At 31.2% G+C, this 144,179-nt stretch overlaps 8 protein-coding genes across 14 annotated transcripts; 5 read left to right on the forward strand and 3 right to left on the reverse strand.

The window, feature by feature from the left end:
- Positions 1-44,707: 44,707 nt before the first annotated feature.
- On the reverse strand, positions 44,708-47,746 carry LOC112273061 (uncharacterized). The gene is made up of 9 exons (XM_024501405.3): positions 47,435-47,746; positions 46,791-46,856; positions 46,570-46,650; positions 46,295-46,348; positions 46,056-46,124; positions 45,846-45,908; positions 45,411-45,493; positions 45,179-45,244; positions 44,708-44,887 (listed from the first exon to the last, which is right to left on the reverse strand). The coding sequence occupies exons 1-9, from the start codon at positions 47,726-47,728 to the stop codon at positions 44,845-44,847; spliced, it is 819 nt and encodes a 272-aa protein (XP_024357173.1). The 5' UTR covers positions 47,729-47,746; the 3' UTR covers positions 44,708-44,844.
- A 1,433-nt stretch (positions 47,747-49,179) lies between these two features.
- Positions 49,180-52,276, reverse strand: LOC112273017 (malate synthase, glyoxysomal). Its single transcript, XM_024501320.2, has 7 exons — positions 52,134-52,276; positions 51,525-51,928; positions 51,110-51,381; positions 50,648-50,939; positions 50,440-50,529; positions 49,879-50,308; positions 49,180-49,621 (listed from the first exon to the last, which is right to left on the reverse strand). Exons 2-7 carry the CDS (start codon positions 51,903-51,905, stop codon positions 49,407-49,409), a joined length of 1,680 nt encoding a protein of 559 aa, XP_024357088.1. The 5' UTR covers positions 51,906-51,928; positions 52,134-52,276; the 3' UTR covers positions 49,180-49,406.
- Positions 52,277-64,608: 12,332 nt separating this feature from the next.
- On the forward strand, positions 64,609-66,515 carry LOC112273372 (uncharacterized). The gene is made up of 5 exons (XM_024502060.3): positions 64,609-64,946; positions 65,194-65,287; positions 65,624-65,809; positions 65,944-66,114; positions 66,231-66,515. Exons 1-5 carry the CDS (start codon positions 64,867-64,869, stop codon positions 66,288-66,290), a joined length of 591 nt encoding a protein of 196 aa, XP_024357828.1. The 5' UTR covers positions 64,609-64,866; the 3' UTR covers positions 66,291-66,515.
- A 1,641-nt stretch (positions 66,516-68,156) lies between these two features.
- Positions 68,157-71,390, forward strand: LOC112273371 (equilibrative nucleotide transporter 8). Of its 5 annotated transcripts, none has more exons than XM_024502058.3 (3): positions 68,157-68,688; positions 69,016-69,737; positions 70,240-71,390. In XM_024502058.3, exons 2-3 carry the CDS (start codon positions 69,221-69,223, stop codon positions 71,040-71,042), a joined length of 1,320 nt encoding a protein of 439 aa, XP_024357826.1. In that variant the 5' UTR covers positions 68,157-68,688; positions 69,016-69,220; the 3' UTR covers positions 71,043-71,390. The 5 variants fall into 5 exon arrangements, with proteins under 5 accessions (XP_024357826.1, XP_024357825.1, XP_090101131.1 ...); XM_024502057.3 differs by having other exon boundaries at positions 68,158-68,656; XM_090245006.1 differs by having other exon boundaries at positions 68,509-68,709.
- A 17,852-nt stretch (positions 71,391-89,242) lies between these two features.
- On the forward strand, positions 89,243-90,748 carry LOC112272996 (mitogen-activated protein kinase kinase 1a-like). 2 transcript variants are annotated; one of them, XM_090245281.1, is made up of 5 exons: positions 89,243-89,460; positions 89,605-89,762; positions 90,041-90,125; positions 90,263-90,493; positions 90,608-90,748. In XM_090245281.1, exons 2-4 carry the CDS (start codon positions 89,677-89,679, stop codon positions 90,335-90,337), a joined length of 246 nt encoding a protein of 81 aa, XP_090101407.1. In that variant the 5' UTR covers positions 89,243-89,460; positions 89,605-89,676; the 3' UTR covers positions 90,338-90,493; positions 90,608-90,748. The 2 variants fall into 2 exon arrangements, with proteins under 2 accessions (XP_090101407.1, XP_090101406.1); XM_090245280.1 differs by having other exon boundaries at positions 89,278-89,460; positions 89,580-89,762.
- A 24,667-nt stretch (positions 90,749-115,415) lies between these two features.
- LOC112273541 (GATA transcription factor 9) lies at positions 115,416-119,063 on the forward strand. The gene is made up of 2 exons (XM_024502445.3): positions 115,416-116,941; positions 117,422-119,063. Exons 1-2 carry the CDS (start codon positions 116,654-116,656, stop codon positions 118,565-118,567), a joined length of 1,434 nt encoding a protein of 477 aa, XP_024358213.1. The 5' UTR covers positions 115,416-116,653; the 3' UTR covers positions 118,568-119,063.
- A 2,044-nt stretch (positions 119,064-121,107) lies between these two features.
- Positions 121,108-123,928, forward strand: LOC112273149 (uncharacterized). Of its 2 annotated transcripts, XR_016498996.1 has the most exons (3): positions 121,108-121,519; positions 122,026-122,912; positions 123,091-123,928. XR_016498996.1 is itself a non-coding variant. In XM_073529261.2 (2 exons), exons 1-2 carry the CDS (start codon positions 121,108-121,110, stop codon positions 122,061-122,063), a joined length of 450 nt encoding a protein of 149 aa, XP_073385362.1. In that variant the 3' UTR covers positions 122,064-123,928. The 2 variants fall into 2 exon arrangements, 1 of the variants encoding a protein (XP_073385362.1); XM_073529261.2 differs by having other exon boundaries at positions 122,026-123,928.
- Positions 123,929-128,049: 4,121 nt separating this feature from the next.
- Positions 128,050-131,823, reverse strand: LOC112273494 (GATA transcription factor 9). The gene is made up of 2 exons (XM_024502381.3): positions 130,396-131,823; positions 128,050-129,683 (listed from the first exon to the last, which is right to left on the reverse strand). Exons 1-2 carry the CDS (start codon positions 130,675-130,677, stop codon positions 128,541-128,543), a joined length of 1,425 nt encoding a protein of 474 aa, XP_024358149.1. The 5' UTR covers positions 130,678-131,823; the 3' UTR covers positions 128,050-128,540.
- Positions 131,824-144,179: the final 12,356 nt, after the last annotated feature.

Raw genomic sequence — 144,179 nt, forward strand, 5'->3', positions numbered from 1 at the left:
TATATATATGTTTATTTATTGTGATACTTTGGATTATTTTGAATTTTTAGATTTTAAAAAATTCAACTTAAAAATTAATGATTCAAACATTATATATAACTGTATATATATATATATATATATACACACACATTGCAATTTTTTTAAAGATGAAGTTACAATTTTTTTAATATTATGTTATATTTTAATTTTTTAAGATTTTATTTAAATTAGCTGATGAATTATATTAGTATTGTAACATATTAAAATTTATTAACCTTCTAATGATTTGTGTTATTAGATATTAGAAGAAGCTTCTAAATCCTTTCTAGTACCTAAGCAGCTAATAACAAGTTTTTTTAGGAAGTATGTTACAATAAGATTTTTCATCTTACTTTCTATAAGAAGCTTCCAAAAAATACTTTGAACATTTAAAAATATTTAAATTACACATTTTTTGTTTTAATTATAATTAATATAATATTTGGTAAGTTATAGAAATTAACTTATTTGACTTATTGCTAAAAATATAATTAAATATAATACTTAATTTATTATTTTATGTATTAGAGATTTCTTTGAGATTTATTTATCTTATAGTTGGCAAACTTATGCATAAACTTCTTCAATACATGGTTGAATTTGATTATAATTATTTTTCATGTTGTAATTTTTAATTTAAAAAGGATGTAAGAAATCCTTAATTTAAATACTTTAAATTAAACTCTAAATAACCAAATCTTTTGCCCTAAGATTATTAACTTTTAAAAAGTAAAAAGCATCAAGTCGTGGATGATAACCATAATTAGCAAAGAAAGGTGTTTATTGCATAGAAGAATACACTATTGTTATGTTGTAACATGACTATATGGTGAAAGATAATAATATGGATCTTATTACAAAAGAGCCAAGTTAAAAGATAAAATAGAAAAATATAGATAAAAGATAGGAAGGTAATAAAACTTTTAGTAGTAATGCTATCTTTTTAGAAAAGTGACTTCTACTTATTTTATAGGGCCATAAATAAGGCAAAATAAAGTAGATTAAAAAAATAAAAGATATAAGCATATGTAGGAGGGAGTTAGGAGTTGGTTTTAGCAAAACTTATCTAAAAGAACTAGATATTGATACTTGGAGAGGGCCAGTTATGAACTTGGGTTGAGAACAGACCCCAAGGCACAAAACTGAGTCCGAATGATGATTAGAGGGTTTTTTGGTTGACCAAAGAATGAGATTGGAGAGGAGACTTGATAGAGTTTTTATAGGCATTGATTTTGAGGATTTTAGGTAGATATTGACTTTGTAAGAGCTTTACAAAGTTGAGGTTGTTTTTGGTGACTTTAGATTTTTGGAAATAAAATAAAATTAACGTTTTGGATAATTTCAAGAGTTTAGTAATAAATCTATAGATGAGATTTTTTAGATTTGTGGGTGTAGTTGTGCTAGATTTGTATTATGAATTTGGATTTGATCAAATAATTAGATTAAAAAGCATGAAGGTTTTTGTGGGTTATGGTCTCAAATTTTAGGATTTTAAGGACTAGTGAGGTTTTCTTAGATATTTGTCAATTTGCTAGTTAAATTTAAGCAAATTTATTCAAAAAATTAATAAGCTTGATTTTTAAAAAATATATAATTTTTGGAAGCAAAGTAATGGTTTAATTAAAAGTAATTGGCTCTGGGAGATTGGCATCAAGGTCAGAGTAGGAGGCATATCCACATCTAAGTACATTTTTGAGATTATCATCTATTTGATAATTTTGATCATTTTTTATTTTTTTGTATACTTATTTTTAACTTAATTGGTAAAGAATGTATAAAATTTGATTTGAAATCAATAGTTCAAACATTAGTTATTAAATTTCAAAATCTGTTGTAAGGTTGTTAGAAATTTGTTTGAAATTTAAAAAATTGATTAAGGTTTGATTAAGATTGTCACGAACATAGAAATATAGACTCAAGATCTAACAAGAAGTTCAAGAAGAACTGGCAAGAACTAGATTAATCAGATGAATACAAGAACAACACCAGAGAGGTGAGCTAGAGCTCCAAGAGATGTGTTGTCGAGACTGAAGAACTCTTCAGCCTCGATTCCAATATATAATCTTATTTAGGAAGCTTCTCAAGCAACTTCTACTAACTAGGAAGCTTCTAGAAGGTTCCAGAGACTTGCTTCTAGAAGGTTCTAGAAACTTATCTCTAGAAGGTTCTAAGGACTATGTCCCTAATATCTTTTACCAACTAAGAAGCTTCTAGAAGGTTCCAGAGACTTGTTTCTAGAAGGTTCTAGAAACTTGTCTCTAGAAGGTTCTAGAAACTTGTCTTTAAAAGGTTCTAAGGACTATGTCTCTTATATCACCCCTTCCTTTAGCTTCGAGGTCTCTGAGAAGCAATATTGTTGTTAATCAGTACCAATGCAAGAAAATGAAGATCTGTCGCATAACGTCTGCTATGAACTCCAACTATTGTTCACGAGGTAAGTGGTTCATTGGCCCTTGAAGCCAATGGTAGTGGCCCACTCCTTCAACTTTTGACCAAGCATGAACTTTTGTGTCTTCATTGTGAAATTTTCCTGCAAATATACCTTCTGGCTGACCATCGTAAGTAGGCTCGGACTCAAATATAATCACTAGTGATTGGTTACTCGGTATCCTTTGTTGTCATCGTGGTGTAGGTAGTTCTTCATCTCGGGATCGCCTTCGTGAGCTAGTTGGTTGAGATAATCTGACTGGAATAGTATCTATCTCTTGGCTATCCATATTAGAAGACCAAACTATGGCTACTGAAAAAATTCTATTTTATCTTGGAGAAAATAACTACATCAACTACGAATTTTGGTAATGTTCTCCTTCTTTCTTATATTTTTGGATGAACAAGCTTCAGAAGGAAGCTATCGTCGAATCGGCTTAGGTTTATGAGGGTGTTGTTGATGAAACTCCTGTACCTTATGCGACGCATTGGCGAGATTTTCAGCTGGCTCCTACGTTCGCTCATTAATGTCGTAGCCACACCAATGAACAAGATACTCCAACTTATCCCACCTTTGCGTGAATCTAACACCTTTTCAACCTCGTATTCCTTATGGTTCTCGATCTCAATACTAGGTGGCAGACATTGCACTCTTCCAAGAAAAGATGACTCTCGATAAGGCTCCAACAGAGAAATATGAAAGACTGGATGTACCTTCATAGAAGGCGATAATTCCAGACGGTACCCCACTGGATTGATTTGCTTCTGGATGATAAATGGTCCCAATCTTTGATAGTCCAACTTATCACATGGTCGCTTAGTCTTGATATTCCGTCGAAGAAGCCATGCTTTATCTCCAATTTTGAAAGTAGGTGCTTGATTCAGAAATCTATCTGCAGACGCCTTGTAGGATTCGTGAGCGGATTGTAATTGATGACAAAGATGCTGTCAAATGAGTTCAATGATGGTAGGTCCGTGATGAAGTCCATGGAAATTAAAGACCATGGTCGACATGGAATCGGCAATGGCTGTAGGAGTCCATAAGGGCGATGCTGAGGATTCTTGGATCTTGAACAGATGTCATAGGAGAGGATAAAATCTTTCACATCCTTCCACATTTGGGACCACCAAAAATCTCAAAAAATAAGCTCCAAAGTCTTGTTGAATCCAAAATATCCCGCAGTTGGAAAATTGTGGCAAGATTGAAGAACTCAGAGTCGTGCTGGTCCTTTTGGGATATATAACTGCTCCTCAAAGTATAAAAGATCTCCCTCCACCTTGAACTTGTCGTCATTGGCACGCTGCTTAATATCAATGGCTACTGAATCTTCAATGGTCACGACATGTACTTGATTCAGGAAGTCAGTATTAATTGGCACAATAGTAGCGCAAAGTTAAAATTGCTCTTGCTTCAATAATGTCATACATTGTTGATCAAATGCTGCTTCTCCAACCTTTGGTACAAGGTATGATCTCCTCCATAAGGCATCAGATAGTCCTTACTGCTTTCTAGGTCGATAAGTGATAACAAAATCGAACCTAGATAGCAACATACTCCACCGAGGTTGACGTCGATTTAGAACTCGAGCCGACATGAAATACTTCAAATTCTTGTGATCTGTATATAGGATCTCTAGGTGTACAGCTCCTTCAAGAAAATGACACCATTCTTGGAAAGAATCCACTATAGCAAGAAGTTCCTTATCATGGATCTCATAATTGATTTCAGCAGTAGAGAACTTTCAAGAATAGAATGCAACCGGATGGAGCTTCTTATCTTCTCCCATTTGTGAAAGTACAGCTCCCAAAGCAAAATCCGAAGCATCAGTTTCTAAATAAAATGCCTTTGTAAAGTCTAGATGTACCAAGATTAGAGCCGTAGTAAATGCGGTCTTCAGGTCTTGAAACGCCTTCTCCGTTAGAGGTCCCCATTCTAACTTATCCTTGCATGTCAACTGAGTGAGAGGAGTAGCAACTTGAGAGTAATTCTTGATGAAGATCCGATAGAAGTTGGCAAAACCAAGAAAGTATTGTACATCTCTAACTGTCTTCGGAACCTCCTAGGACACGATTGCTTCCACCTTCTTGGAATCCATCTTCAAGCCTTCCGTAGTCGCAACAAATCCCAAAAACTCCATCTCTATTTAGTGAAATAAACACTTCTCCAACTTGGCATATAGTCCTCGCTCGCGTAGTTTCTCTAAGACCAAACGAACGTACTTTTCATGTTCTTCTTCATTTTTGGAGAATATCAAAATATCATCCAAATAGATGACAACAAAATCGTCAAGGTGCTCTCGAAAAATGTCATTCATCATATGTTGAAAGATCGCTAGAGCATTGGTAAGACCAAAGGGCATGACATTATACTCAAAATCGCCATACCTTATACGAAATACTATCTTCCATTCATCTCCTTCCTTGATTCGTATGAGGTTGTAAACTCTCTTTAGATCAATTTTTGTAAAGATCCTTGCACGTCCTAGTTGTTCTAAGAGACCAGAAATCAAAGATAACGGATAACAATTCTTCTTTATTACCTTATTGAAGCCTCGATAGTCCATGCACATCCGCAACGAGCCATCTTTCTTCTTCACAAATAAGATGGGTACTTCAGTTGACGATTTTGAATGGCGGATGAAGTTCTTGGCTAGATTCTTGTCGATGTACTTCCGCAACTCCGCCAACTCTGTCTGCGATAGATTGTAGATTGGGCCAAAAGGCGGTTGTGCTCCTTCCTGCAAGTCTATGGCGCAATCACCTGGTCGGTGTTCCGGTAGTATGTCGGCATTCTTCTTTTGAAACACGTCTTTAAAATCCTTATATTGCTTAGGTATACTTGTTGTCGAGATCTTCTCCCCGGTAGTTGGAGCTGCATAAATGACAAACGGTGTGCCTTCCTTGGACGATCTTATAAACGTTCTTGTTCCAATGAATAAGGATTTTTCTATTCGAGGTTTTCTACTAGGCTTGCTCTTGGGTGGTTTTGTGGGAAAGGTCATCTTTTGCAACCTCCAATCTATGGATGGATTATGCTTTTCCAACCAGGAAAGACAAAGAATAACAGATTTGATGGGATTCTAATAATATTCTTCGTCTAAGAAACAAGCAGATACTCCTGAATCTAATAATGCTAAGGTTCTCTATTTCTGAGGGCCAATAAACAAAGGGATTGTAAAGCAAAGGGTAGGTTGAGCGAAAAGAAAGGAACCTGGTTATTGTTGCGATATTTCACTATCCAGCCGCACGGTTCCTATTCTGGCTGGGCATCCTTGTTTTCCTGAACAAACGCGCCCCTAGTCCTGACAATACATCGATTTTGCTTCTTGGGGCAGTTTCCAACTTTGTGGCCTTCTTCACCGCAATACAAGCATAGACCTTCCTCCATACGTCATTTTTTTTCTTCTTGGGTAAGGGATTTGATACGTATCACATCAATTTATATGTCTTCTAGCTCTAAATGTGTATTCATGCTACTTGCCAACATAGTTGGGACGTGGCAAATCGTATGTTGTCTTGAACGTTGGTCTTGGCGACGTTGGAATAGGCGATTATCGCACTTCAAAGCTTGGCTAATAGCTTCGTTGAGCGTTTGTGGATCAAGAAGAGTTAACAGCAAATCCTTCTCATCATCCCTTAAACTCCCATAGAATTGACTCATCAACACTTCTTCGACCCAATTGATGTCGCATGCTAATTGCTTGAAGTTCGATGCATAGACTGATGCAGAGCGCATCCTTTGTTGTAGTGACCGGATCTTTGTTGTAGCCCATCGAACCTTGTCGTATTCACCAAATGCTTCCGCAAACGCCTCCAAAAAGGTTTCAAAGTTGTTTAGTATGGACGATCCTTTCTCAAACAAAGGAGTAAACCATGATAGAGCTTGCCCTGTAAGTAAGGTTCTAACAAGCCCAACACGTGACACCTCCGTTGGATAGCATTCGGGCTGTAAAACTGTTATCAACCTGATTTGATTGACGAATCCTCAAAACTTGGAACGCGTTCTATCGAACTTGTCTGGAAGGCTAACTCGAGGCTCCTTATGTTGTAGAACCAGCGGTGCTTGTCAAACCTGAGGCAAAGTTGCTTCTCCAAGTGCAGAAGTTTTAGGCTGGTGCAACCTAGATTGTGCCATCCCAGATGCTCCATCATTATGAAGCCTTGCCATAACTCCTTCAATCTCTGCAGTTCTTTGTGATAACGTAGTGAGGGCATTCATGATAGCATCCAACTTGGACTCCGAACTTTCTGTCATACTAATGTCTTGGCCTCCGGCCATTCTAAGAGAAGGATAGAAATGACTGTACAAGAAGACAATATTGATTTAGCGGAGGGTACTCCGCAACCTCTAAAATGCCTTAAGAGCTTCAAGAAAAGGGGTAATCCACTCTCTCCAAGGTGAATAAGACTCCAATATTGTAAGAAAAGAAGTATTAGTTTAGAAGAGGGTAATCCGCAACCTCTAAAATGCTAGTACACTTCCAAGCAGAGGGGTAATCCACACTCTAATGAAGAAGAAACTAGCTCTGATATCTGAGGTGAGTGAAGTCTCGACAAACTGTCACGGACACAAAAATACAGACTCAAGATCTAACAAGAAGTTCAAGAAGAATTGGAAAGAATTAGATTAATGAGATGAATACAAGAACAATACCAGAGAGGTGAGCTAGAGCTCCAAGAGATGTGTTGTCGAGACTGAAGAACTCTTCAATCTCGATTCCAATATATACTCTTATTTAGGAAGCTTCTCAAGTAACTTCTATCAACTAGGAAGCTTCTAGAAGATTCCAGAGACTTGCTTCTAGAAGGTTCTAGAAACTTATCTCTAGAAGGTTCTAAGGACTGTGTCCTTAACATCTTCTACTAACTAAGAAGCTTCTAGAAGGTTCCAGAGACTTGCTTCTAGAAGGTTCTAGAAACTTGTCTCTAAAAGGTTCTAAAAACTTATCTCTAGAAGGTTCTAAAGACTATGTCCCTTATAAAGATTAGAATTTGGTTTGGATTTCTTTAGGGTTTTTTTAGGATTTCTTTTATAATTTATTTCAAAAATAAATAATAATAATAATAATAATAATAATAATAATCAGACTTAATTAATGCTTGATTATATTTGTTAAGCTTCTATAGAAATTTATATATGATTTTATTAGAATAGTTAAGACTTATTGTTGTAAATTCTTTTTATCTTCTACAGCTAAGTGCCCACTGCATTCTCAAATAATACTTCATGTAATACAACACCATGTTATTATAAGCAAACTTTACCAATGGTAAAAGAAATGTCCAAGTATCTTATTGGTAGTTGATGGTATACCTCAAATAATGCTTCAAAACTTCATTTATGCACTTTGTTTATCCATCAGTTTGAAGTTGGAAAGTTGAAGATAGTTGTATATCTATTTTTAGAATCTTAAAAAATATTCTTCAAAATCTTGATACAAATTATGTTCTCCAATCTGATATAATATCCTTAGGCAATCCATAATAGCAATAGATGTTATTAAGGAAAAGTTTGGTTATTTCTTTACCTATAATAGCTTTTGTACATAGTATAAAATATGCTATCTTGATGAAATAATCTACTATTATAAATATAGAGTCATAAGAAGTTGAAATTGGAAGATTTGTGATAAAATCTATAGAAACATAAGACTATAGTTGTTTTGGAATAGATAATGGTTGAAAAAGTCCATATGATCATTGACAAAGATTTTTTGACCTTAAACAATGTCATATAACTAGACAAAGTCTTTCATTGCCTTTCACATTTGTAGCTATAAAACAATCTTTACATATAAGTTCTAAAGACTTGTTGTATCTAAAATATTTGGTCATTGAAAAGTCATGACGTACTTAAAGAACATGTAAACATGCTTCTCCTTCAAGAATGTATAAGCATCCTTGAATTATATAATAGGTTGTTTTAGAATTCAAACTTAGTATCATGAGGCTTAGAAGAAAGATTCTTGATATCATCAATAAAGAAATCAAAGAATATACTTGATTGAATTTATTTTACAAGGATTGAATCAACAGTCAATGTTGATTTTATTCTTCAAAGATGAAAATGCTTTGGTTTTAAGATAATTATTTTTCATTGATCAAAAGTTGTATCTCTTTTTTTTGATGCAAGATAAGAATGTCTAAAAAGGACATTTGACAAACCTTGATTTTTGGATCAATAAATAATTTTAGAATCAAATCTTGACAAAGACATACTTCAACAGACTTAGAAACAATTCAAAACTCGTGTTGACATAAAATATTTAATATTTTTGTAATCAATATAAATAGTGATTGAATTAGAAGTGCCTTTTATATAATGGCACCATTCTTAAATTAAATCCATAATTTCAAAAAGTTCTTTGTTGTGAATCTTATAGTTGATTTCAAATACTTAAAATTTTCTTGAATGAAAAGCTATTGGATGAATTTTATCATCGATTCCTATTTGTAATAATATGGCATTCAAAACAAAGTTTGATGCATTTTTTTCCATGAAAAATGGCTTAAAAAAATTAATATGATATAAGATTGATGCAAAAATAAAGGATGTATTTAAAGCTTCAAAATTTGCTACTTCTTCTTCTTGATTCCACTGAAGTTTGTTTTTACAAGTCAAATGTATAAGCAGAGCCACAACTTGAAAAAAGTTCTTGATAAAAATACAATAGTAGTTAGTAAATTCTAAAAAATATTGAACATCTTTTACTATTTTTGGAATCTTTTAATTTATAGTAGTTTGAATTTTCTTAAGATCCATCATAAGTCCATCAATTAAAATAATGTATCCTAAAAAATTGACCTAAATAGTGTAAAATATGCATTTTTCTATCTTGGCATAGAGTTCTATATTTCATAGTTTTTATAATATGTGACGAATATGAAGTTCATGTTTTTTTGTATTTTTAGAATAAATTAAGATGTTGTTTAGGTAGGAAATAACAAAGTCATCTAAAATTTTTCAAAAAACATCATTCATTAAATTTTAAAAAGCTCTTTTTGCATTTGTAAGTCCAAAAAGTATGACATTGTATTTAAAATGTCTATACCTTGTTCAAAATGTAGTCTTCTATTCATCTCCTTCTTTGATGCATACTAGATTGTATGATCTTTGTAGATCTATTTATGTATAGATCTTAGCTTGATTCAATTGATTAAGAAGTCCAAACATCAAAGATAGTAGGTACTTATTCTTAATGTTGATTTTGTTGAGTCCTCAATAATCGACACACATTCACAATGATCCATCATTTTTCTTCATAAATAAAATTGGACTTTCTCTTAGAGATTTGGAATGGCATTTGAAATTCTTGGCTAGATTTTCTTCAATATACTACTTGAATTCAGTTAATTCATTTTGTAATAAACTGTAAATTGGTTCAAATAATAATTGAGTTTCTTCTTGAAGGTCAATTGAGCAATCATAGGAATAATATTTTAATAGAGTATCTGCATTCTTTTTTTCAAATATATCTTTAAAATCTTGATATTAGCTTTGAATGCTACTTAAAGTCTTTCTACCATTAAAAATAGATGTAACATAAATGACACAAGATAATCCTTCTTTTGCAACATGCAAGAAAGCACTTGCACCTACAAATATAAATTTAATTGCAATAGACTTATGACTTTCTATTTCGTCAATTATATTCTTAGTTATACTTTCAAAAAAATCAAGACTATAAGAAATCTAATCTATTTTTAAATTATATACTTTTAACCATAATAAATCTAAAATAATTAAATTATAGGGAGATTGAAATAAAGATTTAATAATATTAAATATAACAAAGTTACTATGACCATTAGTTGTTACTTTTATAAGAAGGATTTTATGAGTAATATTTCTTGAAGACAATGGATGACCATCTATGACTTCTACGTGAATAAGATTAGTTTTCTTTTCTAATGATATGCTATGTCTTTTAACAAATTTTTCATCTAAGAAACACGTTAAGGCTCCTGAATCTAACAAGGCAAAGGCTTTGTGATGTTTTTCTCCTAAAATAATATTTATTGTTAAACAAAAAGAAGGTTATGAAGAGAAAATAAGACCTTCATTAGGTATTGTATAAGATTCTAATTGCATGGTTTTTATTGTAAGTCAAAAAACTTATTTTTTGATATATTATCTTCTTTAAAGGCCATACTCTTTATTTTGTCATTGCATTGCTACTTTGGACAATATTGAATAGTATGCTTAGATTTTCTACAATACAAGCATAATCCTTCTTTACAACAATGACTCTTTTTTTGCTCAATAAGAAGTTTGAAATGTACAAAAATTAATTTACATATCTTTTACTTTTAAATGTGTATGTTGAAAAGATGTTAGCATTAATATTGAATTATATTAATGTTGAAGAACATTTATACAAATTTTAGATCAAAATTCAAAAAGTCAATTATTATACTTCACAACAAAGTTAATTGCTTGATTCAATATTTGAAGATCAAATAAGTTGAGCATCAATTTTTTTTACCTCATATTATAATTCGTAGAAAAATTGGCTAACAAATGCAACATCATCTCACTTAATATCAATTGCAAGTTATTAGAACTATAAAGCATACAAAATTATTAATCAATTTTTTTATTACAAAATATAGATTTTATTGGTTGCAATATGAATTGCATCATGTTTTTCATATATGGATCAAAATTATGCCAAAAAAGCCTGTAGATATCCAATATTGGATCTCATCATTCAAAAAAAGATGAAAATCATGATAATATTGAATCTAAAAGGAGTATATTAATGAATCTAACTTGTAATTGTGGAATTGGATAGCTTTGGAATAGAAGTTCAATCATAAGTTATACTTGATTAATAAATCTTCAAAACTTAAATATTGTGCTATTAAACTTCTTAAACAATGCAACCTTTGATTTTCTAATACTAGAAGAGTGTTTCTTTATAGGAAAAAGGATATGATTTGGTGTAGATGTTGAAGCAATTCCAATCATCTCTAAATCTTTGCTCCCTACCATTCTTGTTGCTCCCTATGGCAATAAATTGAATTGGTACATTGTAAGTATTAACCGTCTTAATTGCTCTTTTATTTGTGCTATTCCATTCTTTATTTTAAGAGGCTCTATGATGATAATACTTAAAGAAGGAAAGATCTCTACTATCACTCAAGGAAAATAAAAGAGAAGACTTGAAAACAAAGAAAAAACATTAAGAATAATATCAATTTAAAAGAGGGTAATCTGTAACTTCTAATATAGTTAAGTCTTATTAAGAAAAAAGGGTAATCTATTCTTAATCAAAAAAAGACAAAGCTCTGATATTATAAGTGTATTCTTGTCAATTTATTAAGGATAAAAACTTCATGAAAGCAAATAAATAAGTGAAACTCTCTTAAAAACATATGACAAAATAGTAATAGAGAAATATGTATATTAAAAAAGAAACTCGAATGGCTATTGCCAAAAGAGAAGAAAACTAAAGACTTTTAAAACTACACTAGAAACAAAAAAAGAATTGACAAGAGTAAAGAAGGCTTCACTCTTACCTCTATATATACTATCTATCTAAGATCTATGTGGCAACATTCTATAAGACCTCCAAAAACGTCTTGGCTTTGTATGGCATGTATCTTAACTTACAAGTCAAGTTTTTCATATGAATGCCACATAGTTAGTTAATTTTGCAAGCTATCAATATATGTAGAACAAGGTTAGCTTATTGACCAAGTTTCTAACCTATCAATCAACTAAAAATACATGTAAAGTCAAAATAACATCTAAAAAGCTTCTAGAAAGCTTCTCTAAAAGGTATTATGAAATTAATTTACTTTTATCTACTTCTATCTTTTCATATTATGTAAATGACTATGAGTGTAAAATTCACTCTTCAATCCAATTATAAGATGGATTTAATTAAGAGATATTTGTAATTGGTAGTATGAAGTAAAAGTAGCAAGAATAAGAACAAAAGAAGCAAAATACAAAAATAAGTAAATAAGTGCAATTAAGCAATTGTACACTATAAAACTAGTCTTATTCCATTTATTATATTTTCACTTAATAAAAATAAAAAATAAAAATAAAAAATATTTTTAAAAATTTATTTTGATTATTTTTCCAATGATATGAGATACATATAAATCCGAATTATTATGGATAAGTTATGGAGGTTTAAAAATAATAAGTAAATAAATAAAAAGTTAAGTAAATAATTTTTACCTCAAAGATAATTTATTTAAGAGATCAAGAGTTTGAGCCTCATTAAGACTCATAAGTAGTGTATATGGATCCTAAAAGAGGCCACAAGGCCTTAGTCTTATCTTATTAACTACCTTCAAGGTGCTATAATCCATATGGAACTTGTCCACCTCCCTTCTTACACGGACTACACTATCTACTGGTCTTCTTATTTTTTACTAGTAAAACCAATAATTTTATATTTTTGACTTCAACATTGTGTTTTAAAACATCCAATTTGCCTAGAATGTTGCGTGGCCTTCAAATCTTACTCCATTTCTTCATAATGGCTCCCAAAGTGGTAAAACTCATTTTTACCAAAGTCTTCAAAATTACTCTAAAAACTTCTAAAGAATTCTAAATAAATTTTAAATAAATTCTATTTTTTTATAATATTTTTATAATATTAAAATAAATTTTAAGCTATATTTTCCTGCCTTTATAATTTTTTATAGTAATAAAATCAATTTAAATCCACTATAAATCCTACTTTCTATATAAATAATTAAAAAGACATGAGGTTCTTTTTTATGCTTTTCTAGCTACTAACTAATATTTATAGTTTTTTTATAAGTAATATGTATTAATAGAAGGTCAATATAAATGTTGACCTTAGTAAATATCCCTCAATACTTAATAATAAATAAAAAAATAATAAACCAACTAAGATAATTGCCTCCAAGACTTACTGAGACTCCAATTTTACAACTATCATTTTGATTTTCTATTTGTCTAAAGATTTCTATACTATTCACCATATATTGTGGTTCTAAATATTCTAAATATATCTTTTTATCTTAAAACAACTAATGAATTAATTTGATGACTAACAATAACAATTACAGTAGATATATATCTGCGACATGTTAAAATTAAGAATTATTTATAAAAAATTATTTAAAAATAAAAGTCATATTTAAAACATATAAATAAAAACTCAAAAAATCTTAATATATATCTAAAATTATTTTAATAAAATATTTTAACAACTTTAATACCAAATACGTGATTTTAATATTTCTAGAACTATGATATATATATATATATATATATATATATATATGTATTTATATAAAAACATAAATATATTTCTAAAAATTAATATTTTTATATTAAAATTTTTATATTATTTTAAAATTTATCTTAATAAAAAATCATATATTTTTTTGGTTTTAATAGAAAATTTAAAGACAAAGATTGTAAAATTTTGAAATAATAAATAGATAAATTTTACAAATATATTACATAAAATTAAGAATAAATTTTTAAAATAAAATACTAAAATATTTTTTTGGAATCTAGAATATATTTTTTTAAAATATTTCATTAAATTATTTTATTTATTAATCATTATTATCAAAAAAATTATAAAATTTAAGCAAGAAAATTTTATTACTTAATTTTTTGCATCGATTTTTTAAATAAAAGTAACGTTTTTTAAATCGAATCTTATAAAAATAAAGTTAGATATAATAAATTTAATATATAAAAATAATAAAACTAAAAAAAATAAATTTTTTATTTTTATTTATTTATTTATTTTTTTGTTATTATAATCTATATTATCAAGTTACTATACGTGCCATGGATATACAATAGAAGAAGATTTTAGAAGATTTTAGAAGGTGCTATTAGGCCCTAGAAGATTTCCAATAATTTTAAGAAGTATTTAATAGATTCTAATAGATTTAAAGTAGCCTCTTAAAGGTCTTAAAAGATTCTAAAGAATCTTAGATGATATAGAAGGTTTTTAGAGGCTTGCTTTACCTCCAAACATTAAAAAAAACTTTTCAAGGAGCTTCCTTGCATTAAATATAAATACAAGAATTATGGATGAAGGGATCTTTAATCTCAACAAACCAATCTATGTGGCTTAGCTTGAGTCTTTTGTTCTTACTCTTGTGTCTTGTTAAAGCTCTTCATTTGTGATATATAATAAATCTCTTTCATTTCATTTCTTTAAATTCTTTAAGTCTTATGTTTCTTGAATGTTATATCTATAATAATTTCTTAAGAATAATATAATATTTTTTGAATAAAGAAGAAATTATTCGTCTTTTTGAAAGTATTATAGCTTTTTAGAGATTAAAAATTATCCTTTTTTAGGCTAATACTATTATTTATTTATTTTATTTTTTAGATTAATTAAGTTATTTATTTATTTATTTATTATTATAATAAAATAATTTATTAAATTAAATAACTTAATTAATATAAAAATTTATTATAAAATTTAATAATTTAATAATTTAATAATTTAATTTATTAAAAATTTATAAAAAATAAAAAATTTAATATAAAAAATTTAATATAAAAAATTTAATTAATTTAATTAAATTATTAAATTTATTTATTTATTATTAAATTATAAAAATTTAATATAAAGAATTTATTAAATTATTAAATTAAATAACTTAATAATTTTTAGATTAATTCAATTTAATAATTTAATTTAATAATTTAATTTAATTTAATTTAATTTAATAATTCTAAAGAATCTAAATTAGATATTATTATAAATATTCTTGAAGCATTAAGAATCACAAAAAATATCTTTTTTAAGAAAAATGAAAGACTTTAAATGTCTATATATAATAATCAAAGAGTAAAACTATTTGGCAATTGATTTGAAATTTTTCTTTCAAATCAAAAATATCTTGGTTTTTTCTATTATTTAAGAAAAAATTCTTCCATATTGCATAACTTTGAAACATTTTTGGCGGCATTTGATGAAGCATTTAGTCAACATGAGAATATTAGTTTTATAACAAAGAGATTTGAAGTCTTTGTTAAAAATACATTTTGCATTGTTAATTAGCATATGATATAAATTAAAAATAAGAGAGATTAATAAAATAATTTTACTAGAAATTAGAAGATAATGTGAAGGACTTGTTGTTTTCAATATTTGATCCTCAATCACTTAGTAAAGCCATCAATCAAGTTGTAAAGTATAATAATTAGTATTTTAAAATTCAACAAGATAAACATCTCTTATTTTTACCACCACTTTATTTGACTTCTTTTACATTCCTTAATTCTAGCAAAAATTAGAAAATAGAAGTTATGTAGATTGATGCAATTTACTTCAAATTCCTTTATAAACAAAGAAATCTAATGCAGTCCATATAGAGGTCATAGATTGTCAATCTTTATCCTTTAGAGAAATTATTTATAAAAAAAACTATTAGATATATCATCAAAAAATCCTAGTAGTAAGGTTGTATTTAATATTATTAGATCTCTATTTAATTGTATAATTTTGAGACTTTCTTTGTTGAAAAGATATAATTCTTGTATAGATTAAATATCACATAAAATATATATATTTTTGAATATTGAAACCTATCATTATTAAATATCATAGAAAATCTTATACATATTATAGCTTTAAAATTATAAAGCTTCATTGTATTGGAACTAGAACTTTTAAGAGAGTATCTAAGAAGATCAATTTTTATATATGCAATTTCAACATTCAAAGCAAAAAAACACTCTAATAACATGTCTAAACATATATAAAGAATTTAAAGATATATTTGAAAAATAAAATGTAAATACCTTGCTAAAATATTATCCAAAAGATTGTGCCATTAGTCTTCAAGATAGTGCACAACCACCTTTTGGTCCAACTTATAACTTATTACAAAACAAGCTTATAACATTGATGGAGTATATTGATGAAGATTTAGTAAAGAGCTGTATTCATTTTTTTAAAAATTTCCTAATGGTGCACTTATATTTTTTATATAAATAAAAAATATCTTTGCAAATGTATATAAACTATTATAATTTAAAAAGAGTGACAATAAAATATTGGTATCTTTTAATATTGACATTTAGGCCTCTTTATGAATTAGATTAAATTAAAATCTATACAAAGATAGATCTTTTTGGATTCTATAATCTATTATTTATTAAAAAATACAAATAGAAGATTTCTTTTAAAAGCCTTTAATTGCTTGAAGACAACATATACCACTATTCTTATCTTGATTTAACTTGACTTTTCTAATCTAATTTTTTTGCAGATCAATGCCTTGGACTTTGCATCAAAAGTAGTCTTGTCACAACTTAGAAGAGAAAAAAGACTAAATCAGATTACATTCTATTTGAATTTTTTAAATTTTAGAAATAATTTACAAGATCTAATACATGAAACTTCTTACTATAGTAGATTTCTTCCAAGAATAGAGTCGTTTTCTTGAAGCAACTTCAAATTTAGTGATTATGAATACAAATTACAAGAAATTTTCATATTTCATGTTGAATAATATTTTAAATTTTTTTCAAGTCGATTAAAGCATGTCTTCATCTTCTTTCAACTTCAACATTACATATTGATATAGGAAGCAATAAAGATTGTCAATGCTTTATCAAGTCAATTACACCTTACATTAAAAGAATGAAAGGCAACATTCAATCAGCAACAAACAATATTTTTGAAACAAAGTTATTTTAGTATTTAATAAATTTCTATATTTAGTCTATTTAACCATTTATTTTTTAATAAGGTTTATTTAATCTTGACCTTAGACCTTATTAAAAATTGATTTAAAAAGATTTAAAATGATTTAAATAAATTCAAGTTTAAAAATGGTCTATTTTACTTTAAAGTAGGTTTGTAAATTCTAAAAGAACCATTGTACCTTCATATTTTTTAAATATGCATGACTCTTTAGCCAAAAGATATTTTGCATTTAATAAGATGTTGGAATTTATTTCTAGTAATTTTTGGTGGCTTTAAATATAAAAAGTTGTTAAGAAAATTTTCTTCTTTTGTAACACATGTTCTACATTACAAAATTTTTAACATTGATTATTTAGACCTCTTCAATCCTTACTAGTTCTAAAAAAACTATGGTCTTTTATTTCTATAAACTTCATCAAATACCACCCATTATCAATATTTTTTTAAATATATGCACAATTGTTAATTGATTTACAAAGATAGGTCATTTTACTCATTAAAAAAGACCATTATTGATAAAAAAAATAATAATAATAAAACTCTTTATTAATAATATCTATTAGCATAATAGATTGTCAAATGATGTCATATCAAATCAAAGGCCACAATTTGTGTCTATGTTTTGAAAATTACTTTTTGAACTGCATGTTAATACTTCTAGTTGTGATCTATCTCGTGGTTTTATTTTTAAATTTTGAAGTGAATGTTACTTGCTAGGAATTTTACAAAGATTTTGATATAATTGCAAGAACTTTTGTAAGTTTTTTACTCATATGCAAATCTAATCATTAAAGATAAACAAGCCATAATTGCAATTGAAATGAATTATTGACAATCATTATTTCTTGATTTTGCATTATAAAAGTTTGCTGCTCAATATACTACATATTAATATTATTTATATATTTTTTTATTCAAAAATAAAAATATATAAAAATAAAATAAAAAATATTTTTTCAATAATCATTAAAAGCTTAAAACATATTACAAGTTTTAATATAATAAAATTTATCTACAAAATTTAAGTTAAATTTTTCTTATAAACATATTAATATATAAAAAAAATATATTGTTTAATTTAGTAGTATATTAATTATAACAATATATTATATAAAGAAAAAATATCATATATATTAATTAAATATATTAAAGTATCAATAATATCCTATTATTTTTAAAAATAGAAAATCTATTCTTCAAATTATTGATAGTAATAAATATACCTTCTACCATGATAAGATATTAGAAATATTATAAAGGCACAATAATTCCATTATTATTTTTGTTACCTTATAGGACCTAATGGTACACCTTTATGATTTAATATGTTGGAAAAAGAAGGAGTCCCGCATGTTCTATATTCTTAGGCAAACTATCAAAGAAAATATAAAAGTGCCACAATTACCCAACAATGCACAATATGCAACTCTCATCTCTGCAATATCTCATCCTCCATCACCATCAACTATGATGCATTTGAACTTAGGATCTGAAGCACTTCTAATTTTTGGCTTCAATTCTTAGAAATAATGTCCTAACATCCTATTCTGCTTCAAAACTCTATCTATCCAATTACAATACTAACAATACTATAACTACAACATAATTTGCATAAGTCTTGCATCTTTTATAATTTATTTTAGCATGTCTCCCGTGTAGTATCAATTGATTAGTCCAATTTTGATAGATAACTTATTTTTGATGCAATTGAACCTAGTCTAAAAAAAACCATCAAAGTACATGATCCAAATTGCCTCTATTAAAAAAGCAACATGAGGAGGCACAAGGATTAAGAAGAAGGAATCATAATTTTAGAGCTTCTATCAAAGGCTTACAAATAGGAGGAAGAACAAGGAGTGTTTTCAGAGCTTCTTACAATGAAGTGCAAGGAGGTACAAGGAGGCACAAAGAAGTACAAGGAGGTGCAAGGATGAAGTGGAATAATTTTTAATTTTGGAGTTTCTTATAAAAAGGCATAAAGAAGCTAAATTATAAATCTTTCATATTCAATATCATTTCTTACTAAAGTTATATATATATATATATATATAGTTTTTACAATCTATACAATATTATTCTTTATATGCTAGTTCTTAATTTTGACTTACTTATTTGTAATAATTAGTGATGTTAGAGATTTGAAACAATGAGATGCTACATATAATTGAAGTATTTATATTATTTAAAAATTATAATATTAGTATCAATGATTATTTTTTCTATATGTATATATGTATATATTCTTAATATTTTTAATTTTTTTATGAATAAAAAAATATAGAATAAAAAATCAGAAAATAAAAAATTTGAAACATATTATTTGTTTTAATTCTTTAGAATATTGAAAATCTAGATTCTTACACCTTAAAAATTATAAAATATCTCTTTTATATTTCCACATAAGAATTAGACATGTACTTGCATCAATCCTTCATGAATATCATTCTTTGTCTTTTACAAGTAGTGACCTTCATTCAAGTCTTTAGAGTTGAAGTGTTTGTTGAAGTTAAGGTTGAATAATTAAACTTTAAATCTATCTTCAATATCTTTATTCTTTAATTTCTTTTCTATGTTCATTCATATCTTTGACAAAGTTGAAGTAGTCTATTAATGATGTCTTCTTCAAAGTAAATCATAACTTTCACTTAATGAACCTTGTCTTATCTTCTTCAATCTTACTTTGTCTTTGTCAATCTTGTCTTCTAAACTCTTTCTTCTTTGTGTTAAAAATTCCAAAGATCTTTATGAATCTTGTCTTGTAACACTGACAACTTGTTAATGGATCCTCCTTTGTCTTTTCACACTTACTTATCTTTTTTTAATCCTACTTACACTAACTTTCTTATAATTTATTCATATACCAAGTCTTCTCTTTTTTTTTTTTTCTTTTTTCTTTTTTTTGTTAGTGATTTATTTCCTTCTTCTTCCTTTTATGTTTAAAAATCTTCCATAATATACCTCTAAATAAAATAATATATTTTATTTATTGATTAAATAATAAATATAATTTATAAATTTAAAAAATATGAAGTTTTTTTCTAAATTAATCAAAATACATAAAGATTATTAAATAGCTTAAAGTTTTAGACAAAAGACATAATATTATATATTTTTTTGAATAATTTTTTATTTCTGTTTTTTGATTTTTTTTTTGTATTTTTTAGAATATTCCAATTTTTTGAATATAATTAGTTTTTTAGTGAAAAGTTTTAAAATTTAAAATTCTATAAGTAAAATTTATTATTTTATATATTTGTAATATTAAATTAAGCTTAATATAAAATATTAATAGTTTTAATATTAATCATTGTACTCCAAGCATAGAATAGAATTTAAAAGTTTATGCATATTTTTTAAATTATTCTTTTTGGTACAGCCAATATTTTAAAATAAGAAATATGTATATTTTATTTTTTTATTCAAATAGAATTTTGGAATTTATTTATTTATTTATTTTAATACAATGTAATTAATTTATATTTTATACCAAATCTATAATAAAATTAAATATAAATAAAATCATAGATTGTAAGATTCATTTGGTAAAATTATTAGTTTATTTGATTCATTAGACTAGTTAAACTATAAGCAATCTAATGATTTATTGGACTACTTATTATTTTAAAATATAGTTAATGCATTTATAAACATCTTTAATTTATTATTAATTCTTTAATTTATTATTTTTTTATAAATATTAATATATTATATATTTGTTATGATATATAAAAAATAAATACTTCTACAATCAATAAAACATAGTTGTAATTTTCAAATATCTTGTTTAAATATACAAAGTTAATATGTTTATGAAATTTAGAAGGTATATTTAATATTTGGAAGGATCTATGATGATTTTGTAAATTAGAGACAAATGAAATATAGTTCTAATACCTTATGTGCCTACTAATTTGTAAAGTGCACCTTGTATAATTTATAAGTTACCTTCAATTGTCTGCAAAAAGTACATTTTTTATTTTTGATATTATCTTTGTTTTTATATACAACAATTTTTACAATGTTGGTCATAACTATTTAGAAGAATGGATTGTAGTGAAGGATAAGAACAAAGAATGTATTGTAAAAATCATATTTCTTTAGAACTAGACTTTTTAGGAACCAAAATTTTCAAGAAGTTTTTAAATAATAATTATATTTCAAAATGACAAGTTCACTTACTATAGATGTTGTTTTCAATGTTAGTAACAAATTGAAGAAAGTCATTTGTCATGATGCAATTAAAAACCATTATGCAACATTTCTTATTAAGTTTTATCAAATAAGATACAATATGATGTGTCGCATCAACACTTACAAATAAGAATTGCATGTATCATGATCTCAATAGCAAATAAAAATATATTATCATTTGGACATTTATCTTTGAATATATATACATTGGTGTTGAATACTTGAGCAACCAATATATTAGTGTCAGTTGCTAGCTAGTAATGTCAGAAAAAAGTTGGATGATACTTCATAGTATAGAATTATAGATATTCAAAAAGATATTCGACTTAATAAAGATGTTATAATATCCTACTAGATGGTATAGTATGAAAGAAGAAAAGTTTTTTCTAAACTAATTGGCTCCTTTAAAGACATCTACACCAATTTAAAAGCATCACCAAATCAAAATAAAAATTTAAAAAGCTATATAGATCTAAAAATTGATTTTTAAAAAATCACATTTTTAATTTTTTGTTGCCTATATTACAAGCTTATATGACTTGCAATAATATCAACTTGTCATTGGTCTAGACAATATTCATTTGAAATGAAAATACTATAAGATACTTCTTGCTATTACATCAATTGAGACAAGGACAACTATTTCTTATTACATTTAGTATTAATAATCTGAAAATAATTACAATTAGCTATGGTTTTTGGAAAATCTAAAGACCTCAATTTTTACATCCCATCTATTAAACAATGAATTTTAAAAATTTACATTTTTGTTTGATTAAAAAAAAAAAATCATTGATATTATCAACTATGTATTTGTAATATACAAAATTGTATTTTGTATGTGCCATTTAATTGAGAATTTATAATAGCAATTTAAAAATACAATGCTTGTAAGACATTTGTGAGCAACAACATTAACATTGACAGTTCTAAATTTCAATGTCAAACTCTCAAAAATTTGGATTGTATTTAAAGAAGCTACAAAATACTTTATCAACATTAGATTATAGTATTGGACATTGTCATAGTTTAATAAAAATCAATATAGCCATATGACTTTAAATATTGTGGAATCTCTAAACTCTTGGATCTTAAAAGCATGTTGTTATGTGATAATATGTCTAATGGTGAAAGATAAAAATATGAGTTTTATTATAGGAGAGCCTTGTAAAAAGATATTGTAGAAAAATATGAATAAATGATAGGAAGGTTGTAAAAACTTTTAATGTTGATATTTCTTTTTTATAAAAAAAGACTTTTAATTATTTTATAAGATCTTAAATAAGATATAATAAGATATATTAAAAAAATTGGCCATGTAGGCATCTTTAGGAGAATGTTAAGAACAAATTTTGGCAAAATTTATGTCAAAATATTAAAAATTGATACATGAAGAAGATGGTTTGTGAATTAAGGTTAATATCTGACTTTGAGGCACAAAACCGTAAATCTATGGTAAATTTGAGGTTTTTTTTGCAATAAAAAGATATAATAGTTCTATTGAATTAGAGTCTTGGATATTTAAAATTTAAGATTAATAAAGATTTTTGTGATTTTAAAAAAAATTCCAATTTCATTGAAGCAAAATTTGATGAAAATAATAATGACTTAATAATCTACATATAAGCCAAATTTTAGAATAATTGAATGGTTCAAAAAAGAGAAATTTCAGCTGAAAGTTTAATATCTTAATTGAAATAGGAGGGCAGCTGACATTTAAGAGTTTTTGGAATTTTTTTCTTTCATTTAGTAAATTTGATTTTTTTTCAAATTTTATGTATTTTTTATTTGCTTGTAGATTGAAATGTAGGTAAAATTTTAGTTGAAATCAATAATTAAATTAATAGTTATTAGAATTTTAAATCAGCTATAGTAATTGATTGAGATTTATTTATGATTATTTTGGATTTATTTAGAATTTATTTAAAATTTGTTTAAGATTTTATTAGAGAGTAATTAATATTTGGTTTAGATTTAATTAAGTTCTAAGATTTGATTAAGATCTAATTTAAAATTTGTTTAGAATCTAATTAAGATTTGATTAGAATTTGATTAAAATTTTATTAGGATTTTATTAGGATTTGTTTAGAATTTATTTAAAACTACATTAAATTTTGATGAATTTTTACTTATGATTTTTATTTTAATATTCTTAATTTGATTTTTATTTTAATATTTCAAGGATTTTATTTTAGTATCTCTTTTGAATTTTTTTATTATTTTTTTAAGATTAATTTATGACTTCTTTATATTTTTTTAATAATTTATTTTAAATTATTTTGAATTGGTTAAAATTTGATTAAATTTGTTAAGATTTAATTAGACTTTATTCAAAATTCTATTAAACTTATTAGATTTTTTTTTTGTATTTTTCTATTTACCTTCCATAACTAGGTGCCTAATATATTTTTAAGTTAGAATTCACATTACATGACAATGTCAAATACTATTAATTCTAATATTAAAAATAATTTGGTAGCAATTCATAGCATAGTACATTAAGTAACATATCATTATTAATACAATTATTAGACTATTATCATCTAATGAAAAGTAAGAGATTAAATAGTCACAAATACTTGCACAAAGCTATTGTATTATTTTCTTGTCTAATATTATTTTTAAATACTTATCAAAGTAATCATCTAATCTCTTAGATTTATAAAACAACACATGCACTTATAATTAGTGGCAACTATTTAGAATTTCATATATCCATGCAATTAGTGCTCTACTTTTCATGCAATAATTAGTTGCCAACTACTCTACTTACTTTCATACTATTCAAGCCTAGCAAGTAATTTATGTAGTAGCCATCACCACAATACTATCTATTGAGTATTAGATAAAATTAAGCAACAACAAAAGAAATGTTGCTCCAATCCTACCACCTTTAATACAACGTCCATCTAATTGCTTAAAAAAGTATTATATTTATATAAAAGATATGAAAAGAATTAAAATAATTTTTAGATGCAATCAAAGCTATTATGTGGTAATATGACTAAATGATCAAAGATAAAAATAAAGATGTTATTGTAGAAGAGTCTAGTAAAAAGATGTAATAGAAAAATAAGAATAAATGATAGGAAGATAATAAAAAGTTTAGTCTTAATGCTGCCTTAAGTAGAAGGGACTTCTATTTATTTTATAAGAGCATAAATGGCTTAAATCAATATAAATAAGATAAGTAATTAAAAAAGGTATATTTAAAAAATAATTAATAATAAATTTAAGTAAAAATATTATTTCAAATTATCAAAAATTGATATCTAGTACTATAGTATAATATGGCTAATGAATGAAAGAGAGAAGAAAACATTATATTATGGAAGATCTTATTTTGAAATATTATAGCAAATTATCTTAGAACCATAGATAATTCAAATGAAACTGGACTATCTCAAAAATCTAAGACCCTTTTAATCTAGAATAATATAAATTCCATCACAACATAGGATAGAGCAAATTATAACAAATGAAAATAAAATAAAACTAAGTATGAAGATATAAAACTAAACTTTATTAAGAGAAAGGGTCCAAAGTCATACCTAACCAAGTGCCCAAATGTCCTTGGCCACTCTTATTTATACTTTGTCCAACCATCCTAGAACTTTTTAGAATATTTTTAATGATAGATTCTATCTAGATAAATTATCCTAAGCTCTTTTTAGAATATTCTATGATAGGCCCTAATCTAGATAACTACCCTAAGTTCTTTCTAGAATGTTTCCTAGTAGGTCCTATCTAGATAACCACCTTAAGCTCTTTCTAAAATGTTCTACAGTGGATACTATATAGTCCACTAATCTAGTCCCAATTCTAAAAACTTCTATAAACTTTTCAAACATGGCTTTAACTATTTATTTCTATGCGTCAATAATATAATATCTTATCTATACTCTATTATAATTAATTTTCTTCCACTAATACAAAATGTCCGTGTTTTGCTTCCAATAGTAAAAAATAATTTGGCAATGGATGAGGTTTTGTACAGATTCCAATGTTGTATCGTAGATGGAATAATCTTTTCAAAGGACTTTGTATTAAAGCTGTAGATGTCTGCTACCACGAGAAAGATAGAAATATTCTAAAATATTATCTACTTCATATTTTTGTTGATCATCAATTATAACTATTGGTGGTGGTAGTTGATGTTGATCTAAAAAGTACCTTGGCTTGATATGAAATTCCTTGAGTTGTAAAACATAAAAGATCAGATAGATATAAATATATGGCAGAAGCTCAAGGTGGTATTTAAAATCAAAAATCATTGCAAAAATATGGAAAGGTTTAAGCCATCAACGTGCCAATTTATGGATTTGAATTGATGTAATAAGTGGCAAGTTAGGATTGGAGAGTTACACCTAATCATCATTCCGGAACGTCTTGTATTGCCAGTGGTTATTTACATATTATTTTTGTCAATTTTTTGTAGTAAAGAAGTGGTGTCATACCTCTTGTAAGGTTGTTGTAAGTCATTATACAAACTCTTCTATTGTCAAATTTTTGATATCAATGGTACAATAGAAAGTTGTTGGCATAATTGGATATTGACTGGTATTAAGGAAGAATGGTGAATGATTGGTACTTGCTTGAATAGTATAATTGTAAGCAAATTTTAAAGCCATCAAATATTTATTTTAGTCACTAATGAATTACCACAAATATCCATAGCATGGCTAAATGAAGCTACTTCAAGAATTGATCTACAAAGATAGCAATTGCAATATGATTGTGAGGTGTCTATGACAAATATGTAATGAGATTCATAGTCACTTGCTTCTAACGTATCATAGGTAATAGAATTAGCTGTTATAATCTACGAGATGTTGTGGTGTTTGCTTTGTTACATTAGTATGACTTGTAAGAGCATACAAAAGCTCAAATATCACAATCCAAATCTATCCAAAATCATGTCTTTGAGATTGATTCTAAAGACTTTTCATGCCTTAAATGTCTAGATATTAGGATGTCATGTCTCTCTTGAAGTATATACATTCAAACTATAGCATTGTTAGGTATAAAAATTCACTTCTTGAGGTAGAGTAATCCATCACTAAGATGATAATCTTGATATAGTATATCATCCACCTTCAATCAATCAGTAATTATTTTGAAATAAGCATCGTGATGCATAGCTTCTTTCTATTCTGCTTCTTCAGTTAGATTTGAATTCACATTATTAATGATAGTAACTTCTTTCTTATCTTTTGATTTGAGCTTCAAGACTAATTTGTACAATAAAGTGTCCAGCATAGTATGTTGTTGCCTTTACTTATATTCAAGCCAAATATCAAAGAACTATAATTGTTTTTTCTAACAATGATGTTGTGATTTCATATTTTTTAAATATAAATCATATAGCAAGGACCAATGGTTAATCCAAACAATCACTAACTTCTCTAATAGATAGTATTGTCATATCTTTATGGCATGTATAATTACTAGTTATTCTTAATCATACGCAGAGTAATTACACTTTGCCCTTTTGAACTTGCACAATTCATATACTATAAATTGAAGGTCTATATCAAAGTCTTATTGAAAGACTACGCTATTAGTAAAGTTGGAAGCATCAAAATTAAGTATATATAGAAGGTTGAGATCATACGATTGCAATATTGAGGTAGTAATGAGTGCCTCTTTCAACTTATCAAAGGCCCTTTTCTACTCGAGTTTCCATTTAAATGGAGCACCTTTCTCCAATAGGCTTGTTAATGATGCAACAATGTATTCAAATTGTCAAATGAAATGGTGATAATATCTAGTAAGGCTTAAGAATGAGCCAAATTTTGACGTATCTTTGGAAGTTGGCTAATCCTCCATTCCTATTACCTTGTCATGATCCATATGCATACCTTTAAAAGTCACTACGTGTTTTAAAAAGGCAACCTCTGACTTCTAAAATTCACACTTTGATTGCTTATTTTAAAAGTGACTATCTTACAATCAATGTAGTACTTTCTATAAATGTTTTTCATGCTTGTTAAGGATTATACTATATACTAAGATATCGTTGATAAAGACAACTATATACTTGTCCAAAAGATCTTGAAATAATTTATTGATGTGACTTGTAAAGAAGGTTGGAGCATTGGTAAGGCCAAAAGATAAAATAAGCCATTTAAAATGTCCATAGCACATATAAAATGCCATTTTTTATATTCTCTATAATAATAGGTATTTGCCAATAGCCACTTTTAAGGTCCAATTTACTAAAGATGATCGCACCTTGAAGTTGGTCAAGAAGATTATCTATGCATGGAAATGGATATGCATTCTTAATAATCTTCTTATTGAAGCCTTGATAGTCAATGCAAAGCCAAAGTCCACCATCATTTTTGAGTGCAAAGAGTACAAGTGCTCTCCATGGTGATGTGCTTTCTCAAATGAGATTCTTTTCCAAGAGTTTTTCTAATGTTTTTTGTAATTCTTTAAGTTCATTTTGTGCTAGGCAATAAATTGGTTGATTTGGTAATTTGGCCTTAGATAATAGTTCTATTTGAAAGAAGGTACGTCAATTAAGAGGCATACTATTAGGTAGGCTAATTAGAAAGACATCTTGATATTTCTATATAAGTTGCTTTATTTATTCTACTCCTATAGCTATCTTTCTCACCACTAATGCAAGCTTTGGAACCACCATATATATCAATTGCTTGTGCTATATTTGCTTCTTCATAAAGATCATTCTTACAAGTAAATCTCTAGTTGTAGATCATTTTTTTTTCTTCACTCAATGTGGAGGTACAAAGAGACACCTTTTATCTACCATCTTTAAAAGTGATTTTCTTTGCTAATTAATCAACTAGCTTATTTTCTACCTCTAATTATGGAATATCAAAGATAATATCATATTTAAGTTTTATGACCTTGAATTTTTCTCTTAAAATGTAGGTGTCACTCAACGTTAAGATTTCTTCTTCACATGTCTCATTTAATACATTTTGTCAATCATCTACAAGGTACATACTATTTTTTTTAATTACTTTGATTTTAATCCTAAGTTGGTTGATAATTTTAATGAAGATGCAATTTTTTATGGAGCCACAATCCACAAGCACTTGATATGACTATCTTCTTAGTTGTACTCTTAGATACATCAATTAATCCTTTTTATAGTTGTTTGAAGCTATTCCATTTGTCTCTAAGAGATAAGAACTATTCACAGTATTGGCCTTTAGTGCCTTTACTGCGGAGCTCTATTTTCCTACTCCATCTCATTATTGACTTGGCGAATCTTAAGACTATGAACCTACCTTGATTTATTGATGCTTCAATTTTGATATTTTGAACAACCTCCAATCTCATGGCCTAATTCTTGACAATAAAAATACAATCCCTTCTATACCAATATTTTTTTATTTTTGTAGTATCAATAATCTTTGCAAGGCATCAATTTCTATTTGAATTGGTTGTTGTACCATAGTATTAGATAGCAGCATAAAACTTCATGCTATAGGTTGTGGTGCATGATTTCTAAAATCTTTAGCATCAACTATTTCTACAATCCTAATTTTCACTTCAAATTTTTGTAGATTCTTTACTTCTACTTCTCGCTAAACTTCAGATTTCAATCCTCATAGAAATCAATTTATCATCTCTACCTCTGAAACATTGCCAATTTGAAGACATAGAGATTTGAATTGGAAGACATAAACTTACACCAACTTGGATTTTGTAAGTTTTACCAACTGATCGCATATTATCTTCTCCGCATTGATGGACTAAAATTAATTTCTAAACTTGATCTCAAATTCCTCCCAATTACAAAATCTACCTTGAGTTCTATAGCTTTGAACTTGATGTTGCCACCAAATGGCTGCTGTATCTCTCAAATAGCTGGTTGTATATATAATTCTTTTGGTGGTATTTACTTCAAATAATTGGAGGTATTATTTCATATTGAAGAGTTATTGGCATACATCTTCTTGCTTGAAAGTCTCATAGTATGTACCAAGCTTACTCAATTTCATTCTAGCACATGTTGATTCTTTTATCCTAAAAGCTTCTATTTGTCCTTATAGAATAATTGTTTGATCTAAGAGGTGTTGTATTTGTACCTCTATGTGAGATTGCTTAGCCATATTTGCCATGCTACAATTTCTTTGCTAGACTTTATTATTGTAATGCCTTTTCTCTTTTCAGTTGGCTTCTTAATAGTAGCTTGTGGTAGCTTCAACATAGTACCTAGTATGACCACAATAACTGACCTCAAACTAGATGCTAGCTATTGATACACTATCAAAGAAAAGTCTAATATTTGATCTGATAGTAATGAAATAGAATCAAATTATTTCAAAAATCTAAAATCCTTCTAGTCTACAACAACATAAATTCTATCACAATGTAAGAGAAAATAAATTATAATATAAGAAAATAAAATAGAACTGAATAAGAAGATGTAAAATCAAAATTTATTAAAAGAAAGGATTTAAAGCTATATTTGATCAGATATTAAAATAGTCTTGACTATTCCTATTTATACTTTGTTCAACTATCTTGAAACTTTTGAGAATATTTTTAATGGTAGATGCCACCTAAAGAACTATCCTAACTCCTTTCTAGAATGTTTTATGGTAGATCCCACCTAGACAACCATCCTAGGCTCATTTTAGAGTATTCTAGAGTGGATCTTGTATAGTTCATTATCCTAGCTGTAATTCTTGAAACTTCTATAAACTTCTCAAAAATACCTTCAACTATCTATTCTTATATGTCAACAATACAAATATCTTATCTGTATCCCATTACAATAATAATCAAAAAGATAATAAACTAAAAAGTGCTAATATTGCATATTTATAAAATAAACTTCTATTTACTTTTTAGGGCCATAAATAAGGAAAAATAAAGTAGGTTGGAAAATCAAATAATATAGACATATATAGGAAGGACTTAAGAGTAGATTTTAGTAAAATTTACCTCAAGAAGCCAAGAATTGATATCCAAAGAGGACCAATTGTCAACCTAGGTCAAAATCAGACCTTGAGGCATAAATCCACACATCTAGGGTGACTCCAAAGTTTTGTAGTATATTGGAGAGCAAGATTTGAGAAAAGACTTATATTTGTGTGCTAGTTTTGAATATATATGCAAATTTTGAGGTCATTCGAATAGTTAGATTGAAGTATATGAAGGCTTTTATAGATTGAGGTCTCAAAAATTGGAGTTTGAGGGTCAGTGGGTATTTCTAAGATCTTCAAAAATCTATCAATTGGATTGAAGGAAATTTTTTTTATATACATACTAGACTTAATTTCCAACATTTATGTAAAATTTGAAAGTAATTCAATAGTTCAAGAAGGATATATTAGCATTGGAAGTTCAATATTTAGATTAGAATAATAGGCCCCCCAATATCTGATTGGATTATTTTGCATTTCTCTTAATTAGTAAGTATGATTGATTTCATCTTTCTTGTACTTTTTTTTAATTAAGACATTAAGAAGCATGCAAAATTTGAATTGATATCAATAATTTGTTCATTAGTTGTTAAAGTTCTATTTTGTTATAAGGTTTGTTAAGAATTTGTTTAAGATCTAGGATTTGATTAGCATTTGGTTTAGAATTTGGTCTAAAATTTGGTTAGGATTTGGTTTAAGATTTGATTAGAATTTGGTTTAGGATTCGATCTATGATTTGGTTAAGATTTGGTTTAAGTTTTGTTTTAGGATTTGGTTTAGAACTTGTCTAGGATTTCTCTAAGGTTTAGGATTTCATAAGGATTTCATTAGGATTTGACCTAAGATTTGATTAAGATTAAATTAAGATTTTAATTAAGTTTATATTAAGGTTTTTATTTTTAGTATTTCTTTCAGATTCTTTATATTTCTTTTATAATTTTTTTTGAATTTATTTAAATAAGTTTGTCAAGAACAAGAACTCGATGAAAAAACAATTCAAACAAGTGAGCATTCACTCAAAGAGAGGTAACAAAATATATTTAAACAAGTATATATATTGAAAGAGAAACTGGAATGGCTATTGCCAAAAGACAAGAAAACTAGAGACCCTTGAAACTAGACTAGAAGCAAGAAAGGAGTTGACAAGAGTGAAGAAGCCTTCACTCTTGTCTCTATATATACTATCTAACTAGGGGCTACATGGCGACGTTCTATAGGACCTCCAATATGTGTTGACTTTGTAGGATACATGCCTTGACTTACAAGGCAAGTTTTTCTACGTGTGGGCCACATAGTTAGCTTGATCTTCAAGCTAACAACATGTGTGGCACATGGCCAACTTGTTGACCACGTTTCTAATCCAAAAAGTCAATTAAAGACACCTATGAAGTCAAAGTAGCATCTAGGAAGTTTCTAGAAAGCTTCTATATTAAATATTATAGAATTAATTTACTTTTATCTACTTTTACTTACTTCTACCTATTTCTATATGTAATTATTAGCTTACATGATTATGGCCGTGACATTACCCCCCCCTTCTAGAGACGAGTTCCACGAGGAGCGGTCATCATATGTTGAGGAAATCTATGATGCGACGAATTGTATTCGCCACATACTCTGATCTCTGTTCTCTTCAAAGATGATTGATAGGGCCTCTCAACCATCGGTAGTGTCCCATACCAGGGCGGGAAGACCACCCAGTTATTTGATCATTGTTGAGGCCTTCGTAACTTCCTTCGAATAGAATATTTGAAACACCATCAGGAGTTGTTCCTACCTCTAGCAAAATCACCAAACATCAGGAGTCCCTTCCCAAATCGTGATACCAAACACGTTATATCTCACCATCTATTCGAGGAAGAACATGTCGTTCTTGAAGATCTTCATCTCGATTGCGTCGTCTTGAAGATTGTGATAATTGTAATGTCTCGTCCGTTAGGTCAGCAAATGAAGGCTCTTGAGTTAAATCCATTGGTTGTTGATTCTCCATCTCCTGAGTGCGACTACTACAACGAAGCTACAAGAATTGAAAGTAGAATGTTATCTTGCCTAGATGTTGTTTCTTTTATAAAGAAGGTTTTCATCTTGATTTTGATGGATGTCGTCGATGAAAAGCCTCCACCGCCTTTGCTGCATTTGCAAGATTCTTCATTGGCTTCCATGTGCATTCACTAATATCATATCCGCGCCAATGGACAAGATATTCTATTTTATTTCCACGTCGCCTTGAATCTAAGACTTCTTCTACTTCAAACTCTTTATTATTGTCCACTTCTATAGGAGGAGGTGGAGCTTGTCGTCTTCTTGGTATGTCCACTGTCTTGTATGGTTCAAGAAGAGACACGTGGAATACTGGATGGATTTTCATTGTCTTCGGTAGATGTAAACGATATGCAACTGGATTGATTTGTGCAGAAATAGAAAATGGTCCCAGCCTTCGATAGTTCAACTTGTCGCAAAGACGAGTGGTCTTGATATTACGACAAAGTAGCCATACCTTATCACCCACATTGAGTTGTGGTTGCTCCTTACGATATACATCTGTGTTTATCTTTTGTCGTTCTTGAGCTTCCTTCAATTGCGCCTTCATTATTGCATGTAACTCTGACAACCGATTTGCCATATCTTCTGCTACAGGATTATCAACTTTTGAAAAATCAAAAGCATCAAGTCGTGGATGATAGCCATAATTGGCAAAGAAAGGTGTTTGTTGCATAGAGGAATGTACCGTATTATTATAAGCAAACTCTGCCAATGGCAGAAGGGTTGTCCAATCATCTTGTTGGTAATTGATGGTACACCTTAAATACTGCTCCAAGACTTGGTTTACGCGCTCTGTTTGTCCATCAATTTGAGGATGGAAAGCCGAAGATAGCTTTATGTCCACTTTTAAAATCTTGAAAAGGATCCTCTAAAATCTCGACACAAATTGAGTTTCCCTATCCGATATGATATCTTTAGATAATCCATGATAGCGATAGATATTATCAATGAAAAGCTTAGTTGTTTCTTCACCTGTGATAGATTTTGTACATGGCACAAAATGTGCCATCTTGGTGAAATGATCTACTATCACAAATATAGAATCATAAGATCTTGAGCTTGGAAGATTTGTGATGAAATCCATAGAAACAAAAGACCATGGTTGTTCTGGTATAGGTAATGGCTGAAGAAGTCCGTAAGGTCGATGACGAGGAGTTTTTGATCTTGAACAAATATTACATGATTGTACAAAGTCTTTGACTAACTTCCACATTTGTGGCCACCAAAAATCTCTTGATATGAGTTCTAAAGTCTTATTATATCCAAAGTGTCATGTTGCTGGAAAATCATGACGTGCTTGAAGAACACGTAAACGTGCTTCTCCTTCTGGAACATATAGGCATCCTTCAAAATATAATAGATTATTCTTGAACTCGAACTTAGAAGAATCATGAGACTTGGAAGAATTATTCTTAATATCATGAACAAGAGGATCTAAGGACATACTGGACTGGATTTGCTTGAGAAAAGTTGAATCAACAGTCAATGTTGATTTCATTGCTCGGAGATGAAATTGCTCCGGTTTCAAGAGGACAGTTCTTTGTTGCTCAAAAGCTGCATCTCCTTCTTTTGGTACAAAATAAGAACGTCTAGACAATGCATCAGACAAATCTTGTTGTTTTCTTGGCCGATAAGTGATAATGAACTCAAATCTTGACAAAGACATACTCCAACGAGCTTGACAACGATTCAACACGCGTGCTGTCATGAAATATTTGAGGTTCTTGTGATGTGTATACACAGTGACTGGACTAGAAGCGCCTTCTAGATAATGACGCCATTCTTAAAAGGAATCCATGATTGCAAGCAATTCTTTATCATGGATCTCATAATTGATCTCGGCTGCTGAGAATTTTCTTGAATGAAAAGCTATCGGATGAAGTTTGTCATCTGTTCCCATTTGTGACAAAACTGCACTCAAGGCAAAATCTGATGTGTTTGTTTCCATAAAAAATGCCTTAGAAAAGTCAACACGATATAAGACTGGTGCAGATACAAACGATGTCTTCAAGGCTTCAAATGCTGCTTCCGCTTCTTGATTCCATTGGAATTTGTCTTTATTGGTCAAGCGTGTAAGTGGAGCTGTAACTCGTGAAAAGTCTTTGATGAAGATCCGATAGTAATTGGTAAATCCCAAGAAACATTGGACATCTCTTACTGTCCTTGGAATCTTCCAATCCATGATTGTCTGGACTTTCTTAGAATCCATCATGAGACCATCATTTGAAATGATGTATCCTAAAAAGTCAACTTGAGTAGTATAAAATACACACTTTTCTATCTTGGCGTACAATCCTGCATCTCTAAGTTTTTGTAATACTTGACGAACATGTATTTCATGCTCTTCGACATTGTTAGAATAGATCAGGATATTGTCTAGGTAGCAGACGACAAAATTGTCTAAGAATTCACGAAATACATCATTCATGAGATGTTGAAAATTAGCTGGTGCATTCGTGACTCCAAAAGGCATGACATTATATTCAAAATTTCCGTACCTGGTTCGAAACGCAGTCTTCCATTCATCTCCTTCCTTGATTCGTACTAGATTATATGCTCCTCTTAGATCTAATTTTGTATAAATCTTAGCTTGATTCAACTGGTCAAGGAGTCCTGATATCAAAGATAATGGATACCTATTCTTGATTGTGATCTTGTTGAGTCCTTGATAGTCAACACACATTCCCAAAGATCCATCTTTTTTCTTTACGAATAGAATTGGAGCTCCTGCTGGAGATTTTGAATGGCGTATGAAATTCTTCGCTAAATTCTCGTCAATATATGTCTTGAGTTCAGCCAACTTATCTTGCGATAAACTGTAAATTGGTCCAAATGGTGGCTAAGTTCCTTCCTTGAGGTCGATTGAACAATCATATGGGCGATGCTCAAGAAGAATATCTGCATTCTTTTTTTCAAAAATGTCTTGATAATCCTGATATTGACTTGGAATGCCACTTGAAGTCTTTACGCTTTCAGAAATAGGTGCAGCATAAATAGCAAAAGTTGATCCTTCTTTTGCTGCGTATATAAATGCTTTTGCACCTATAAGTACGGGTTTTATTATACTAGATTTATAACTTTTTACTTGCTTGGTAGAACTATTAATAATGCTTTGGGAAAAGTCAAGTTTACGAGAATTCCAATCTATTCGAGGGTTATATTTTTCTAGGCAGGATAAACCTAAAATAACTAGATTGGACGGGGATTTAATTATGTTAAAAGCTATGTAGCTAACATGACCGTTTATTGTTACTTTTATAGGGCGAGTTTCATGAGTGACATCTCTAGAAGACAAAGGACGGCCATCAATGACTTCTACATGTACGGGTTTAGTTTTCTGTACAAAGGGTAGTTTATGACTTTTAACAAATTGTTCATCTAGAAAACATGCTGAGGCTCCAGAACCTAATAAAGCAAAGGCTTTGTAATTCTTAGGTCCTAAATATAATTCTATTATAAAACAAGAAGAGGGTTCTGAAGAGAGGATAGGACCTTCATTAGGAATTGTACAAGGTTCCAGCTGCACGGTCCCTATTATAGCTGGACGAATCCGTTTTCTGACATGTTGTCTTCTTTGACCGCCGTACCCCTCATTTTATAGTTTCGTTGTTTCTTTGGACAATGTTGAGCAGTGTGCTTAGGTTCTCCGTAGTATAAACATAATCCTTCTTGACGACGAAGAATCTTTTCTTACTCAGTTAGGGGTTTAAAATGTACCACGTCAATTTGCATGTCTTCTACTTCCGAATGTACGTTTGGCAAAGATGTTGATGTTGCCATTGAGTAATAACGTTGAGATTTCCATGTACGACTCTCGAATCAAAATTCAAAAAGTCGATTGTCACATTTTACCGCAAAATCGATTGCTTGACTCTAAGTTTGAGGATCAGGTAAGTTGAGCATCAATTTCTTTATTTCGTATTGCAATCCATAAAAAAATTGACTAATGAGTGCAGCATCATCCCACTTGATGTCAATTGTAAGTTGTCGAAATTGTGAAGCATACATTGTTACTGAGCGGTTTTCTTGTTGCAGAATTTGGATCTTGTTTGTTGCGACACGAGTTGCATCGTGTTCACCATACATAGATTGAAACTCTGCCAAAAAAGCTTCCAAATTTTCCAATATTGGATTTCGTTGTTCAAGAAAAGACGAAAACCACGATAATGCAAAACCAGAAAGTAGAGTGCCAATAAACTTGACTTGTGATCCTGGAGTTGGATAGCTTTACGGTTGAAGTTCAATTGCCAATTATACTTGATTGATGAACCCTCGAAACTTTGATTTTGTACCATCAAATTTCTCGGGTAAAGCAATTCTTGGTTCTCTAGTGCTTACAGGATGTTGTACAATTAGAGAAGGAATGTGATTTGGTGCAGATGTTGAAGCAGCTCCGATCATCTCTATATCTCTACTTTCTGCTATTCTTGTTCTTTTCTGTGTTGGTGAATTGAGTTGATGCATCGCAAGCATTAACTCCCTCAATTGTTCTTGCATTTGTGCCATTGCACTCTTCATTTCAACAAGCTCTACCATAATGATACTAAGAAGAAAAATTTGTCTGATATTGCTCAAGACAAAAGAAAAAGAAAAGACTTGATAACAAAGAAGATACTAAGAACAATATCAGTTTAGAAGTGGGTAATCCGCAAACTTCTAATATGCTTATGTCTTGTCAAGAAAAAGGGGTAATCCACTCTTACTCAAGAAAAACAAAGCTCTGATATTGTAAGTGCACTCTTGTCAATCTGTCAAGGACAAGAACTCGATGAAAAAAACAATTCAAACAAGTGAGCATTCACTCAAAGAGAGGTAACAAAATATATTTAAACAAGTATATATATTGAAAGAGAAACTAGAATGGCTATTGCCAAAAGACAAGAAAACTAGAGACCCTTGAAACTAGACTAGAAGCAAGAAAGGAGTTGACAAGAGTGAAGAAGCCTTTACTCTTGTCTCTATATATACTCTCTAACTAGGGGCTACGTGGTGACGTTCTATAGGACCTCCAATATGTGTTGACTTTATAAGGTACATGCCTTGACTTACAAGGCAAATTTTTCTACGTGTGGGCCACATAGTTAGCTTGATCTTCAAGCTAACAACATGTGTGGCACATGGCCAACTTGTTGACCACGTTTTTAATCCAAAAAGTCAATTAAAGACACTTATGAAGTCAAAGTAGCGTCTAAGAAATTTCTAGGAAGCTTCTATATTAAATATTATAGAATTAACTTACTTTTACTTACTTTTATTTACTTCTACCTATTTCTATATGTAATTATTAGCTTACATGATTATGGCCGTGACAAAGTTAAAGTTTGATTCGATTTATTAGGAATTACTTGAAGCTTTTTAAAGGCTTTATTAGACTTGCTAGAATTGTTGTTGCATTTTATTTACCTTCTATAGCTAGGTGCCCAATGCATTTTCAAGTAAGAATACATGTAATATAATACCAAACAGGACCAGTTGTCAACTTGGGTTGAAATCAAATCCTAAGGCAAAAAACCATGCAACTATGACAATTCCAAGGTTCTTCAGCAACTTGAAATTGGAATTTGAGAGCAAACTTGAAGAAAGATTTTTGAGTGTTGGTTTCATATGATTTAGATTAAAATTGAGATTTTTAAAGATTTTTAAAATTAATGATGTATTTAATAGATTTAGATTTTATAAATTTTAAGATTTTATGAATTTTTTAGTATATTTATAACTAAAAATTGGGAAATTTATTTTTGTACTTATTTTTAATATGTATAAAAAATTTGAGATCAATTAAATAGTTAGATTAAAGTAATTGAGGGATTTTTTGGATTATAGTCTTAAAAATTGGGATTTAAAGGACTAGTGAAGATTTCTAAGATATCTATGAATTGGCCAATTGGATTAAAATATGATTTTACTTAAAAATAGCTGATTTGATTTTTGAAAATTGTAAAAAAATTGGCATGAATTAAATGGTGAAAATAAGAGATTGTGGCTTAGAAATATTAACATCAAGGTTGGAGAAGGAGGCTAGCTGATCCTTGAGTGGAGTTTTGAAATTATTATTTATTTTATGAGTGCAATCTACTTCAATTTTCTTATACTTATTGATAATTTAGTTGTTACAAGGTGTACAAATTTTGAGTCAAAATCAATGGTCCAATCATTAGTTATTGAATTTTTAATCTGCTAAAGATTTATTAAGAGTTTGTTTAAGATTTAAGATTTGATTAAAGATTGATTAGGATTGATTTAGAGTTGACTTATTGTATATTCTATTTTAAATATGACCAAAAATTATTATTATATAAATATATATATATTTTTAATAATTATTTTAGATATTTAATTATTTTTATAAAATAATTATGATTCATATTTATACTTTCTAAGGTAATTAAAAAAATATTTCTAAAAACATCTCTTTGTATTTCTAAAACTAATTTTAATTGATTTCTTTAAATATTTGTTAGGTATTACAAGATCAAAATCAATATAAATCATTATTAAATTTTAAGGGCATCAGAATAGTTTTTATTTGATAAGTTTTTTATATTATATAAATGATTTTAGAATTTTAGTTTTAATTTTTTAATTTTTTTCCTTCTTACATCAATTTATAATTCATATTTCAATTCAAAATAGAAAATTCTTTTAGTACATGTAAATACAATCATCTACTTTTCTATGTACCTCTTTTACTTGACATAACCACAAAATATATATGCAAAAGAATTTTTTTTTATTATACAGTATTAATATAGTTTTTCATTGAATATATAGACATGCAACTAATGACTTTTAAATCTTCAATTCTATTATGAAAGTGTGCATCTATAGAATAACACAAAAATAACATAATACAACAAGTGTAACATTCTATTGATGTAGCACACATCATCGTCTATAAATGACCTTGAAGCTCTTTATAATCACTACAAAAATAAAGATAATACATAACAAAAAAATAATCAATTAAATTTTATTTCTAATATTTCAAAAGTTATAATTTTTTTTTTTACCATTTCTTATATTTTTTAGAGCTACTTTATTATCTACTTATTGATATTTATTTATTAAATTTATTTTTAAATTATTATTATTTTTTAATAATTTCTTTTATAATATTTCAAGATTTTTAATGAAAAATAAAATATATATATATATATATATATATATATATAAGAAACCAAATTTCAAAAATACACAAAAAAATTCGTAAATTATAATAAAAAAATCATAATTATTATAATACTTGAGATACACCACCAATTATTAACAAGACAATTAGACATCTTATTTATTGCTAGCAAAGTTTGACTATAATAATACAGTTCTTATATTTATTCTATAAATTCTATTTTATTTTAATTATGATTTTAATCCAAAATTAGACATATTATCTTTTAATACATTTAAAAACCTAATAATAAATAACTTTTCACGAAAAATAGCTGATATCCAAGCTACATTAAAGCTTCAATTAAAAAAAGTCTAAATATGCTCCAAAAAGTGAATTGATATCCAAATGAAAGAACTACTCTTATTTTAAGTTAGTAACATTTTTTTCTTTGGCATAATATAAAGACTACTCAACCATCTAACAAGTTAAATTACAAAATATTAGGACTATTTTCTATTTAAAAAAAACTAACTTTGTTACATATAAAAATAAAACTACAAGCATCCAAGAAACTACGTCCTACTTTCTTCACTTCTTGATTAAAACTTTATAAAAAATCAAACATATTAAGAAGTATAAAACCACTATGTAGAATAGATATTAATTCGTTTTTGAAAGATATTGGTAAAATATATTAATAGTCCATATAATAGGAAATTCAGAAGCACGGATGAGTGATTTAGCTCTTAAAAGCGGTTAATTACAGAATTACGGTTAGAATCTGGAGAATCAGGGAAAAATATATAGGAGTTGTAGAAGTTAATTAAGGTGCCAGACTGTGAGAGTTGTAAGCAGAAGGCCATCGTTGTGATAGTGTGAGCCGGGGTAAGCTTGGTGCTACCTCTTTTCTTTTGATTGTTATTTTCTTTGAATAAGAGGATTGAGAGTTTCTGAATATTGTGAAGTGAATTATGGAATGGAAATGTGATTGGTATTATTTGAAAAGAAGAAAGATTGAATGCTGAAATCTGATTGTAGTTCAGCAGAGAGAATGAGTCTGTGTTTGTGTGAAACATCGTAATGTGAATGGCAGTTCTGTGTGAAGAATTCCAGTGATTGGAATGAGGGTAATTGTGTGCTGAAAGTTATGAGGGCGCAATATTACAGTTGGAGATTATGAGGGTGAATATATTGGTAGAAATAGTAGTTATTGGTATGACTGAATTGCTATAAGGAAGAGACGGATAAGGTGAAGGAGGAGATTATAGTTTCCTTGTGTGTTCACATATTGGAAATAGAGACGATACATTCAGGAGGTAATTGATTGTGTGACCCTAATGTGAACGCTTAAGCAACTAGTCATTCTCCGTGTTTGAATCCCCTTATACAGGTTTATGTTGGAAGGTTTCTTTTGGAATAAGTAAAACGAGCAATCACAGTTAGAAAAAAAGAAGCATTTTCAAAAAGTTTCAAGAGCTCAACTCTTATATAAATTAATGAATCTTAAAGTAATCATATCCTATCTTAAAATTGTAATACATCTTTCATTTAAAATATGTAATTAGATATGGATATCTAAGATGAAAACACGATATAAATTAGGCTATGACAACCAAATATTTCATGTCATTGACATTGATATAAAGTATTTCTTGAACCAAGTAGACATCAAAGAATATCTATTATTGACTTTGCAAAAAAATTCATTGAAGTAGAACCTTTCTAAGAAGCATATTTTTTTGGAGTAAAAAAAGTAGCATACAAATACATTGGATATTTGGCTTTAAAAGGATTTGATCTTAATTTGAAGATTAATTTACAACTCAAAAAAATGCATAAGGTGTTTAGAAATACTTTTTGGCAATCCTAAAAAACCTAAAAAAAAAAACTTATTACATTTTATTCAACTTCAAAAAAACCTTAAAAAATCCTTAAAAAATCCTTAAGAAATTCTAAAGAAAATACAAAGAAATCCTTTAAAAATCCAAAAAAAATCTAAATAAATTATAATCAAATTTTAATAGAAATCTAATCAAATTTTAATAGAATTCTAATTAAATATTAATTAAAATTTAAATAAATCCTAATTATATTATAATCAAATCTTAATTAAATATTAGATAAATCTTAATTAAATCTTAATTAAATCTTAATTAAATCTTAATTAAATCTTAATTAAATCTTAAGTAAATCCTAAAAAATCTTATAACAAATATTAAACTTCAATAAATTTTAAATTTATTTTAAATCTTAATTTCAAATTATTTTCTTTTTTATTTTATAATTTAAAAAAAAACACAAAATATTTGAATATAATCAAAACTTATTAATTGGATTAATATTTCACCAAAAATATCTAACACAACAACATTTGAGAATCTACAAAAATTCTTTTATATATCTACTAAAACTTTAATAAAATCTAACAAAATGTAATTCTTTTTTTATTCTACAAAAAATAGAGCTAGTCAAAACAATTGTTGTTTTGCTAAGTTTTCACAAAATTATTTTAAACTCAAATTCGTTAAATCCAACTTTTATAGAAACATTATCTAGGGTGCTATCTATCACTACACATTAAAAGAACTCTATATTTGCTATAAGTGCATAGTTTTGTGCCTTGAGGACTAATTTTGACAATGATTCAAAATAGGTCCTTTGAAGATATTAATTTAAGATTTTTGTAGATAATTATTGCTAAAAACTATTCTTTTATTTTTACTTAAAGATATCTATAATATTATAATTTTTAACCTACTTTGTATTATCTTGTTTATGGTCGTACAAAGTGCGTAAAAGCCATTTTTATTAAAATACAATATTACTACTAAAATATTTTTATTACCTTTTTAATTTTTATTTAGATTTTTTAAATAATATTCTATTATATTTTAAAATAAGATTTTATATAATATGATTATTTTTCTTTTTTTCATCCAATAGTTGTATTATAATACAACAATGTCATGAAGTACTTTTTAAAAGAAGACTTTGCAATAAAGATACAAAAATTCAAACTTGGTCTACTATAGAAGATATTAATTACTATTGTTGGTTGTAAAGATTGATGATCTTTTAACTCATAAAAAAAAAACTTGAGTATGTGGCTGATACCATGCAATACATCTTTGACCCTCTTCATCTTTGATCAACTTGATTTTATCCTTCTTAGTCATACTTTGAGCTAAATGAAGAGGTGATGTCATAGACATAAAATAGAACATGATTATAGAAGTTTCCAAAAGATTCTATTAAGCCTTAGAAGGTTTTAGAGGATTTTGGATAATTTCAATAAATGTCTAATAGATGTTGGTAGATTCAAAGAAGCCTCCAAAAGGTCCAAGTTTCACAAACACAAGAATGTATTATAAAACCATCCTATAACTTTGATATTTATTTTGTAAGTCTTTTAATTATCAAAAAGCTTCTATTTGGCAATAATCTTATTTTTATATACATGTTAGTTATATAAAAATAAGATTATTGCCATCTTTAGTCTTCTCAATAATATTTTTGTATGTCAATCTTCATTCAAAATTCTTTTTTATTTTTATTTTACAAAAGATGTCATAATACTTTTTATTAAAAATTAAATATTATTCATGATATAATTTTTTCTTTATTTTTTTATTTTATATTATTATATTTTTTAAAAATAAGTCTTTATTGATTCATATCCTTGATAAAACTAATTAAGCTAATATATATATAATATTAAAACCTAAACTTCTTAAAAAGAAAAAATATTACTTGATATTTTATTTATTTATATAATAAACTAATATTAATAATAAAAATTTTGAAATATATATTTTTTTTCTTTTCTTACTCTATCTATACATTTGTCATTCCTTAAATATCTAGATTACTGCAATGTCTAATAAATACATCACTATTACTATTAAAAAATTATTGATGTTTATTCCATGTCAATATAATAGCTTTAAATGATATAATAATATTGTCTGAAATTCTAATCAAAAAAAGTTGAATTTATATATTATCTTTTCTTAGAATTTCTTTAATCCACATTTTTATTATTGATAACAAAAAAAATAAATTAAATAAGATATCTGACTAAGATGTATTGTTGATTAAAAATGCATGCACATATGAACCTCAAATCTTAACAATTTTGATCTCCTCCATCAAAGTCAATTCACAAAACATCTAAATTTCTTTCTAAATTTAGGGTTATGGGTTCAACATGCAGCATGACTATCTTGACAGCTACAAGTATAATCTCATTGTAGAAAGTTGTTGAATATAAGTAATTCTAGTTCATTTTGTAGTGTTTTTTTAAACCCTAAACTTGGTCACTCTACTACTAGAAACCTAACAAGTAGAGAAAGTAATAGACTTGATCTTTGCTTACTCAACCAATTTGATCTTTGCTTGCAACTCAGATTAATAGGATAAATGAGAGTACCATATCTCCTTGCTAAACACCGTCAATTTGTGTCCCAGTCACCTGATGTGGAACATGGAGAGAGTTCTTTGATTGCCCAATGCCGCCCCTGTTTGATAGTCATCGGGCCGTTCCTCTCACTAATTACTTAAGTTCTCCGTTGCTTGGACCACTTTCCAAGCAAAGACAAAATTTAATGATTAGCTGGTGCAGTGTTCCACACTCTTTGCAAGCAATGTTGTGCTCTGGATCAAGTCTGATGAGCTCATCGGTCGAAGTAATCCTCACACAGTGTTCGTAGTTGTCCTGCTAAACATACCAATTGCTATCCATCTGATTGCTTCCTACCTGCGGTGATGCTGCTAGCAAGCACTGACTTTTTCTCAAACCATGTTGTGCCCAAATTTAAAACATGTCCAGCGATCATAGAGAAGTCGGTTCCACTGGGACTCCCATTGCTGGATTTTCATTGTCATCGTCAACGTACCCATTTAGTTGAGCCATACGTTGCTATGAAACATTAATAACTCTCTCATCCAACCCAGAGATTGCTTGCAGTGGACTCCAGTTGGAAGGATATTCACTAGAACCACATTCGTCCACATGAATTCTCCTTTGAACTATTCTACCGCCCAAATTCTCACTATGCTGCCTACTGATGAATATTGTAACAGTCTCTCAAGAAAGCTTGTTAAAAGATAGGTATTTCTACTGAGCATAAAATATCATCAATTACCCAAAAAGTGAATCGTTTTGTTACCACTATCATTCAAAGAACTCATTGTTGCCCCTGTTCTACACAGTTCAGGTGTTGGAATCCGTTACATCCACATCCTTCACAAATATTACCTTAGAAAATAGTAAACCTCAAAAGACCCAACCTTCAAACTGGCCAAAAACTTTTGATGTAACATTGCTTCGCAACATTCATGAATGAATTACAAATTCAATACAAAAGCACCGTACAATTAATTATCTGGGGTGGTTCTGCATACATTAGCTGCTAAAGCATTAAATGGGAGAAAAAAAAAGTTTACACACGAGAACTTCTTATGTGTTTGATCCTGGAGCCCATTTGATGCTGCATCCAATACTGCAAAATTGCACGTGAAAAATAGTATGTGAAAACGCCTTCACTATTAGTTCATAAACTTCTATTCCTCTATTCACTTTTGTATTAAGTTTGCATGTATTCATATTCTCTAAGCTACTAGTCATTAGAAGAGACGAAACTCATCTCATAAAGAATCAAAATATTCCCCACCGTTTCCCTGTTCACAGATTCCTCAACATGTTTATCGTTGCACCTGAAGAAGGTGATTAATTCTAATGAGGCAGTATAATTTAACGGCATAAATTCCAAGCAGCAGCACAAAGGTCATACCTTGGCCTTTGAGGAAAAGAGATACGCCTTCCTGACAGAACACACTCGATTGCCTCCCGAATATCTCTGTACACAGTGGAACAGATATCTATGAGTAAAGTGGAAGTGATCCGCCATTAGTCATTGAAATCGCCTCATATTAAACGAAAGCCACAACCAGCTATTACATTCGATTCTTCTATTCAGTGCTATTTATTTTTTTAATTACAAACGCAAGTGGTAAAGAACTCACCTGCCCGTGACTGGGATATCATTACCCGGTCGGGAATCATCATATTGCCCATGATAGACTAATTCAAAGGGTCTAGGACCTTCCTGTTCATGAGCAGCACTCATAATTTTGTTAACCTTAAAATATCTCACCAAGAGTGAAAAATTGGTCATCATATACATAGTAAGCAAGGCAGAGAAACCCACCACCGATTAAACTAAAGTAACATATGCTACTCTCTAGCTCTTCTGTCTGGCAGCCTGTTCTACTCTTAAAAACCTTTAGTGCAGTAAACTGACAATTTATTGAACCACGTAGTGACAGATATTGGCAAAATACTCAAGCAGTTCATGAAACATATTGACGACGTTCAAGTTGCATAAATAGCTGCTTTCTGACGATATATTCGAGAAGAATTTTCTACTCAGAGTTGAGAGGAACTATGAAAAATTGTACCTTCTTGTACAAGAAGAATTCGGGGGTGCAAACAGCTCCGTAAGCCTTAGCAACTTCTTGAGTCTGCAACGCGAAGTGTAGTATATCATACAGATAGTGGCTCAAACAAACGTTTCCACAACGATGATTCATAGTCATCTCGGAGTACCATCACATAGAAATCGAATAGATATGTGCATAAGCAAAGAGCTGCAAAGTTCAAAGACATACCTCATCATACAAATATGGGAATGGATATCTCAAGGTTTTAGCATCCTCAGCCATAAATTCAGGGCCATCCTGTACTTCTCAAAGTAATTCAGACGTACAATTTTATTGTCATCAGCAAACACTTGCTCACATACCAGCAGTACAGAAAAAGAAAAAAAAAAAAAAAAAAAAAAAAAAATACTCTTACGGACTCTTCTGCAGACAAATTACATATTCTAGAAAGCATTTTACGCATGTACCTGTGGGTGTGTCACGACAGAATTTGACGATATAGCCACTATTTGAAGCCCTCGCTGCGAAAAGAAGAGAGAGGAAATAAACTTAAATGAACTTTAAATTAAAAACATGTCAAACGTCGCAGGATATCTCCTAATCCTGATTTCAACGATTCACTCACATTCACAGGATCGTAACCAGGGGAGTAGAGAAAAAGGTCGACAAGGAGAAACGAAGGGCGTATTCAAATTAAGTTTGCTTCAGCATGTGATAACGGTTTCATAGAAACGAATTTTACCGGCTGGTAACTGTTTGCAAGTTTCACAAGATCCTTCTTGAGATGGATCACAAATGGGCAGTGGTTGCAGATAAACATGACCTGAGTCAAGCCGACATACACGACGTCAGAACTGCTAATTTTCTAATAAAAATACAGGGAAGATTTCGAGCTACAGGCAGGAACCACATCATAAGTTATATTACGCACGTCCTCATGCAAGTCATAGAGGTGCGTATTACCAGTAGAGCCGGAAATGCTTCAAAGTCCTCTAATTCCCACGTGTCTCCAGTCAGAGGCTCCACTAGCTGCAGTAGCACAGAGAAATCGATAAACAATAATGTCTATCTTAGTTTGTAATCAAAACTTGCCATAGACTTGAGCAAATATATTGCATCTCAGAAATACTACGGATACACCTGCAGTTGCACGCGCCGCAAACTGCCGTAGAAAGCTTTGAATTGAACTGTTGCAGGATTTCTACGAAAATTAAAATGACTCATGCAATATGAAGTCAAAGCAGACATTTAGGCTGTAGATAAGTTTCACAAAGTTAAAAGCTATGTTTGATTCGAAAGAAAATCTTTGAATATCATGCCAGAACAAACCGTTCGACATGTCAAACGTTTTCACATTATTGTAACATTTCAACTGATATTCAAATCACCGCTGAAGGCGTTGCAATGAAATACACAGATTATTCAGTAAATAGCGACAATATTCATCTCGATGAAGCCAAGAGCCCTGCATGGGGAGCGAAACCTATATAATTGACGTTGAAGAATACATGAGTAAATAGCTGTCCTGAATTTAGCAGCAAAACAACGCAAACTCACTGAGCTAAATTTATGAAAAGATGGCTCGCAATGCAAACAATTCCACAGACCTGGAAATCAGGAGCGCGAGTGGCAACGTCCGCTGAAGATTCCATTCGCTTCGCCTGCACAACCCCAACGGCCTTCCTTCTCATGCTCCGTTCCTCCGCAACGCGCCATTTTACTGCGCCTCGGAAAGCGAATCGTGTATAGAAAGAATCACCAAAAAACGCTGAGGTTCTCTTAACATTCCACGACGTGAGCTTCGAAGAGGTAGAAGGAGCAGCAGGGCTACGAGTAAGAGCGGACTGGAATGCTGGAGTCGAGCAGTAGAGAGGCTGCACTAGCGTTGACGCCATCGCCATCGCTACCACGGTCACCGCAAGTCCCAAGCTGGCCAAGGCATTCACCACATCTCCTTTGAGCTTCACTCAACACCTCAAATCCACAAAACTCCTAAAGATAAAATATAGATTTAGGTCACAAATCTACGCCCTCCATGGCTGCGAGGATCACCACTCAAACAGTGGCGAGGACTGAGCTGCCATTTTCGATTAGCATTGTTCGGACACATGCCATTCCTGCTTAATAAAGAGTCGAACCAGGCATTCAATCTACATTGTTCACTTACATGATTAATCTTGTAAAACATCAAATGTGCATATTAAAGATGCTATCAATTGTATTTTAGTGCTCAAACATATATATATATATATATATATATATTATTAATTATATTTTTATTTATTTTCTCTTCTTCATATAAATAGCTTTTAAGTAGTCCAGATAAGTTTTTCAATCAAAATTTTAATCACATAGCCTTTTCTTGTATTATTATAGAAATAAAATAATTTTTTAGAAGAAAAAATATAGGATACACTGAATCAATATTTTATTATAAGTCTAAATATGTTAGCTCATAGCTTTGTTCTAACAATTATAAAAAGTATATTATAAAAATCCATTAAAAAATTTAATAAATATATCAAGCATTATTTTATCACAACTTCTCAAATTGTATTAAAAACTATCTCTTAAGATAGGCTTAGCATAAATTTCTAAAAACAACACCATTAATGCCATGAAGGAAAAAATGCATTCTATCTCATCTTTTTATGTTCAAATCTTTAGATTTATTTTGCTAACTACCAAACCAATTTAGTGAGGTTTCTTAATTTCAACAAATCAATGAGTTTTAAAAGTTGTGACCTCTCACCTTTTCTCTTAATTATAAGAAATCTCTTCAATAATATGCAAAATTTTGTATATACATATATACATATATAAAACAATAGATATGTTGAAATAATTCTGTAAATTCAAATAATAGACTCTATGCACGTTTTTAAAAAATAATAATAAAAAACAGTGTTTTATGAAAATTTTATAATTTAATATTATGAAAAAGTGTATTTTAAATTTTAATTAAATATAATGTTCTTTGGATTATTAGGTGGTAAAAAAATTAACATTTATACCTCAGAATATACATAATATTTATATAATCAAAATAGTCTATATAATTTAGAAAAAAAAAGTATTCACTTCACAATATATATCATTCGATGTTAAAAATACAAATCATTGAATTACCAAAATGAACAGACTTGTCCAGATTCTTAATTTGGTTGGACATGTACCAAATGTATTCCTCCTCCCTGGTTAGCACTTTGAGACATCTTCTCTCTAGCAGTTACGGAGGAAATTAGGAAGTTCGCAGACTTTGCTTTTACTTATTATTGAGGGTAGTAAGAATTGATGCTTTTGAGAGGAGTAAACCCTAACTGCAGATATGACTTGATCCACAAAAACGAGCTTGAGGTGGCGCACTGTTTGAGCAGCCACAAAGTAATTTTTTTATTGCAATGCCTCATAGTGCTTGATGCACTCACTCACTCACTCACTCACCCTACTAGGTTGTATCCAAGCGGTACATCATTGTTCAAACTAAGAAACCCTCAGCTTCAGAACTATGTACAAGTTCTCTGCAAGCCAAATCCTGCACATGATCCAAAGACAACCTCGAACTCGTGTGGAAGAGCTTCACATGCGAGCAGTAGGAGCGAACGTTACAATGTTGCGGTACGCATCCAGGGTGAGGAAATCATCCAACACAGGCGCTGTGCATTGCTTGGCAAACAACTTGGCCGCCTCCTGGTAACGCCCGTTGGCGAATTTGGCAGGCCCCACCTCCTTCTCGATGCGCACGAGCTCCTCGTCCAACACCCGGGCGAACAGCTCCTTCGTCACTCGCATGCCTGGATACAGCAGCAATCAGGCCCAACGAGACAATGGCAACAAAGCTTTTTTCGCAACTATTGAAAAAGTTTCACGGGTTTCCTCACAGAGTATTACAAGCTCGGCCGGTCACATTGCACATTACCAAGTCGAGTTAAAGATTAAAAGAAAAAAGTTCATCTGCTTGCGGAATTTATAATTAACATATCCCTTTTCGCGAAAAAAGATGCAGGATGATGTATACAGTTGCCAATCGACATGTCGGATGAAGATTTACCTGGCACGAGGCCACCATCGAGGACGGCATTATACTTGATTTGTTGCCAGTTCTGGACGCGGCTGATTTCAGCGGTTGCAGCATCCTCCATGAGATTGTATAAGGGCACAGATCCTGTTCCTGTCATCCATGCTGCCAGGTACTGAACTCCAACTCTGGTGTTCAATCGAAGCCCCTCTAGGGTTCTCGTCCCCTTGGGCATCTGCAGAAGATCTGCGCAGGTCACATTCACGTCTTCACGCTTCACATGTAACTGGTTAGCCTTGGGCATGTTCTGGTCGAATACTTCGAGCACCAGGGGGACGAGGCCTGGGTGAGCAGCCCAGGTACCGTCGTGCCCGGCAAGGACTTCACGCAGCTTATCAGCCTTAACAAGTGCCGCAGCAGCTTCGTTTGCGGCGGGATTGTCCTTGATTGGAATTTGTGCAGCCTATTACCATGCCACAAAACAAGGACTCCCCATTTTGAGTTGCTCTTCAGAAAGAGATGATAACTATAATCATAACCGAAAGCATTACTAGCCTGACTAATGATCAAAGAAAATGAGGGTCTATCACTTACCATGCCGCCCATGGCGTGTACGCCGCGCTTGTGGCAGGTTTGAATCAACAGCTCCGTGTAGCTCTTCAAGAAGTGTTGAGTCATACCAACCTGATAAACATGACGAACTCTTGAGTACTTTGTCAACCAAGATCAAAGGTTGTAACATTCTCACCACAATGACCTTGTGCGTGTAGTGGTCTAAAAGGTGGAATCTAAAATTTGGTACCTGCACACGATCAGGGAGTAGCCTGTCGGGATGAGCACGGACAGTCTTGATGAAGCTGAAGATATAGTCCCAACGTCCGCAGTTAAGCCCTGCGGAGTGCTCGCGGAGCTCGTACAGGATCTCGTGCATCTGAAATACTGCTGGCAGTGTCTCAATGAGCACTGTTCCGCGAATGCTGCCGCGAGGCACCCCGCAGACGTCCTCAGCATGGTCAAAAACCGCATTCCACACTGCAGCTTCCCTAGAGTGCTGCATTTTGGGCAAATAGAAGAAAGGTCCGTAGCCACCATGCCTGTAAAGAAATCATCAAAAACCACAATGAAATTTCAAAAACTGCCGCAGTATCCGATTTCGAAAAACTGCAACAAAAAAGCCTGAGAGCCTCGGAACACGAAGACCTCTTTACTAAGCCGAGCAATCCAGAAGTCTCAATGTCAATCACAGTTAAATCAAGAGAAATACTTCGCTCTGTAGCTGGCGTGGTTGTGAAAGAAGTAAAATCCAAAATCGATCAAAGCGCCTGTCGCAGGCTCCCCATCAATCTCGATATGCGACTCCTGCAAATGCCAGCCACGAGGGCGAACCAGAAGCGCAGCCGTCTTACTGTTCAGCTTGTAGGTCTTGTTGCGAGCCTTGTCCTCGTACGTGATAGTCCTGTTCACGGCATCTCTTAGGTTGATTTGCCCGGAGATGATGTTGTCCCACGTAGGGGCCAAAGAATCCTCAAAGTCCGCCTGCAAGTAGGAGACCAGTTCATCGTTAGAAAACAAACGAACATCGAATCTTCAGATATCAAAGCTCAATTCCACTTAGACAAATACAGATCCTTCATATTGCTGTTAACAAACTGAATGATGAGATGTTGACAGAAACTGACCATGAACATCTTGGCGCCGCAGTTGAGGGCGTTGATAATCATCTTCCGCTCAACAGGGCCAGTGATCTCCACCCGCCGGTCAGCGATGGCGGCTGGGGGGGAGCTGCAGGTCCACTCTCCCTCGCGAATCGCCTTCGTGGCGGGGTCGAAACTGGGAAGCTCTCCAGCATCATAGCGCGCCTGCTGCTCCTCCCTGCACTTCAAGATATACTTGACCCTCGGCCTGAACTTTCTCTCCAACTCAGCTACAAACTCAAGAGCATCCCGAGTGAAAATCTTCTCAAATTCCGGCCTCATGGGTCCGCGAATGCGCACTCCCGCGGGGATCGACATCTCCGGGTTCCTTGACCGCTTCTGCGAGGAAGGGTTGTAGATCTCCATGTCGGATGACTAAGAGCCTAACTCTGCACAAGACATTTCACATCCTCAATCAGAAAACAGAAATATCCATGAATTGTATCCGCTAAATAACCCAGTACCCCCGGAACCATGACGTGATGCCAAACTTTTATTCCAACTCTATCGCAAGCATGCAACTGCATCACAAAAACATTTCGCACCTCGTCAGAAAATAAAAGCAAAGCAACAAGCTGGAGACACAATCGAAACCTGTTGGCAGCTCTTCGGCTCAATCGGCAAGTACAGCTTCTCCAAGGCCAACGTGATATCTCCGAGACTGCTAGTGTGTGGAGAGTCCTGAATTACTGAGGAGTGCAAGAATCTGGTGCAAGTGATCAAGGAGAGCTGAATGTGTCCCCGATCCCATGAAGAAAATAGTAGACTATTCATGCGAGGTGCGAAAAAGAAATTGAGGAAAACGGTTGGGATAATCTCCAGAAACGGTGCCATGTCGGCGCTGACGTGAAGATAGGAAGAGTAAGTTGCTGAGTGCACTCCACGACGCGGGTTTTCCCAATTCTCTTTGCCCGCTCCAGCTTTTTCCCCGACGCAGCTACCTGGCGTGATTTTACCCGACCCGAAGCTTTCTCACGACCCATCAGTAGCAGACAATAATTTTTTAAACCGAAACCCTTTCCAAAACGGCAGTCTGGCACAAAACGAGCACCTCTACCGAAAACGGAGACGAAGCTTTCTCACCAACTTTAACGTGATTTGGACGGTAAGCTGATGGTGAATCAGAGTTATCAGGGGGTTCAGCATGTAAGTGATGGGCAAGAGCACGAGTGGTGGCCCACAGCTTGAATGAAGATACCATGCACTGATGCAATACTCGCATCCTACTCGAGTGACTCCCTGCGTGAGTGTGAGAGTGTGGGACGGCACCCTTGTGTGCCTTCGCCGTCGTGGAGGTGAGTCAGTCGTGACTTGGATGTCTAGCTGGAGCCATTACTCCGTCCACGTCATCAGCTTCCGCCAAGTGGGCTCGTCTTAGGGCTTGCGTGTCCTATGAGACTACTGGACACCCTCCCTTCAAAACCGAAATGGGCTCAGATTCATGTTTCGGATTATTATTATTATGGTTCCATTTCCCTTTGCTCAAGATGCAAAGAAGTTTTGAATTTAATGGTGTGAAAAGCCTTTGGGCATACAATCAGTATTATAATTATTCAAATAGAATATATTTAAAGAAAAAAGTTTGGTTTCTTGTATTCAATAAGTTTTAATTTCTTTGTTATATATATATATATATATATATGTGAACATTAAATAGATGCACTCTTGATGAAGAATAGTGGAAAAATGACTCGTAGATTCCTCTTGATTGCAAATCCAATAGTGGAGAAACAAATCTAGGAGTCATTTTCTTTTTATGATGGTTAAGATGAGTGGGTTGATTTAGTAAGAACTTGGATTCATTTAACATTCTCCTATATATATATATATATATATATATTTTTTTTTTAAATTTAAAATAATTTCAAATAATATCCTAGTAATAGATCTTAAGAAAATTTAAATTATTATGAATTGAAAGATTTTAAAAACAATAAAAAATATGTAATATTTTTTGGAATTTACTAATTGCTATCAAATCATTATTAATATGTTTTTCAAGTTGAAACTTCACTTATACATTTTACTTATAAAGACAAACTTGAATAGAATAAATAAATAAAAAAAGGTATTTAAAGCATTGAAGACAACTTTTCTTTTTGTACCAATTTTGTATCACATCAATTTTTCAAAGGCATTTTTTATGGAAGCAAATGCATTGGACTTTGCTTTGGATGCAATATTGTAATAAATGGAAGTAAATGACAAATATCAATCAATAGTTTTTTTTATTTAAGAAAAAATTTAGCATCTAAGATCAACTACAAGATCTATGATAAACTTCTTGTAATTGTAGATTCATTTCAAGAATAATATCATTTCTAAGAAAGAATTTCAAGTCTAATCACCATATATACAAATCATAAGAATTTGAAGTGTTTTATATTGGTATGTATTCAAAATCATTGCCAAACTTGTTGGAGCATGTCTTTGTTAAGATTTGAATTCAAAATCACTTACTAACTAAAAAAACAATAAGATTTGTCAAAAATCCTTTCTAAACATTTTTATTTTGCATCAAAAGAAATTCTTAATGCAGCTTTTATTTAACTATAATCAATTCTTTCAAAGCTAAAGTAATTTCATCTTCAACCTTTAAAATCAATATTGATTATTAATTCAACATTTTTGAAGCAAATTTGATCAAGTATGTCTTTAGATATTCTTATTTATGATATTGAAAACAATCATCCTAAAACTCATGATATTTTTAAGTTTGAATTTAATAACAATCTATTCTATTTTAAGAGATGTTTATACATTTTAGAAGGTGAAACACGACTATGTGCTCTTCAAGCTTCTCACAACTTCTAAGTTATAAGATATTTGAGATACAATAAGACTTAGAAAATAATATTAAGAGATTTTTGGTAGTCTCAAATATGAAAAGAAATTAAAGTCTTTGTATGATTGTATGATGTTTGCTTAAGATCAAAAACTTATCATCATTCACTTTATGGACTTCTTTAGCCATTATCTATAATAAAACAATTATATACTTGTGTATATTTTATCATAGAACTTATAATCTCAAGTTTATATGACTTAATATTTGTAATAATAGATTTTTTTATCAAAATAGCACATTTTGTACTATGTATCAAAACTATCATAATTAAAAAAATATCTATTTTTTTTAATAATATTTATTGCTATCTTTGATTGCCTAAAGATATTATATTAAATAGAGGAATTTAATTTGTATCAAAATTTTAGAGAATCATTTTTAAGATATTTAAGGTAGATATAAAATTATCTTCTATTTTCTATTCTTAAATTATTTAAAAAACAAAACAAGTGAATCAAGTTTTAGAACAATACTTGAGATATACCATCAACTATCAATAACATGATTCAATAATTCTTTTGCCATTAGCAAAGTTTTTTGATAATAATATAATACATTTTTTTACTCAACAAATACCTTTTTATGCAAATTATGGTTATTATCCATAACTTAATACTTTTATCTTCTAAAAAGTTAATAATCCTATTACAAAAGATTTGAAAAATTATTTATCAAAGCTCCATGTAACAATAAAGGTACATTTAAAGAAAGATCAACAACAAAAAAGATCAAGATCTACTATAAAAAAAACTTTAATTTTACATAAGAAACAATGTATGATTATTTTGTTGTAATATCAAGACTAATTGCCTTTAATAACAAGTTGGATTATCATAGACTTAAAACATATTTTATTTGAAAAAAAAACCAATTTTAATGTTAATTAATTAAGACTACCAAAGTCTATCAAGATCCATCATAACGTTGTCATGAAGTAATACAACTATATGGTAAGAATATAATCAAAAATAAATTTCTAATTAATATCTAATTATCTTAGTTAAATAATAATTTAAGATATTTAAACATGGCTTTTATAAAAGCCTCTTAGTTAGTTTCTTGTCTTAATATTTAGTAGATTAAAAGTTGGTTAGTAATTTTACCTTCTAGGCTATAGAGACTCTTTTATTGCTTTAGAAAGACCATAAATTGATAAAATTAAGTAAGAAGAGGTAAATAATTAATATGGTTGATACTAAGGTTAAGTTGAGGGTAGGATTGGGCTAAAAAAACCCCTAGGATAGGTTAGATTGATATCCGGGGGTTGACCATTTGTAAGATAGGATCAAAATCACATCTCTAGCTACTAAAACAACAACCTAGGACAAAATAGGATTTCATTTGAAGTTCGGCAATTAGAATTCAAGAGCTAGCTTGAAGCTTATTCTAGAGATGTAAGGCTTGTTTTTGTAGGATTTGATTTAATTTTGTAATTTTTTTTCAAAGTTAAGGTTTTTTATGGCAACTTAGAATTTATGCAATATAATTAGAACTATCACTCTTAGCTAGTTCATAAAATTGGTGTCACATCCATAATTCAAAATTTAAAAATGCTTAATTAATTAGATGTGCTAAGTAAAATTATATTGTACAATATAAAATTTAAAAATGCTTAATTAATTAGATGTGCAATTGAGAGATATCTAGATTTTAGTACAAGAAGATATTGGAAGTTGGCAATTTAGAGTTGGATAAGGTTTCTATGATATTTAAAGATTTAATAGTCAGATGAAGGTGATATTTGGCATAGTATTAGAAGACTTAAAGATCAAGCTACACACCAATTTTAAGTTGAAGTTAATGGTTGGAGAAGGAGAAATCACTGCTGGAATGTTTGCCTTTAAGTTAGCGGCCAAATAACATTAGTATGGTTTTTGGACGTTTTTTCATGATTTGTAAGTTGGATTGGAATAAATTCTTTTTGAGCACATAGAAGACTTATACTGGTATTTGTGTGCAAACAATTGCTCCAAGTAGAAAATTAGATTAGAAACTACAACTTGCTAAAGCTTGCTAATTAGAATTAAGGTTTACAAAGAAAATTCAAAATTGCCTAATTATGAAAGTAATAAGATAATTAGAATTTATGTATAGTTAAGATTATTAAGAAGAGCATTTTTGAAAACTTTTTATTGGATTTTAAGCACTTTTGAATTAAAATTCAAATTGCATTCTTCTTATAAGAGTGAAATATTTTAGGATTGTTGAATATTTGTAAAACACAATCCCACTTTCTACAGTCAGATGCCTAGTGCATTTCCAAATAGGACGACACATGATACAACAACGTGTCTCTTCTTAAATCATACAAGATAGTAGATATACTGAAAAGAAGATAAATTCTACCTTTTTAACTAAAAATACACAATAATCAAGAGGTTAAGATTAAAAAAATTAAATTCAAGGCATCACCAAAATCAATTTGAACGTCTTGTATATTTTTACAAATATAATATTAGTAAATGCTTATTAGAACTAGTCAAGAATCTTACAAATGAGCAAAAGAAATTTAATATTTTTTATTGATAATATCAATCAAAATCAATATAAAGAATCAAATAATTATTACTACAAAAGAAAAAAAATTCAATGATGATTGTATTCTATTTTATATCTTTATTTGTAATTTTTGTATTTTTGTGGTACTAAAAAGATGGAAAATTAACAACTATCATAGATATATATATTTATTCTAATAATTACTCCTATGATTAGGTAGGAGTAGGTGAAAGTAGGTTAATTTTATAATAACTTCTAGAAAAGCTTCTTAAAAGCTTTATAGATGTTGATTTGAGTTTATATATATTTGAAATTAATTAGTAGGCTAAAAACTTTGTTAATGAGTTAGCTACATATCATATGTATTAGTTATTTGTGGAAAAAGATAATTATGTGGTACACATATAAATAACTTACTTTATAAGTTAATACATGTGTTTAGCAAAGTCAGCAAATGTTGGAGGTCCTATAGAATATTGTCTTATAACTTCTGGTTAGAAAATATGTATGGAGGCAAGAATGAAGCCTTCATCACTTTTATTAATGTCTTTGTAGTCCTTATTCTTATTTCAAGACTTTCTAATCTTTTTGTCTTTAACAACATCCATTCTAATTCAATTTATTACCATCATTAAGTCATTTCTTAGTCTTTTTGAATAACACAAGAATATATTGATCTTCTAGTTTTTTGAAGTTTATATCCTTAAAAGTTTGACAAGAGTGCTAATTTATTGTTCTTGTCTTATTTTAGAAGTGATGGATTATTTCACTTCTATTGTTGTGACCTTTAAAACATATAAATTATGAATCATGGAGGTACTATTCTTTCACATATAGAAGTAGTCAAAAGTCTATGTCAAGAAGTCATATAATTGAAAGAAGCAAGTAGTTTAGCCTTACAATCAAATCTAAGAAGTCTTGCTTCTACAAGCATAAGAAAGGCAAAGATTAGTAAGCCCAAGAAATTTGATTGAATAAGATCAAAAAATTTAGGGATTTGTGCAATAATTGAAGCTCTAGTTAAGATTGCATCTTTTTAAATATACTAATGGATTTATTCAAGTTGGATTGATAGGCACACTTCTATCAAGAAGTGTTCTTTTTTGATTTACACCTTTGATGAAAAACGATTCATAATTATTCTATGATTTGAATTTATTCTTGAAAGTATTTATAGTTATATTTAAAAAAAAGTGATTAAGAAAGGGTAGCAGAGACCAAGCTTATATTGCTATGATGAAAATCACATGCAGTCACAATATATGCTAATGAATTTCAAAATCTTGCTTGCAACGTGGATTGGAATAACAAAGTCCTTATCAATCAATTTTGATATGGATTAAAAGATAATATCAAAGACTTATTGTTGATAATATTGAAAGTAGATTTTTGGAGCAATTTATTATTTAAGCCATTATATGCAATAATTAACTCTTTAAAAGATGCCATGAATAAAGATTTGGTTGGAAAAGTATAAGTCAAGCCAAAGCAATATCTTCTAAGTTTTTAGAAATTTACTTGTCTAGACCATAGACTATACAAATTAACATAATATATTTTAAATTTCTTATTGAGCAAGAAAAGACTCATCATTGTCAAGAAGATTTGTACCTATATTGGAGAGAATCCAAGTACATTGCTTAATATTATCTAAGCAAATAACATAATCTCAAAATAAGGAGCATAGTTGTTAAAGAGGACAATGTGTTGAAAAACAAATTTCTCTAGCTACAATAGAGACTGTGCAGTTAGAATCTTGCATAATCTCTAATAAAGATCATATTCTCTCCTTAGATTCTTTACTTTGTTTTACAACAGAAGTTTATTTTGGACTGAAAAATCACAAAATCTTAGTCTTGTTAGATTCAAGTGTCTTAGCATATTTTATAAACAAAGTCTTTGTCAAAATAGAAGATATATTTTTAATTAAGAAAATCAAATTTATACATATAGAAGTAATAGATGGTTGTTTATTATCTTTTGAAGCTATTACATGTGAAATTATTCCTTTAGAAGTAGCAATTAGAAAACACAATAGTTTAATAATATTTGATGTAATTAGATCTCCTTCTAATTCAATTATGTTAGGATTATTGTGGCTAAAAAAGGATAATCTTCAAATAGATTGGATTTTTTATAATCTTTATTTTTTCTATGGTTTAACCCAAGATTTTGCCAAATATGTAGAAATCCATGACATCAATATATCTAAACTATTATTAATAAGTGCTAGAGCTTTCATGCATGCTGCAAAAGAAGAATCAACTTTTGTTATATACACCACACATATTGTTAATAAATAAAAGATTTCAAGTAGTATTCCAAGCCAATACCAAGATTATCAAGATATTTTTAGAAAGAAAAATACAAATATTTTTTTAGAATACTATTTTTATGATTATTCTATAGATCTTTAAAAAAGAGCTCAACTACCATTTGGACCAATCTATAGCCTATCATAGAACAAGTTGGTTGTTTCCAAAGAATAAATTGATGATAATTTGGCTAAAATCTTCATATATCATTCTAAATCTCCAATTAAGGCTCTTATCTTATTTGTAAAGAAAGAAAAAAAAAAAAATCTCTACAAATATGTGTGGACTATCAAAGACTCAATAAGATCACTATCAAGAATAGATATCTTCTATTTTTTATTTAATTTTTTTGATCAACTAAATCAAGCAAAGATCTATACAAAAATAGTTCTATGAAGAGCATATAATCAGATATGTATTAAAAAAAGAGATGAATGAAAAATTATGTTTCAAAATAGGTATAGACATTTTATATATATTATCATGCCATTTAGATTCAAAAATATATTAGTTACTTTTCAACATCTAATAAATGATATTTTTTGGACGTTTCTTGATAATTTTGTCATTTATTATTTACATAATATCTTAATCTATTCTAAAAATATAGAAGAGCATGAAATTTATATTTGTCATGCGTTACAAAAATTAAAAGATGTAGGATTATATGCGAAGATTGAAAAGTGTATTTCACACTACTCAAGTTGACTTCTTAGGATACATCATCTTAAACGATGGCCTTAAGGTGGATTCTAAAAAGGTCTAGACTATCATAGATTGGAAGATCTCAAAAATAATTAGAGATGTACAATGTTTTTTGATATTTGCCAATTATTATTAAATCTTCATCAAAAACTTTGCTCAAGTAGCAACTCTTCTTACATATCTAACATGTAAAGACAAACTTGAGTAAAACAATGAAGCTAAAGCATCTTTTGAAGTGTTAAAGACAATATTTATTTTTGCTCTAATCTTGTATTGTGTCAATTTTTTCATAGCATTCTTCATAGAAACAAATGCATTTGACTTTGCTATGGATATAATTTTGTCACAAATAGAAGAAAATAATAAGCTCCACCCAATATTTTTTTATTTTAAGAAATTTTTAGCAACCAAAATTAACTATGAGATCCATAATAAAGAACTTGCAATTATAGATTCAATTCAAGAATGGTGTCATGATTTGAAAGGCGCCTTATGTTCAATCATTGAATATATGAATCACAAGAATCTTGAGTACTTGATGTTGATACATATTTTGAATTGTTGCCAAGCTTGTTGGAGCATGTCTTTATTAAGACTTGATTTTAAGATTACTTATTGGCTCAAAAAATAACAAGTTTTTTCAAGTATCCATTTGAAGTATTCTTATCTTACACCAAAAAAAAATGATACATCTTTTGAACAATAAAAAATGGTTTCTTGATGTCAAAGTATTTTAATCTTCAATCAATTGAATCAATAATGATTATTGATTCAATCTTTTTCAAAAAAATCCAATCAAGTATGTCATTTGATTTTCTTGTGTGATATTAAAAATATTTCTTTTAAATCTTATGATACTTCTAAGTTAGAGTCTAAAAAAAACCTACTCTATTTTAAAGATTACTTATATATTTCAAAATAAAAAGTATGTTTACATATTCTTCAAGCATGTCACAACTTTTTAACAATATAATATTTTTGATATAATAAGACTTTGGAATTAATATTGAAAGATTTTTAGTGGCCACAAATATAGTAGGCTGTAAAAAAAACTTTGTATAATCATGTAACATTTGTTTAAGATAAAAAAAACTCCTTGTTATTGAACTTATGGACTTCTTCAGCCATTACTTATTTTGGAACAACCACAGTCTTTTATTTCAATGCATTTTATCTTTGATCTTTCAGTCTCAAGTTTGTATGATTCTATATTTAAGATATTAGATCATTTTACTAAGATGGTACATTTTATATCATGTACAAAATCTATTGTAGGTTAAAAGAAAAAAATAAAAATAAAAATAACTAAGTTTTTTCTTGAAAATATCTATCACTATTATATATAACCCAAAGATATTATATTAGATAGGATAATTCAATTTGTATTAAGATTTTAGAGAACCCTTTTAAAAGTCAATATAAAATTTTCTTTGATTTTTTATCCTCAAGTTGATAGACAAAAAAAAACAAATGAATCAACTTCTAAATCAATATTTGAGGTATAATATCAAGTATCGTCAAGATAATTGGACAACTCTTTTGCCATTGGTAGAATTTTCATATAATAATTCAATACATTTTTTTACTCAAAAAATTCTTTTTTTTGCTAGTTATGATTATTATCCATTATTTAATATTTTTTACTTTTCAAAAATTGATAATCATACAACAAAAGATTTGGCAAATCATTTGTCAGAACTACATGCAACAATAAAGGTGTAGTTAAAAGAAACTCATGAACAACAAAAAATCAACTCAAATGCCTATAATAAAGAATAACTACAATTCATTGTAGGTATAAGGTATGGCTATTTCATCGCAATATCAAAAGTACTCATCATTGTGACAAGTTGGACTATCGCAGATTTGGATTTTTTTTATTTGTAAATAAATCAATCTTATTGCTTATTAATTAGATCTATAAAAATCTATGAAAATCCATCATGTATTCTATGTATTTCTTCTTAAGCCATGTAAAATAATAAATATCTTGTAAAGAAGTCAAATGCTATTTTGTCCTATAGAAGTAGATAATAATTAAGAATTTGAAGTAGAAGAAATCTTAGATTGAAGATGGTGGTGAAATAAGTTAGAATATCTTGTTCATTAGTATAGATATGATATTAGTGAATGTACATGCAATCCAACAAAAAATCTTGCAAATGTAGCAAAGAGGGATCAAGCTTTTCAATGATGCCATCTATCAAAATCAAGATGAAGTATAGCAAGCTCCATGAAAGATTATGATTGCTCCTTGTATAATTCATTTCTAAAAAGAGGAGAGTAATATCATGAATATATGTATTTACTCCAATAATTACCTATATAATTAGATAGAAGTAGATGAAAGTATAATAATTTCATAATATCTTTTGGAGAAGCTTCTTAAAAGCTTTATAGATATTACTTTGATTTTAGATATGTTTGTAGTTAATTAATAAGCTAAATTTTTTGTTAACAAGTTAGCCATATGTCACACATATTAATAGTTTGTAGAACAAGCTAATTATGTAGCGCATTTATAAATAACTTATCTTACAAATTAAGACATGTGTTGAGTAAAGTCAACACATGTTGAACGTCTTATAGAATATTATCACGTAACTCCAAGTTAGAGAATATATAGAGGCAAGAGTGAAGTCTTTTTCACTTTTATCAATGCCTTTCTAGTTCTTAGTCTTGTTTCAAGACTTTTTAATCTTTTAGTCTTTGATAATAGCTATTCTAGTTCAATATTTCACCATCTTGGAGTGATTTCTTAGTCTTTTTGAGTGAAACAAGAGTATATTGATCTTTTAGTTCTTTGAAGTTCATATCTTTGAAAACAACCAACAAATTCTACTTAAGAGCTATTGTTTAATAAATTATTGAATATTATATTAATATTGTCACATCTAAGACAACGTAATAGAAATAAAGATCTTTAAGATTAAAATTTTATTCTTTGAATAGATAGTGAGATTAAATATATTTAATATTACAAATTTAAAAAAAATCTTGATATTTGGTAATATTATTAGAAGTAGGAACCATCTATTGAAATAAATTATGTGATTTATTTTTTATAGAACTTGTATTTAAAAAAGAAGATTATGTCACAAACATATATAATTACATAAATAAGAAGTATTAGATAGAAGGTAAAGAAAGATAGATTTGATAATATTTCAAAAAAAAGTTTTTTTAGAAGATTTATAGATTTGGATTTTTCTTTATATATATTTATAGTTGATTGGTAAGTTAAAAATTTGGCCAACATATTGGCCATATGTTCCACATGTTTGCAACTTGTGATACAAGTTAGTCATATGGCTCACATATAGGAAACTTGTCTTACAAATTAGACACGAGTCTTACAAATTGGACATATATTAGAGGTCTTATAAAATGTTTCCACATAGCTCTTAGTTATATAGTAAAAATGGTAGTAAGGATAAAGCCTTCTTTACTCTTGTTAAAGCCTTTCTTATTCTTAGTCTTGTTTCAAGAGTTTTTAGTCTTCTGGTCTTTAGCAATATCCATTCTAGTTCTATTATTTTACTATCTTTATGTGAATATCTATTCTTTTTAAGTAACACAAGAGTGTATTGAGGTTTTTATTATTTGAAATATTTATCCTTAATACTATCTTATTAGAATAAATAATATAAAAGATACATAATATTTTTAAAAAATATCACAAGATTTATACTCACTACATGATTTTGTCTCAAATAATCTAAAAATAGTCCTTACAATTTTGTTAATTAATTTTTTCATTATTTTAACCTTTTCATATATTAACATTCACAATAGCGTAATTTCAATTAATCAAATAATTTAAGAATGGAGCTAAGACAAATATTAAATGACTAGAACCACTTCATTATTTATCATATAATCTAAGGACTAATACAAGATTTATAAAGTGCTAAAGTTATGACAAAGAATTTATATGATAAAATTCTAAATATTTTTATTTTTATTTGTAGAATTTTTATTTTTCAAATATTTTTTATGAAAAAATCTTATTCTATAAAAAGCTAATGCATATGATCTCTACAAAATATACATGGTTCATAATACTAAAAATAATAAAATAATTTATTAAATATTTCCTTCTACTCTTCAAAAAATATATATATATATATATATATATATAAATATTTGAAATCATAGTTATTTTAGAATAAAACCAAGTCTATTATATATATACATAAATATAAATGTATGTATTTATTTATCAAAGAAAAGAAAAGAAAAGAAAAGAAAAAAACTTTAATTTGGGTGATATGGCACAAAGATATAACAATAGATGCACACAAAACATAAGTCTTGAAATAAATAGATTTTTTTTTAATGTGTATTTCTAGAATCCCCAAAAAAACTCTATAAAAATTACAAATGTACTATAGTAACTTTAAAAATATGAGACTAGAGAACTAGCCTACTTTTTCAATGATGTTCTTACTCATCTCAATAAGGATTATGGCCTAGTCTCCCAACTTATTTAAAATAAATTCAGATCACGTGTATGTCTTGGACCCCAGTCCCCCCCCCCAACAAATAAATTAAAAATAAAACTTCCCCAGTAATGCTAAAAGCATGTGACAAACTACTTGACAAAATGAGTCATGAAAATAAATCGAATATGTGTTGTTCGTCACCTCCTTTACGCCACAACACTTTTCCATCGACCAACTCAGCTTTCACTTTTTCGTTTTCAAAAGAGGCCTGGCTTCAAGATTCGACGTTTTCTACTTCGTTTCCTGCAATTTGTGGGTTGTTTTACTGGATTCCTGACAAGTGCGTTGAACCTCAGCGTCGAAGGATTTTCGTCATGGTGGAAGAGCAATCGTGAAAATCATAATCAGAAGTAATCTCGTCATGCGCACCATGCTTGATGAGATGATTGCAACTCGTCGCCGAGTCGCTGTGTAATTCATTCTGTGTGTATCGATTTGTGGGTGGGATCGGCTTGATGGAGAAAGCCGGCGGAGGTGGATTGAAGAGGCCGTGGTCGGGGAAACATCTTGAGCTTCTTCTTCGCGAGCTCGCGAAGTCTTCTCATCCCCTCCTCTCATTTTGTGTTTTTACGTCCTCAAAACTTGTTGCCTTGTTTTAGGTCAGCATATGTTGGCTGTACGTGGTTGGTTTTGTGGAATCGTAATCCTTCGTGGGTTCTTGTGAGGAATCAGTAGCACCATGCCAGGATTTCCACTCTGTTGAACGACGAATTGTACTGAGGTTTCGTGTAATGTGGTCGACTGAAGCGTTCGTTCTGATCTTCTCCCTGCAAATGGAACAGTGCCATCGAGATTGTGGTAGAGAATCAAGCGGGAGAAATAAGCCGCAGCGAAGTCAAAGAAGGAAGCAAAAAATGTCTTCCAAAGGTGCTTAAGGTATTCTCGTCACTCGCAAGTGGATTAGAGGAAATTGATGAGCTGAAGTCATCACAATCTTCACTGAATTCGAACAACGCTTGGAATGCTGAATCTTACCTTCTAGTTCACATCATTGCGCAGTATCTTTGCTCTTGTGAATCGGTTGATAGTTAGTGTGTTAATTTGTGTGGTTTTTGGATTTAGGGTTTAGGGTTTAGTTATTTTCTGCTCAAAGATAAACCCTTAGAGCTTTCCTCTGCGAATAGAACGCCGAACACCATAAAGGCGTTTCTTCCTTGCAATGCGCGTTTAGGAAATGCCTTTGAATTATGCGAGCATTTGTGGTGATTACAGGCCAATCTTTGCGTCGGGATCAACAACGTGACACGTACATTGGAAAGGATGCCTGCTAAGCCTGCGGGTGCATCAGAAGGAGAATCGCAGCCCAAACGCTCCAAGACTGTTGATAACACAGTTACAAAACTGGGCACTTCAGCTCAGCAGCTGCACCCTAAAAGTTCCAACGTCACACGGTTACAGGTCTGAAATTACTATATCTTGCTAATCTTGCTGCTTTCGCTTTGTTGTGAAGCATCACCCAGAACTTGCAACAATTGAATGGTCTTTTGTGTTTGTGTGTGTGCTTTCATTGACGAGAAGGTTGTCATGTGCAGGCAGTCATTGTGGCAGCAGATGTGCAGCCTAAAGCACTCGTAGCTCATCTAGGCGCCTTATGTGCCAGCCGAGGGGTGGTAATTCTACCCGTTAGCGGTGGCGATGGGAGCGGCTCTCTGAAACTGGGAGAAGTATTAGGCACGCGGGCAGCCATTGCAATAGGAATTAAGGTCAGCACAGTACTGTCCTGAAAACACTTAAACCGCTTCGAGTGTTGCATTCCTCAACTAATCGACTTTTTCATGATAATAGCATATCACTAACCTGAGAACTGAAACTTTCCCAGGAAGGAGATACTCCAATCAACTGGGCCGTGGAATCAATTATGGAAACAAGACCCAAGTGACGCTTTTGAGCTTGATACCCACAGCAGTATCTCAAGTTGCAGCTGACATAAAGGCAACCTCAAGATGCTGCTCCTGCAGATAGGCTGGCAACCAGATATCCCTTCATGGTGAGCATTTCATGAAAAATGTGTAGCTTTTTTAAATGTCTTCAACGTATAACAATATGTATTAGAGAAAACATCATTGATTGATGAAAAATTCAGATATATGTGTTTTTGAGTCTATTTTTCACGAGTTTGTATTTCTTAAGAACTAAGAGAGGGTTTTAATTGGTAAAAAAATATGTGTATATGAATAGATATCAATGCAAGAAATTATAATTAAGGCTTGTGCTTAAAAAAACATACTTTTTAATATCACAAGAGATGATTTGTAAAAGTTAAAAAACACAAAGTAGTCTATTTTTAAAACATCAGAATTTAAAAAATTGACTATGAAGATAAATGTAATTGCTAAATATAAAGTAGTTTTCTACGGAGTATAATAGATTCTTTTTGTTGTTGTATAAAGTTAGAATTTTTTAAGATCTAAAATTTAGAAACAAATTGTTGATAAAATGTAAATATTTTTAAAATTGTAATGATTATATTGTATTATTTTTAGAAAATTGTTAGGTATATATCTTCTTTTTATTGTGTGGATATTTCTTTGTGCCATGCCCACATGTACATATTAAGTAATACTATTATCATATTATTATTTTATAGTTCACAACTTTGTTTTTTTTTTTTATAATTATGGATAATTGTGTTTATTGAATCCAATTTTTCTACACTCTCAACTCTTTTTTTTCCCATCTTCAACCAATTCAAATACAAAAGATTTCTTTTGAGTGTCTAAGAAGAGAAGAAAGACCATGCTATTAGCATTTCTTGTTGTGTGTACTATTTGTTAATTTACTATATTTTGTTTTGTTTGTAAGAGAAAAATAATGATATAACAATGATATTTATTATATATATGCAATTGTGTGTAGCATTGGAGAATATTCACTTAATAAAAAAAAGTTGTTTATCTAAATTTTTAATATTATGGATCTAATTATAATATAAAAAAAAATGCTTTATTACATTTTTATAACTATGTTTTATATTAGTTCTTTTTGTCTGTAAACATATACAACATGATCCAAATTTATGGAACAAGGTTTTTACACTTGTATTGATTGACAAGTCTTTTCAAGAATCAAGTAAAATAAAAAGAAAAAGAGTTTGTATTATAAAATTTTACAAAACGATCTCTAAACTAGCTAGACAAATGAAAACTATCTAAAAAAATGAAAATATTTACATATTCTTAAGATTGAGATTATGATAGATGCATGTATCTCTTACCAACTACATATCCACTACCTCCAAACTTGAGGCTAGCAAGTGGGAAATATGCATGGAACATAATCATGTTATAAACAAATAAAAATGTATTCTTTGAAACAATCACTAATTCCAAAAATCCCAACAATGTGGTACGTAAGTAGTACATCTCACTGAGGTGGTAGGTTTGGCCCTGAATGATTCTGAGTAAATAAAATATGTTAATAGAATAATTTTAAGACTATTTTGAGATACTACTTCACACATAGTACTTCATACATATTGTTCCTCAGACAGCCCTCATCAATGCGAACCGTATAGCGAGGCCATCGGCAAATCACAAACGTGCTTGACCAACGATCGGTGGCTGGGCATGAGATGTTAATCGCGCATTAGAGCAGCGCCTTTCGACTAGATGATGCAAACGATGTGATGCTCGTGACAGAATCGTTGAAGGATAAGGTGCAGAAGACGAAGACACTGTTCCGATCTGGACAAGAGTCCACGATATTGGATTGAGACGATTGCTTCACGCCATTGTTTATGTGTGTTATTAACAGGGTTTGCTATTGCGGGCCAAGTTGGAGCACGGTTGCAAAGCCGGTGCTCTCATGGCGCCAAGGTGGGGCCACTGGGTTGCAGGCCTTGGAGTCTTTCTCTGCTGGCGCGAGGCCCAGAGAGAATGGATAAAGGAAGTGTTGAAGACAAAGAAATTTGGAAAACAAACTGTCTAACTTCGACAGAGACATGGACAATGGATTAGTTTTATGGCAAAAATGAACAGTGTAGGTTCGTTTTTACAGAAGATGAAAGGAAAGGAAAGAATTAGAATAGGAAGATAAAGATGAGCAGGGGAGGGTCTTAAGTTCAAAGTGCGTTAGGAAGCGCTTTGGGGTTAAACCGCCGGAATGTTAGATCGACGTGATCTGCAAGTTTGTCGTGAAGGAGGACTGGGAGTGTGAGGAATCAAGATGCTCTGCGGCTGAGTGAACGTGGATTGGGGAGACACAAGGTCGTTGCGACCAGGACACGGCAAGCGGCAGCATTGACATGTGCGGAGCAGTTGTGCACGTTATTTGTTGTGGTACCCATTCCTTGGTTTCATGTAGGTGATGCGATTGTTGCGGGATTGCAGAGTCTCGGCATTGTGGCTAGGGCTCATAGGTTCGGAGGAATTGGGTTCAGACTGGAATTGGGGGTTTTCCAAAAGAAATTGTGAAGAGTATGCGTGTTTGATGCGCCGTTGTTCTCATTTTTTTGGTTGTAGGAATTTTTAATCTCGTGGATTTGGGTTGATGTGTTGGTGGAAGGTTTGATTGAGAGAACTATACATTCCTTCGCTGAGAATTTTCTCGTGAAGAGGGGTGTCGATTTATTTTTGTTTCAAGCTTGATAGGTTGTCGCGTGGTAGTGTAACGGGCAGGTAGTCAAAGCGGAGGAGGACGAGGCATCAAGGGTGTGCTCTTGCTGGTCGATTGCGTCAGTTTCGTGAAGGTCCTTTTGGGTTTGTGGTGGAGCATTGTGACCGCCAGTAACAATCGACAGGCAACACAGATTACCCTAACATAGCGCAAATTTATTCGTCGAAGAAGCAAGTGGAGCTAGCATTGGCCAAGATGGGGTGGGTGGGAGATCATGGGGAAGCTGACAGGGAAGCGAGCCAACCCTTGACTGCCGCGGCAGTGCCCAAGGATGACTACAACATAGCGTACATCATTTTCTTCATTCTCGGCGCCGGCTTCCTTCTGCCATGGAATTCGTTTATCAGTGCTGTAGACTATTTCGATGTATTATACCCAAACTCCCACGTGGACCGAGTGTTTTCTCTCGCTTATATGGTCCCTTGTTTCACCTTCTTGCTGATTCTCACTTTCTACGGCCAGAAGTATTCGTCGCGACTTCGAATCAACACTGGCTTGTTTGTCTTCCTCGCCGTTTTCATATTAGTGCCTGTTATGGATGAGGTGTGGATCACTGGCAGCAAAGGCACTAAGACGACGCATGTCATGACAGTCGCAGCAGCGTGTGTGCTTGGTCTTTGTGATGCTCTAGTGCAAGGAAGTCTTGTGGGAGCAGCGGGCGAGCTTCCGGAGCGCTACATGCAGGCTTTATTTGCAGGGACAGCTGCCTCAGGTATGAATCAATCTCTACCTGCAGGCGCGATTTTTTTAAATTTGTTTCAAGCAATCGTTCTCTGAGAACAAGTCATTGACGTAACGGGGAGTGGTGTTATCCTCATTATTAGTGTTTGCAGAGATTGTGTTTGATGGAACGCCGTCTTTGATATTTAAGTCCGCCATATGAAACCAGGTTGGGAGTAGATATTCGTGTAGCTTGAAGTGGTTAGCGAATGCTGAGTCCTATTTTGAAGATCGGGAATTCCCAGTATCACCGACGCTGTGGACGAATCCGGTTTCGTAGTTCATTCAGATTGTCCGATTATTTCTTTTTACAATAGATTTGTACCGTGAAGCTGGCAAATAATAATGTTCTGCTAGCATGTCATTCTTGTCAGATTGACACGCTCCGCAGTTTCTTGGTGGTGATAGTGCAAAACTATCAACTGCTTGCGGCTTCATAGATGGTTTTGCATTCACCCAAACACTTAATCGTAATGTGTTGTTCCATGTGACAGGTGTGCTTGCATCCCTTCTACGAGTTATAACAAAGGCCTCAATGTCTCAGACAGTCAGAGGGTTGAGGTTGAGTGCGGATGTGTACTTCATTGTGACCGGTATATTTCTGCTAATCTGTCTCTTCTCCTACAACCTAGTTTATAAGCTGCCTATTATGCTACATTACAACAGCATGAAGATCGGAGCAATGGAATCTACCCTATCAACAGGTGGACCTCGCAACGTCAGTGAATTGGGTTTGAAAATGGACACAACCGAGATTTCCCTCGTCACGACTTTAGATTCAGAGCTGACCAATTTTGCTAAACCTGTTAGCTACTGGCACGTGTGGAGTCAAATCCAGTGGTTAGCAATCTCGGTGGCAATGTTGTATGTAATTACCTTGACCATCTTCCCTGGATATATCTCCGAAGACGTGCATTCAGCCTTCTTTGGGGACTGGTACCCTGTGTTGCTCATTGCAACTTACAACAGTGGGGACCTGACCGGGAAGATCCTCACCAGCGTGTACATGTTGGAGAATCAAAGCTTCATGGTCAGGGCTTGCTTCGGAAGGATCATCTTTATCCCTTTGTTCTACGCAATTATACACGGACCAGCAATTTTCCGCACAGAAGCTCCCGTGTTTCTTTTGACATTCTTGCTGGGGCTGTCGAACGGCTATTTGACTAGCGTTGTAATGATCGTGGCGCCGAAGAATGTCTCTATACTTGAGGCAGAGACCGCAGGCATCATCATGACCCTTTTTCTAGCCACCGGCCTATGCTCAGGCTCGCTACTCGGGTGGGTTTGGATCATCTGAACAGTCGTTTGTAGGTGTCACAGAAACATTCTCCAGTGTGGAGCAGTTGGAGGTTTTCGTGCACTTGGAATCTCTATCATTTCGCAAGGTACAAGTGCTTGTATAGGTAATCTCGTTAGCCTCGAATAAGTCAGTTGTCACAAACATCTACTGTAAACTTCCCATTTGTAGTTAAAAGCTTACAATATGTCTCCTTCAACATTAGCTTAGAAGAGACTCCTTTGTTGGAAGCCATCTCTAGGCTTCAATATACATTACTATTTATGTATTCTTTCTGAGACACCCCTCGCAGTCGGTACGTCTCCATTCTTTGTATAAGACGGAACACTCTACGCTTTCCACTTTGAATAGTTCTCTCTCTCTCACTTGTGGATGTTGATCTTCTCCCTTCTTCCCCTAGCTTCTGAATCTTAGTGAAAAACTCTTAGTAGGAAAATCCTATGAAGTTTTCCATTTGCCAGCTGTGTGTATCCCTGGTTAGTGGAGTCTAATCATCGTGCAAATCTGTAGCCATCATTCTCATCGAGGTTGCATTTCCTTGGGTGATTTTATATGGAGTTTTCTCCGTCGTTGTAAATGCCATAGTAAAATTGAAATTTGGACGACTACATAAGTACAATAATTTGTTTAAAAGAAAGGTTTCCCAGTTAATTGGGGAATACTATCAAGCTTGAGCAAGAAAAGAACAAGAAAAAATCTTAATAAATAAATAAAAACATGCTGATTTATTTGGAAACATTGTTGAGCTTTACCAATGTAGGAGTTTATTTCAAGGAAAATTTAATTATTTATATATTTTGTTAAACATGTCTAATATGAAAAATAAGAATATATTATAATATGAATTGTAATAAAAGTTTTGAATGTTAATGGCTTAAACTAGATGTGAATGTGAGCCTACAATTGAATTCTTAGTGGTGCAACACACCATGATGGCTTCCAATAAACTCTCTTTAATACTCCTTCTTTACTTTAGATTTGTATCTTTGTTGCATGTTTGAAGTAGTGTGCAAGATAATGGTAATTATTTTCAGTTTAGAATGGATCTTTGAAGGTAGTTTAATAAGTGAAACTTTTTAGGATTTTTTTTTCTACAATTTTTTAAAATTTTATTGGTTCAAAATATTAATGTATTTTATATTGTGTCAATAAAAAACATACAAAAATATTTAAATTGAATTTCTATAGATATATATATTTAATTTATTTTTTATTATTAGATCTTCATTTTATAGCTTCTTTTGCGTTATTTTTTAATCTCTTGCTAAAAAAGAAGATCTTTTATTGCATATTTGAACTTATATCTTTTGTCAGAGAGCCAATGTCTTATTGTAATAGCTCACAATTTTAAACTTCAATTAAAGATCCTAACTTTTGGAAAATTAGAAAAAAAATAAAAAAAAATAAAAAATCATTCAATCATTTAAACTCAGCTCTTTGACATATATAGATTTAGAGGTAGTTAAAACTTACAAGCTCACTTTGAAAAGCCATGGTTTAAAAGCCTTATAAAGTCTTTAGCTTGGTAAAAGAATGCCTTCTATTAAAGACCTTGTCTTATTAAAGACATGAATCACAAACAATCAAAATGTCAATACCCTCTTGTATCACTTGAAGAAAATAAATATTTACTCAAAGATAGTATAATATTAGAATTAGAATGGCTATTGTTAAAGACTAGAAAACTAGAGATTCTTGAACTAAGACTAAGAATAAAAAAAAGAATTGACAAGAGTGAAAAAAGACCTCATTTTTACCTCCATATATACTATCTAAGCAAGAATTATATAGTGACATTCTATAGGACCTCCTACATATGTTCAACTTGTGGGACTTGTGTGTAACTTATAAGATAAGTTTCTTACATGTGTGCCACATAGCTAACTTGTTCCATAAGTCACAAACATGTACAACATGTGGCTAACTTATTGCCTAAGTTTTGAACCTATAAATCACCTACAAATATATAAAAAATAAAATCTAAAATTAAGAAGCTTCTAAAAAAACTTTCTATAAGATATCAACAAATATATTTATTTCTATTTACTTCCATCTAAATTCTTTAATCTAAATAAATATATACGTCTATAACATTACTCCCCTCTTTATAAAGATGAATTTTACAAAGAGCAATGCTTACATGTTGAGAAAGTCTAAGATACAACAAATTATATTTATCACATACTTTGATCTTTAATCCATTTGAAGGTTGTTGATAGGTCTTTTTAATCATTTATAGTGTTCTATACAAAGGTGTAAAAATTGCCATATTATTTGATTATTGTTGAAGCCTTTATTACTTCTTTCAAATAAAATATTTGAAATATTGTTAAAGGTGGTTCCTACCTCAAATAGTATTACCAAACATTGTGAGTCTCTTCTAAGGTTGTGATATCAAATACATTATATCTTATCATCTATTTAAGAAAAAATATGTCATTCTTTACAATCTTCATCTCTATTATGTTGTCTTGAAGACTATGACAATTTCAATGTATTGTGCAATAACTCAACAAACAATAGATTGTGAGTTGAAATTTTTGGTTGTTAATTTTCTATCTCTTTAGTGCTACAAATATATAAAAACCATAAACAATAATAAAAGATAGAATATAATTTTTATTGATCATTTATTTATAGCAAAAATTACTTGATTATTTACCTTGATTTTGATGAATATTGATAAAAAGCATCAACCTTCTTTGTTGCATTTGTAAGATTTTTAGTGGGCTCCCATATGTGTTTATCATATTTGTACCAATAAGTAAGATATTCAAACCTATTTTAGCACTATCTTGAATCTAAAATTTGTTTAATATCAAATTTTTTATCATTGTTCACTTCTAGGGGGAGAGGTGATATTTGTCTTTTTTTAATATATCTATTGACTTATATAGCTTAAAAAGAGACCTATGGAATATGGAATGGAGCTTCATAGACTCTAGTAGGTACAATCAATAAGCAATTGGATTGATCTATTCACAAAAAAAAGAAAAAAGAAAAAAGTTTTTTTTTTTTTTTTTTTTTTTTTTTTTTTTTTTTAATTCTATGATAATCCAACTTGTCACAAAATTAAATAGTCTTGATATTATAAAAAAGTAATTATATATTATTACCAATGTTGAATTGAAATTATTCCTTGCAATAAGCATCTGCTTTGATCTTTTGTTGTTCTTGAATTTTCTTTAACTATTCTTTCATTGTTATATGTATCTTCAATAAGCAATTTATCAAATCTTTTGTTATAAGATTATTAACTTATGAGAAGTTAAAATTATTAAGTTATAGATGATAACCATAATTAATATAAAAAAATATTTATTGAATAAAAGAATGTATCATTTTATTATAAATAAACTTTGTTAATGGCAAAAGAATTATCCAATTATTTTGATGGTTGTTGATGGTACATCTTAAATACCACTATAAAAATTAATTCATCCATTTTATTTATCCATCAATTTGAGGATAAAAAACCAAAGATAGTTTTATATCTACATTCAATATCTTAAAATGGTTCTTTTAAACCTAGATACAAATTAAGTTTTTTTTGTGTAATGTAATTCCTCTTGGTAAGCAATAAACATTGTCAAAGAAAATTTTAGCTATTTCTTCACATATGATAGTTTTTATATAATATAAAATGTGCCATCTTTACAAAATAATCTTCTTTCACAACTATAAAATCATATGAACTTGAAATTATAAGATTAGCAATCAAATCTATTGCAATAGAAGACCATATTTGTTCTAATATAGGTAGTAGTTAGAAAGTCTATAAGTTCAATGAAAAGAAATTTTTGATTTAAAACAAATATTACATAATTGTACAAAGTCTCTAATTATCTTTTTTAATATGAGGCCATTTAAAATCTCTTGATATTAGATCTAAGATTTTGTTGTAGCCAAAATATTATGTACTTGAAACATAGTGACAAATTTGAAGAGCATATAGTTGAGTTTCACCTTCTAGAACATATAAGTATTTTTAAAAATAGATTAGATTGATTTTAAACTCAAACTTAGAAGTATCATGAAATTTAAAAGGATTTTTCTTAATATTACAAATAAAAGAATCTAAAGATAAATATGATTGAATCTACTTAAGAAAAGTTAACTCAATAGTCAATTTTAATTTTATAGCTCAAAGATGAAATTATTTTAGCTTCAAAAGAATTATTTGTTGTTGATCAAAAATTGAATGTATTTATTTTTATTTTTTTAATAAGATAAAAATATAAAAAAATGGAATCTATCAAATCATATTATTTTTAATCAATAATTGATTTTGAATTCAAAGCTTGACAAAAATATGCTTCAATGAATTTGATAATAATTTAAAATAAGTATAGATATAAAATACTTGAAATTTTGTGATTAATATAAATATTTATTAGATTAAAAGTATCTTTTAGATAATAGTGCTATTTAAAAAATTAATATATGATTGCAAGAAATTCTTTGTTATAGATCTTATAATTGATCTCAGCTACTAAAACATTTCTTGAATGCTAAAAATGCTAAAAAAAATGCGTTAATTTAATCAACATAATAACATATGAAGGTTTTAATAATTGTTTTTAAAACTTCAAACATTGCTTTACCTTCTTTATTCTATTAATTTTTTTTTTTCAAATCAAATATATAAATAGAGCTATAATATTAATTTTTTAAAACAAAAATCAAATAATAATTTAAAAATTCTAAAAAAAATTAGACATCTCTTATTGTTCTTAAAATCTTTCAATCTATAATAGTTTGAACTTTCCTAGGATCAATCATAAGACTATCATTTAAAATGATGTATCTTAAGAACTCAATTTAAATTGGATGAATTACATTTTTTTTTATCTTAGCTTATAATTATGTATCTTGAAATTTTTTTTAATATATAAAAAATATAAAGTTCATACTCTGTTATATTTATAGAATATTTTAATATATTTTATAGATAATACATAATTAAATCATCTAAAAAATTTCAAAAAACATCATGCATAAAATGTTGAAAAGCAACTAATACATTTGTAAGTCTAAAAGATATTACATTGTATACCTAGTTCAAAATAGAATCTTTTATTCATTTTTTCTTTAATGTGTATAAAATTATTTATAGATTTATTTTTTTATAGATCTTAGCTTAATTCAATTTATAAAAAGTATTAATATTAAAAATAAAAAATATCTTTTTTTGATAGTGATGTTGATTTTTTGATAATCTTTATTCTTCCTAAATAAGATAATAACTCATGTTGAATGTTTTAATTAATATATAAATTTATTTGCTTAATTTTTATAAATATTTTATTTAAATGCAACCAACTTATTTTGTGATAAGCTATAGGTTGGTTAAAATAGTAGTTGATTTCTTTCTTGAAGACCAATTTAGTAATTATAAGGACAATAATTTCAAAGAATATTTTTATTCTTCTTAGAAAGATGTTGATAAATCTTGATACTACCTCGAAATGCCACTTGAAGTCTTTTTATTATAAAAAATGGATATAGCATGAATAGCAAAAAGTGATCATTCTTTTGCAAAATACATCAAGGTTTTTATATCTATCAATAAGAATTTGGTTGTATTGGACCTATATTTTTTTTACTTAAATAAAAAAAGTCTAGATTATGTTATTGAATAATTTAAGGTTATAAAAAATCTAATCTATTCAAAGATTATATTTTTTTAATCATAATAAATCTAAAATTATTGAGTTGGAAAAAAATCTAATAATATTTAATGTTACTAAGCTATTATTACTATTAATTTCTATATCTAAAAAAAATATTATGAATAACATTCCAAAAGATAACAAATGGCCATCTATGATTTCTACATATATATATATTTGATTTTCTTGTCTAAGAATATTTCTTATTTTTTAAAAAATTCTTTGCCTAAAAAACAAGTTGATATTTATGAATCTAACAAGACAAAGACTTTGTAATTTTTTGATCCTAAAAAAACATCTATTGTAAAATAATATAAAAGATTTGATGAGAAAATAAGACCTTTCTTAAGTTTTATGTAAGATTCCAACTACATAGTCTATATTATAGTTGAATAAGTTTTTTTTTTGGATATATTGTTGTTTTTAGTAACCATATTTTTTATTTTGTAATTGTAATAATTCTTTAGATAATATTAAATAATGTGCTTAGGTTTTCTATAATAGAAGCATAATCTTTTTTAACAATGTTGAATCTTTTCTTGCTTAGTAAGAGATTTGAAACATACCATATCAATTTATTATCAAAGACATGAATCTTGAAGAATAAAAAAGATCAATACACTTTTATATCACTTTAAAAGATAAGATAATCATCCAAAGATGGTATAATTATAAAATTACAATAGCTGTTGCTAAAGACAAGAAAATTAGAGTCTTTTAAAACAAGATCAAGAACAAAAATGTGTTTATAAGAGTAAAGAAGACTTTATTCTTGCTTCTATATATATTATTTAATTAGGAGCTATATGGTGACATTCTATAGGACCTCAAATATGTGTCTAACTTATGAGACAAGTTTCTTATATGTGCACCACATAATTAGCTTGTTCTCTATGCTATTAATATGTGCAAGACATGACTAACTTGTTGGTCAAGTTTTTAAACTGCTAATTAATTAAAAACATGTCTAAAGTCAAATATGCATCTATGTAGCTTCTAAGAAGCTTTTCCATAAGATAATATTAAATCTATACATATTTATTTTCTATCTAATATTTCTTATCTAGATAAATATGTGTATCCTTGATATTATCCCTCTTTTTAGAAATGAGTTTCATAAGGGGCGATAATCATATGTTGAAGAAGTTCAAGTTGTGACAAATTGTATTTGCCACATACTCTAATCTTTCTTTTCTTTGAAGGTGGTTGATAGGTCCTTTCAACCATCAATATTGTTTCACATTAAGGTAAAAAAACTACCTTGTTATTTGATAATTGTTGATGCCTTTGTAATTTCCTTAAAAAAAAACATTTGGAACACCGTTAGGAGTGGTTCTTGTTTCCAATAATATTACTAAGAATTGAGAATCTCTTTCAAGGTCATGTTATGAAATATATTGTATTTTATCATCTATTTGAGAAAGAACATATTATTTTTGAAGATCTTTATTTCTATTTGAGAAAGAACATATTATTTTTGAAGATCTTTATAAAAAAGATTTGCTATCCTTCATCTTGATTTTGATGGATGCTATTGATGAAAAGCATCAATATTCTTTGCTGTATTTGCAAGATTTTTAATTGACTCCTATGTACATTCACTAATATCATATCTACATCAATGAACAAGATATTTCAACCTATTTGTTGCCATTTTTGATAATACCACTTCTAAACCAAAGTTTGATACCTTTGTTTTCATAAAAAATATCTTAAAAAATTTAATATAATATAAGATTAATATAAAAATAAAATTTATCTTTAAATCTTCAAAAGATTCTTTGATTTCTTTCCTCCATTCAAATTTTTCTTTATATATAAGATATATAAGAAGAGCTTCAACTTGAAAAAAAAAAAAAAAAAAAAAAAAAAACTTAAAACTTAATGAAGATTCAATAATAATTGGAAAATTTTAAAAAATATTGAATATTTCTTATTATTTTTGGGGCTTTTCAATCTATGATAGTTTTAAATTTCTTATGATCTTCCATAAGACCATCATTTAAAATGATATAGCCTAAAAAATCAATTTAAATAGTATAAAATATATATTTTTTCATCTTGATACATAGTCCTATATTTCTAAATTTTTGTAACATATAAAAAAAAATGAAGTTCATATTCTATTGCATTTTCAGAATAGTTTAGAATGTTATCTAGATTAAAGAAAAAAAATCATCAAAATAATTTCAAAAAATATCATTTATTAGATGTTAAAAAGTAGCTAGTATATTTGTGAATGCAAAAGGCATGACATTATATTTGAAATGCCCATATCTAGTTCAAAATATAGTCTTTCATTCATCTCCTTATTTTATACGTACCAGGTTATATGCTCCTTATAGATCTATCTTTGTATAGATCTTTGTTTTATTGAATTAATGAAGAAGTCTTGAAATCAAAGGTAAAATACACCTATTCTTGATGGTGATCTTCTTGAGCCCTTGATAGTATAGATACATCTATAATGATCCATCTTTTATTTTTATAAATAAGATAAGACTACATGTTGGAAATTTTGAATGTCATATGAAGTTTTTAGCAAAGTTTTTGTCAATATATTCTTAAAGTACAAAAAACTTATTTTACAATAAGCTATAGATTGGTCCAAATGGCAGTTGTATTCTTTCTTAAAGTTCAATTAAATAATCATACATGCAATACTCTAGAAGGATATTTAAATTCTTCTTCTCAAAAATATCTTTATAATCTTGATATTGATTTAGAATGCTAGTTGTAGTCTTTTCACCATCAGAGATGAATGTGGCATATATAATAAAAGATAACCCTTCTTTTGTAGCATGCATAAAAGTTCTTACATCTGTCATTAAGATTTGTTGTATTGGACTATGGATTTTTACTTAAATAATGAAATCTTAGATTAAATTATTAAAAAAAATTAAGATCATAATAAATCTAATCTATTTAAAGATTATATTTCTATATTCACAATAATTCTAAAATGGTTGTATTGGAGAAAGATCTAAATATATTAAATATTACTATATTATTATGATTATTAATTTTTACATCTAAAAAAATAATTTTATGGATAATATCTTCAAAAGACAATAATACTTCAATAGATGGTCATTTTTTGTCTTTTGAGGAATTTGAGGAGAGAATAGAATCTTTACTAGGTATCTTATAAGCTTTTAGCTACACGGTCTCTATTATAATTGAAAAAATTGATTTTTTGACATCTTATCTTCTTTGGCAACTATGCTCTTCATTTTATAGTTGCATTGCTTCTTTGGATAGTATTGAGCAATGTAATTAGGTTCTCCATAGTATAAATACAAATATTCTTAACAATGTTAAGTCTTTTTTTTATTCAATGAGAGATTTGAAATATATTGTATTAATTTGCATAGGTTGTGGTCTTGATGAATAAGCTTCTATAAACTTAGAAGTTGTTGCCATCATTTGACTTATATCTCTTCAACTAAATTTTTGTTCTTGTCATCTTTCAAAAAATCAATTATTGTATGCAAAGACTTAAGCAATAAATTACTTTAGTGAATCTATTCTTAACATTATTAACAATAAATCTTTAATATTATCTTTTAATCTATACAAAAATTGATTGATGAGGGCTTTATCAATTCAATCCATATTGCAAGTAAGGTTTTAAAATTTAGCAACATTTATGGTGGCTGAATATGATTCTTTTTGTAGAAATATAAATGTGGTCTCTGTTATCTTTTTTCAAATATTTTTTTCAAAAGTGGCCATAAACACTTCTAAAAATGAATTCAAATCATAAAGAAGATACAAAAATTTCATATCTTTTTTCTATCAAAAGTGTAAATTAAGAAAGAACACTTTCAAAGAAAAGTTCATATATGAATCTAACTTGAGTAAATCCATTAGAATATTGAGAAGGATGCAACCTGTGATAGATCTTTATTTTTTGTAGAAATCCTTAAAATTTTTATCTTATTCCATCAAAATTCTCTAGCATACTTATCCTTGTCTCTCTCATACTTATAGAAGCAAGACTTTTTGGATTTAGACGTGAATTTAATCTACTTGCTTCTTTCAATTACATAATTTCTTGGCATAGACTTTAAACTTTATTATTGACTTCTTCCATAGGCATTGGAATACTATCTCCATGGTTGACGTTAGAAATATGTGAGATTTCAACTCTAAGAGTGTTGACAAATTCATAAAGATCTACAATGGTTGCAAATTTATTCTAACTTCTACTAAGAGTAGCATCTATAATTTTTTCTTTCATAAATAATTCAAATAAATCTACAATTCAAATTAGAGGAAGGTAATCTATTACTTCTAATATCAAATGAAAATTTTGACAAAGAAAGGTAGTCTTCTCTCTTTAAAGAAAATAATCAATATTAAAAAATTATAACTTAGTTTAAAGGTGTATAGTTTATAACCTTCAAAATACAATAATAGAATTAGGATAATTCACTCACTTCTAAAATAAAATAAAAAAAATGAAAACAAGTTAGCAATCTTTTCAAACTATTAAGGACATGGATCTTAAAAAACCAAAAGATCAATATACTCTTGTATCACTCTAAAAGACTGCATAATCACTTAAAGATGATGTAATATTAAACTAAAATGGCTATTGCCAAAGACAAGAAAACTAGAGTCTCTTGAAATAAGACTAAAAACAAGAAAGACATTGATAAGAGTGAAGAAGGCTTCACTCTTGCTTCCATATATACTATCTAACTAGAAGTTATGTGATAATGTTTTATAGAACCTCCAATATATGTCCAACTTCCAAGACATATGTCTAATATACAAGTCAAGTTTTTTATACGAATATTACATAATTAATTTTTTTTCTAAACTACTAATATGTATGACATGTAACTAACTAGTTGGCCAAGTTTCTAACCTATTAATCAACTACAAACATGTTCAAAGTCAAATATGCATCTATGAAGCTTCAAAGCAGCTATGCCACAAGCTAATATTAAATCTATTTATATTTATATTTTATCTAATACTTTTTAATTAAGTAATTATGTATGTTAATGACATTTGTATACGTTTTTGCCTTAATAAATAAGTTTTTAAAAAATTAAGAATTTTTGTCATGACTTGATTTTTTTTTTCAAATCTTTATTTTCGGCATCTTTTAAAAAATTGATTATTGTATATGATAGTTTGATCAATAAATTATTCTAATTAATTTTTTTTTTACCACTGTCAATAATAAATCTTTGATATTATCTTTTAATACATATCAAAATTGATTCATAAAAACTTCATTATTCTAATCCATGTTGAAAATAAGGATTTGGAATTTAACAATATATATGATAGGTAATTGTCATATTTATTATAAAAGTAGGATTTTTTTCTTTACTATCCTTTCTTAATTATTTTTTTTCTAAATTTTGACATAAATGCTTTTAAGAATAAATTTAATTTACATAGAAGTTGTGAATTTTTTTCTATTAAATGTGTAAATCAAGAAAAAATAATTCTAGATAAAAATGCACCTATAAATTTTTCTAGAATAATTCTATGAAGATATTAGAAAGAATATAAGTTTAAATAGAATATGAATTTTTATAGAAATCTTAAAAATTTTGATCTTATTCCATTAAATTTCTTTGGCATACTAATCCTTTTTCTCTTATACATGTAATAACAAGATTCTTTGAATTCAATTATGGAGTTGATCTACTTGTTTTTTTTCAATTACATAAATTTTTGGCATTGACATTAAACCTCATTGTTTACTACTTATATAAATGTAGAAATAATATCTCTATAGTTGATATTGATAATATATGAAATTTCTACCTTAAGAGTATTGATAAGATCTTTAAGATCTGTAATAGTTATAAATCTATTTTTATTTCTATTAAATATAGCATCTATAATTTTTTCTTCTATCTCTATTACAAACAATTTTGATAAATCTATAAGTCAAATTAAAAGAGGGTAATTTATAAATTCAAATAATTAATAAAAATTTCTAGAAAGAAAGATATTTAGCTCTCTTTTAGAAAAGAATTATTATTATAAAAATAAAAATATTAATTTTAAGATAAGTAATCAATAAGTTTTAAATCACAATAAAAAAAAATATAATAATCTACTTGCTACTAAAACTTAATAAGAATAGTGAAGTAGTACTCTTGTCAAATTGTCAAAAATATGAATAATAAACAATCAAAACGTCAATACATTCTTATGTTACTTGAAGAAAATAGATATTTATTCAAAGATAGTATAATATTAGAGGTAGGATAGCTATTTTCAAAATCAAGAAAACTAAAGACTCTTAAAATAAGACAAAAAATAAAAAAAGACATTGACAAGAGTAAAGAAGGCATCATTCTTGCCTCTATGTATATTATCTAAGTAAGAGCTATGTGGCAACGTTTTATAGGATGTCTTATATATGTCTAACTTATAGGACACGTATATAACTTACAAGACAAGTTTCTTATATGTGTGCCACATGGCCAACTTGCACCACAAATCACTAATATGTGTAATACATTGCCAACTTATTGACCAAGTTTTAAACCTATAAATCACCTAAAAACATGTAAAAGTTACGTGTCTTATAAAGTCAATACATTTTGGAGGTCCTATAGGACATCAATATGTAGCTCTTAATTAAGAGTATATATGGAGGCAAAAGTGAAGCCTTTTTCATTCTTGTCAATGCCTTTTTAGTCCTTAGTCTTGTTTCAAGACTTTCTAGTCTTCTTATTTTTGGCAATGGCCATCCTAATTCAATATTATATTATCTTTGAGTGAATTTCTAGTTCTTTTCAACGATACGAGAGTATATTGAGGATTTTCTTTCTCCGAGATTCATGTCCTTGACACTAATTAAGCTTAAGAAACTTTATAATATATATATATATATATATATATATATATATATATATATATATATATAAACTAAAAAATAAATTTTATTAATTATAAAATTTAAATTTATTAATTATAAAAAAATAATTTATTATTTTTAGTTGAATTTAATAAATAATATTTTAAATTATTTATTTATATTTTTAACTAAATTATATATTTTTTTAATTATTTACATTAATAAAATATACTTAATTTTTTATATTATTAATATATATCTAAATTTAAATCTTATGCTTTTGTTAATTTTTATAAGAAAAAATCTTTAAAATTAGTTTTACTCAATATCTATTATAATTTAAAATTATTTTTATAGAAATAAAAATATATATTTTTAATAACATTTCATTTTTATATTTTTAATTTTAAAATAATTATTGGAAAAATCACGATTTTTACTTATTTAAAATATTTTTATTCAATTTTTTTAAAAAAATTTGTAAAATCTATACATAAATTTTTAAATTTTTTATTTTTGCAGTGTTTTAAATTTTTTTATTGACTAAGCTTAAAAATTAATTTTAAATTATGTTTTTTAAATGATTCATTATTAATAAAATATTTTTATTTTAATAATATTTTATTTTATTTTATTAATTTTTCTTTATTTTTCTTTATTTTTTTAGTAATAATCATTTTAATTTTAATATTATATTATCTTTGGATAATTATCTATTATCTATTGGTGATATAAGACTGTATCGACTCTTTGATTCTTTATGATTTATATTCTTGATATTTTGATAAGTATATTAATTTATTATTTTGTTTTACAAGTGAATGGATTATTCTACTTTTTTGTTGTATTTTAAAAAATACAGATTATATACTTTTAATTTAATATTTTTTTTAAAAAAAAAATATTTTTTATGGCAATTTTTATTTGATATTAGTTGTTGTAAATTACCTTCTTCTAACTTGACTTGTAGATTTGTTGAAGTTATTTATTGTAGAGATAGAAGAAACAATTATAGATACTATACTTGGTAAAAATAAAAATAGCTTTGCAACTAGTTCAAATCTTCACAAATTTGTGAACATTTTTAGGATGGAAATCTTACATATCATCAATTTCAACCATGGAAGTATTATTATTATGTCTATAGAATTTAATAATAAAATTCAATGTCTACGTCAAGAAGTTATGCAATTAAGAAAAGTAAGTAGATCAACCTTTTTATTGAATTTTAGAAGTCTTGTAATTATAAGTATAAAAGAAGCTAGAATCAATATATCAAAGAAGTTTGATAAAAGAAGGTCAAACTTTTGGGCATTTCTATAACAAATAATGCATTATTTAAGATTTCATTCTTCTCAATAAAGTAATGGATTTATTCAAGTTTGATTCATAGGTACACTTCTATCTGGAATTGCTCTTTATTAGTTTATATTTTTGATGGAAAAATATTCATGACTCTTCTATAATTCAAATTCATTCTTAAAAGTATTTATAGCCATGTTTAAAAAATAAATAATCAAAAAATGGTAGCAAAGATCAAATTCCTATCTTTATGTCAAGAATCACGTTTAGCCACTATATATGCTACTAAGTTCTACAACCTTGCTTGTGACATGGATTGCAATGATAAAATACTAGTTAAATAACTTTGATATGGATTAAAAGATAATGTCAAAGATTTTCTATTGACAATATTAAAAACATATTCATTGAAATAATTTATTATTTAAGCCATTATATATAATAAGTAATTTTTTGAAAGATGCAAAGATCAAAGATTTGATTAAAAAGGAATAAATAAAATCATGACAAAAACTTTTAAGTTTTTAAAAATTTATTCATCAAGATTGGAATCTATACATATTGAGACAATATGTTTCAAATTTTTCATTCAACAAGAAAAAACTTCACATTGTCAAGAGGATTTGTACTTATAATGTAGAGAATCCAAGTACATTGCTCAATATTGTCCAAAGAAGTAATGCAATTGTAAAATAAAGAGCATGGTTTCCAAAGAAAATAATGTATTAAAAAATAAGTTTCTTCAACTATAATAAGAACCATGAAGTTTGAAACTTGTGCAATACCTAATAAAGGTCTTATATTCTTTTTAGATTCTTTACCTTAATTTAAAATAGAAGATTTTTTAGGACCAAAAAATTACAAAGTCTTTGCTTTGTTAGATTCATAAGTCTTGGCTTATTTCAAAGGCAAAAGAATTATTAAAAAATAAAAAATATCTTTGATTAAGAAAATTATCTCCATATATTTAGAAGTCATAGATGGTTATTTGTTATCTTTTAACATAACCATCTATGATCTTAATTTTTTTTTAGATATAACAATTAATAGATATTATATTTTAGTAACATTTAATATTATTAAATTTTCTTTCAACTTACTTATTTTCCTTCAAACTTAATTATTTTATAGATTTTATCAAAGATCTTAAAATTTCAAGTTTTTATGACTTATATTCTCAATAGTAGATTTTTTGACCAAAATGGCATATTTTATATCATATATAAAAACTATTATAAGTGCAAAAATAACTAAAAACTATTTTTGATAATATTTAATGCTATCATAGATTTTCAAAGAATATTATATCAAATAGAAGAATTCAATTTGTATCTAGGTTTAGAAAAATCTTTTTCAAAATATTGAATGTGAACATAAAACTATCTTTGATTTTCCATCTTCAAATTGTTAGAAAAATAAAATAAGTAAATCAAGTTTTGAAGCAATATTTGATATTTACCATCAACTACCATCAAAATGATTGGACAATTTTTTTACTATTGGCAAAGCTTTCTTACAATAATAAAGTCTATTTTTCTACTTAATATTTTTTTTTTATACAAATTATGATTATGATCTAAAACTTGATATTTTTGACTTTTCAAAAGTTAATAATTCTTTAGAATAAGATTTGAAAAATTATTTATCAAAGCTACATACAAAAATAAAGGCACAAATAAAAGAGGTTCAAAAATGACAAAAGATCAACACATATGTCTATTACAAAGAACAACCTCAGTTTAATGTTGGCAATAAGGTATAATTATTTTGTAATATCAAGACTTATTGCCTATTATCACAAGTTGGATTACCATAGATTTAGACCATTTTTTATTTGTGAATAAATCAATCCAATTACTTATTGATTACACCTACCAAAGTCTATAAAGATCCATCTTGTGTTCCATGTTTCTTTTTTTTAGCCATATATGACAATCAATATACCAAGAAGAAGATAAATATCACTTCCTTCTATAAATATGGACAATAATCACAAGTTTGAAGTTGAAGAAGTCTTAGATTTAAAGCAGCACTGAAGTATGTTTGAATATTTTGTATAATGGTGCAAATATGATATTACTAAACTCATATGAAAGCTAATCAAAAAGCTTGCCAATGTAGCAAAAAGGATTGATGTTTTTCATCAATGACATCTATCAAAATCAAAATAAAGAATCAAGTAATTTATAACTACAAAAGAAACGAGATTAAATAAAGATTGAATTCTATCTTCTACCTTTATTTGTGATTTGTATTTATTTTTGGCACTAAAAATATGAAGAATCAAAAACCAACATATTTAATTCATAATTTATTGATTATTAAGTTATCAAACAATGCATTAAAATTGTGACAACTTTCAAGATCACATAATAGGAATAAAAACCATCAAGAACAACATATTCTTCTTTGAATAGATAGTGAAATATAATATGTTTGGTATCACGATTTTAGAAGAGACTTCCAATGTTTAATAATATTATTGGAGATAGTAACCACTCTCAATGATGTTCTTCATGTTTTATTTGAAGAAAATTATGAAGGCTTTAATAATGATCAAATAATAGAATAGTCTTTGTGCCTTGATATAAGAAACTATTAATGGTTGAGAGGACCTATCAACTACTTGTAAAAGGAACAAAGATCTAAATATGTGACAAATATAATATGTTATATCTTTTACTTCTTAAACACATAATTACCACTCTTCATAGAACTTGTCTCTAGAAGGAAGAAAATAAGAGGAGAAGAGGAGGAAAGATAATGTCATGGACATATATAATTACTTAAATAAGAATTATAAGATAGAAGCCAAATATAGGTAGATTTGATAATATCTTGTGAAAAAGCTTTTTAGATATAAATTTGATTTTATGTATATTTATAGTTAATTATTAACTTGAAAACTTAGTCAACAAGTTGGCCATATATTACGCATATAGAAAATTATCTTGCAAGTTAGATATAAGTTCAGCAAATTGAATACATGTTGAAGGTCTTATAGAATATTGCTACTTAGCTCTTAGTTAGATAATATATATAATGGCAAGAGTGAAGCCTTCTTTATTCTTGTCAACACCTTTCTTATTTCTAGTCTTATTTCAAGTCTTATTTCAAGAGTTTCTAGTTTTTTTTTATCTTTCATAATAGCCATGGTAGTTCTAATATTGTATTATCTTTGAGTAAATATCTACTCTCTTCAAGTGATATAAGAGTATTTAATCCTTTGATTCTTCATGATTCATGTCTTTACAATTTTATATAAGTGATAGATTTATATCATAGTGGACATTTTGTATCTGTTATTAAATTCACAACCATTAGGACTATTATAGCAATTAAAATGACAATAAACTTAGGCATGCATTAAATGATTCAGAAGGTAGTTTTAACCTAATAGAAGCATCTTTTAATTTGGAATGTACAAAAAAAATTTAAATTATTTTTGTACATTTTTCATATAGTTGCAATTGGTTAAAAATCTTCAAATCCATTTATAATTGATGTAGCTCTAATTGGTTTTTTTTCATTTATTGAATTATTTTATAATATTTTGGATCAATATTTACTAATAAAAAAATGGCTATTTTCACAAATAATAGATTCAATCAAATTACAAGCCTTTTGTAAATATATAAAGGTTTTATCTATATTAATAATAGCTATTTTATTTCTTAATCTTTATAGATATTCTTGAAAATTGGAAGTAGATATTTGATGGCCTAGATATGCATTTGTACTTAATAATTTTTGTATAACCAACAAACTAGAAGTATACATAGTTATTTATTTATTTATTTATTTTTGTTTGGATAGCTCAAGTGATTAGAGCAAAGGATTGAAAAATCTTTGTGTCAATGAGTCAAATCCACTTCTAAACACAAGAGAGTGAAGCTACAACAAAAAATAAATAAATAAATAAATAAATAAATTACACAGAGCTTCTTAGTAACTCATTCAGTTTGAAAAGAAACAACTTTTTTATTTCTTCAGGCTGCAGGTTTTGTTTTCTTGGTTCCGGATGGAGAGTGAACGCTGATTTTTTTTTCTTCCTCCCTCTGGCTACGCCCCCAGTAAGGCTTCTTCATACTAGCGGAGCTCAAAACCCTCCATCACCACGTTAACATGTAGATTTATGGAAAATAGGGAAGGCAACAAAACATTAACAAAATCAGGCCAAGAACGCTTATTTGTAGAATGTACTATTTGCAGGTTCTGTGGGTTTTTACTGCGTATTTGTAAACCGAACCTCTGGGACCTCAATTGTTATGTTTTTTTTCCAAGGAGTGAGTTTTACCTACCAATCAGCCACAGAAGCACGCCCTGGAGGTATCGAAACCACTTATCTACGAGGGCCTGAAGTCTTCCTAATCCTCCACAAAACTTTTTCTAGTTTCTAGAGGAGAAGCGTCATCATGGAACTAGTGTTGTTCGTATAGTTTCAAACGACTTTGTAATTTCCACCTCTCTCTCTCTCTCTCTCCTTCCTCTTCACTTAGATCTGTCAAAGGTCATGCTCTCTAAGATTACTGTTATACAACTCTCGGTTGCAATCTGCTCCAAGATTTGCAAGCGACTGACGTGATTACCGACAGTTTCGAGCGCGGTAAGCAACTGTGGGATTTGATGAGTTTTGTTTGTTTTCCTGTTATTTTTTCATGATCACCATGTAGCGGTAAGCCATGGCTTTGTCTTCTGACGGTGTTTGTTGCTTTGATCCTTAAGTTTGGATCTTTGTTGGTTGAATTAGGTGGTCGAGGATTTGATCCTGTGAGAGGGAGTATGAGAGAGAGAGAGAGAGAGAGAGAGAGAGATTGGTGGTATGATTCGGGCCGGTGGGGAGTTGAAGGGAAGTAATTCGGACCTCCTTGTGAACGTCCCCGAGGAAAGTGCCATATCCGACTACGTGTAAGCTTGGATTCTTACACACCATGACCATTTCATGACAAGAATCCAATTCCACCCTCTTGCACTGATTCTAGAAGCCCCTTGTTCTCCACTTAGCAAATTTACCGGAGATGATTGTGTTGTTGCTAGCTCACCACTGATTAGACGCGAACTTTACCCCAGCTTCGGCGTCCGGAATTGTGCCCAATTCCCCACGATGTTAAGATTTGCAGTTCTATCCTCCGTTGTGTGGTATAGCTGAAACCTGACAGTGAATTCATCTTGTATAATGCTTTCAGGACTGCGAGTGATACGTTCCAAGATGACGATATCATGCTCAACAAAGAAGGGATCCGGGTTGTGTCGCAAACTGAGACATCCACAGTGAGAAATTATATCTCTCCTGCCATATCCTATTCTTCTTATAGATAGATAGATAGCTAGAAGCATGAACGCAAATCGTAGCAAGTCATCTCAATTTCTCGTCTTCGGAAATTACACCCGGCGATGGTGGGTTGCAGGTGATCCCTATGCACAGGGAAGAAACAACATGTAAGCAGATCTTGCAAGAGCTGAAAGCCAACCACGCATCGTAATGCCCAAATGTTGTAATGTGCCACGATGCGTTTTATAACAATGGGTCCATATCTATTGTTTTGGAGTACGTGGATGCGGGTTCTCTTGCCGACATCATGGAGGAACTGGAACCAAAGTGTTTCCCGGAGCCAAACTTGGCGGTTGTTTGCAAGCAAGTATGTTATCTAATAGCAGCACCTATTTCGCCTCCTGTTTTCTGCTTGAAGGTTTTCACTTGGAATCTATCTAGAAAATGGACACTTGCCTGAGCAAGTTACTTTGTTGAGAAGGTTTTGCAAGGGCTCGTGTACATTCAAGAAAACTCGGCACATAATTCACGGAGATATCAAACCTTCAAACCTCCATAAAATCGCAAGGACGAGGTGAAGATCTCCGAATTTGGTGTTGGTGCTGTTCTGGCCAACTCAACGACTCGGGAGGACAGGTTCGTGATTACCCTTGTTTATATATCTGTAAGTGGTGCTGAACCCAGTTTTTCTTCTGATCGTTCACTGCCTTATCTAGTGCTTATTTTGCATGAGTTCAGAAGTCAGTAAGCATCACAAAACCAAACACTAGACCTTGACAATGTGGCTACAATTAATTGCTAAATCGTCTCTTAAAGGTACTGAATCTTCTTTTCAATACCATCTCCGGTTACCTCGTTCACTTGAATGTATGGTGGAACATGTTTGATCTTTGTGAAGTTATTGTTGGTCAGCCTGCCCCTGTTGCTCCTGCGGACCAATTCTCCCCAGAAATTGTTCTTTCATTTCAGCTTGGTAAGCTATTGGATTCAGTTAGTGCGTTCTTAGTTTTCTTGCATGTAGCTTAGTCGGTGCATTCTTTGTACTAGATTTCCATTTTTCCGCTAGCTTTTCTTGCAGACTTGGTTACTGATTGAGAAACCTCTTTCTTATGCTTTGGCAGCTTGCAGAAAGATCCTCAGTGCCGACCCACGGCAACAGAATTATTGGTTCGTGCTCTTACCGACTATCAAAGTTGCAACTTAATGTAGCTTCAGTTTCACTAATTATTTCTCTAGCTGGGCATTTTGCTAACACGGCTACTTCGGTGGTGCTGCGGAACCACCCATTCGTGAATAAGTATAGCTAGGAAGAACATGGATTGGCCAAATCGCTACCTCCGCCGCTACCTCTTGCCTACATCGCAGTTGCTCACAAAAGTGGGACGAAGCCGATGTGGGCATTTGTGACTTTGATATTAGCGTTTCTTTTGTAAAGATTCGTGGAAAGCTCAGATAGGGTCAAGTTAGCCATGACAGTGCTGATGGTGTTGCTGACGAAGTTGTAAAAGCGTTTTTTAGTGTGTAAACCACCTCACTTGGCGGGGGTTCTTCTTCTGGTGCTGCTTGCAATGCAGGTGTAAACGGTGTCCAAACCCCCTCGCTGCATTATTTTCCTACTTCATACCGCTTCTGTGGGTAAAAGTTCCAGTGGCATCCAAGGTCGTGAAGCAAGTTTACTAATATCGTTGAAGTGACCTTTTAGATGGCCCTCATTTATCATAATTCGGGTAAACATTTCCAATCACAGAAGCTAAGATTTCGTTGTATACGTGAAATATTATCCACGATCAGTTTAGTCTTCGTTGTGGAAATCGCAGCTTTTGAAAAAATAGGGAGACCCTTGACTCCAGGCCAAGTGACTGCCACCGTGTTGCGGTGTTCATTCAGCATGTCTCAGCTGCCTGGGTGAAAAGTCATGAACTGAGGAACTTGCATCACCATCTATATGAGACACGTAGCTGTACACGTCAGTAATGAGTATGTAACAAAAGTGTGCAACTCACTAGTCGGAAGATCGTGCCATGGCTGCGATGCAACGTTACGGCTATCCACAAAGGCAAGGTCTTCATGGTCGAGAGGAAGCATCCCACCAAGTACCAGTTAATTGGAATTATCGGGCCATGACATTTAATATCAACGTAAGTCACGGCACATTGAATTTCAAGTGTGATCATCATGCACCTAGAAAAACCCAAGTGTTTTCAAAATTGAGACCTGTGCCTTACTACAGTAGATTACTAATGCCGTCAGGTAATCAAGGTGCATTGCAGTCCCCCAAGTCGTGAATCCTGCTGGATCTCCGGGAACGCGATCTGATGAGGTTATGATACAGCTGATGATTAGAAACAAAAATCAAATGCAGAACCAAAGCTGTCACTGGTCAAAGGACAAGGTAGATGAGGCATCAGTATCTAGTTCCTCAGAGCGTCAAGAGTCACGAACTTTCCATTGGTCTAATTTTGTCAGGAGCCTATACTAACACAACACTGTTCCAGAGCTCAACACCAAAACGCAAATCACAGGGTGCTGCGTAAACTAAAGGATACATACCAATTTGCTTAATTTTCTTTAAAGGCTTTGAGTTTACCCGATCCATGGCTTAATCGAATCAAAACATGACCATAAAATGTTTGACTGAAATACGAATGTCTACTCGTAGACGGAGTAAGCCATGTTGCTGCATATAAGTACGTCGTAGTAAATTAAAACAAATGAAAAGAAACAATAAACAATATTAAGAAAAAAAAAGAAAAAAAAACTTACCACAATTCTTATTACATTCTTCTTGCTGTTCATACGACTAATATATGTTCCTTAGCAGAAGTTTCTCTACACAATGAAGTGCTTGATTTTCATGGCTGCAACAAGTGACTTCATTTCCACACGGTTTCCTTCGTATTCACAGAACGTACATGAAACCGATTGAAACAGGAAATTGGCTTTGGAAAGTTGTATACATTAAATGCATCTTTACCTTCAATACAAATCACACAGGTATCTCGTGAATTCTTACTACTTTAATCCAGTACTCACATGTGAATCATGATGAATGCGAAAATTATACAATCGAATCCTTCCCGTAAATTATGCTCAAACAACCACATCAGTAGGATTTTCCTTCTACTGAACACATGCGATATTTTCTTCATGTGCTCCACAACCCCCCCTGAACAGCACTCACTGAAATCCTTCACCACATTCTCAGACAGACAGAAATCAATCTATACACAGCTCCTCCTGCGCATCTTCCAGCTCCTCCGAACACTCAGCAACGTCACAATTCAACACAAACATGGCCGATCTACGCCTCTACAACTCCCAGCAACTACAGCACTAATTCAACGAAGGAAAATCCTCACAGAAAACGACTCTAAGAAATCTGACGACATGAAACCTCGGGAAGAAACGCACACGAAATATATTATATAATGAAATTCATTGGTGCATATTAATATAGAAATAAAATCTAGAAAATGGGATCACCAAAAACAAGTTGAATTGATCTTAAGACCTCATTTGTTATAATAATAATGCACTCACCTATCTTATATATTAAAGTTTCTAAATTGTGTTATTTCTTTTTAAATTTAAATTGTATGTGTAAAAGTTCTTCTATTTGGAATGTCAAGGACATAAAGAGTCGTAGCTTTTATTCAAAACTATCAACATTTTGTGTGAAGAAAGTATTTAAAAGTAGAATTAATTTTTTTGTGTAATTATTATTATTTTGGGCAATAAACCATCTAGATTTTCTTAAGGCATTGTTTTATTGAATTTTAGAAAAAAATTAAAAAATACAAACAACTATGAATTAAGATATTGACTAAAGAACTGCCAAAAAAGTTACAAATATGAAAAATAAAAATAAATAAATTTTATTTTATTTTATTTTTTAAAAAAATCTAAAATATCTAAAGAATATTTAAAGAAAAAATATAAATCTATAAAAAAATTAAATATTAAGTAAAAAAACCTAAAGATAAAAACTATAGTGAAGATTCAAAAGTTCTTATAAAATATGTAAAATTTTAATTACTTTTTAAATGTTAGAAGATTACTAAAGTTATTTTTAGTAAAAATATTAAAATTAATTAATCACTGATATATTTAATAAATGTTAATATTCAAAATTTTAATCTAAAATTTATTTTTTAAATCTAAATAAATAATCTATAATTAAGTTTATAAATATAATTAAATAAAATATTTTCTAAGTTACTTTTTTGTATAAGAAATGTCTTGGAAAGCTTTGAATAGCATCCAAATTGGATCTAATAGTCACCTATGGAGGAGCAAAGGAAAGAAGAGAAGGTGTTATAATAAAAATGTACCTATAACTGAATAAAACAACTATGAGAGATAAATATGTGAAATAAATACGAAAAGAGTAATTAATAAAGATTCAAATTCTTAGAATTTCATAAAATATTTAAATTTTATTTAGATGTTTTTTAAAATTATAGTTTTTTGAAAGTTAGTACTAATTTCTATCAATACTCATCTCTTATCAATTCTTTTTATAGGCTCCTTTTATGGAAAACTTTTACCACAACCTTAGCATGTATCTATTTGATAAGCTATAAAGACTTTATAAAAAATTAAAAATTAAAACTTACAAGATCTTTTAGATTTTTTATTCTATGATTAACTTGGTTAGAAAAGGTGTTTTTTCTTTTCATTTATATTTCAGACGCATTGACATGAAAAGAACTTCTCTTCCTAATTAAATAATTTTAAGTTCGAGTTTTACACCAATATATATATATATATATATATATATATATATATCTTCTTAGAAGACATTAAAAAAATGGATTTTGAGAAGAACTATAAAAAAATTTAATATTTCATTAGAATATTTAAATACCTTATATATTAATATATATATATATATATATATATATATATTTAAAATTCAACATATAATACAGATTAGAAATTTTTATTTTAAAAAATATCACAAAATCTATTAAAATGTATAGAAAACTAAAAATATACACTATTGTAATTTTTTTCAAGATAAAAAAATAATAATATAAAAAATAAAATTAAAAGATCTTTTTTAGAAGTCATTTCTATAGTAGAAATAACCTAAAATTTCTTAGTCATAAAATTTATACCATAAACATATATTTATATTTATATTTATATTGTAAGATTATAAATTATAAGGAAAATTTATCATGAAGAATATAAATCTTTCTGTATTAAAAGTTGTTTCTCAAATGTATGAATACAATTTGATAGGACTTTTTCATGTCTTTATATCTTTGAGTTTTTAAAATAAATTTTTGATTTGAAGTCTTTAGAAAAATATTATTAATTATACCTTTAAATGATATTTTTTAAATAAATTGTGCAATGGTATAAAAGTATTATCAATAATTTTATAAATATATTTTTATTATATTAAAGAATCAAAATAAATAGTTTATGATATAAAGAGATTATTTAATTATAAACTAAAGTTCATTAATATAACTAAATATAATATAAGTCTAGCTCTTGTATATATTAGATAGCATGGGAACCATGTGATACTGATCTAAGGACTATGAGGCTTGCAGAACAAGTATCCAAGTTGTTGGATGCTTCTACATTAGCTTTTTAATATTTGTCTTATGAAAGAATGCCTAATTTTTTCTATTTACTTCTATTTTTTGTTTAATTATAGATTTTAGAAATATTCAGCAATATTGAGGTCGTAATGTTATGATGAAAAAAAATTAAAGTCTTATTAACATAGTTTGTTTTTTTATTGATTAGATAGTGAAAACTAAAAATAGAAAATTAAATTAATAAGATTTTATACATTTTATATGATAAAAATATTTTTTCAGAAAAATTTAAATAAATTTATTTTTATAATAAGTCTATAATTGATATATAGTTGAAAGAAAATATTAGAATATTTTATTTTTATTAATTCAAATTATAAGTCACTAAGAGATATTATATTTTTTTTGCTTCTAAATATATATAATTTAAAATACAAGGAAAAAACAACCATTATATATAATTTTATAAAATTATTATTTTATAGCAGCTTAAATGTTTTTCGAAATTTCAATAATTATTTTTATAAATAATAAAATTTATTCAGAAATATTGAATTTTAAAATTTAAAATTTATATATTATATTAATTTTAAATACATTTTTGAAATATTATATAGTTTTTTTTTTGGAAATTTTAAATATACCAACACATCATCTAAATAATAATAAAATTAAGTTATAAAGAATTTCTTTAGATGAATTTTTTTTGGTATTAAGAAATAAATATCATTTTTTTATTTTGTAACGTATGAAATTATATTTGAAATTTCTATATTTTATTAAAATTAATTTTTTTCTCTATTTTAAATTTAAATAAAAAATTAATTTCTTAAATTTTTTTTATTGATATTTATGGTTGCATCAAATTATTTTCAAAACTTTTTTTGATAGAATATTAGTATTTAATAGTTGAATATATATATATATATATATATATATATATATATATATATATACATATACTATCAATAATCTAAAAGATACTCTAAAAGGTGTTTGTTATTCTAAAATTTGATTAACTTCTATACATTTATAAAGATCACATGAAAGATTTCTACTTTCTATGGTAATGCACAAAAACATAAGTATGTCTTAGTTGTAAACATGTTCTAATGCTTTAGCATTTTAGTTGGTGGAATATTATTTTTCAACTTATAAAAAACATCCTCCATCATATAATTGTTTTTCTTGTCCTTACTTGACTTGGATCAAATATTAATTCTTTTGGAATTCATATAACTATTGATGAAGGTTGAAGTGATTAGGTATTTATGATTTATCAATAAACATCTTGCATAATCAATATATGTTTGATGTTCTAATTTTTTCACTTTTTTTTTGAATTGGAGATCTTTAATTTCTTTAGTGTTGGTTCTTAGATCATGATTCTTTATAGAAAGTCAATTTTTAAATCATAGATATAACTTTGTAATTGGCAATTTTTAATTCTTTACATATTGCACAACAATTTTTTATCTCTATTACTTTATTTAAGCATTTTTTTTTTTTTTAATTTTTTCTACTAGGACTATATAAGTCTTGTTGAAAAGCAAGAAATCTTAGATGAGTTATAATATAAATTTTTTAAACATTGTTGTTTAAATATATTAAAAAAAATATAAAATAAAATAAAATAAAATAACTTGTCTAGAAATACTACTAGCATTGATTTGATTTGTTTCAAACAATTGTAATAAGGTTCTAATAGGCAAAAAGTATTATAATGCTAACAATAAAATTCCTAGCTAAAATGTATGATCTAGTATTGAACAACTTTTCACAATATAGACATAAATTCATTGAAGTAATTGATGTGTCAAATTAAATAAAATTATTTCTAAAAACACCATATGATAAAAAATAAAGAATTTTTTCTTTATAATTTTACATAGTTTTAATATTTAATAATAATAGGCTAAATATATCTAATTTATTTTCTATATTTAAATCATGTTTAATTGATATTGCATCTTTATCAGTTTGCTACTAATAACTCATACATAATTTTTTCTTAGATTAGATATGTTATTATGTCTACTTGATTTCTTAAAATAATAATATAAGATACTTATAATATTAAAATTATATTTTTTATTAAAAAATAAAATTTTCTAAACTTTAAAAAAAATGTGTATATTACTTTTAAATAAGTTTACTCACCACATTGACAATATTTACATACAACATGAACTTCTAATTAACCTTGTTTTATAATGTCTATACTTTTTAATACATCTGAATTAGCCTCACCAACAATAATATTCTAACCCAACATACTACTAGCTATTATATTTAACAAACAAATATCAAATTGAACTTTAATTTGATTATTTAGATAGGCAACTATATTAATATGATAGAAAAGTATATTATTAAAATAAAATAAAAAATACTAACTTAGGTTCCTTAAACACTATATTTAGCTTATTATTTTCTAACTTAATATTCCATTCTTTTGTAGTCTTATAAATTATGAAATATTATAAATGATAAAAAATCAATAAAACTATAATAATGTTTTATGAAAATTATTTATCTAAATAAATAATAATTTATAAAAATATATTTGAGTTGAAAAAAATTATTAAAGTTTGATTAGATTACTTAATATGGTCCTAATTAATAGTTAAAAATTTATCAAGAAAATTTTAAAACCTATTAGTATATAATAATATACATTATGTAATCAAATAGTATTTGGGACATGGTTTATTATTATAATAATATTTTTGTACTTTTAGGTAGTTAAGTTAGTTAAAAATATTAAAATTAAAATTTAGACAAAGTTTCCAAGGTATTTTAAATTTTGTGATTATAATTTTTTCTTAATTCTAGATCAACTGGAATAGAATAAAGTTAATAGTAATCTTATATGTTTTATAGACCAAAAGTGTATCTCAATGTTTATTCTTTCAAAAAGTATTGAATCTAAAATTTCCTTAGTAATAGTTTTATGTGATAATTTATAAATTTTTATAGTTTTTACATATGTTTTTAGATGATATAAACTATATTATTATTCATTGATAAGAAAAAAGGTAGTTAGATTTTTAATTTTATAATTTAAAATATGTATTCTCAAAAAAATATTTAATATTTTTTAAAATCAAAATAAGAAATTATATATTATAAAGAAATTAAGCTGCTATTGGAATATTATTAAATTTTATTTCTAAAGATTTTCTCATTTAATTCTATAATTAAAAAATAAAAGATATAATACTTCTATTTTCATTTAAACAATTAAGAAATCTATTCTAATAATGTCTATTCTTTACTTTTTAAAAGATTAAAGAATATTAGAGATATAACCTATAGTAATAAGTAGTTAAATTAAAAAAAAAAAAAAAAAAAAAAAAAAATAGAAGTAAGTAAATATATGTAAGTTATATAATATTTTATGAGGAAGTTTCTTAAAGCTTTATAGAAGCGGATTTGATTTTATTCTCTTGATTGATAGATTGAAAACTTGGCCAATAAGTTAGCTACTCATGGTGTAAGTTGGCCATGTGGCACACTCATAAAACTTGTCTTGCAAGTTAGATATGTGCTTCATAAGTTAAACATGTGTCAAAGGTCTTACAAAATATTTTTGCATAATTCCTATATATATATATATATATATATATATATATTTATAGGCAAAAATGAGGCCTTCTTCACTCATGTCAATATCTTTTTTATTCTTAAACTTATTTCAAGAGTCTCTAGTCTTTTTGTCTTTGGCAATAGCTATTTTAGTTTTGATATTATACTATCTCTGAATGAATATTTATCCTTTTTCAGTGATATAAGAATATATTGACTCTTTAATTGTTTTTTATTCATATCTTTGATAGTTTAATATGAGTGTTAATTAACTATTTTTGTTTTGTTTTAGAAGTAAGTCAATTACCTCAATTCTCTTTTTGTGGTTTAAAGGTTGTATACTATCTGCCTTTAAATAAATATTTTTATTTTTTAATATTAATTCTTTCTTTATAAAAATTGAATTATCAATCACTGTAGAATTTATTTTTTATTTTAGAAGTTATATTTTACCTTCAACTAATTTGACTTATAGATTTGTTAATATTGTATATTATAGAGATGGAAAGAAAAATTATACATGCTATATTTAGTAGAAGTGAAAATAGATTTATAACTATTGTTGATCTTTACAAGCTTATCAATACTCTTAAGATGAAAATTTTACATATTGTCAATGTCAACCATAGAAGTATTATTTCTATGCCTATAGAAGAAGTCAAAAATAATGTCTAATGTTTATGCAAAGAAGTTGTGTAGTTGAAAGAAGCAAGTAGATGAACATTACAAGTGAATTGAAAAAGCCTTGCTACAAAGTGTGAAGAAGGCAAAGATTAGTATGATGGAGAAGTTTAATAAAATAAGATCAAAAACTTTGAGGATTTCTTCAACAAATTAAGTTTCATCTAAGGTTATATCTTTTCTAATATCTTCATTGATTTATGTAAGTTGAATTTATATACATGCTCTTATCTAAAAGTATTATTTTTTTATTTAAATTTTGATGGAAAAAGATTTGTAAATATTTTATGATCTAAATTTATTTTTAGAATTATTTATAGCTTTATTTAAAAAAAATGATTGAAAAAGGATAGAAGAGACAATTCTTACGTTTACAAAAATGATCATAATTAACTACCATGTATATAGTTGAATTTCAAAACCTTGCTTGTAACTTGGATTAAAAAAATAGAACTCTTATTAATCAAGTTTGTTATGTTAAAAGAAAACTCAATAAAATAATTTATTTCTTAAGCTATTACATGTGAAAATTAATAAAGACAATGTATCAAAAAATAAGTTTGTCTAACTATAATAGAGACCATGCAACTAAAATCTTCAACTACTTTCAAGTACACCTTAAAGATCTTATTCTATATTCAAATTTCTCACTTTTTTTTATGATATATGTTTGTATAGGACCTAAAACTTAGAAAGTTTTTACCTTATTAGATTTAGGAGCTATAATTTTTTTTTGAATAAAACTTTATTAAAATATAAAAAATATTCTTAATAAAAGAAATTAAGCTTATACATGTAGAAGTCACAAATGGTTGTCTTTTATCTTTTAAATTTGTTATCTATAAAATTATTTTTGTAAGTTAGAAAAAACTAGCCATTATAATTTAATAATATTTAATTTTATTAGATCTCTCTTCTATATAATCATTTTAAATTTATTGTGGCTAAAAAAGCACAATCCTTGAATGGATTGGATTTCTTATAATCTTAATTTTTTTTCATAGCATAATCAAGATTCTTGTTAATAAAGCAAAAAGCCATAAGTTTAGTATGACCAAATTCTTATTTGTAGGTGCAAGGGCCTTTATGCATGCTGCAAAAAACTATCATCTTTTGTCATTTAGACCAGACTTTTTTCTAAAAGAAATAAAAATAATAAAAAAAAAACTTCAAGCAATAATTTTAAAAATATATATATTTGAAAACAAAAATTCAAATATTATTTGAAAACATTTTTCTTATAATTATTTAATTGATCTTAAAGTAGGAACTCAATGGCTATTTGGACTAATGTACAACTTCCAACAAAACAAGTTATTTGTACTCAAAGAGAATATTAATAAAAACTTAGCTAAAAACATCATACAGCATTCAAAATCTCTAACAAGAGCATCTATCTTGTTCATGAAGAAAAAATATGGATTACTATAAATGTATATAGATTATCAAAGACTTAATAAGAGTACCATAAAGAATAGATACTTTGTATTTTTATATCAAGGCTTTTTTATCAATTATATCAAGTAGATATTTGTATAAAAATAGATCTATAAGAAACATACAACTTGATAATCTTAAATAAAGAAGATAAATGAAAGACTTTATTTTACACTAAATATGAATATTTTGAATATAATGTCATGCTTTTTAAACTTAAAAATATATTTTTTTTTCAACATCTAATAATGATGTTCTTTAGAATTATCTAGATGGCATTTTAATCTAGTCTAAAAACGTAGAAGAGCATAAACTTCAGATTTATCATGTGTTATAAAAACTTAGAAAAAACAAGACTTTATATTAAGATGTATTTTTTACACAATTTAAACTAAATTTTTATGGATATATTCTTAAATATGAAGACTTTATGATGCATTCTAAAAACATTTAGACTATCATGAATTAGAATATTTTAAGAAAAATAAAAAAAATTCTAATACTTTTTATAATTTATCAATTACTATTGGATTTTTATCAAGAATTTTTTTTAAGTTACAATTCCATTTATATGTTTGATTTGTAAAGTCAAATTAGAGTAGAACAAAGAAGTTAGAGTAGAATTTAAATCTTTAAAGATAACTTTTATAATAATTGTAATTTTGTATTATGTAGACTTTTTTAAAGCATTTTTTTTATAAAAATAGATGCATTGGACTTTACCTTGGATGTAATATTGTCAAAAATAGGAGCACATAAAAAAATTTATTATATATCTTTTTATTCAAAAAAAAATTTAACAACACAAATCATCTACAAAATCAATATCAAAGAATTTTTTGTAATTATGGCTTTATTTTAAGAATGTGGTCATTATTTCGTAGGTACTTCTAGTTGATTGACCATTTATACATATTACAAGAATTTCAAGTATTTTGAATCATTGCAAAGCTAGATGGAGCATGTATTTATTAAAATTTTATTCATCTTATTTATTGGCTAGAAAAACTAGAAGATTTGTCAAAAATCTTTTCTAGACGTTCTTACCTCACACCAAAAGAAAAAAAATTAACTTTTGATTAATAATAAACTATCCTTTTAAAACTAGAGTAAATTTATTTTTAAGCATTGAATTCAATGTTTCCTATTGATTCAATCTTTCCTAATGAAGTCCAATCAATAATATCCTTAGAACTTCTTAACTATTTTATATATATAAAAAAAATAATAATAATAATAATAAATAAATAAAAAATCTTCTAATTCTCATGATACTTCTAAGTTTGAATTGAAGAACAATCTATTATATTTTGAAGGATGTTTATATATTCTAGAATGTAAAGCACAATTATAATTTTATAATTGCATAACATTTTGAATACAATAAGATCTTAAAATTAATGTCAAATTATTTTTGGTAGCCTCAATTGTAAAAGATACTTAAAGATTCTCTACAATCATGTGATATTTTTTTGGATAAAAAATTCCTCATTATCAACCTTATAGGCTTCTTCAATCACTTCCTATACTAGAACAATCACAATTATGTATTTTTTTGGATTTTATCACATATCTTAAAATTTCAAGTTTATATGGCTCTATATTTATGATAGTAGACTTTTTAATTAAGATAAAATATTTTGTACTATATATAAAAACTGTCATATGTAAAAAAAATCTGAAATTTTTTTTAACAATATTTATTACTATTATGAATTGTTGGCATATATATATATATATATATATATATATATATTAAATAGATGAATTTAATTTTTATCAAGATTTTAAAGAATTCTTTTTAACATATTAAAAGTAGATATAAAATTATATTTGACTTTCTATCTTCAAACTTAAGAATAAGTTAAATGTGTAAATTTAATTTTATAGTATTATCTAAGATCTCTATCAACTATTATTAAGATGATTGAACAACTTAGTTGCTTTTAACACACACACATACACACACACACACACACACATATATATATATATATATATATATATATACTTAAAAATCACTTTTCTATGTTAATCATGGTTATCATCTACAACTTGATATTTTTTTCTTTTCATAAGTTGATAATCATGTAATAAAAGATTTGGCAAACTATTTATTAAAACTATATGCAATGATAAAGATACAATTAAAAGAGGCTCAAGAATGACAAATAATCAATGTAGATATTTATTGCAAGGAATAACCTTAATTCTACATTAATAACAAGGTATGATTATTTTCCTATAATATCAATTTTAATTGCCCTTGTGACAAGTTAGATTACTATAGACTATTATTATTTCTTATTTGTCAACAAATCAATTCAATTACTTATTAGTTATACCTATTGGAGTTTATAAAGATCCATCTTGTGTTCTATGTCTCTCTTCTTGAGTCATACAAGATAATAGATATATTGAAAAAAAGATAAATATCACTTCTTCATATAGAAGTAAAAAATAATCTAAAATTTGAAATAAAAGAGTCTAAGACTCATGGAGGTACCGAAATAGGTTGAAATATTTAATACATTAGTGGAAATATAGTATTAGTAATTTCACATGAGAGCCATCTAAGAAGCTTACAAATACATCAAAGAAGGTTGATACTTTTTATTGTTGACATCTTTCAAAATGGAGATGAAGAATCAAACACTTCTTTAATATGACACAAAATATGTTCAATAAAGATTGTATTCTATCTTCTATAATTATTTGTGAATTTTTTGTTTTTATGGCACTAAAGAAATAAAAAAATCAGCAACTAGCAAATTCAATTCAAAAGCTTTTATTTACTAAATTACTAAACAAAGCATTGAAATTTTTACAATCTTTAAGATAGTGTAATAGAGACAAAGACTTTAAAAAATAACATATTTATTTTCAAATTGATGGCATGATAAAATGCATGTAGTATCACGTTTTTGGAAGAAACACTCTATGATTAGTAATATTATCCAAAATAGGAACCATTACAAATAGTCTTTCAAATATTTTCTTGAATCAAGTTATGAAGGCCTCAATAATGATCAAATAACAAAGTGATCTTTCTACCTTGATATGAGACACTATCTACGGCTGAAAAGACTTATCAATCTTTTGAAGATATTAAAGATTAGAATGAGGGGCAAATATAATTTATTGCAGCTTAGACTTTCTCAACATGTGTTTGTTACTTTTTGTAGAACTCATCATAAGAAAAAAGAATAATATTACATATATAATTAATATTAGTAAATAAAAGTAGATAAATTATATAATATCTTATTAAAAAGATTTTTAAAAGTTTTATAGGTGCAGATTTAACTTTATATGTGTTTGTGGGTGATTGGTAGATTAAAAACTATGCCAACAAGTTGGCCACTCATGATATTAGTTCACTATGTAGTACACATGTGAGACTTGTCTTATAAGTTAGATATGTGTTAGAAGTCTTATAGAAAATTGTTATATAGATTTTAATTAGATAGTATATATAGAAGCAAGAATGAAGCTAACTTCATTCGTTCTATCATCTTTCTTGTTTTTGATCTTGGTTTAAGAGTTTTTATTCTTGATTTTAGTAATAGTTTTTTAATTTTAATATTATATTATTATTGAATAAATATCTATTCTTTATTAGTCAATACAAAAGTGTATTGACTCTTTGATTGTTTGTAATTTCTATCCTTGATAATAAACTAATATGAAAATAATTAGTATGGTATAAGTAATGATGGATTTACTTACATCTTTGCAAGAATTTCACTTGTGGATATATTAATGAGCATGTTTGAACAATGTTGGCTACTAGTATTCTACTTATAACTTTCAAATTAATAAAATTGTCTACAAAATATCTCCTATAAGCTTCCATATAAAAAAATATTATAAAATAATTAATATTTTATTTTAAAAATACAATTCTAAAATATTCTATTAAAAAATTAATTGTAAAGAATTTCTATTTATATTTCTATTGATATATTTATTTTTAAAAAATATAGTTTAATAATTTATCAAAATAATTAATAAATTTATATAATTTTATATTTAAAATAAAATCATATTTAAGATTCTAACTAATATATTCAAAAAAATCATTAGGATTTGTTTTTTACAACCAAATATATAAAATCATCATGAAACGATTTTTATGAATAAACTTAAATATAATTTTTATTTTAATTACTCTTTAGAAAGCCATTAAAATATTGTATAATCCAAATGACATAATTTTATGCACATAAATTTTCTATTTAATTATAAATTTTATTTTTTGAATTATTATTATATTTAATTTAAATTCCATTAAATTCTAAATTTCTATCCAAAAAAAATAATACTATAATTTTGCAACAATATCAAAAATTTCATTCAAACATTGTTAAGAAAACTATTCTTTTTTAATATTTTTATCTAAATTTTAAAACGCCTAATTAATAAATATATTTTTATTTTGATATTACTAAAATTAAATTTAATTATTATTACTAAATAATAAAAAATATATAAATAATTTTTCTATTACTTCTTATTATGAATAAATACTTTAAATTTTATTAATATTTATTTTATGAAATACAAATTAATTTTTTCTAAATTTATATGGTCTTTACATACTTTTTATAGAATCTTATAAAGATATTTAATATTTTAGGCACAATTATGAGAATACTTGTAGTAAACAAATTACAATTAAATAATTCTTTATTGGTTTTTTTTAACTAATTTTTTTTATGAATCGATATTTATAAGTTTAAAGTAAAAAAGATTCTATAGATTTTTATTATATAATAATAAAATATTATATGTATTTTTCTATTATTATTCTTTCAAAGATAAATAAGATTCTAACTTAAAAGTAGATACTATGTTAATAAAAAATAAAAAAAAAAATAAATAAAAAAAAAAAAACACAATCTAATATCTAAAAGGTATTGGTTCTTAAAAAATCTAATTTGATAATATTCTATACTATCCTCTACATAAGATAAATTTCATATAAAATTTAGATTTATAAGAACTTATAATTATTTATCTTAACTAATTTCCTTTATTTTAAATTATCATTAATATTTTTTTTATAAGACCAAAAAATTCTTAATTAGTTTTTCTTTTGTATTTTGGTTAGTACACTGGAATTTGAATTCAACTTAGACTATTTTAAAATCTTAAAATACTAAAATTCAAATCATTTTTAATTTTAGTTTGGTATAACTACGTTGTTGGTTCAAAAAGCATAAAGCTTTTGGCTATGGAGATCTTTATTACTTATATATATCTTAAATAGTTCCTATTCTCATCTTTGCACTTATTTGTACTAAGCTATCATCTAAATCCATCACTTGCATCTAATTTGATCTACTTCACTTTGAACTTATATAATTCAATGTAAAATCATTAAAATGGTTTAAAACCTATTATAGTAGATCTCATAATTCATTCTCTCTTCATGGTCTTATTTTCGAAATTTTTGATGACTTAAATCATTTTTAGCAAGAAAATTTCCTAAATTAATTGTTTAGTCACTACTCTTCCTTCACAATCTTATATCTAGTTACTCTTTTGTACATATCTTCTAAACCAAATGCACAATATTTTGAAAATTTTTGATTTTCTTCTTAACTTGCAAATACAACTACAATCCAATTATCATAATCATAACTTTCATAGACACCAAGTTTTGACTGCTCAAAGTTGTCGCCCTTGACTTGTAAACTTGCTAGACCTCCTTTGTTTTAACATGTCAATTTTTCTTGTCCTGATTAATTTCTTTTTTTCAAACTTTGTATATAAATGGATATACTTATCCTGAGTATTGTTCCAAAAGTTTACTTTAATCACAAACTCCAATCAATCATAGTAGATTCCAATCCAAGATCCAAAAATTGTCTTTTTTATTAATTAAAATAAAAGATACAACAACAATGCCTTTGTGCCTCTCTTTATTCCCTTAAATCACCTAAAAACCTCAAAAATATCACCAAGATGTCTCCAAGATGTTTCTAAGATGACTCCTAATTGTCTCCAAGATGACTCCTAATTGTTTCCAAGATGATTTAAAATTGTCTCTAAGATGAGAAGCCACCACATGCACTCTATCTTATCGTTATCCTTGTCCTCACTACGAAACATTCTTAGTTATCAATCTAATGGCTGGTCCTCTATTTAGGTAAATTAGTAAATGAACTAAAACAACACCACACTAATATCAATTTAATTGTATACTTAAGGTTGGTACAATACATATGAATGCCTACTGTTTAACTAATAAACAGACCACATCATAATAATGTTTAATCAAATAAGATGGAATATAACAATAATGAGCTACTATGCCAAAAAAAATTTATAATATGTTAAGTGGTTTCTTTTAAAAATTTAGAATTTTATTTTTATTAATATATTAATATATTAATTTATTTTAAATTAATTAAGACATCAAATTTTTTATTCTTGTTTCTAAGCCTTATTCCGATAAATAAGTAGTCTACTACTTGATTTTGAACTTGTACAATAAAAAGACATAAATATTATTCTACTTTTATAAAGATTGCTATATTTCTTTCTTTGACATAAGTATTGTTTTCATTTTTTATCTTTATTACTAATTAGCCAATCTCCTCTATTTATTTTTTGGCTTAATATCTAATTATAATATTAAAAAATAAAGATTTAATTAATTAAAAATTATGTATAAAGATTAAAACTTATTTCTAGTTTTTCTAAACTTTGGTATTAGTTATTTTTTATTAACACCTTTCTAATTACTTAATCGATAATACATTAATACCAATTTTGTAATAAAATCTTTATTAATTTTCTTGTGGCAACTTCTATTATTCCAAATCATAAAAAAATACAACAATTTTATGATTTAATTTTTTAAAATTTTGACACAATTAATATTTAGATTTTAAATTTAAAAAATATGGTTATTATTCTACTCAAATAACACCACCAAATTGCTCTAATTTAATCAATTTTTTAAAAGCAAAAATTTATTAATACTTTTGACAAAGCTAGCTCAAATTTTTTATTATTTTATCAAATTTGTTATATTTGGTTATTCATAAAAGTATATGTTACTAGTAATAATATTATTTAACCAACAAGATAAAACTAACTTTGTTTCAATAGTAAAAACATAAATGCCACTAAATTAATAACCTATTGTACTAAAAAAAATTAAAAATAAGAAATAAGAAGAATATATATATATACACACACACATAGAAGCCATAATCTTACATAAAGAAAAAAAACTTAATTGAAGATTTTTGATATAATCGATTTGCTAAGAATGAAGACCTTGCATTTAGGCTCTACAAGTTAGTTATAAATTATATTTTTATATAAGTTTTTAAAATTCTTTTAAATTATGCTCTTTAGATATTTGAACAAAAAAATAAATAAACTACTAAATTTTTTTCTACTTGCATAAAAAAATGGCAAAAAAAACTATTGATTTCAAGAAACAAAAAACAAAAATAAAAAACAAACATATTTAAAAATTTGGTATGTAGCAACTTTTGTCAAAGAAATATATTAATATAAATTATTTCTGAATTTTCAATTTATTAAATAGAATTTCATAATTTCAAATTTTAATAAAAATTAATATTATTTTAATTTTATTGTATTGGTAAAAGAAAAAAATATTTAAAAAAAATGCTAGAGTTTTTAGAATAACTTGTATTACATTTTGGTATTATTTTATTTATTTTTAAATTTATAAATCAATTCAAATTTTTTTAAGGTGTTTGTGTGGTAAAAACCTATCTATATTTTTCTAACTTTTATAATTTTTAATAGATATTATTTTTAATTGTAAATTTAGCAATAAGATGGATCAAATAGCATCAATTTATTAAAAAATTGATGTTTTAAAAGTGAGTGTTATAATAATTGAATGGTGGTCATGTTAAGCTAAAGACAATTTTTTAGTTATCAACAACTAAGAAATTTAATTAAAAAAAAAAAAAAAAAAAAAAAAAAGGTGAATGAAATTACTTTCTTTTTGCTATACAATTTGTGCCATTTTGGCAATATTTATGCCACCATATATGCCAATGCTACAAAAGATAGATTTTTTGATTTATAAATATAATAATTTTATTCTTTTGGATTTTCAATCTAAATATTTATAATGTAAAAAAAAAAAAAAAAAAAAAAAAAAAAAAAAAAAAAAAAAAACATTTTTTTTAGTCATTGTAAAAAAACACAAAGATAAAAGATATATTTTATTTAGTAGAAGTTACTACTCTTTAATAGAAAAGTAATATTGGAAGCTTGTTTATAAAAAGTCTTCTTTTCGATTGTTCTAAACTTGGTGTACGTATAAGTTAACTCATTTATGGTCTTTAAAAGAAATGAGAAAAAAAAAAATCAAAAAAATCAAAAAAACCAAAAAAAAAAAATCAAAACAAGTGATTAGAGTTTTTATTTTGAAATAATAGTAAGAGCATTAATTGCTAGATAGAATTTCATACTATTAAACTTTAATTAGCTATAAATTCTACAAAGATAATATTTTTCATGCATATCAAATAGATTGAAACTTTGACAATTGTAATAAAATCAAAAACACTTATTTAATGAGCTTGAATGACAACTTCATACTTGGATATTTTTATAAATAAATCATATATAGTAAAAAAATAATCATTTAGTGATTAATCTTTTTTTTCAAATAATATTTTAAAAATTAAATGATTTTAAAAAATAATAATATCAAATTTAATTTTTTAATATTGTAAATATACATTTTATTAGGTATTTATGTGACTTGACTAAACTATATCTGAATTTTAATTAGTAAATTATTATAAACGTTTCCAAATTAAATCCAAAAAAAATACTCTCATTTTTTAAATAAAAATAAAATAAAATAAGAACATGCTTTTAGAATTGATACTTGCCTCTCTCATGTTGGAATAAAGAAGATGGAAAATTGTCAACTGTTAACAATACAAAGAAATGGTAGAGTTTAGTTTGTGAAATCTTATGACAATAATATTTAAAAATATATATATCTCAAAAAACTAAAAACCAAGAAAATAACCATTCAAAAAAATTAACATTCTTTAAAGAATTAACATGTATTCTTCAAAGCAATTTTTTAAAATTGGCAATTTTAACCCAAGACAATATTAACAAAAGTTAATTTGTAGGTGGCACCATTGCTTCCATAAGAGGCATTTTTTTCTTTTATATACATATATTGAAATATCAAAGAAGTCTTATCTATGTGCTAACATCCATTAAGCAACACAAACAATTTTACAATTGAGGTTTGAATTGCCAACTTCTTAAAATTAACATGACATCATCAAGTTGTTTAAGGTCATTGCAAAGCATTTTGTATACTAATTTCTTTTATATAATAAGTGCAAGCATTTTAAAACATTGTAATTAAGTAAATATAGAATCGAAAAAATTGCATTCTTCTAAAATAACACAAAATGAGGTCCCTCTTGACATCTCTTGAGTTTAACCTGGTTGTCAATGCAGCTCTGATATCAAATCAAGTCCATACTTTTCCATAAAGTAAAACGACGAAAAATTAATAAAATGAAATCTTTAAAAGGTGGCAGTTGAAGAGTTTGGGTGAGGGGTAGAAGGGAGGGACCCATCAGGAAACTTCCCATTTAAGGATAAACTTACTGGCCTGGGTCCACTTCTGTGGCCCACAAGCCCTCTGACAGCCCCATCCACTTCCACGGCCTCTCATTGGACCAACCCCTCGACTTGCCAAGTGGCACATTATCCAACGTGGCAATCGATCTTACCACCACTGGCTGCACGGACGTCGGGGTGGTGACGTGGGACGGAAATGGGTGACGCTCTGACATCGTAGCTGCTGCGGTCATGTGCTAAGGGCATGGTCCTTTGAGATGAAGCTATTTCGCATTCAAACTCTCCCTCAGGATACGCTGTCGAATCCCACTTGAAACACTAAAATAGATTTTTGATGTTGAGGAAAAAAAAAAAAAAAACAACAACAACAACAACAACAACAACGAGTGCTGGTACTTCGTTAGGGGTCAAGTTGCGACAGTTTCTTAAGTGATTAAACTACTTTTTTTTTATAAAAGTATTTGAATAGAAAGAAGTAGAGTTAGGCCACAGAAGGCCATCAATTTGGCTTCGGACTATTCGAAGGCTGCATTCAGACATTACTATATACCCCTCATCCGCATCCCACGAGAGGGAGGGAGCTCTATACCCTCGTAACAGAGGACCTTAATGTTGAATAGGATTCCGGATGTTTTTAGTGCGGAGCGGAGGAGGAAGCGTGGGGTATTCAAGCCGCTCTGACCTACCCACGGACAAATTGAAATGATGCAAGGAGTGAGTTTAGACCAACTTAGGAGGCCGAATTCTTTGCTCATTATGACTTCGAGCAAGCAAGCAAGCAATCAATCAAGCACGCAAGCAACGAAGGAAGGATCTCGTTCTCGGAGGGAGGGAGGAAGGAGGCGGAGAGGATTTGGGTCCAGAAGCAGCCAAGTGCGGCAATTGCTGATTTCAATTGGACCGCATCGGGGGATTTCTATTCCCGGTGGAGGACAGAGTCATCGACCCCTCCCCGGCAGCCACTCACTCACTCGACCTCATCACCTAGGTTGGCATCTAGCCACTCTGCCAGAGCTATAGCTTCCCACGGCCGCTCGCCAAGGTTTACGCTGGCACACGCAGGAAATGGAAGGGGCCTGGACTTCCTTTTAAAAGCAGCAGCTCTGCAAGTCTGAGAATATCCCCGTAAAAACATGTCACATAATTGAGGAGTTGCCAAAACATTGATACTCTCGAACGGACGTCGGGAGCGGGACAGGAGTCTCATGATAAGCACATTGAATGGCAGAGGAAGGAGTGTGAGAAGAATGGGGGGGCAAGAATATGCATGTGTTAGAACGCGGCATTAGCAGTCTCCACATGAGCAGTGTGGGCTGGCGTAAATAGGGTAGCTGGCATTGAGCTGACTCCCATCGCCACTCTTCCCCTACTAATGCCATTTCAGAAGAGTCAGTTCAGATTCCTTCTGACCCTGCAGTAAAATGATTCACGGGTTTTCTACCAACCCAGCTGGAATTCAGTGCTCACAAAAAAAATTAAATTATTCCTCTGCCTTCCTTTTAATCCTGGTAGTCTACTGGTACCGGTCTTGTGCAACTGGGGTTCGATGTCCAGTGACACAAGGGGCTGGGATGAAAGTTTGGTCAACTTGACAACTATTACGTCAACTAAATGGAGGAGAATCGTTTTTTCGCGCACGAAACAGATTCCGAGGGATTGGAATTGGAGATTCGGTTGGAGACTTTAGACGATCGATTTTCAAACGAACGTGGGGATTGCGGGGGCCTCCTAAGCGGGGAACAATATCTCAGTCTTCGACATGCTGAAATTTGGAACGCAGGCTGTGGTAAAGCTGCCGAATGGCCCAACAAGGAGGCAAAGGGGGGGGGGGTGTGGGCACATGGGAGATTTCAGCCGAGATACTCCTAGACAACCATCTGACTCTGTGCTAGTCTATACCAGCAGTGGTATCACAACTTCCTCAAGCACAGCCGAACTAGGAACCCTAGTTTAGAAAGCTTACAATTGCAGCACCCTCCCTTCTCTAGAAACCCGCCAGATTGCCAGGAGTTTCGCTCCCTTCCCCGGGAGGAGGAGGAGGAGTAAATAGGCACCTCCCGCCGAAGCGGTGCTGGAGTACATCTCGGGTCGGCCGCAATCTAACCCATCCTCGCAGAAAATCAAGGGCTGACAATCTGCGCCTTTCTCTGATTTCCAAAGTATCTTAACCTAGCTGAGGTTACAGTTGAAACTAAGTGTGTAGCAGCTACGAAAATTGAAACCAAACACTCCGTGAAATACTTACAAAAATCAGCTCCGAGAAAAGTAACACAATCGACACTACTGCTACTTCCCATTTCTGGTCGTCAGAATTTCTGTACGAGAGACGATTTTAATCGGTGCTATATGGGTCAGTCAGCGGCTCGCGAACCCAATCACCATACTTTCCATCTCGCGCTGTTATGCGACCAAACTGCTGTTCATCTTCGGGATGTGTGCCATAGTGGTACTTTTCATTCCATGGTCCCACAAGACGCTTCACCATGGAAAACTTTGACTCACGTATTCCTGGAAGAAATGAACAAATCTCCCACAAGCCTTCGAGTTATTCCAACTTCGTGGGTTAAATAGACACACACCCTTGCAAAGCCACACTACATCACTCTTCTTCACCGTCAATTTTGAACCCCACGGTGAAGAATTCGCAAGCTTCAGCCCTGTGCCATAATCCACACCTGCAAGTTAGTGTTGGTTTTAGGGATCGCCCATTCTCCCCGTTCTCATCCCTAAACCAACATTAGCGGGGCCGAAGCTATTCAACCTCACGTGGTAATCCCGGGTGTCAAGCATGCTGGTGGTGGTGGTGGTGGTGCTTAGTAGTGTGTCAGAGCCATTCGCCGCGCATGTTCTCTGCCGCAACGGGGCTGTTTTCCTCGACGCCGTTCCATCGCGTTCCACGGTGTTCGCTCCATCCGCCGCGCGTGGCTACCCATGGGATCCTCGACGTTCCGAAGGGAGTTCCGCAGGAGAGGCGCTGCTCAGAACCAGGGACGAGACCACGCGGGATCAATAAAGAAACTTAAACTCGAGCCACGTGAAGGTGGTGGTGTCTATAGGGGTTTCTTTTAATTGGGGGTGGGGGGGGGTGCGTGTTACTCAGATTATCCCTGTCGCGACCAGTCATGTCTCTCCCTCATAAAGCTGACCATTTGTACGTATACTCCAGTTTTACCTAATTATTTGCTCCGCGTAGTAAATTATCTCTTATGAATTGAAGTCGGGGTGTCAATTACAAGTATATGAAATATACAATGAATGTGGGTAAGAATTTGGGTTTTTTAGTTCAGACCCGGACATCACTGGGGCGGGTTTTTGGCAAAAATGAGCATTCTGGCTTTCAGATTAGTTTGGGGTGCTCCACATTTTAGGGCTGTGTTAATTGTTAGTATTTATTTCTTCGTTTCTGGCACCGTCTTCCTCGGGTTTTCGTTAACAACTTTTGTGTCCGTGTGCGCATGGGTTACTATGTAATAAAGAATGAGGAACGGTCCGCGCTGGGGTTTAAATTAGATGTTTGGTGATGATATTTCTGCATGTGAAACGCATCCATTCTGTCTCCTTCGAGTTGCTTGGGAGTTTGAGTGAAGCTTGTAAATGTTCCTGCTGTCCCTCCCTCATCCACTGAATGCTCCTCCTCTGCCCGGATGAGGGACAGTGGGCGGAGCCTCTCTGTCATGAAGGGGACTTTTCTTCAAGGGGTGAGAGAGGGGTTGGGTGGTGTTTTGTGTTTGTACCTATTTGATGAAGGCATTCCACCCAAGCAGAATTCAAGAGAATGAGACAACAATATATCAAAAAAATGTTACAAGGCCACAACTCACACACACACAACATGCATGTGAATAAAGTAACCAAGAGGTTTAAAACAATACACACATATAAATACAGGGGATGTAGAAGAAAAAGTTTTGAATTGGAGGGGGTCCACGAATTTCAATATACTTTCTCGTACACCATGGTCACAACCAAATATAAGAGCGTGCCACGAAGTCGTGCAGTGAAGAGCTTACCCTGCCATGCCAATCGTGCACTTACGATACCCGCGCGATTCGGGAGGCGAGCAGCAGGGCGTGGGTCTTAGCGATCCGTGAACCCGAGGAGCTAGAGAGGAGGAGGATCAGGAGCACCAGATCCGACAAGGGGCCGGTAGCGGAAGGAAGCAAGAGGGAGGAGAAGTGGGGCTGTAAGTTTGGTGGGTTCGGGGAGGATGTGTGCTGGCTATGTGCACAGGCACAAGGGTAGGACGGCAAAGTGCACAGTAAAAAGAAAGCTGAATGGCGTGGGAGCAGAAGAATGATAGAGACCCGCGAGATTAAAACAAAATCACACCACGGATGAGGAGGGAAATAACCCACATGAGATGTGAAAGTAGAGAAACGTGAAAGCCGGGGATGGGTTGGTTATTCAACGAGAGGAAGGGGAGGGGGAGAGGAGGGATTCGGCTGTGAGTGGGCAGAGGGGACGGAGCTTTGCCTGATTTAGGAGGAGGGCCGTGTGGCTGCACTTAGAAACGTAAGGAGGTCGAGCGGGGAGGTGGCAAGTGGAACAGGCTATTGTTGTAAGAGCTCTTTGCGCTGCTTCTCTTCATGATCACGCGCTTTGCTGCAGCGTGGAGCCCCACTGAACCCCGGGGCCAGTCCCGTTCCGCCCTTGTCAGGCAATGCGGGGCGGAAAATAAGCAGCAACTTCTTCGCGAGTTTCCAGGCCCATTTGCTTTTTGGTGCCACCCTTCGCCTTCGGTATTAGGAGCAGCAGCAGGAGCCAACGATGGGCTGAGTTGGGGGGATTCGCAAGAGAGGTGGCGGACCCAGTGTATCAGTCAGTCAGTCGGGCAGTAGGTCCTTCAGTCCGTCCCTCCCCCCACAGGCCCGTGCCAGTGAAGCGAGTGTGTATTTCTGTGTGGCGGAGTCTTTGTGTAATGTGTTTTTCATGACGGCGAGGCAGAAGAATTTTCCGCTTTGGTTATAGAGAGTTGCAAGAGAGGTTTAGCTTGTGCTTTATGCTGTCTTCCGCATTGTAATCTCGTTGACGCTGCCGATCTTCTGCATAGGCGTAGTGTGGTACATGTGGTATATATATCAGTCTGTCTTCTTGACTTAAAGAAGAGCTGCTCTCGTTTGAAGGTTCAATATAAATCGAACTGAAGGCACGTTTTGCAGTTACACTTGGAATAGTTTTGCTGACGTTGCAGCTTAATCAATTTTAAATTAAAAAAAGAACAACAGTTGCTCTTGAATTCTGTGCTCCAAGCATTCTTCAGGGAGGTTGGGAATGCATGTTGTCGTAAACAATTGAAAAGAAAAAAAAAAAAAAAAAAAAAAAAAGGAGAAAGATATAGAGGTGCGAAAGCTTGCGTTGTAGTGTACATGAATGATGAGAAGCGTGTGCGCTGAAGTGCATGTGGTCTGAGGTAGAGTGGAACTCACTTGAAGCAGGTGGTGTAGAGTACAGGAATCGGAGCATAGAAGTTCCACATGCTTGTTTCGAATCCGATTAAGTACAGTTCTACAGGGAATCGAACCACGCAATGCGAGCCGAGTACTGAAAAGCTCGTCCGAGCGTGTAGAGTGGGAAGTTAGTGTCATTGCGTACACAAGGAAACTGGTTAGTGTTGTGGAAAGGTTTTCGTTGGCTTAACGACAATGGTTTCTCCTTACATGGTTGCGGGCCCCTTCGGATCGTACGGGCTTCCGGAGATAGACAAGCCCTCTATCCCGGAGGTCTTCCACATTGATGATCTGCTGGACTTCAGTTGCGACGATATCGGGGGCCCCATATTGGGGGGTCATTTGCCGCTGTCTGGGGTGACGACTGAGAGCTCTATGATTGGTGGTGAGACAAGTATTTCATCTTCTCCTATTGAAGCTAAGAACGAGACACTAGAGCCCGCATTGGAGGACATTGAAGTCAAGACAGACCTTTGCGTGCCAGTAAGTGTCAATTTTCCGTGCTCATGCACGTACCTGAATGCCAGTCGTTGTGTGATAATAATGCAATTAACCCTGAAAGAATTTTTTGGTTCTCCACGGGTTCGTATTTCACTTTTCGGGATGGCTGATGTCACATTGAGTGTCAATGTGCACGGAGCCGCATTGAATACATGGCAATGAGGCCTTAGTATTCGAAAGGACATATTTAAGGCATTTAGAAACGTGGGATTTCCTTCAACCTTCAGCCTCACATTGCTTCAGAGGCTCATGACGGGGAAGCTTTGGAACGAACGTCGGAATTGTGAACATTTTTAAAGACGATTGGAGCATTAACAATGTACTTTGTGTGATGTGCTCCTTGTAGTGTGGCCGAAAATTTCACCTAAAGAGGACCATCGAGTTCTTGAATCAAAGTACTTGACACATTCGCAGCCAAATGCTTGATTTGTAACTCAACATGCATTGCTCGTGTTTGTGCAGTGTGATGACCTTGCCGACCTCGAGTGGCTTTCATCGTTTGTGGAAGATTCGTTTACGGTGGTTAACACACCAGAGGTGTTTTCAACATATGGCGGATTCCCGTCCGCATTAGGCAATGGCGACCGAACACCCACCATGAAACTGAGTGACTCGTACCAGCCCTATCAGAAACTAAGCCCAACTTCAGTCTTGGAGACGAGTGCAACTTCTTCTGAACTCACTTCACCAGATTACAGGGATGTATGCGTGCCTGGAAGAGCACGAAGCAAAAGGTCAAGGACAGGCGCAAAGATATGGACATCAAGAATTCTATCCACCAGCTCCTCTGTGAATAGCCTCGAATCGATGGGAGCTGACTCGTACGCCATGTCTTACAATCCAATTGTGTCGTCGTCAGATGGCTGTGGCGACAGTACGGTGGATGTTGTTGAGCAAGACGATGAGGATTCGCAAGGCTCCAAGCGGTACAAGGTGACGAATGATGGCCACAGCCAGAGTGAAAGCAAGGACAACATCAGCGCAAACTTTCACAGTAATGCCAGCAAAGGGAGAAAGAAAAATCAAGACAATTCGCAGCCGTGGCGGTGCATGCATTGCCAAACCCAGCGCACACCGCAGTGGAGGACAGGGCCCATGGGACCCAAGACATTGTGCAATGCTTGCGGGGTGCGATACAAGTCTGGAAGGCTGCTTCCGGAGTACCGACCTGCGGGATCTCCCACTTACGTGGCGTCGAAGCATTCCCATTCGCACAAAAAGGTGCTGGAAATGAGGCGAGAGCGAGAGTTGCGGATTCAGCAGACGGGAGGGCATGGGGTGCAGCAGCAGCAGTCCATGCACGGGGCAACACCGTTGCGAGAGAAGACGAACAACCAGAAGGTGGCGGGAGCGAAGAGCTCGAGTGGGGAGCACGTGAAATCGGAGTATGGAGGTGGGTATGGATCGAAGAATTTGGAGACAATGCAGAAGAGTTTCTCGAAGCCGATGGAGATGCCTCGGCCTGGGAAGCCTGAGATGATGAAGTACGCGAGCAAGGCATCGGGGATGGAGTTTGCGAAGTGTTTGACGAGCACGACAGCGGTGCTTGGGTCTCGGTTGGAGTTCGGGTTGGATGACAACAGCATGAGGGAGATGAGGGGATTGTAAAGCCCTAGTAGGACAACAACGATCTGGAAACTTGAAAACAAATTACGCCGAAGAGGGAGATTATGAAGAAAAAGCAGCAAAAAAAGGCAAAACTAAGCCGGGTGAATATATACTCTTTTGAGGATCATTATGAAGAGACTTTGTACATGGGAGATAGTAAGTGATACTGAAAGTGGCTTAGGATATCAAAGATGTCGGATTGATCGCTTTTATGACCCCCCTACTAGTGAGGTAGCCCTCCCCCTCCCCCTGATTTTGTTAGAAAACTACTACGAACAATACGAACTGGAGCGGCATGAGTGTACTTGGTTAGTGGCTAGCTTGTTGTGGAATTCACAATGGTTTTGTAGATGCCAAATTCATTAGGGCATTCCTTGGTCAATGCCTCCGTAGCAACAGTAGACACCAACGTCAAATGAAAATCCATGATTTTGGGTCTATAATTCTTTTTTTAACAAAAGCACACACGCAGCGCTGGTTGTTGTAATTTATTCTATTTTTGGCTCCATTTTGCTTGCAGAGGTTCACGGAAGCGAGGTGAAGATTGTTTATGCTACAATTTCAGTATGGAAATGTTTTCCTTTGAGATTTTACTGGTTTTATCTTGCATGATCATCTGTGCCCTCATTCCAATCCAATAAAACCTTTGCATAGTTCAATTCCAATCAAACCTGTACCCTCAATGTTTTGCTGAAATTGTGATGGAAGCAAAACCTTAGATGCAATGGGTTATTACACAGTGCAGACTTTGGTGTGGGAAGATTAGCAGGATGCAGTGTATGTACATGCAATTGGTTAAGCTTTTGAGAAAAATTGTATGTATTGATGATAATCTAGTTAGAGTTCATGTTACCATCTGTTTGCCATGAGTAGAGAGGTTGTTGTGGTGAACTTTCATTTAAATTAATATAGTTTTTAATTAATTGGGTGCATAAATCTTGAGTTTTCTGAATGTGATGTGGTTGCAGAGTCAATGTTCGCCACCATAAGCAACAAGCATGTCATGACATATTTTAATGTTATTTTGGTTTTTATTCTTAATTTAATTTAATTATTAAATTTAAAATGAGTATGGTAGAAATGATGTGGTTGTTAAGTTTCTATTTTTGGAAATCTTGCTGTGACATATTTTCCAAGCTATGATTTTATAATATTATTATTACTATTTTTATTTTGATCTTAATGAAAATTAAAAGTAATAAAAAATTTCCAAATTAAAGTAATTGCAATGCAATTCTCTATAACACCAAGCAATACTTTTGATGTAGCAAAATTTTGATAATTTATTATTATTATTATTATTATTATTATTCCTTTGATATTTTTTTAATTGTAGTTATTTATTATCTTATAATTTTGTGTATTTTAAGCCTACTAATTAATAGATAAATTGGATCTTTTGTTGCAATTTATTTTTTATATGTGTTATTGTAACCAACACATAATCTAAAGAAATAAGGTCAAATAATTTTTCTTTAAAAACATTTCGTGCTTTATTCTCTTGTCTAGTATCTATAATTATTTTGTCAAAATCTCAACAAACATTTCTACATAACTTTATCTATTTCAACACAATCTATTGTAAATGCACATTACGTAATATAATTTATAGCTTTTTTTATTAAAACTTAAATAGCAATTAATGAGTGTACATGTATACACAATCCAATTTTATATATATATAATAGATTTTTATTTTATTTTATTATTTTAAACTAATCCATAATATCTTATGTTTTAATATTTGTAGTTTTATTTTCTGATGAACTTATTACTAAATCAAAATCAAATAAATCAGAAAATAAGTTTTTAGTATTTTTGGCAGCCAAAAAAAAAAAAAAAAAAAAAAAAAAAAAAAAACTGATTTGAACAATTTTTAAGACAAACGTGTATATATATATATATATATATATATATACATATATACATAACTTACGACCTCTTTATTCATAAAATATTTATTGTCCCTCTCAACCACCATTCTTTCTCAAAACATAGAAAGGAAAAATGCACAAAAGAAAAAGGCATATTATTACCTAGTTTTCTATGAGGAGCTCACATGGGGTGTAGCAATATCAATTGGAGATGTAGCATTATACCTTCTCTATATGTATTTATATGGCCAATTTTAAAAAATAAAAATGGTTGTTGGTGCATAGTTTTATTTTCTCTCTCTTTCTCTCTCTCTATATATATAAGTAACAATTGAAACATATATCCAAGATTGGTTTATAATGTTTTAATTACTTTAAAAATCTAGTATAACCAATCAATTATGTGAGTGCAAACAAACAAACATACATAATTAGAATGTCTATATAAAAAATACATATTTAAAAAATTGAATGATATATATGTTTCAAAAGTTTTATCTACTTTTATCTAGTTTTATGGACATAATCAGATTGGAGCTATTAGTTGCGACAAATGCATTGTATGGATTGCTCATGAATTTATTCTGAATATTAACTTGGTTTTTTATGTTTCCAAGCGCACCGAATTGACGACCGGGAAACCGGTAATAAAGCAATTACAACCGGATGCTCTGTAACTTAAAGCCGGTTCTCCCGGTGAGCGGGCATCGGGGGCAGAACAAACAAATACGATTCAATTGTCGGCGCGGCTCCGTTGTCGCGCTTTGGACCGACGATAGACACTATTCCGTCTATGACGTCGACGCCATCTCCCGCACGCGACGCCGCCAATCCTCACTCCGCCCTGCACGATCCCACCATGGGGAGGTGCCGGCCCATGAGCTCAGGCTGCTGCAACCACGACTCGGTGCGTCAGAGTTCCGCATGGAAGAAAGAAACGTAAGCTGCAGAGCTTGTGAGCTACGGTATGGTGGTGCATTTGCGGAAGGAGTGTGGCCATGGCCGGTGGTTGTTGATGTATACATATATTTATATTTATATTTATCAGCATCTGGAAAAGGGGATGCATGTGAGGAAGGTACTGCCATAACAATTTCGAGCTGAATTTTATTATTATTGCGCGTGGAGGGTTTGATGTCAATGCCAACTTTGAGGTTTCACGAGATTTGGTAGGAATCAGGTTTAGAATAAGGTAGTGTGGTTTTGTTAGCGTGATCCTGTGAGAGATCGGTGTCGAGTTAGGAGAAGTAAGAGCGAGCATTTGCGAAGATATTGGAGTGTTTTTTTCTCTCTTTTTTTTTCTGTTTTTTTTTTTCCAATCAGATGGAATGTATCGCTTGTTTGAGAGAGAATATTGAGTGGAGCGCAGCTCGAGTCGTCATTCGTGACATTTCTGTAAACTGCGGGGGGAAAAAATTCTTTAGGTCGTGGGAGTATTTTGAATATTATGCATTGCAGCGGGAAATCCTTGCTATGCAGACAACGTTGGAGTAGCACAAATAGAGCATTCGAATTTTGTCTGATGTTTTGGCAGTAAGTGCCACAAGCGTCTGAAAGGATTGATTTATCTGTCGTTCTGACCAGACGGTGGGGATAAACCTGAAAGCGAGCTCCTGATCTAATCTGTCTCGAGATGAATAACGGAGAATTTGGTTTTTTGTTTATAAAGACGAAGAGTTTTGCATTGTTGTATGCTGCTCACAAACACAGCGTGACCGTGGGGAAGATCACAGTGGTCACGGCAATGGAGATGAAATAAGTGCAGGTCGGAATCAAGCTTTGTAACATTGACAAACTCGACATACACCTCACACTCAGCTGCGGCATCAGTTACGACATTAAATTCCTCCGCCAGTCCTCAGTAGACTCCGTTCGGGCCGTAATCACACAAGCCGAGAGTCATGAAGCCGATGAAATTGAGGAGCTCGCGGTTATTCTCATCAGAAAAATCCTGTCAAGGTAGTGAACGCAGCATTGTCGTGGAGACCCAAGGGCCACATTGTCGTGGAGATCCACGATGTTGAGCACGAACTTTGGGCCAAGCAAGTAAGCAGCGATTTGATAAAGACCACGTTGGCCAAAGATGTGATCACTCTCCTCACAGTCTGATGCGCTCGCCTGCTGGGCCTAGCATAAGTCCGGCCAGACTTCTTTAGGGTACGAAAAAGCGGATTTGTAAATCACAAGGTTTGCCAGTGTTGGACGAGCTGGTCGATGTGTGTATCCGCTCTCCGGATGCCATTCCCTGTGGAATTAAGGTCACCGCAAGAACGGCAAGTTCGTGCTAAATCCCGTCGACGATCACATTCTTGTCGAATGCGACTAGATGTTTTCTCATGCGGCAGATCACAACTTCTATGCCCCGTCCACCTTCCTCCCGGAAATGCCTATATGCAGGCTGCGAACGCCAGAGGTCACCCAAGCGAAGGCAGTGAAGAAATCTTGTCCTGCGGATGGCAACTCGACATGAGGTATGCTTTCGACTCTATCGCAGATGTTGTAGCGGGGCTCGAAGCTTTGCGATTTCAGCGAGGTGCTTGGGAGTAGCAGAAGAGGCGTTGTGGTTGAGGAAACTGAACTATTACACCGGGAAGGAGGATTTGAAAGCGTTATCCCTTGAGACATTTGACTCTATTTGCATCGTCGCAGACGGTGAGATCTCTTTCGACGATGAGCAGGGGTCGCTGTCGAAGCTGATCATATCCGAGAGCATTTATACTACCCCCAAACCACACAGCTAAGCGAGTGCAATTCTGATGCTATCAGCAGTGAATTGGAAACCTTTGACGAGTCCAGCCTGTATCCGCGCAGCTGATCTTCGGAAGCGAGGTGCTGAATGCACAGAAGAAAGAATCGAGTGACCAAACGGAAAACCATCATTCCTAAGAGCGGAAGATTTGCATTGAGGTTTTGAGAATGGCCTTGGCGATGGCGGCTGAGGACACACGCATTGGGGGCGTTCTTGACGAGCTCTTCGCTTAAGAGGGAAACGAAATGTTCTGCGGCCTGCTGAAATATATCTTGATTATGAGAAGCTCAGCTTCTACGACACCTTTGTGCGCGGGCGGCAGCCCTAGACGGTTTTGATCGGCGTTCATTATAGTGCTGAAGGATAATTCGGTGATGTATCTCCTCGATAAGGTGGTTCGAAAGTAATCGTTTCACGACAGCGTCATTGTGCTCGTGGAGTGGCAATGATCTACGTAGCTCCCTTTGCTGTCGTAAGCCTCAATCTCAAGAACTCTGGACTTTTCTTGAATTCTTTGCAATCCTATCTGCAAGTCTTTCAAACCTCCAGCATCGTCTTCTGAGCGCTTAAATCTTAAACCGTACAGCGTCAGACTCCATCTTGAAGTTCCATGACAATTCTCCTGTGTGGCATGGAGAAATTTCAACTCCCCACTGGAAGTCGCAATTGTTTGTGGAATAATTTTAGTATTTGAAACTACTGAAAAGAAAACCCCTCCAAAGGCTGAGTTTCTGCTCACTAGTTGAATTCCTGATTTATTCACACATTTGCGATGGTAATGGTGCGTTTGTTGTTGGGCAAACAACATTTATGTTATTTATACGCCCGTAATAGCCACTACCGCAGCATTGATGCAAATCTCAATGTTGTGCATGACTGCATGCTTCATGAGGTAGTGGCTACATCTTGTATTTTACAGCTGCAGGCAAGGAAAATTATAGAAGACGTCGCTAGTGCAAGGATTCAATTGTTTTTACTCTGCCGTTTCTGTCGACGTATTTGCCAACAGCAAGAATGAGTTGTTGAAGAGAAACATGCCTTTCTTACCCTTAACTTGGAACTGGTAAGCAAAGGTTCTCTAACCATGACAATGAATGGAGCATATTCACAGTGTCGGTTCCGTAAGAAACCCCCTGCCTGGTTGATTGGCATAAGTGCAAGCTCTTGGTGTGGCTTGAACTGTAAAATCTGACAAACTGTTCATCGAACCCCCGTCTTCTTAGATTTACACTTATTATTGGGCACCTCCAGGGACACATCTGCACAAACGTCCTTTCCCCAGGTCGCCATCGACCTCACCGTCAAAAGATTCAGGGTCTTAAAATACTAGACCCACACTGTCGAAAGGGTTTCTTTTCAGCTGCAGTGGAGTTGAGATGTCAAGCTCAAGTGCGCTGCCCGTAGATTGTCACTTGTTATTCCTCGGTGCCAAGAAGTACTTGGAGATTCCTTACACTTAGAAAAAGTTAATGGTGACTGCAGAAAAAATTGTGAATCTCTGACAGTTCGATGCTCTGACCTCTTCAATTTGCCTGCTAAAGTGACCGATGAACTTTAAGAACGCGACACGTTCGGAAGGGTTTTCAGAAATATATTACGGTAATCTAGTTTTCCTTCCTTTTTAACCTCTCGCAACTCTGTCCAGTTAATCGACCACACTCTGGATTAAACCTGATTAGTGAGTGATCATTCTCCTGCTTATCAGAAATTACTACGAATAACAGCATGGTTAGTTAATCCCTCAAGTTCCTCACCTGCCACGAAATCCAACTAAGTCGTGAAAGAGAGAGAGAGAGAGAGAGAGAGAGAGAGAGAAAGAAAGAAAAAGTAAAATAGAGAGCTGTTTGTAATCTTTAAGAGAGGTTGAACATTTCGTCTCGAAGAGAGCTTCGCCGATTCTTTGCTGGGTCAGGTGCCAGTTAAGCGAAATGAGAATCCTGCCATGGGAAGCATTGAAGTTGCACAACAGTAACTGAATGCAGATGATTGCAGGCAATCAATTTTATTTTTGAGTATTTTTATTTCAAAAAAATTGTTTGCCCTGGGGCCCGCAGTTCGAGTGAACTTGATGAGGACAGTGTGCTTTGACGCTGAATAGTCGGTACCGTCTACGACACCGACAATCGCCTGCAACACCAACTTCCCATGTACAAATACTCAAGTCCAGATTAATGTACGCATCTATAGTGACACTGTTCACACACGCAGCAAGTAAGTTGGCCACACCCAATTTTTACCCTCCAGAGAGCCTCGGTAAAACCATCATTTGCAGGAGTCTGACAGGATTGTCATGACATGTCATGGTGAGAAGGGCGGTGTATAAAAAAACTGACAATGAAGCCCATGATGTGAAGAAACCTAATGTACTGTGGCAGGACAATAGAGCTCCTACTACCCTCAGATGATTGCTACAGAGCTCAAACAGTAAAAAATCACCAGAAATCCCATAAAATCAAGAATAAAAACTTTGAGCTTGCTCCTGCTGTTCTCCAACACTTCCTGGAGTAGAGGGTAAAAAGCCCTGTCACTCTCTCTCTCTCTCTCTCTCTCTCACATATCTACAGCCATCCTTGGCAATACATTCACTAGCTGTAGTAGATCTGCAGCAAGTTGAAGGTGATGGGAAACTATTAGATTAAAGTGGCTGTTTGGCATTTTTGGGATGTGGTAACACTTTGATCAGTTGATCTACAACAGATATATCTGTGGTCATGGCTTTGGGAAAGTCTTTGTGCCATCATGCAAGCATCTGTCTTTACTTGTTTTATTTATGTATTCATATAAAGGTATATATATATATATATATATATATATATATATTGCAACCAATGTTATTCTTACTTTCAACCTGAAGTACAGGGCCCACCACCTAGACTCAGTTTGCGTACTGGTGCCCACATTATTGACCAGACAAGACCTGTAGGTCTGAGCTCCAATCCATTGAAATAAATAAATAAATAAAAATAAAAAGAGAGAAAAGAGTGAGAGGGACTGCAAAAGACAGAATTTTGAGAGATGCTGTATATGTGGGGTTCAATACCAGTTTTTAATTATATGTTTATTTAAATTTATATTTTTTTCTTGTGAGATCAGCCCAGGCCCTAGCTTTTTTTGTGTGTGAGATTTTTTCATGAAGGTTGTGCAAGGGGAACTGTGGAACATTAAAAAAAAGAACCCAAAGCCTCTTGAATTATGCAACAATGAGGAGGGGGTCCCTTTGTCTAGAATCCCTGCCACACACAAAAGGATTGTTTTATAAGGCCTGTACAGCAATGACAAAAACAAATAGAATAAAATGGTGATACAGTGACTGGTGAGTTATTTAAAACACCATTCCATGGAAAATGATTAGAAGATGAGTTATATGACGTAGTTGTTTGCTGCAAAGCTAGATGCCATGTTGTGTATATAACTTCACCACTACTTCAAGCTACATAACACATCATGGCATGCCAAGGATTATGCAGCAAGTCTCAGACAATACAATAGTGTTTCAATTGTGTACATGTACACATCTACATATGTACATACATATGTACATGTGTATAAGAGTGGGGGCTCCATAACTCTGAAAGAACACAAGTGTGAACACTAGTTTTTTTTAAAAAAAAAAAAAAAGGCTTTTTGCAGATTTTCACTAGATTGCCTTCAAAATGGTTAGATGTGCAGGGAAAGAGTTTGATGAGAAAGAGAAAGAGTGAGAGAGAGAGAGAGAGAGGGAAGCGGAGCATTCTTCATGTGGTGAGCCACCTGAGACAGGCAACAGGGGTGAAGTGATATACACCACAACAGCTATAAGCTTTGACTCATTATTGGGATTATCCAACATGATACTAAATAATGGAGCCTGAACTCGGGACCACAACCCAGTCCGGTGAAGGCCAGCCCCCCTTCCTTCCTGTGATTGGAACCCCTCCACCAATCGATTAAATTGCCAACTGGTGCCGCTCATTATTCCACAAGCAGGGCAAAAAGAAGCGGAAGTGGGCAACTCACCCAGAGCAGCAGCAGCAGGGCCAGGATTGTTGAATTCCATTATTGGGTTTCAAAGGGGCAGGATGGCCCAAGGGCAGGGAGAGCCTCATGGAAACTGGCGAATCACCCGACCCGACCCGACCCTACCCGTCCCCCTGCACCCTGACAATAAATCTCCTCGCTGCGTTTCATTCAAGTCTCAGTCGGCCGACCCAGGTCGAGGAATCGGCCACCTCCACCACCGCCCGTCGTAACACAGTTTTGCTTCTTACAATGAAGTTCAGCTGAGTCGAATGCAGCTATAGCAGACCGACAGCCTGCAGCCTTCTGAAAGAAACCAGTCAGAGGAATCATAAAGGATAGAACTTGATGCATTGGCCCAGTCTCTGCCCACATGAAGTACATGTTTGGGGTTGTGTTGGAACTGGTGTCGGAGATGGGGGGTGGGCCTCGCCCGATCCTGTTGTGCACATGAGCGCGGCCAGGTGAGAACATGAGTGGGGCAGGAGAATGTAAGAGTGCCCATAAGAGCACATCATCAGTCTAGTGGGGGGAGGGAACAGACTCTGCCAGTTCGCAACCACGAGAACTGTAGGTGAAGTGGGCTTGGGGAGGCGTTGATGCTCTGGAATCGAAGACAAACACGACGGTTCCACGTTCTGACTCATCGTCACCACCCACTCCAGGTCTTGCTCTTTCAGTAGTAGAAGCCACAAGGTGGGTTTCAGATTCAGTGTGGCTGCTACACTCTCAGCTCGTCACAGTGCACCTATAATCTTGCGCAATTGTGACGTATGAGAAGAAAAGAATGGGAAAAAAGCGGACCAGACGAGAGAGAGTGCACCATAGAGGCGCTGCGAAGGGAATACGCCGCGAACCCGACGGGAAACTGAAAAGAATGGTTAACATTGAATCTGTGTGGGTAACATCATACACATATCCGCCTCAATTGCAACATCGAGGTATGCAAGAGGAAGGAGAATAAATTACAATCAGCACTTTCAAAAGTATAGACCCAAAATCACGAATTCATTTGACGTTGGTGTCTGCTGCTGCTACAAAGGCATTGACAGAGAGATGCCTCCTGTACCTATCATCTACAAGACATTGTGAATTCCACAACGAAGTACACTCCTGCCGTTCCGTTCAGTATGTTCCTTCTAGCAAAATCAAAGGGGGAGTGGGGCTGAGGGGCGGCACTAGTACGGGGTTCTGGATCTCCTAAGCCACTTGCTGTGCCTCTTACTATTTCCCATGTACAAAGTCTCTTCATAAGGTCCCCAAAAGAATATATTCACCCGGCTTAGTGTTTTTGTTTTTTTGGTTTTTTGTTTTTTTTGTTGAATTTCCAGATCGTTGTTGTCCTACTAGGGCTTTACAATCCCCTCATCTCCCTCATGCTGTTGTCATCCAACCCGAACTCCAACCGAGACCCAAGCACCGCTGTCGTGCTCGTCAAACACTTCGCAAACTCCATCCCCGATGCCTTGCTCGCGTACATCATCATCTCAGGCTTCCCAGGCCGAGGCATCTCCATCGGCTTCGAGAAACTCTTCTGCATTGTCTCCAAATTCTTCGATCCATACCCACCTCCATACTCCGATTTCACGTGCTCCCCACTCGAGCTCTTCGCTCCCGCCACCTTCTGGTTGTTCGTCTTCCCCCGCAACGGTGTTGCCCCGTGCATGGACTGCTGCTGCTGCACCCCATGCCCTCCCGTCTGCTGAATCCGCAACTCTCGCTCTCGCCTCATTTCCAGCACCTTTTTGTGCGAATGGGAATGCTTCGACGCCACGTAAGTGGGAGATCCCGCAGGTCGGTACTCCGGAAGCAGCCTTCCCGACTTGTACCGCACCCCGCAAGCATTGCACAATGTCTTGGGTCCCATGGGCCCTGTCCTCCACTGCGGTGTGCGCTGAGTTTGGCAATGCATGCACCGCCACGGCTGCGAATTGTCTTGATTTTTCTTTCTCCCTTTGCTGGCATTACTGTGAACGTTTACGGTCACGTTGTTCTTACTTTCATTCGGACCATTACCGTCGTTCTTCAGCTTACAACGCTTAGACCCTTGTGAGTCCTCGTCGTCTTGCTCAATGCCACCCACCGTACTATCGCCAGAACCATCGTCTGACATGATTGGCGAGTAAGACATGGCGTACGAGTCGGCTCCCATCGATTCGAGGCTATTCACAGAGGAGCTGGTGGGTAGAATTCTTGATGTCCAAACCTTTGCACCTGTCCTTGACCTTTTGCTTCGTGCTCTCCCAGGTACGGATACATCCAGGTAATCGGATCCAGTGAGTTCAGACGAAGTAGCACTAGTCTCCAAGACTGAGATCGGGCTTGATTTCTGATACGGCTTGTAGTCGTTGCAAATCTTCGCGATTTGTGTCCGTTCGGTGTTACTTACTTGAGAGCAGAAGCCATCGTATGCTGAAAAAACCTCTGGGGGGTCGACAACTGTGAAAGAGTCTTCCACGAACGATGACAGCCACTCAAGGTCGGCAAGATCATCACACTGCACAAAAAATAAATATTTTTTATTAGCTCTAAAAATACCGGTGTGAAAATTTTAGGCAACAAGGGCATAGAAAAGCGTGAGTCCTCGAGTACACATTGTCATTCTCAAAAGCGCATCAATGCTCTTTCAGTACTGATGTTTCCATGAGTAGAAAGGCACAAACCTATACAATGTGAATGCTGTGTGAGACAATTTCAAATTTCAGACATATGCAACACAATTGAAGAATCAAGGGAGAGCCCCGTCCTATCTGAGAGCCATTCAAAATCTAATATGTAAGTTGTAGACAGTTGACATTGCATTGTAACATTTCGAAACCACCTATAAATTATAATACTAGTCGTTAGATGACAACGAAATTGCTCTCAATACTCCACTCTACCAACCATGATGAGATACAATCGCTTGATGTTGATAGAAATAAAACTAAACAAACAAAACAAAAACAGTGGTTCAGCATTTACATACTGCGGGTCAAGGACTACAGAAACTAGAATTAGGTTGGTAATGTAATAATTGAGGTGCACAGACAACACGCTGCGAGCCATGTTCGAAAAGTGAAACAAGTACTCGCGAGGTCTACCAGGAAGAGAGAGAGAGAGAGAGAGAGAGGAAAATACCAAAATCAAATAAAATATGTCAAAGATATGTGCTGTCGTAACTAGACAACTCGCATTAAAGCATGAGGAACACTAAATTTTAAACTTACAGGCACGCAGAGGTCTGTCTTCACTTCCATACCCCCCAGAGACGTATCAACAAGCTCGCTTTTCACTTCCACTGATGAAGAAATGCTTGTCTCGCTTCCATTCGCAGAGCTCTCGTCCGTCACGCCAGAGAGTTGCATCTCTCCTCCAACTATGGGACCTCCAATCTCCTCACAACTAAAGTCCAACAGGTCATCAATGTGGAAGACCTCTGGCAGAGCCGGCTTGTCAACCTCCGGAAGAAGAATGCCGTAGGAACCAGCAAGAACATACGGAGCTACCATTTTCGCGGCACCAACGAAGTTAGTTCTTTCCAATTCCCGTGGTACTAAAACCTTACAAATCAATGAGCTAAAGTCGGCTGCTCAGCAGTTTATAGTCGAGAACTTGGCCAGCATTATTTGATTTATTTCTTCAGCGCGATAAGCTTCTGCGCTCTACCTTCCTCCAGCTGCTTGAAGTGAGTCGAAGAGCAAATTTCGAAACTTCAAAACAAAAACTGTCTCACTTTCTCTCAATGATTTCTTCTCATTCCTCGACACAACATTGCCTCTTACTTCGACTCGGTGCCTCGTCAATTCCAACAAAAAGATGAGTCTACAACCCTGTCAAACGGCTGGAAGTTTCACTTTCAAAGATGACTCTCTACCGCAACGTTTGATTTATTTGCTTTCTTCTGGATTGCATGTATTGTGAAATTGTAAAGAACTCTATTTTTCAAGTTCAGGTGCAAAATGTGAAGTTCGTGTAGTAATGATGAGACCTCGTGTGAGCTGAGGAATTGGTTCGAAAAATTCCGGAAAAAACCAGCAGGACGCAAAAACTCACGGACCTTTGGTCTATTTGAGTGGAGAGGAAACAGAGTGTAGGAAGAGGTACTACAATACAAGTGTGCTGCAGCTTGATGGCAGGCGAGGAAAAGAAGAATGCAAGAGAGCATCAAGTACATGCTAGAGCTCAGACAGGTGTGAAATCGCGTCAGGATGTGCAGGCACACGACGATGATTTCCTATACCGTCCTTCAACACACTCCAAATCTCCTCACACACAACACTACTACTACTCCCCCTTTGCTGCTCCTTTTTTTCTTTGCCTCGAGGCGTTACACAGCTCTCCACTCTTCCCCTCGCCAACGCGCACTCAACCACAGACTCTCTCTCTCACACACACACACTCTCTCTCTCTCTCTCTCTCTCTCTCTCTCTTACCCTTCCTACACTCCTCCCCGTCACCTTCCCCACTGCCTTCACACTCTCCCTTTCGCCGCACCTATACTCTACAAAAATCCTCCCATAAACCACTCGAATTGCCAAAAAAACAGGCGATCAATTTCCTGCTTATTTTTTTCGCTCTGCATGCACAACAACAAGACTCGACAGCACTCGACGGACAGGAATGGTGGCCCCAGGGACTCTGCTGCAAAGCGCGTGATCATGAATCCGAAAGAACGCCGAGAGCTCTCTATAACTATTGCAAGCACCTCTCTCCTGCTAGCGCATCGATTTTCCACCTCGCCCTGAACTGCCGAGACGAGCCTGCCAATTCGGGTAACGACACTCCGCGCCTTCCAGCTAACAGCCAACTAGAGCCTGGAAAAAAGCTTCGCGAACCTTTTCCCCGTCCCTCCCTTAGCTTTTACCTTTCAGGAACCTTTTTCATTTTTTCTTTTTTTTTAATTTCCTGCGGCTCCGTCGGCCTCACTTCGTACGTAGCCGACAACATCGTTGGACGATGGAAGCTTGAGAACGAGGCAAGGGATTGTTTCGGGTTGATACCCGGTACAGTGGATCCTACCTCCCCTTTGATGCTTCCCGGAATTATTTCGGGGAGGGGATTATTCACATAATGGCTGGCATGCACACGGACGAGCGCCGACCACGAAGGATTGATACCCGGGGAGAGGAAACGGGGAACTGGACACACCTGGTTGGTGAAGCGATAACACACCGTCTTCTATAACAGGGTTTGGTCCATGGCAAGGGGGCTGATGTGATGGGAGGGGGGATGCCCTTCCTGATTTGGGGGTCGTTTGTTGGTAAACTCTTTTATGAAATCATGCTTTTGTTGAGTTGGACCCAAGGAAGCTCTGTCATCAATGAAAACCATGGAGAAATCTTGCCTAGAAACACCTCACTCACTTTTTCAAGGCCTACACTTACGCAACAATTTAGCCAAACGTTTTGAAAACAAACACACAGATATACATAAATGTGTGTGTGTGTGTATGTGTTTTCACCCACAAAGATTCCGTTTTTGGATTCGTTTGAAGTCCCTAAATCTAAAAAAACTACGGTCACGTTCTCTTTCGGTCAGAAACAAAAAAAATTGAGTAAACTAAAAACTAAAAATTGCTTTGAGAAACTTGGGATGTGTTGCAGATTACCATGAAAAATTAAAATAAATAAATAAATAAATTGTTTCATAGTTCTTGTTTTTGTCCTCCTTCTTCTTCTTCTCACAAGGTGAATGTGAACAACGTTAGGTGGATGCTTATACACGCCATGGAATCATCCCAATGAGGAGTAGATGGGTACACTTTTTGTGAAATTTCCTTCCTATGTTGAGTAATATCACTTCCTCCATCAAGTTCTAGGTTAATGTCCTTGTCGAAAGAATGACATTCGTTTGCGTGGTAAACTGCAGCCCAAAAACATTCCTCCCCACTCACTCAGTCACTCATTCATGCCTTTTGGAGGCAAAGGAGGTGACTTCTTCTGTAACAATTACATCATAATAAGTGCCCAATGATCAAACCAATTAAGACACACACGTACATTCGTCCTCGTTCATCCCACCTCGGCTAATTTAGCCTAAGTGCCCGAAATCTCCACTAACCCACCGACAAAGTTAACTGAATCGACCGTAGATAAGCTTCGGCGAAGCGGTGGGCTGGTTTTAGAGGCTAAGAGGGGACACGGAAGATCCACCAGCGCAACGACAGAGGGAGGGGATGGGTGCAAATCGCAACACTCTGCGACGGCTTGATCCCCGTGCGAAGTAATGTCGTCGTGGGAACGTCGAAGAACAGTGCAAAAATTGGGCCAGTGGCTTTGCGTCGCCACGGTGTGCACATTTCTTTAAATGAACCCTACGCTGTCTGGATTAGTTCACTCAAGCCCGTGCTCTTCTATGTTGGGCAAAACCCCAGGCTGTCCGACGCCCCAAGCCAACAACGGTACAACACCATCTCAGGGACTCTCTAAGATCGGAAGTTTGATCCAGGGGTGTGAGAAAGAAGGCGAATCATGCAGCCACCAGTAGTCTATTTTCTTCTTTTTTATTTCTTCAATTATATTTTCTACTTCTTCTTCCACTTATTTCTGTAGTGTTGTGCGGAAAAGCCCTGTAAACTGATTGGAGGCGGCATGTAATACGAATTGTTGACTCCCAGGAGAGCCAATTTGCTCGAGCCAGCTGAAAAGGCCTCGAGGCCCGACGTGGGGCGCAGAAGGGGGGGGGCTATTGAGAGAGACTTGGATTTTTGGGTTTCCCTGGAAAGAAAAAAAATAAGGCTTGGGGCTTCAGCAGTCAGTTTTTCACGTGGACACATGGGCACGTTCAGGTTCTCAGTGTACATGCCACCGCCTGCGCCAGTGGTGCCAGCCATGTGCACCGGGAACGGTCTGGAACGCAGATGAAACACAAGCACAAACGGAGAGAGAGGGAGATATGAACTAAGTGAGAGAGAGAATGATTGAGAAAGCAGAAGTGGAGAAGTAAAAATAACACACATGGGCTTGGCAGGGCAGCTCAAAAAACAAGCCAAATAACATGCCCCTCTGACAAACCGCCACTCAATCAGCTGGCCAGCCTCCCTCCCTCCTCTCCGCGTAGCAGAGTGTGTTTTATCAAGAAGGCTCATGATACTTCGGCCCCCCTATAATTGGGAAAATTCCACGACAACTAAGTAGAGATTAGTGGAGTTAAAGAGGCCAGTTACCGAAACCCTAATCACGCCATTTCAGGCCCCGAGTACGTCGCAACCGCAGACACGACACCACCACGGCTCTATCTCTCTCTCCAATTCTTCAACTTCCAGAAGAAAGCTCCCACCCCCGTCTTTCATTCGTTCCCCCTTCGGACATGTTTCATTCGTTGGATGGAAAGTTGGGTTATACAAGGCGGAGGGGGAGTGGATGGAGTTCATCAATTGGGGCTGGCAGAGCAGGGCACAGAGCTGTGTCTGCTGTTCCTGCACGTCACATCCAAACTGATTGACAATGATTGAAGGCAAGGAACCCACACTGATGGGCATTGATGGATGAACACATTGGATAATGGATGAATGCAACTCATACTTTCGATGTACATATTAATCCCCTCATCCATCCCATTATTCCGTTCTTCATTCATCCAATGCCCCTTGGTTCTCTTTCATGCGAGGATTCGTATTTCTATCTACAACTTCTGTGTGTGTGTGCATGTGCAGATATATTTTCGTCCAAAATCCCTTTACAATGTCATTTAATAACAATAGTGTTTTAAGTTTTTGATTCAAGGGGGTAAAGTGTTTCCTTTTATCAAGACTTAGATTCATTGAAAGACTCAACTTACTGTGCATTCATGTCAAATCACGTAGAGAATAACATATTAAAACATGAAAGATTTTCAGTACATTCAGAGCATGTTCAAATTGCATGGAATGGCTGAAGAATAAAGATGTTGAATTGTAATATTTTGTGTGTGTGGATGTCAGATTGAAATGTGCATTTTTATATATTTTTTAAATAAATCAAAAAACGAAAATCAATGAAAATCAATGAAGAAATTTTTGCACATAGTGGAACATTTTATTAATTTATTAAAAATAATTTAGTTTTAGTTGTTTGTTTCTTGCTTTAAAAATTATTTATTTCAACCCATAATTTTTTCAAATAATGTGAAAGCAAACAAAGAAAAAGTAACAAAATGCATGTATTTCTAGCTTACAATATTTCCAATTTAATGATAAGAATAATGAGAGGAACCATTACACTTAATACACAACTGTGAATTATGTATTATTTAATTTTCAAAAAATCATTTTCAAAAATATATATTATCATGAAATTTAATATTTTATAATAATACATATATACATAGATACATGTGTGTGTATATTGATGGTAGAATGTAAAATATTGGTACAAAAATCAATTATGGATAAAGACATATATCGAATTTTATGAAAAGACAGTTTAGTATTTCATAATATGTATTGTATCATATTTTTATACTACTAAGTACATGATTCAAATAACACTACAAATGTTTTCCTTTTTATAAAATTCGTTCACTGCATTACTCAATTTTAATTAAGTGAATGATACTGTTTCAAATGTCTGGAAACAATAAAAGATAAATTTTAAAAAATACTCTAAAATATACAAATTCTCATCTTTATGCTAAATTACACAATCACGATATGGTTACATGGAAATCATGGAGATGATAATTCAATCATAAGAAGGATTTTTGAAGTATAATTGGATAAATAAAGATGGTTCAAGTTCTCGTTCTAAACACAATCCAAGTCAATTTTAATCGTGGATCAATGTTTGATAATTTATTTATGACAAAAGTTAAATTCTTGTACCCATTCATAGTCTTGCCATCAGAAATTAATCAAAAAGCAAAGGCTGATAGACAACATTTAAGAGAACTTAACACAACATGGCATGTTTTATCACAATTTGACTTATGTTATTCAAAGTAACTTTTAGAACAGACATGACACAACAACAATTAAATTTGCAAAACATGCTGAATCTCTGGTTTGAGTTGAATTCATCATCTAGCAACCCTTATATATATATATATATATATTTATATATATACAAAATTAATCATTCAAGATTTTGACAGGTATTCTGTGTGTTCATATTGTTTTTGTACCCCATGTTGTGAGTGCTCCATGTGTGAATTTATGGGTGCAACCATACATATGATTTTTGAAGATCTTACTTTTAAAGCTGTAAAAATAAACCTTATTGAGATGTGAAGAAATTAGTTGTTCAAATCTTAATCACATTTTTTATTTAAAATAGATAGATATATAAATAGATGCGAATTTTAAATATGATGAGTCGTAACATTAAAATTTAATTAAAAAATGCCCATAAATGTGTTCTAGACTTTTTGCTAGGTATAAAAACACTCAAATTACAACAATTTTTCAAGTGTTTCACAGTTGAACTGCAAGTTACTTAAATCGTTTCTCTTTTTTTTTTCTTTTTTTCTTTTTTTTTTGGTAAATGTTCTGTGTGGAATTTTAGTGAAAACGATTTAAAACCTGTTATGTAAAAATGACCATTTGATTCAATCCCAGTTATTCAACAACACCGTGGCTTCAAATCATGCTTGCAAAATAGGAAAATTGGTATCCAATACGACAGTTAATTGAAACGTATTATTAAAAGAAATCATGATACAAAAATTATACAATATCTTATACCCTTTTTTATACTCTTACAAGAACACATGTTTGCCATAACTTATTTACCATTTTATTTTTTTATTTTTTTCTCAATGAAAGAGACTCTTCCAAAAAATGCATCCTCCTCTAATCTAATAATGCATCAACATTAATTTAAAAAATATATATAAATAAACAAAACCCTACAATCAAATATTTTCCACACAAAAAGGTCTAAGGAACGAGGAGAACGCGACCGTTCCCAACCCTCAAAACCCTAGAATCCTGCAGCGTTCCCTTCAACCCCACGTTGCGGGGAACAGAAAATCATTCATGTGTTGCTGCTGGGCGAATGAGGACCCGTTCCCCTCGATTTCTTCGAAGGGAAACATAACTCCCTGGGCACCACGTCGGGAACGCTGTGCAGGTTCCCAAGAGAACGTTACGACGTCCGAGTTGATGGGAACAAAGTGGAACGGCGGTTAGCGACAGTTAGAGAACGTTGCGGGGATCTGGGGCACGTCGCACGTTCCCCACACATGGACACCTCCCCTCCTCCCACTTCCGACGTGGCAGTCGACGTGGCTCGGGCCCCGGCGCTGAACGCGGGTGGTGTGGTGACCGGCTTCGGCGTCTCCGGAACTTAATCCGGATATCAACATTGCGTTGTTGCCGGGAATTGTTTTCACAACAAAATTCTCCTGTTTAGTGTGGGCATTAAAAGCATGTGAATTTTTTTGCTGCTGTGATTTTTTGTTAAATGATAAAATACTAGTTTCCCGTTTAAAAAAAATAATAATAAGAAAATTCAGGTTCTTTCCGAAAGAATCACCTGCATACTTGATAAAGTTTGACCCAACCAATCATTTAGATCGTGTAAAAAGCCAGTAATCATATTTGCAGTGTTTGTTAAAACTATATTTACACCATCAATACAATAACGAGATAAAATTTTAACAGTCCATCAAAATGTAAATAAATCAAGGTCTCTTCTGTTGGTCAATTTTTAAGTAAATATTTAAAACTGAATGTATAAATTTTGAACTGTATTATATATATACACTTTAAAAATTGTATAAAAAATAAGATGGTTCATTACAAAATCTTGAATTTGAAAGAAGATTTTGTGCAAAAACTTTGTGATCATCTTATCACAGACAGTCGTAACTTTGCACATAATTTTGGTTTCGATATTGATAATTCAATAACAAACCTACTTTATAATTCAAATTTATTATTGTTCAATTATTACAACACAATACTCCTTACAAAAATGTGGAATTACGTAAAAACTATCAATTTCTCTCCTTCACATAATAAGAAAGGATGATTTTAGCATAAAAAATAATGTAGTTATAATTAGATGACATAAATAAAAGGAAAGTTTGACCGTAGTTGTTTTTTGTGTATTGTCAACTAGATTATTAATTTCAGTTCGCTATAGATGATTTAAAGTGGAAGAGTAATAGTTAATGCTTGCACATAATTCAAAAAGAAGATCTGAAATGTTTGACATGAAGAATATTCCAAAAATCAAATAATTAAATATAATTCACATAACTATTTATATTTAATGGCCGAAGTATGTATTAATTATGGGAATCCAAAAAGCCCATTATGCAGTCATGTATCTTTTGTTATAAATTAAGTATTCAATAATGAAATTTATTTTGGAAAATGATACTTTGAGAAAAAGTTCTTGATCAACTAGGAGGACATCACTTTGCAAATCTGCTAAATCAATTTCAAAAAACATAAAATTATATACAGGGTAGAAATGAAAATAAATTTATTCACATGTGTAAATGTTTATTTTTTATTCAACAATACTCATTGTAAGAGGTGATAAATTGATTTACTCTCTCATGAGTTGGGTTAAAAAACATTACACACATTTTTAAAACAAAAAATAAATAAATAAACAAGCGTTCTCTGATCTTAATTTTAGTATATATATATGTATGTATGTATGTTTTGGTGACATGATTTTACTTCCAAATTTATATATATATATATATATATATAGAGAGAGAGAGAGAGAGGGCTTTTAGTAAAAATACATCAATATGATGGAATGTGTAACTAATCAAATTCATGTTGTACACACTTATCAAAAATAAATAAAAGTACAATATATATATATACATAAAAACTCTTTCATGCTATATTAGATGTTTGAATATAACATCTCTGCACACTATTTAACTCAGAATGTAGAATTATATATTCGTATTAATGGTATCAAATTTTACCCTCATTACAATGATGCAATTTGCTCAATTATTTACGGTTACAAAAATAAAAATAAAAATAAAATCTTTGAACTGTTGTCAATTTCAAAACTTAGATAAAGTTTTTAGTTTGAACCTGCTGGTTTCTAGTGTTATTTTAAGAATGTACACGAAAATAAAAATAGATTAAATAATGATAAAACTGATCAATGTTTTTGAGTTGTGCCTTCATGATTAGTCAAGGTGATTCAATTACAAGCTTGTCTCCTAAGGCTAACAAAGTTTATTAATCTTACATCAAATTTCCCCTTCATTGGCATGAGGAATTAGAGATAACCAATTTGTCATGATTTGAATTTGATAACTATGAGATAGCAATGAAAATGTTGTTTTCCATGACACTCTAATAAAGCAACCTTAAAAAAGGTTTGTGTGATGTATTACATGAGAGTTTACATGACATTGGCTACACCTTCACATCCTTGTAACAAATATTCCAAGGAGATTACAATGCACAAATTCGAAAATAATTTAAAGTAGTTGCAAGTTTGAATTCATGTTGTTGTATTTGTTTTTTGGTTTGTTTGTTTGTTCTCTTAAAATTACAAATAGATTGACAATGCATGTGATAATAAGTACCTCAGCAAAAATCTACAATTCTTGTATAATTGAATACTTCAAGTAAGAAATGTATAATTTTGATTCACAATATTGGGTTTTAACAAGGCACACAACTTAAATATTGTAAAAAGATATGTGTGCGTATATATATATATATATATATATATGATTATGTGTGAATTTCACAATACTTAAAAGGTACAAAAATTACATCATCTAATTATGAATTGAGTAATTTTAAATAGTTATCAACTGATGTTTTCATGAACAAATAAGAGAACACAATATGAATAGAAGTTGTTCAATTATATATTCATTGCAATGGTCAGCGAGTAGTGTTTGACTATTGTAGCCTACCAACATGTGGAACAGCTCAACAAATCAATAAAAGTGTTCATATTTTAGATGAATCTTAGTGGACAAGTAAGATCTAAGTGAACTTATAATACTTTATTATTCGTTCATTTATTTTGTTGAACGTTTCGATTGTGCCTGAAATAAATGAAGTCCTCTTCAAGCAGTTGGATGTTCCTTTTAATGCATTTTCATGATAATATACATATATATATATATATATATATATATGCACACACACGCACACATGTTTTAGGGCTTATGTTTAGTGCAATAATTGAGAGTTCAAATTGAAACTTTACATCGTTACGAAAGATTTTAAAACAGCCTTTTGAGAACCAAAAATCTTACCAAATTAGTGGGTGGAAATCGTTTTCCGAATCATGCCATGGTGAAGGCTACTTTTCTAGACCTACAGGCTAGTTTTCTTTTTACATTGATTTGCTTAAAAGGAATGCTTGATGTCCTAAATAACAAAGCTTGTGAGTGAAATAGAATACTTTTGGTACCACAGTCATGGTGAACTGTGTACTTCAGCATGTTTCGTTTATATAAAACACAGAATAGTAGTACCGACTATTTATACTCTCCACGCTTTACAACTCTAATCGTAAATATGAACATGTAAGATATATATATATATATATATATATTAGCGTGAGTCATTTTTAGACATTATATTTTTGTATAAAATTAATGATAGACAATCTGATATTTGATGATGTTTTATGCCAAGTTTCATTTTCATTTGTTTAAGGAAAATTATTTCACGAAATCCTTCCATAGTGTCTTTACTAGGGAATTTCACTTAGCATAGTTTTGTTTGGTTTGGCCTAAAAACAAACGTAACTAAGAACAAATTGTCTAAACATTTCTAACTTCTTTTGAAATAGCAAAAGCATCCATGTCTAATTTTTTGGCGAAAGAATTGACAATTTTTGATAAAATTGTAATTAGACACTTGATCGTAAAAAATAATAATACTATATATATATAGAATGAGCTCCAAAAGAATGTTTAAGATGTTGGAAATTATAATATTAGTACTTTTAAAAGCATGACTTGACAATAAACTCAAATATCATGGCTACTGCTTATGTCTTTTGAATTCTTCGTTCTTTTTTGTTTATTCACAAATATCATCACACACGTTCTACATTATTTAATTGACTATCAGATATGAAGAGACCATTCAACTTTAATTTTTGTTTTTTTATAACCCCTACAACAGGTACAAAAATATAGACACATTTATGAGTTTATTAAAAGCCAATATAACAATAATACAACGAAAATAACAATCCACATATCAATACCATTATATTTATATAGACTTATTTATTATTTATGATATATATAATTATGCTTTTACTCGATCCACAACTAATGCAACCATACATACATCTTGTTACTTATTATTATCACAACTATTATTAGTACTTGTAAAGTCCTATAATTGTTAAAACCTCAAACAAATATTTATCTCCAATAAGAAAAAAGGAGTACATGTGTATATTAATTAATTAATTAGTTTTGTATATGAAATTGGGAGAGGAACAAGAGAACAAGAGACACATGATCCAAGTGGGATAATTAAGGGGGGTTAGGTGGGGCTTAAATAACCAAATTCCCAACTTTATTTCAATATTACCACATCCAATCCTATTGCATTTCATTGTTGTATTTGCAAATAGGCCTCCTCTTTCTTCTTCAATCCACCACAAAGTATTTAGGTGAATGCCAACATTCCCATTTATTACCTTGTCTTCCACATGGCAATGAGGGGCAATCTTGGGAGCCAATGACTACCTCATCAAAGGAATCGATGAGAGGGGTCCGGGCCAATGGGATGATTCCAGGGCCGCCACGCAAGCAAACAAAGTGAGGAGGTGGCATTGTGGAGGGGGGGTATGGAGCCCAGGTGGGCAGCGTCCAGCTCAGCCTCAAGTTGGCCACGTAGGATCAATCCCCCTTTCCCTCTTTTCCCCTTCGAAAGGGCAGTTAGTTCAAATGCTTACCTAAAAGCCTCCTCAGCCCATGAGTCCCACTTATAACCGCCACGTGGGTATTGTGGAAAAAAATCGGAGTTTAGTGTTGATAACGATGGATGGATTCGTAAATTTCATTTGGATGAATGTTTTCATTCGTAAATGTCTTACATAGAAATTGGACCAAGTGAGTTGGGGCCTGGAATCATGGCAACTGCCCCTGCCCATGTGCTTGGGGTAATAGGGGGTCATCCCCATGACTCGGCTATGGAGACTGGGTTGCCTATACCCGAGTCAGCCTTGGAAGCTGCTCTACCGTTTTTCATCTGTTTCCCCCCAAACAGGCTCGCCGTGGACGATGAATGAATGAATATTCACTCAGATACCAAAAGTGATGATTCATATCGGTAGCGGCACTTTCTCATCCCTTTCTCTTGAAGTAGTTTCCTGTCACCTTGAACGCTCTTCATCAGCGATAGTTCTGTTCATCCATATTTACACATGCTTGTGTTTTCAATGGTTGCTCTGTCTTACCATGAATATTACCATTTGGGAAGGCACCTAGTTTGTTATGTTCATGGATAATACACAGAATAGTAACAATGAAATAACTAAATAAATAATGCCAATTTTTTTTAAGGTATATATATATATATATATATATGATGGAGGACGGAGAGGGTAGAATAATACAATTCATATCAACTTGTTGCACCTGCCGACACAAGAAAACAAATATTTAACAGTACATACATACATATTTATAATGAATACCATTCATGTGTGTGTGTGTATATATATTTGTACTCGTACATGCAATAAGATTGACTCATAAACCAAAAAAATAAATACACAATCATGCAATTGAGCTAGAATATGGTCCTCGTGAACAATTATTGGTGGAGAACTGTTAGTTGTCTTTGCCTATTTGCTAATATTTTTTTATAAACACTTACACCATGTTCACGCCTCTAAAACCCTATTTCCCCAACTCTACAGAAACAACAATAATCAAATTCATAAAGATTATTATATTATACACTGGTAAGCTTCTGTTTTTCTTGAACCCAATAAGCTCCCATTCAATCCATTGTTTACCGCCATCAACACAATTAAATCAAAAAATAAAAATAAAGTAACGCTTGCAAAGTTTGAAGCTTTGTCCTGTCATTGACCACAACTAATGCAATCTTGGAACATTCAAGTTACTTGTTCTATGTATAGGAATAAGGCTCAATTATGTGCTAAGTTTAAATATGGACCCAAAATGACTCATTATCACACCTACATTAATTGATTAGTGAAGCTTGCCATTTAAAATGCCGACTCACTTCACATCCCAAAAGACCTTGTCTCATCCACTCCCCCTTTCTCCCTTCCACTTCATCCTCATTACAAAACTTACATTCATCCACTCCAGCATTTCACCTTACTTTGTCTTTCTTCTTTATAATCCATGTATACAAAAATGGAAAAATAATATATGTAGGTATGTATATTATTAGAAGTCGTAGGATAATTAATTAGACATTGAATGTACGTTCAAAATGAACCTTGGGCTCCCACTAACTTTTTGAGTGGGTGCATGGTTTTGTCCACCACCAAGTCATAAAGAACAACCTATAAAACCCTCACCAACGAAATCCACTATTCCACATGGTCAACTAAACCCTACAATTTAGTGGCTCCTCTATCCACAATCGTTGACCATTTAATGAAGAAGAGTGCAAATGGTTTTGATTAATGAGAGAGATCTCGTGACCTTCATGGCTTCACAACATAGAAGGTAGTTGGGGACTCACTTTAAAGCGTTACTCAGGCTTTTTGGTACTTTGTGGGAGAATGAATGAAGAAAAGTTTCATCCTGTTCGATGATACATCCAAAAGGTGGTGACTGAATCAAACTTTTTCGATGGCTTTTTGGCCTTTTATTCGCCGCTTCATACACAGCTGGAGGGACCACGTGGAACGACAAGTGGTATGTCCAGTTGGATCCACGTGCGCAATCCACCTCACGAATCCAATGGGTGGCGTCCAGCTGGGTCCATGGACTCTTCTGATTGGTTGGACAGCGAGTCCAGCTAGGACAATTTCGCTACGACCCTTCCTCCTGAGGGCCACGAGAGACTTTTTCTCAGTTTTTTTTGTTTTGTTTTGTTTCGTTTCTTAATAAATAATTTAGGAAGTTCCTTTACGGA

This window comes from Physcomitrium patens, chromosome 20 (genome assembly GCF_059467195.1).
Source record: "Physcomitrium patens ecotype Gransden chromosome 20, ASM5946719v1, whole genome shotgun sequence".
Taxonomy (NCBI): Eukaryota; Viridiplantae; Streptophyta; class Bryopsida; order Funariales; family Funariaceae; genus Physcomitrium; species Physcomitrium patens.

Coding starts and splice junctions, on each gene's coding strand:
- LOC112273061 (XM_024501405.3), bottom strand. CDS start 47,728: ATGGCGATGGCGTCAACGCTAGTGCAGCCTCTCTACTGCTCGACTCCA. Junction 46,349..46,569: donor TTGCAAACAGTTACCAGCCG/GTAAAATTCGTT, acceptor TTCTTTTCGCAG/CGAGGGCTTCAAATAGTGGC. Junction 45,909..46,055: donor TCCCATATTTGTATGATGAG/GTATGTCTTTGA, acceptor TTCGCGTTGCAG/ACTCAAGAAGTTGCTAAGGC.
- LOC112273017 (XM_024501320.2), bottom strand. CDS start 51,905: ATGGAGATCTACAACCCTTCCTCGCAGAAGCGGTCAAGGAACCCGGAG. Junction 50,940..51,109: donor CACGCCAGCTACAGAGCGAA/GTATTTCTCTTG, acceptor ATTTCTTTACAG/GCATGGTGGCTACGGACCTT. Junction 50,530..50,647: donor TACTCCCTGATCGTGTGCAG/GTACCAAATTTT, acceptor CATGTTTATCAG/GTTGGTATGACTCAACACTT.
- LOC112273372 (XM_024502060.3), top strand. CDS start 64,867: ATGGAGAAAGCCGGCGGAGGTGGATTGAAGAGGCCGTGGTCGGGGAAA. Junction 64,947..65,193: donor CTTCTTCGCGAGCTCGCGAA/GTCTTCTCATCC, acceptor CAAATGGAACAG/TGCCATCGAGATTGTGGTAG. Junction 65,288..65,623: donor GTCTTCCAAAGGTGCTTAAG/GTATTCTCGTCA, acceptor TGGTGATTACAG/GCCAATCTTTGCGTCGGGAT.
- LOC112273371 (XM_024502058.3), top strand. CDS start 69,221: ATGGGGTGGGTGGGAGATCATGGGGAAGCTGACAGGGAAGCGAGCCAA. Junction 69,738..70,239: donor TGCAGGGACAGCTGCCTCAG/GTATGAATCAAT, acceptor TCCATGTGACAG/GTGTGCTTGCATCCCTTCTA.
- LOC112272996 (XM_090245281.1), top strand. CDS start 89,677: ATGATTCGGGCCGGTGGGGAGTTGAAGGGAAGTAATTCGGACCTCCTT. Junction 89,763..90,040: donor AGTGCCATATCCGACTACGT/GTAAGCTTGGAT, acceptor TAATGCTTTCAG/GACTGCGAGTGATACGTTCC. Junction 90,126..90,262: donor CGCAAACTGAGACATCCACA/GTGAGAAATTAT, acceptor GGTGGGTTGCAG/GTGATCCCTATGCACAGGGA.
- LOC112273541 (XM_024502445.3), top strand. CDS start 116,654: ATGGTTTCTCCTTACATGGTTGCGGGCCCCTTCGGATCGTACGGGCTT. Junction 116,942..117,421: donor AGACAGACCTTTGCGTGCCA/GTAAGTGTCAAT, acceptor GTGTTTGTGCAG/TGTGATGACCTTGCCGACCT.
- LOC112273149 (XM_073529261.2), top strand. CDS start 121,108: ATGCTCTGTAACTTAAAGCCGGTTCTCCCGGTGAGCGGGCATCGGGGG. Junction 121,520..122,025: donor AGGGGATGCATGTGAGGAAG/GTACTGCCATAA, acceptor CGTTCTGACCAG/ACGGTGGGGATAAACCTGAA.
- LOC112273494 (XM_024502381.3), bottom strand. CDS start 130,677: ATGGTAGCTCCGTATGTTCTTGCTGGTTCCTACGGCATTCTTCTTCCG. Junction 129,684..130,395: donor AGACAGACCTCTGCGTGCCT/GTAAGTTTAAAA, acceptor TTTTTTGTGCAG/TGTGATGATCTTGCCGACCT.